This window comes from Periplaneta americana, chromosome 15 (assembly GCF_040183065.1).
Source record: "Periplaneta americana isolate PAMFEO1 chromosome 15, P.americana_PAMFEO1_priV1, whole genome shotgun sequence".
NCBI lineage: Eukaryota > Metazoa > Arthropoda > Insecta > Blattodea > Blattidae > Periplaneta > Periplaneta americana.
The window spans coordinates 48,933,459-49,056,561 of NC_091131.1; the positions used below are offsets into that span (position 1 = coordinate 48,933,459).

At 35.1% G+C, this 123,103-nt stretch overlaps 2 protein-coding genes across 4 annotated transcripts; both read left to right on the forward strand.

The window, feature by feature from the left end:
* Positions 1 to 33,630: 33,630 nt before the first annotated feature.
* LOC138715630 (probable glutamate receptor) lies at positions 33,631 to 57,355 on the forward strand. The gene is made up of 6 exons (XM_069848701.1): positions 33,631 to 33,733; positions 37,257 to 37,433; positions 45,158 to 45,378; positions 50,390 to 50,607; positions 52,131 to 52,393; positions 57,112 to 57,355. Exons 1-6 carry the CDS (start codon positions 33,633 to 33,635, stop codon positions 57,311 to 57,313), a joined length of 1,182 nt encoding a protein of 393 aa, XP_069704802.1. The 5' UTR covers positions 33,631 to 33,632; the 3' UTR covers positions 57,314 to 57,355.
* A 5,713-nt stretch (positions 57,356 to 63,068) lies between these two features.
* LOC138715631 (glutamate receptor-like) lies at positions 63,069 to 93,933 on the forward strand. Of its 3 annotated transcripts, none has more exons than XM_069848704.1 (10): positions 63,069 to 63,363; positions 66,539 to 66,718; positions 68,573 to 68,739; positions 73,081 to 73,383; positions 77,146 to 77,249; positions 79,672 to 79,845; positions 82,950 to 83,170; positions 86,162 to 86,379; positions 88,963 to 89,225; positions 93,658 to 93,933. In XM_069848704.1, the coding sequence occupies exons 2-10, from the start codon at positions 66,544 to 66,546 to the stop codon at positions 93,875 to 93,877; spliced, it is 1,845 nt and encodes a 614-aa protein (XP_069704805.1). In that variant the 5' UTR covers positions 63,069 to 63,363; positions 66,539 to 66,543; the 3' UTR covers positions 93,878 to 93,933. The 3 variants fall into 3 exon arrangements, with proteins under 3 accessions (XP_069704805.1, XP_069704804.1, XP_069704806.1); XM_069848703.1 differs by having other exon boundaries at positions 66,542 to 66,718; XM_069848705.1 differs by lacking the exon at positions 88,963 to 89,225 and having other exon boundaries at positions 66,542 to 66,718; positions 93,658 to 93,787.
* Positions 93,934 to 123,103: the final 29,170 nt, after the last annotated feature.

Below are 123,103 nucleotides of genomic sequence, written 5' to 3' on the forward strand. Positions count from 1 at the left end.
AATAGGAGATTACTTGTTGTATTATGGGGAAGGAAACAATAATCACCAATTAGGAACAGGATTCTTTGTACATAAAAGAATAAAATCAGCAGTAAAAAAGGTCGAATTTATCAGTGACAGGTTATCATATTTAATACTTAAGGGTAGATGGTGCGACATCATAGTTATAAATGCTCACGCCCCTACAGAAGAGAAAGACGACTATATAAAGGATAGCTTCTATGAGGAATTGGAACATACTTTTGATCAGTTCCCTAGATATCATATGAAAATTTTATTGGGGGATTTCAACGCTAAAGTAGGACGGGAGGATATTTTTAGACCAACTATTGGAAAAGAGAGCCTACACGCAATTAGTAGTGACAATGGAGTTAGATTAGTCAACTTTGCCACATCGAAAAATTTAATTGTCAAAAGTACAACATTCCCCCATAAGGATATACATAAATATACTTGGACTTCTCCAGATGGATTGACACACAACCAAATAGATCACATCTTGATAGATAAACGGAGACATACTAGTATAGTAGATATTCGAACTTTCAGGGGTGCAGACTGTAATTCTGACCATTATTTGGTGATTGGAGAATTAAGAGAAAGATTATCAGTAGCCAAGCGAGTAGAGCAACAAGTTAATATTACTAAATTCAATATTTTGAAATTAAAGGACGAGGAAGCTAAGCAAAATTATCAGGTCGAAATTTCGAATAGGTTTGCCACTTTAGAAAGTTCCGACGAAGTTGAGAAAGAATTAGATGTTAATAGCGTGTGGGAAAATATCAGAGATAGTATCAAAATTGCAGCTGAGCAGAGCATAGGTTATTATGAAACTAAGAAAAAGAAACCGTGGTTTGATGAAGATTGTTGCATGGTAGTAGAAAGAAGGAAACAGGCAAAATTGAAATTCTTACAGGATCCAGTTGAGGAGAAGAGAGATAATTATTTCAATGAAAGACGGGAAGCAAGTCGTACACTTAGGAATAAAAAGAGAGGTTACTTGAAGGAAAAACTGAATGAGGTAGAAACAAATAGTAAGAATAAAAACATTCGAGATTTATATAAGGGTATAAAGGAATTTAAGAACGGATATCAGCCAAGGGTAAACGTGATCAAGGATGAGAATGGTGACTTGCTTGCAGACTCTCCATCAATCCTAAACAGATGGAAAAACTATTTTGCGCAACTACTAAATGTACATAGGCCAAATAGAAATGATCGGGACGAAATTGAAATACAAACTGCTGAGCCATTTATACCCGAACCCACGCTTTCAGAAGTCGAAATTGCGATAGAAAATCTGAAAAAGTACAAGTCTCCAGGTATCGATCAAATTCCAGCAGAATTAATACAAGAGGGTGGAAGTGCATTATATAGCGAAATTTATAAACTTGTACTTGCTATTTGGGAAAAGGAAGTTGTACCAGAACAATGGAAGGAGTCCATAATTGTACCTATTTTTAAAAAGGGGGACAAAACCAACTGTGGTAACTTTCGAGGAATATCACTTTTGTTGACGTCGTACAAAATTTTGTCCAATATTCTTTTGAGGAGATTAACTCCGTACGTAGATGAAATTATTGGGGATCATCAGTGCGGTTTTCGGCGTAATAGATCGACTATTGATCAGATTTTTTGTATTCGGCAGATAATGGAGAAAAAATGGGAGTATAAGGGTACAGTACATCAGTTATTCATAGATTTCAAAAAGGCTTATGACTCGGTTAAGAGGGAAGTATTATATGATATTCTTATTGAATTTGGTATTCCCAAGAAACTAGTTCGATTAATTAAAATGTGTCTCAGTGAAACATACAGCAGAGTCCGTATAGGTCAGTTTCTATCTGATGCTTTTCCAATTCACTGCGGGCTAAAGCAGGGAGATGCACTATCACCTTTACTTTTTAACTTCGCTTTAGAATATGCCATTAGGAAAGTTCAGGATAACAGGCAGGGTTTGGAATTGAACGGGCTACATCAGCTTCTTGTCTATGCAGATGACGTGAATATGTTAGGAGAAAATACACAAACGGTTAGGGAAAACACGGAAATTTTACTTGAAGCAAGTAAAGCGATCGGTTTGGAAGTAAATCCCGAAAAGACAAAGTATATGATTATGTCTCGTGACGGGAATATTGTACGAAATGGAAATATAAATATTGGAGATTTATCCTTCGAAGAGGTGGAAAAATTCAAATATCTTGGAGCAACAGTAACAAATATAAATGACACTCGGGAGGAAATTAAACGCAGAATAAATATGGGAAATGCGTGTTATTATTCGGTTGAGAAGCTCTTATCATCCAGTCTGCTGTCCAAAAATCTGAAAGTTAGAATTTATAAAACAGTTATATTACCGGTTCTTCTATATGGCTGTGAAACTTGGACTCTCACTCTGAGAGAGGAACATAGGTTAAGGGTTTTTGAGAATAAGGTGCTTAGGAAAATATTTGGGGCTAAGCGGGATGAAGTTACAGGAGAATGGAGAAAGTTACACAACACAGAACTGCACGCATTGTATTCTTCACCTGACATAATTAGGAACTTGAAATCCAGACGTTTGAGATGGGCAGGGCATGTAGCACGTATGGGCGAATCCAGAAATGCATATAGAGTGTTAGTTGGGAGACCGGAGGGAAAAAGACCTTTAGGGAGGCCGAGACGTAGATGGGAGGATAATATTAAAATGGATTTGAGGGAGGTGGGGTATGATGATAGAGACTGGCTTAATCTTGCACAGGATAGGGACCGATGGCGGGCTTATGTGAGGGCGGCAATGAACCTTCGGGTTCCTTAAAAGCCATTTGTAAGTAAGTAAGTAAGTAATATATATGTATTACAAACTCTTTGGTTAGAGAGGTTCCGACTAGGTCGACTGTAGAGCCCTACGACAAATAAATTAATGAATAAACCTATACCACGGCCGACTTGCCTATACGAATTAAACACCCCTTATTTATTTGTGACGTAACACCTCTTTGCTGTACCAAAAAGCGAAGGGAATATCAAGTCGGCCGTGGCTATACAACGTCTTTGGTCGGTAACAACATCTATACTTGTTTTTTTGAAAGATGGGACATGACAGGAGCGTTGCGATCGGAAAAACAACTGAATGTAACATTGCGTGGAAGGCCTGTTGCTATGGTAACAACGGTTGAGTTGCCAAACTTACTGTTACCACATGGCGAGTGCTTATAGCTCTCTTGGCGACATTTATTGTGCACACAGTGTTAGCATTGGTACGTTTTGTGTTTGATTCTCTGTCGATTTTTGTATTGTTTTCTTACATTTGCGTCAATTGTCAATGAATGTTTTAACGTCAGCCATCTTAACGTCAATTGCTAGCTTTCATCAGCTGGCAGCATGATAGTCCATATTGGCAACATGACACTGTAGTTCCAAGCTTGGCCGCTTAACTGTCATGTCCCATCTTTAAAAAAAAAACAAGTATATCTACCAGACCACTTCATTCACTATAACAGAATAGCGGTACCGGTACCATATATGTTGTATTTTCTTTTTCCAGTCCTGCTGTCAGTAACAATAGTCAATCATTCTCTTCTCTTCAAAAAAATTGTATAACTCTTGACTTCTCCCACATATCTTAGTTTAGTTTAATTGACAAAATTCTGGAGACAATTAAAAAAAATTCCAAGTTGGAAAAATTTTCTGTGAATTATCCAAAGCATATGACTGTATAAATCATGAAATGCTGCTAAACAAATCAGATTATTATGAAATTGAAGGCATTGCACACCAATGGTTTCACTCATATCCCATAGATAGGAAACAAAGTCAAAATCAGTACTGGTACCATTCTGAAATCTACCTCAACATGGGGAACTATTAATAATGGAATTCCACAAGGATCAAAATTAGGTCCCCTACTTTTTCTAGTGTTCATAAACGATCTTGCCTCCCTAACAAAAAATGTAGGTCATCCCATATTATTTGCAGATGACACAAATACAGTAATTACAGCCAATAACTCCAACATATTCTAATCTTCAACAGAGACAATTCTCCTCAAAAGAAGCGATTGTTTCTCAGTAAAAAAAAATAGTATTAAACTGTAACAAAACTAACACAATCAAATTTAAATCCTGTCCAAACACAACCTTGCAAATTGCAAGCGCAATTAGTAATAGGTTCCTGATAGAAACAACAAACAAATTTCTTGGCTCACAAATCGATAATGTGTTAAATTGAAAAAGTCGTATTAAATCAATTACTCCCAAACTATTTTCAGCATGTTTTGCTATTAGATATAGTATGCAAGTAATAGTAAATACCTTAAAAACAATATACTTTGCATACTTCCACTCGGTAAAGAGTTTTGGAATAATATTCTGGGGAAATTTTACGAATATAGTAACAGTATATTCCTACTATAGAAAATAGTAATTAGAATAATAGTAGGCGCCAAATCTAGGGGATCGTGTAGGACCATTTTCAAAAAACTACAAATAATGCCCATATTTGTCAGTATAGTTTTTCATTAATAAACTTCCTCGTATGTAATCATGTAAATTTTGTAACTAATGCAACAGTTCATAGCATAAATACTCGTTAAAAATGTCTTTCATACTCCATTGACAAGTCTATCATTCTATCAAAAAAGAGTGCATTATATGGCAGTAAAAATTTTTAATGGCATCCTTACGTATATAAAAAATTAAACTCAAAACATAAGATTATTTAGAGCCAAATTAAAGAAGAACCTAACCTAACCTAATTTCTCACGCCTTTTCTGTAGGTGAATTTATAATATTCAACAATGCTGCATGAATATTTCTGTCTTGCATTAAGTATCGATACTAACCCCTTGTGTTGTAGTAGTATATCATTAATCTCTTCTGTATTTAATTCAACTACATTATGAATATAATTAAGACTTTTTAGGTAGTACTATTAAGATTTTTTTGCCGTGTTCCATATTCTATCTGTGAAGCGATGTACGAATATCATGGAATGATACGTTTTATTTAACGACGCTCGCAACTGCCGAGGTTATATCAGCGTCGCCAGCGTGCCGGAATTTTCTCCCGCAGTTCTTTTAAATGCCAGTAAATCTATTAATATGAGCCTGTTGCTTTTAAGCACACTTAAATGACATAGACCTGGCATAGAAGGCCAGCGCTATATCAACTGCGCCAACCAGGCCGACAATACCATGGAGTGTAAATAAATACAATGAAATACAATCTTAAAGATTCAACGCTAATGTTAGATATGGAAAGGCCATAAAGTTATTTAAATATGCACTCCTGCATACATGGCTTAAATGTATTAAAAATGCAGGTAGTAAGCTATTCATACAAAGGAGAAGAGTTCGGCCGGCACCGTGGATCGTGTCCCGATATAGCTCAGCTGGAAAGAGCAGAGCTGAAAAGTACCGGGTTAGATTCCCGGTGTCTGAACGATTATTTTTCAAATTCATACATTTACAGTATGGCTACTTATAGTCAATGATTATTCGACGAGGATGGCCAGTATATGAATATATTTATTTATTTGTTTATTTATTTATTTATTTATTTATTTATTTATTTATTTATTTATTTATTTATTTATTTATTTATTTATTCATTTATTTATTTCATCAATCTATGTTCACGTCATGGCGGATTAGATGTATTCCAGTTCTTAATCCGCCATCACTCTCTATACAAATATAACAAAAACTAATACATAATGAACCTATAAGTATTCTCTGTTTACAATAATAATAATAATAATAATAATAATAATAATAATAATAATAATAATAATAATAATGCTAATAATAATACTAATAATAATAATAATAAAACTAATAATAATAATAATAACAATAATAATAATAATCTATACTAATAATAAATCTGTAGCCGAAATTTTTCTGGTAATTTTCGATTTTCCAAAAATAATTGGTCCTAACATATATAATTAACTACCCTGAAACCGAAAATCGCTTTTTTGAAATTTTTGTTTGTATGTCTGTCTGTCTGTCTGTATGTATGTTTGTTATAATGGCTGAACCGATTTCGATGAAAATTGGAATATAAATTAAGTTCATTGTAACTTAGATTTTAGGCTAGGCCTATATGGCATTCAAAACACATTATTTAAAAGGGGGGTTATAAGGGGGCCTGAATTAAATAAATAGAAATATCTCGCTGATTATTGATTTTTGTGAAAAATGGTACATAACAAAAGTTTCTTTAAAAATAATTAGCGATAAGTTTTATTCCTTGAAAAATTTTGATAGGACTGATATTTAATGAGATAAATGAGTTTTAAAATTAAAATAACTGCCATCTAAGGCCGTGTAATGAATTAAAAAACAAATGACTTCGTCTATAAGGGGCCTTGGACAGCAACAATCGAAAGCTATGAAAGATAGCGTACAGAGAATGTTTCTGTGTTTGTATGAAGTAATATCGGAAGCTAAATTAACCGATTTGTATAATTAATTATTATTTCACCGTTGGAAAGTGTAGTTTCTCTAGATGGATAATAATGTTAATAATGTTATTACAGTAACTTCTGATATAGGCCTAATACAGCATAATATAATATAATATAATATAATATAATATAATATAATATAATATAATATAATATAATATAATATAATATGTAATATATAATATAATTTAAGTTATTTGAAGGATTCAGAACCATAGTGGGACAAGCGCCATTTACTGAATACGTAGAAAACAAGGGTTAAAATTAAGTTATTACCATAATTCAATGTAAACCTATAACAAGTAAAATAAAATATACACATTAAATCTAAATGATGTCAATCTTCATTAAACTATGGTTGCATGTAATAAAAATTGATAAACATGTTAAAGGAATTGTCATTGCACCAAATGAGTGTCTCTGGACCAAAATGATCGCATTTTAATTATTTGGATGCAATTTAAATTAAGTAACATATTAAACGATTTATCCTTCTATCAAACACGAATGTTCCCTGGATCAAATGTCCTATTTTAATTATGTAATTACTTTATATTTATTTCTAACGGGTGCAGCGGAGCGCACGGGTACGGCTAGTAATAATAATAATAATAATAATAATAATAATAATAATAATAATACACAACTAATAATAAGTATCGCTCATGTATTTCCTACCTTAGCTTTTTCATTTTTTATGCTCAATCTCTTAAGAATTTTTCTGTTAACTTCATTGACTACTCTTCGTAGTTTCTTATCGTGTAACTACTCAACATTTATAATTCCATCTCCGTTAGAGCTTTGACTTTCTCTTCCCATCTAATTTTAACTCTAAAAAGAAATTTTCCTAATTTATGCAGATTGCTGGCGTTTAGGTGACCATTCATTTTTTATAAGCTATTATAGCATTTATTTGTAGAAATTTTTTATCTACCCAACTGTGTCTCAAATCATTCGTTGCCTGACACTTTAGCGCAATATGCATTGCGTCTTCAGCTAGTTCACACAAAGGACATTTATCCTTCTCTACGTTACCTCTCTTATTCTTAAGTCTCCAGATACCTAATCTCCACCATGCCATTCCTGTTCTCTCTTCCCTTGAATTTAGTCTAACAGATTCTTCCTGTTCCCAAAACTGCTTAACCTCCCTATAGTATTTTAGTGATCCTAGGTCTTTAATATTACTAAAAATATCTTGTCTCGAAATTTCGTTTGCCCTCTCTTTTACTATTCTTCCAATAGTTTTCGTGTATATGGATATATGTATACAATAAGATTATTTTTATTGTGCACATAGACTAAGTGTGTACTTTTATTTTTAGGGCTATAAATGCATCATATTTTCGCACTTATGTACATAAACTGCATACTAACCGTGCTTCATTTCCATTTTTTTTATAATTATGGCTCGCAGTACGATAATTTTTACCCTTTTTTACGTAAACCTTAGATTTAAACATTACGTTGTCCCTCTGGTGAGAAATATATCTTCTGGGGGTGCGATTGTAATAATTTCTAATGTTATTTTTATACTGACGAAAATAGTCATTTAAAAATAATCTGCTGTATACTATGTTACAACATTTAAAAGCGATGTACTGTATATGTTAAAATCTTCCAGTTATATAGGACGGAAGGTCTTCAATAACAGTAACGTTACAGAGTAAATTCTTTAATTAAAAGGAACAGCAGTAAGTCGACTTTGTTTGTTAAAAAAAATTGCAACATCGCAGTAAATTCAGTAGACCTTGCACCCCTTTTTCGCAGCAGTGAGGGGAAACAGTCTAAATCAGACGTCTCCAAAACCGTACTCGCGAGTAAGCCCCTGAACGGAACCGAAGCCAATACGTAATAAGCGCGCTCCGCCTCACCCATCTCCGCCTGTACTGTACTCAGTGTTTATGCGCAAACAAAGAGCAGTGGCGGACTGCCATTATCACTGTGTTGGTCGGCGTGTTCCACCGTTTCACAATGTCTCCTAATCATGGACGTAATACATTCAAGGATGAAAGAGAAGAGAAATATTTTGTGTTAGTGGGGAGAATGTGAAATGCTTAATTTGTTCGAAAATTCTTAGGGGTGTGTTAAAATTCAGCATGCGACGACAATACTCGACTCTTCACAAAGAATATCATACAATTACAGGCATGTTGGACATGTGAAAATAATTTATTTTGGGGCTATCTATAGGCCTATAACTGTTGGTTATACATATCAATATATTACAATACGTTTGCACTCAGTTCAGCATGATATACTTATAGTTTTTTGTTTAATTTTAGGTGAAATTCTTAGGCGTACAAATATTTTTATAAATATAAAACAAGAAAATACAAACACAATCATACACGTGTTCTCAGTCCTAAACAGAAAAAGCTTCTTGCTAGCTATGTTCTAGCGTGGAATATTGGAAAATCAATGAAGCCCTTTACAGAAGCATCATTTGTAAAATCGTGCATACAGGACGTTACTAAAATACTGTGTCCAGAACAAAGTCAAAGTTTAAGAAAATTAAATTGTTTCCAATTACAGTTCAGAGAAGGAATTTCAAGATTGTAAATGTAATTGAATCTGATGTCGAAACCACAATTAACCAGTTTGTAGCTTACTCACTTGCATTGGACGAAAGCACACATAGAAACGACGAAGCTCACCTAGCCATTTTCATTCAAGGAGTTAATGAACATTTTACTGTGTTTGAATGTCTTCTAGATGTAATTACAAAATACAAATGGAGAAGATCTTTTCCAGGCCCTGAAAGGCACTATAGAACAGAAGAGGTTGAATTTGCAATGACTTGTGTCTATAGCAACAGAAGGGGCTCCAGCTTCATAGTATGTCAAAATAACATACAAACGTATGATATTTCTTATTCTTTTGATGTTATTATTTGTAAACCTAAGCAGACCGTTGCCGCGATCCCCCACTGACCGCTCCCATCTGTTGAGGTACGAAGCTCTTCCCCTTCTCTTATCTTCCAGCACACTGTGTTCGGCGGGCAGCATCGAGAGCACGAATGATCATACGCTTTTTGGAGACCTCTGGTCTAAATAAACACTGCCTATTCTGTAAAACGCTCTTCAGCTTACGTGCTGCGGAACTCGGGCCTCAGTATGAAGCATGCATCTCCATGTTGGTAACAGCGTTGTCAAACCTCCATTAAGTGATTTATTAATCATTACAATTAGAGCATTAAAATCCTCTTAAACCGTAAACGTGGCAGAAATATTTGTTGGAACGACGAACTTAAACGTTTATAAAATGTGAATTTCTAATTGTGTTTAAAAGATAAGTTATCATTACAAAATAATTATTTCTGGAAAATCTAAGCGCAAAGAAACCAAATGGCAGACGACTATTCCATTTATATTATATGCCAAGGATTCATTTCTTAAAAGGACTGCCATTAAACACATTCCACTTTGTATATTGACATTCCACCTTTTACATTTTAAAGTTTTAAGGTCTTGCTTCAGTTATTTGCTCAAGCCTAACGAAACTATTTCTCTCTCGCTCTCTTTTATGAGGAGAAATTCAAAGCCAAAGGCCTCCCCACACCGACACGAAATATTCGCAGCGGTGGCGAATGTTTCGCTTCGCAGAGTTGCCACTGTCTCAGAGTACATTGCGGTATATGAGCGTGCCCACACCGACGCGAAAGTATCGCCGGACGGCTGCGAATCTGCAGCGTTGAAATTTAGATTCGCCGCCTGCGCGGTTTTTTTCGCTGCCGCCGCGAATTTTTTGATAGTGTTCTGTGAGAAATTGTAAGGAAACATCCAGTTTTATACGATTTATTCTAGAGGATTGCAAGTAAGTAAGGAAAAGGGCAATATGAGATGCAATCCAATTGGAATTTAATGAAAGTGGTAAGTTATTCACTTCTTTAACATATCTTAAGAGAAAAATTCTAGCCTACATACGGCCTTTCTATAAGGAATGATTTCATATTCGAATCTTTGTTGACTTTTATCAGTCCTTCAAAATATCATAGCATTGCTTAGTACAGAAATATATTTCTAGAGAACCTACCTATATGAACTTTGCGTCATTTAACATCTTACTAAGGTTTAATAGTTCAAAGTTAATAATTTTCTTAGTTTAGGAAAGGTTCCATTCTTAAAAGCAAACATATAAGCCTATATTTAATAGCAATTTTTTGTCAAAACTAATCTCATTCATATTTTATTTTTATGAAATACTCTAGGAAATTTTGCATTAGCTAGTACAGAAGATTTATTTCACTAAACATAAATAGGCCTATTAATTGTACTCGCGTTTGATGTCACTACAGCTCAATCAATAATAATCAATGTTTTGGACTTAAGCTAATATTTTCATTTTATTATGCGATATTTGTCTACATAATGTTAAAATAACCGACTTGAAATTCATTTTTATAAATATTAAATACAATATTATAGGATTGTTGTTTAGTCAATTTTCCGAAGAAAAGTCTGAACCTCACAAATGATACCAAGAAGGCACCATTTATGAGGCAACTAGGCCAGGAGATAATGGAGTAGGGTGGCCAGTTCCTTTCCCCTCCATTTCATAAATCGCCGAAAAAATTAGCAAAAATCTACACCTAGCAGATACTGCTTCACACTTACACTTACACATAAACAGGATAATTTTATTAATTATACGCGAATAACACTACTTGTGGGACAAACCCCTCCCATATTTTAGACTTGGCATCATCTCTTGTCTTCCTTCTCTTGAAGGACGCATTATAACAGAATCAAAGAAAAGTTATAAAAGACGAGACGAAGTAGAGTCTCTTCTGTTTTCGAGATTTTGTTACGCACTTAACAGATGTGTATTGTATACTATTTTTGCACAATCATATATTTATAACTACAAATACTGTATGAATTTTATGATACTTTCTGCGTTGAGAGCGCATTTTAGTGAATGTAGCCATTATACATTCAAGGCAGTATTAGTTTGCTAAAAGTTTAATAAAAGTCAGTACCGGTATGGTTTTCTTTTTGTATCTAATGATGAAAAAAAAACATGAAAAATATGTTATTGAGGTGATTTAGACGTATTATATTACATTATAATAGAAACGCGGACAATTAAAGTATAATAATTGTTTCCAAATGTGAATGTATTGATTTCACGGCACTAAAATAATTTATATCGTGTTAGGAGTTTGTTGAACGTACTCTCATCAATTCCTAGAAAATTTCTAAATGACCGAGAATCTTCCAATGTCATCTGTCTGAGGAATAAAAAATATATTACCAATAAAGGATCTTTTATTTCATTTCACTATTTTCAATTATTTATATGTCCTGGGATGGTAATTCATGTTATGAAGGATTCTCTGAATATTCGTTTCATAGGTAATTTATCTTTTCAGATATCGTTAACGTCTTGTTTCTGATGCACTTTTGTATTTTTCTACGTGGACTTCGCTTTCTCACCCACACTTCTTTCTTTTTTCTATGTGTTCTCTCCTCCAGAGTTCTAAGTTCCTTGACAACGTTTGCAACCGCAAGCACAACATTTAAGGCTAAATACTAGGTATCATCGTTCGCCATTTTGATTCTTTTCTTTTAATAATTTAATTAAATGTATTCTAATATTTCAGTTTCATTTATTTTAATATTGTAACTACATTTATTTTAATATTGTGATTACATTTATTTTTAATTGCATTATTTATATTTTAATTACATTTATTTTAATCTTTATTATTACTTTTCAAAACACATACGAGTAATTAAAACAATTTAAGCGATGGAAGTATTTTGTAAGCGGATTTGAAATCAGAGCAAAGATTTCTGTATTAGCAGACAAGAGGTTGTCTTGAGTTCTTTGCCAAGTAAAAAATACTCTTTTCTTTAACTCGCCGTAACTTGAAAACCAGTGAAGATTTTGAATAGCGGCAACTTTTAAAAGTAATTTCCATTCTTTCTCAACATTTCATTCGCTTTGACCCCCCATCTAACGTGAAAAATAAAAAAGTTTACCGCTAACCACTTCTGAAGGTCTAAATGTCTATTTTGAACAGATCACTTCCAAATTAGTATCTCCCCCCCCCCGCGTTTTGAAAATAATTTTGACTTCAAAATTTGTTCCATGCTTTCCTCAGACATTGGCCTGCCAATCATAAAAATAACAGTGCCATTGATTGACTATCATAGGAGCTACGACATGATATTCCTCTGTATACGCGAAATTTGGTCTCCGTCAGCGCTGCGAATATTTCGCGTCGGTGTGGGGTGACGTGGGAATTTCGTTGCCGCTGTATACGCGAAATATTCGTCGCTGCCACGGCTGCGAATATTTCGCATTGGTGTGGGGAGACCTCACTGCAGCCTGAGGTTTATCGTACTTACCGCTCCTGTGAATGATACTTACAGACGAATTGTTATGGTATTGGTGGAATATTGGTGAAATTACGACAATAATCGTGAGGGGAAACAGGAGAAGCCCGAGAAGCCGGTCTTATCCGCCATAGTTCTTTCTTCATGACCCACACGGGGATCAAACGATAATAATAATAATAATAATAATAATAATAATAACAATAATAATATGATAATAATAATAGTGCATTAAAATAGAAGTTACTATTAAAAGGATAAGTAAGGAAAGCTTTTGAACCTCAGACAATTAACAATTAACTCGGATTATTTGTAATTGTATCTCCTGGCCTAGTTGCCTCATAAGTGGTGCCATGTTGGTATCACTTGTGAGTTTCAGACCTGTCTTCGGGCAGTTGACTACACTAAACTGCAACAAAAACAACAACTTGTAATTGTTTCAATAAATGGTATTAAAATTGATGGAGTTCCTTGTGGAACAAGTTGAGTAAATATGTGTTGAATATTATTAATTTTATTCATACAAACACATAATCATCCATACCTTATGATGGGATTCCGAGCCAGGCCTCTAGAACAAATCGCGGGTCTAATGCTGCAACTAAGTTAAATAACTGCAAATCTAATGTTTTGAAATAATAGGAAATACCTTTTGTCTATCCAACCTATTGTTCCCATATGTAGTAGGCCTAATACTGTGTAACAGACTTTTAAATGAATTGTTTAGCTTAAGAAATCATAATGGATCTCTAAGCTTACTATTTAAATAACCCACTGAAGTATATAACTCAAAACCGCAAAAATATTTAGTTACCTAGTATTAGACTCGAGAAACAAAAAATGGCTGAAAGATGTACACATTGTATTTAATAAAGACTTATTTATTTATTTATTTATTTATTTATTTATTTATTTATTTATTTATTTATTTATTTATTTATTTATTTATTTATTTATTTCTTAGACATCGCAGACAACCGACAGAACAACATTCGGGTTGATGAAAAGTGAATTCCTTTGCGAGTGAGGAAACCTCCGAAAAAACCCACACTCAGATCGACCGTCATCGAAATTTGAACCCGGGCCCCCCGAATGCGATCAATAGACGATACCGCCTCGGTTTACCCCATAATAATAATAATAATAATAATAATAATAATAATAATAATAATAATAATAATTATTATTATTATTATTATTATTATTATTATTATTATTATTATTATTATTATCATCATTATTATCCATTTATTATCATTTATTTATTTATTTATTTATTTATTTATTTATGTCTATAACAGGACAAAGCCCCAATTACAATAGATAGTACAGATATTTGCTTAAAACCTTATTATTATTATTATTATTATTATTATTATTATTATTATTATTATTATTATTATTATTATTATTATTATTATTAGAGGAGATTGACTGTTATTCATAGCTTATTCATTTCATTTTGTTTATTAGACACACTTAAATCTTACAGCAAATTGTATTTTTATTCTAATTCGATTACCCTAATTTTAGTCCTATATAGACGTCTTACGCAATCGTGGAGCTATCCTCAAATACTCTGATACTTTTTGAATGGCTCACTGCATATATAGCCTAGGTTTATTTTGAGACTTCTCTTTAAACCCTAATAATTTAGGTTTCTGTCATTAGGAGACTCGCGTTTTTCTTTGACCCCTAAAGGTTTGTTGTGACATTTTCAGTTTAATTGTCCATCATGCCAAATCGTGCAATGGTGTCAAGTTGCTGGAAATAAGCCCACTCGAATACAGACAGAGCAATGCCGATTACATCATTAGGCTATGACATGCAAAACTTCCTTGTCCCGACATGCGATGAATTCATTAATTTTCCAACACAAACTTTTACGAACAAAACTGAGGCTTCCCCAGCAGAGTGGACGTTAGTCCCAGGTTATCAAATTATGCAGCGTTTACAATCATAAATTAAGTCAATTTCTTTTTTTCATTTTTTTATGAATGTATGCCGTGTCTCAGAAAAAAGTTAACACTAATTATATGGGTAGTGATTCAGTTTATGTGATTACACAGGACCTTCGGAGAGAATTCGTTATGGTTATAGTAGTCTACAAACTTTCAAAGCCTAAGGCTACAAATCAAGACAGGCAGAGATGCTCATTCTCCAAGAACTTACCATCCTTTGGAAATAGTATCATTGTCTACCGCTGTGGAGTAACGATTAGCACGTCTGACCATGAGAAGAGCGGGTCCGGGTTTAAATCCTGGTTGGGATAAGTTACTTGGTTGGAGTTTTATCCGGGGTTTTCCCTGAACCAAATGAAGCAGAATTGTTACGTAATTTTCGGCGTTGGACCTCGGACTCATTTCGCCATCATTAATTCACATATCATCATCATCATTATCATCCATACCACCATCATCGGTGCAACATGCTGTACTTGTACAAGAGCGCGGCCGTTCGGCTACAACTATCATTCACAGGAGCGATAAGTACGATAAGCATCAGGCCAGTGCAGTCTTAACGCATGGGCACGGTAGGCAGTTGCCCGGGGGGCCTCACGAGCACAGCTGCCCCATGCTGATCTATGCACAGACGAGAATTTAACACTAATTTCCCAATCACCTTCCTCAACATTCAAATCTCCTGCTAACTCAGTAGGAGACAAAATATGACTTGTAGCGGAGAGTTGGCATGGCTGACATCCTGAAGAACATTTACTTCAAGCCAAATATAAAGGAATTCTTTGTAAATGTTTGTGTTGATCATTTAATCAATAATAAATAATTCATGCTAATTTCAAAATGTGCATGCATGCATACATACATACATACATACATACATACATACATACATACATACATACATACATACATACATACATACATACATACATACTGTTCTGCCCAAGGGCAGGTCTTTCACTACAAACCCAGCATTCTCCAATCTTTCTTATTTTCTCCCGTCCACATATTGTCTATCATCTGATACCTTTTTTTTCTGCCCCAAACTCCTCTCCCGTTCACCATTACTTCCAGTGCATCCTTCAGTAGGCAGTAGGGCTAGGGACGGAGCGATTCGGTTCGGTTCGGAGCAGTTACTGTGACGTCATTACTCGGTTGACCCGAGTACAGTACAGAGTACAAATTTGTGGCGGCAGATTTAAAATTTAGATAGATTGAGTCGATTTTAGAACGTATTTTGAGAATGAAACCTAGCGTGTTTTAAAGGCGTTGTAGTAAAGCGCTTTCGCTTTGTTAATTGAAGAGAAAAAAGTGCTTCTCTTCATTGCAAAATGGCGGTTACAAATTTCATTTGCGTGATTACAACTATTTGCGGAGTTATTTTATATGAAAGGCCTATTTAACTTTCAGTGTTGTTATATATGACAGACGAAATAAAATTGATAAAATAATTTATAATACTAACAGCTAATAAATTAACATGTGAGGTAAACGTTAAACGCTGCAGCTAATTAAAAAAGAAGATAGAAAGAAACGGGCTCCATGAAGCGCTGCCTAAAACACTTAAAAATAACACACAGAATTATCCTATTATTACGGAAAGTGGATAAAATAATCAATAAAACGTGGAATCTTAAACTGAAGAACATAATGTTTATTTATTTTATAACATTACTAGGCTTCAATACAATCATGTTCTTTTTGGTGAAGAGTAGTATTATTGATAAATTAAAGTCATTAGGTAACATAATTCGTAGAAATAAATACAAATAAAATGATGACTGCTGAAGTAACACAAATACAATAAACACAAATAGAAGAAAAGTATAATGCACTTCCTTTTTTAACATATTTTAATAATAATCAAACACTCTAATATGATGATAACAACAATAATAATAATAATAATAATAATAATAATAATAATAATAATAATGATAATAATACTTATGACTTTTAAGGAACCCGGAGGTTCATTGCCGCCCTCACATAAACCGGCCATCGGTCCCTATCCTGAGCAAGGTTAATCTAGTCTCTATAATCATATCCCACCTCCGTCAAATTCATTTTAATATTGTCCTCCCATTTACGTCTCGGCCTCCCCAAAGGTCTTATTTCCTCCGGCCTCTCAACTAACATTTCTGGATTCGCCCATATGTGCTACATGCCCTGCCTATCTCAAACGTCTGGATTTAATGTTCCTAATTATGTCAGGTGAAGAATAAAATGCATGCAGTTCTGCGTTATGTAACTTTCTCCATTCTCCTGTAACTTCAGCCCTCTTAGCTCCAAATATTTTCCTAAGCATCTTATTCTCAAACACCCTTAGCCTCTGTTCCTGTCTCAAGGTGAGAGTCCAAGTTTCACAACAACATAGAAGAACCGGTAATATAATTGTTTTATAAATTCTAACTTTCAGTTTTTCTGAGAGCAGATTGGATGATAAAATCTTCTCAACCGAATAATAAAACGCATTTCTCATATTTATTCTGCGTTTAATTTTTTCCCGAGTGTCATTTACATTTGTTACTCTTGCTCCAAGACATTTGAATTTTTCCAGCTCTTCAAAGGATAAATTTCCAAATTTTATATTTACATTTTGTACAATATTCTGGTCACGAGACATAATCATATACTTTGTCTTTTCGGGATTTACTTTCACACCTAGGACCTATCTCTTTACTTGCTTCAAGTAAAATTCTCGTGTTTTTCCTAATTTTTTGTGGATTTTCTCCTAATATAGTCACGTCATCCGCATAAACAAGGAGCTGATGTAACCCTTCCATACTTCCTCTGTTATCTTGGACTTCAATATTAGTAATAGGCTAATAATAATAATGATAATAATAATATTATTATTATTATTATTATTATTATTATTATTATTATTATTATTATGTACAGTATTATGTTCAGACTGTCAGTGTTCATTAGGCCCACTTGCCAGATCATATAATAGGATGAGCTCGTCTTCAATAGTAGAGGCTTTTCAGCCCGCCTTGGAGATAAGGAAATAATTTGTCCTGCAGCAGAAAATATTTAAAAACAACAGTACTTACGTTGTTGTCTGCTAGAATTAAGTAAAATATGTGAACTCTGTTTGAACGTTTGAACTGACCGGTAACGGCTACGGTTAACCGAGTAACTTCGGTGCTCCGCTGCCAAGCACATAAACCGATAGAACCGGGTTACTCAACAGTTCTACTCGCGTCGTCCCCAGCTCTAGCAGGCAGTTTCTTCTCAGCCAGTGACCCAACCAATTCCTTTTTCTCTTTCTGATGAGTCTCAGCATCATTCTTTCTTCACCAATTCTTTCCAATACAATTTCATTTCTTATTTTGTCTGTTCACTTCACAAGCTCCATATGAAATTGCAATATTTCATAGCGTGTTTTGGAAAAGCTATTGACTGAATTCCCAATATGCTCACTCAGTTTAAGACAGTAGTATATTATGGTAATAAATAACTGAAAGAATTCTAGTTTTGTCTTATAAATATACAGAAATTTGATCCGACCTAATGTAACATTGCGAAATTTCTTTGCAGAACGAAGAGTTACATTTGTTTGGATCAAATTTATGCACATTTAAAGGACAAAACTAAAATTATTTCAATCATTTATAATCATAATACATTGCTCTCTTTAATTGACTGAACGTATTGGGAATTGAATCAATGGCTTTCCCAAAACACGCTATGAAATGTTTCACGTAAAACAATTTTTATTTCGAAAATGAAGCAAAAACGAACAAAATAGTAGTAAACGTTTTTGTTTGAAATATCTCAAAGAATAACCCTCTGAAACTAATGAAATTACTTACGATTCACTGTGTATAATAAGAAATTTTGCTTCATCATTGTGACAGTAAATTCTTTTAATGCTGACCGTCTGCCGTGCGTCTATAGTTTATTTTGAGTCTTCTCTTCAAACCTTTTAATTTGATATTGCTGTTAATTCTCATTTAACATATGTGTGCCGACGGACGTTTCTGGAACTAATTCACCACTCTGTATAACAGCATTTTGTCTTCGTAGTAACACACTGCTGGCGCCCTCCTCGGAAAAGTGCCCTCGTATATAAACGGATATTACTAAAAGACATAATTATGTTTTCCTTTGGTGATCTTTCTTTATAGGCCTAAGCGTTGTAAAGGTTTGTAGGTTTGTTGTGACATTGATAATAGAGTTCCAGATTCTCAGTCTATTATCCATCACGCCAAATCGTGTAAGAGTGTCAAGTCACTGGCAATAAAACTCATTCGAATGTAGAGCAATGTCTAATACGATCACTAGGAAATAACACATAAAACTTTCTCGTGCCGGCACGCGAAGAAATCATTCATTTTCCCATACAAACTGCTACATTGTCATTATTATTAGATGCATCTTGTCCGTAAGAGAAAACTATTACGCTAATAGTACCAAGACATGCACATTTTAATCTCGAGTTCTCAATTTATGGAGCGTTTACAACTATAAACTCGACAAATTTCTTTCATACCTTTTTATAAAAATATTACAATAATATAAATTCAATGTAAATAGCATAGTCCGCAGAGGTAGCTCTGTAGTAGCGCATCTGCCTCCAAACTAATCGGCCTGGGTTCGATTCTCGGAAAGGTCAGAGATTTTCGTGTAAAATTTCTACCTGGGGTTTAGGAAAGGTAACGGTGCACAAATTCTAATCACTAGATTGTGCAGCAATATGGGTTAAATACAAAATCTCTCCGCAATGCATATGATGACTGTTGACAGTTAATTTATCAGTTGGATGGGGACGTTAAGCCTGGCGGCTTCCTTAGTGCTATTCGACAGGAGTAGGGTACATGCTGGCAACACGTTTCCCCTTCTGTCTTCGTCATCTTCATCATCATCCTCACCCATTCCCTACACTACACTTACACATACACTCATTCTTGTACACGACATAACTCTTCACAATACATATCATGTACAGCGTGGTTCGTCGAGGCGATGTGCAACTTGAAAATTGGTCACAGTCCTGTCATCTATCCGCAATATGCAGAACCTGAATCATGCAATTGAAATGGGTAGACATGGATACACATACACACAATATGTAAATGGTACAGCTCTTCACGATGATTAAGTTATTTTTTTGGCATTCAATGAAACAAACACTTTAAGACTTCACGGGAAAATTACGATGATCGCACATCGAAATATACGTGAATACTTCAAGCTATCGATCTATCGACCTTGTTAATCGAGTGATTATCGTATTTGCTTTTATGTCAGATTCACGAAAGTTCATATATTAGCGTTAATAAATTATACTCATGATGTTCGGAGATGAAATCAGCAAAGTTTCCCTAGTATTAATATTCCAAGATGTCCAAATATTCATGACCATATGAATAAATTCCGAGCGATAGGAAGTGTTACAGACAAGAAAGGCAGAAGAAGACATACAATCCTCACCGAGGAAATTTTGGATGACACTGAATATGGCTTGGAAAATTCTTTTAAAATCGCCTCGTCTTTCGCATAAAACAGGTATGCCTAGCAGTCCTTTGTGAAAAAGGTATGGAAGTAGAACTTTATAAATTTACAGTAATATAAAAATTATGATCCGGCAATCTTGTAATCAGGTCTATGATTTGTGAAGTAATTTTAAATGGAGTATATGACTGCGGAATTGACCATAATCTCTTTCCCTCCATGATGTGGAAATAGTGTCATGCACTATGAGAAGATAACAGGTCCTAATTCTATCAAAATAATAATGCTAAGAGTTATGTGGAAATTATTATTTTTCAAACAGCATTCAGCAACAGCACATACTGCTCACTATTCTATAATCGAACTTCATACAGTGTTTGAGAAAGAATTATCAGTTAGAATGTATGGCGTCCTCTATTTACAGACTTAACCCCGAGTGACTTTTATCTCTGGAGTAATTAAAAAGATAAAAGTGCGCATAAAAGATCCACATGCCCAGGAAAAACTGAAAAATAGCATCCGCAAAAACAATTCCTTCAGCAAGTGGGACAAATATTTTGAGCACCTTTTTCCTCAATTTTGGGTGAGTAAATGACGTTTTAATTGTTTATATTAATAATATTTTACATTAATAATTTCAGGATTAACGGATCACCGATAACACGATTTCTCCGTAATCGGCGCGTGCGAGCGCATAAGCCGATAGTCAAGTTGCCGTAAAATAATCTACTCATCCAGTTACTAGCTTATTTTCTCCGCAATAACTAGGGCATTCGCTTTTATAGGCATATATTCAATGGATATAATTCCGATTTCCAACAGGGAAATATAGGCATTAATCTTTCTATCGTAGGAACAGAGTATACGTTTTTATATTATGTTTGTCCAGTGTTGTCATACAAAATCTTTGCAACGTACTGACTCATGACCTGAAAGCTCCCACAGTTAATAATGTTTAATGTTACTCCATATTCTTGAAACGAAAAGGACAGAAATGCCCAAACCTTGATGGTAAGCAATGATAATCTCATTTCACAAAACACGATGAATTTGTTTTAACATTTTCCTGAGAAACGCCTTTATTTACAATATTATGATTGATGTATTAGTTAATTGTGAGCGTATTTTGTGTTGTCTTCAGATGTTACAGTGTGATTAGAATCATTACATTCGAGTAAATGGAATGTAAACTAACATAATGAAGCTATATATCATAAAATATCCCACAAACGCCAGTTTCAGTGTTAAAGGACTGGATGTTAATGGATGATAGAAAGGTCTGTAACCTTGATATTAATACTGTGTATGTAATGAAGTATAGAAACGTTTTTGTTGTAGTACAGTTCTTTATAGGGTTTTAATAAAGAAGGAAATTAATAATAATTGTACATGACAAGTTAAAATATTATGATAAGATATACAATAGTAATTATCTACACCTTTATTCGCTCCTTATTATTTGCACTTATTTTCAAGTCATTTTACATTTACTGTACTGTGTATCTTCAAGGAAACTTTGTGACAGTGTTATTAAATAACTCTTATGCAGTACTTCGTTAGAAAGTGGGTCATTTTCATACTTCACCGGTGAATGATAATTGATATAAGTCAATGTCAATACCTTAACAATATATTTTGGAGAAAATGAGTTACTGGATCTGTATAACGTATATAAATGTTGGAACTGAAAGCGAAATGAAATAGGTGTGAAATTTACATCACGGAAGACACGAAAACCGTCCGTAGTGTGTAGTCACCGTTTCAAATATTCATGGAAAGTGGTGACAAGCTTCTGAATTGTTAAAATGCTAGCGTATAGCCTACAGGGTTTCAAACAGATAATAGAAATCACAGATCTCACGTCATGCCAGTTTCTAGGTTTGTTACGTAAAATACGGGAACACTGCAGTAAAATCTGAATCAACTTTATAGCATACCGTGTTATTTCGAAAGCATTGTTGTGTTTATAACTGGAAATGTTACATTACAGACCAGTCATTACATTAATTCAAATTTTTGTTTTTGCAAATTATGCAAGCAATGAGATCGATGTAAGGATGGCTGTGGTTTCAGCTGTTCAGCAATTTTATCGTTCACAGAGTGTTGTTATTCTTCACAATGACGGAAAAGGTATACATATCAAAATATTAAGTAGGCCTATGCATAGTCAATGACAAGGATTCTTATGCACTGCTCAACACCGTAAGTTGTGGTGTTGTAGATAAAATAATATTGGATATAGGCCTATAATTCTTATAAGTGGTGCAGTCAACAATTCAGTGAACTACGACTATATTATTGTGAACATTGTTGATATGGCAGTGGCGTAAAACGTCTATCTTCACAATGATTTCCAGCTTTGATGCAGTTCTCCGAGAAGTGATCTTGTAAAAATGTTTTCGGAATTTACTGAAATGTTTGGGCTGCAACTGGAATATCGTGCGCTCGGAATGATTCACATTTTTTTTATAGACTTTCTCAACGTACAGTATTTGCAATAACAACTGACAAAAAATATTGTTCTGCTTTATGTTTAAAAATTGTAGTTTGTAAGTATAGATGTACAAGAATGTTGCAAGACTAACTGAATATATGACGTCAAAAACTTAACTAGACTACGAATATTTAAATACTCATAATAGTCATACCTGTGTGTTCAAAATAATCCACAGTTAGAGCTTTCTCCTCGTACAGTAATTGGGACATCAATTGATAAAGAATTTCGCTTGGCTTTTGCATAACAAATTCTGGTACGTAAGACATGTATTCATGTAAGAAATTAATGAAAAAAATGTCCTCAGAAGTCTAATGATTAACAATACTTGTCACAGGAGACAAATATCGCGGGTTCTTATCTTAACGAGGGCGAAAGACTTAGCGAAAGGAATGTTCAATTGTATGAGGAACTAAAGTCGTTGATTCACGTTGTACATTGTCAAATATCCTTTTGTTCATGAATAAATGTGAACAAACACAATTTCGATCAACTTTTATTAATGTATGTCCAAGTAGTAACGACTTTGAAGCTTTCTGACAGAGAAGAGTGGAAACGTATCGGTTAAAAATCTTGTTTAACCCTTCTGCTACGAAGATTTTTCACAACTTACTACTACCAAGGGAGGTAATATAATTACCCCAATCAAAATCATACATAATCTTCTTTAAGCATTTGTAATATAAACAATTTATGTATTATTGATTATAGACTTATAAAAAATGTAAAAATATAAAATAATCATCCTACTTTTAAAAACACAGGGTGTTAAAAAAGTCCTGTTCCATTTTGTTGGAACGTATACCAAAATTAATGAAATTTAGATATGTTACTGGTGACACTGTAAGGTATCATATACAGTAAATTTACCTCTCTTCCATTTCAAGACAACCTTCTTAATGCTACATAATTTTGACATGGCGGAAAACACAGTACTATAATATAAATTGGAAATCATTTCAGTTAGTTATTGAAAATTAAATATTAGAATATCTAATACAGAACCATGAACAACTCAAAAACATTTGCTTATAAAAAAATAAAATGAAAACTGATTTCTAAAAATAAATAAATAAAAATATGAAAATAATAAATCGCCATCGGCGCGGCGGTGTAGCTCAGTCGGCTAAGGAACTTGCCTGCCGATCCGGAGTTGCGCTCGGGTGTGGGTTCGATTCCCGCTTGGGGTAATTATCTGGTTCGGATTTTTCAGAGGTTTTCCTTAACCGAAAACAAATGTCAAGTAATCTATGGCGAATCCTCGGCCTCATCTTGCCAAATACCATTTCGCTATCACCAATCCCATCGACGCTGAATAACCTAGTAGTTGATACAGCGTCGTTAAATAACCAAGTAAAGAACTAACAAATCTAATTTTAGTTATTTGTTGAAATTCAAATATTTTATTCGAACACCGCCTATACTACAATGAGCTTCCCGAAAAAAAGCTAAACTAATAATTATTTCTAACAAAATCACTTTCAGAAAATCCTTAACACAGAGAAATAAAAAATAAAAAGATTACGAACACAAGATCATGATAATATAAATAACAATATAAACATTATTATAAATAACACAACATAAAATAATTTGGAGGCAGACAAACATAGATGTGAAGAAAATGAAGCTACAGATTGAATTTTTCATCCTGGAATTGTCATGACACAGACTTCCAAGGGGGGATAACATGATCACCCCACATAAATACTGTGAATTACATCATAAGTTAGAGTAATTTTTATATTATCGTTAATTCAAATTGTTAGTGGACATATAACGGATAAATACGTGAAATTTAAAAAAGAAATATGGAAAAAAATAAGAATAATACTGAAAAATCGTCAGTGGGGTAATCCCATTACCTCTCTTGGTAGCAGGAGAGTTAAGATTACTTTCAAAACGTAGCGCTACTCACTGATGTTCATAAACGACGTAAATAAATTTAAATGGGTATCAATTATTAAGCCAAAATTTAGAAGAGAGTCAATGGCTGGATATAGATCCTATGCTTTATGTTTATATTATGTGATTAAAATATTGCTTTCTTTCAAGATTCTAATAGCTTCGTTAGTCCATTTTATTCTTTCCTCTTGAATCAAGAGGAAATACAACTAGACATGCATAAACAAAATTAAAAATATGAAAGCCGATGAGTTGCTAAATTACAAAAGCCCCTATGTGACAGAAGTAAAAATAGTTTTTGAATTTAAAATTGCAAATTAACTACCAGTAGGGCATTTTATGGAACTTGTAAGGTTAATTAATTATTTTTGTGCTTAAAAATTTAGGAGACCATGATATGTTCATATGCTACCAGTTTCGGTGGTTTATAATATTTTGTGAATGCTCACATTTAAATACATTTATTTTAACATTATTTCTGTTCTCGTTCTCGTTCTCGTTTCCGTTCCCGGTTTATTGTGGACCAACCTTTACTGTTACGATATTTTACCTCGGGCCGCTTAAAATATGCCGATGGGTCGCGGGTTGGAAAGCCCTAACGTAGACAATGAAGGAAGGCTTTTTTTTATCAGAACAAACAATTACTTCTCACTTATTTTCTCAACAGTAATCTCACTAGAAGTTTTGATTTATCTAGAATACATCAAAGCTCGAATGGGATTTAAGTGACTATTAGACGTTTAAAAGAAAGTATATAAAGATTAGAAGAAATGAAGTACTCTAATATAATTAAATATTAATTGACTTACTAAAATTCTATTTCACTAATGTTAGCTTCACCAAAAGGTTTGAACGAAGCCGCCATTCTCAATTGACTATGCGGTAAACAAATGACGAACGCAAAGCATGTTTTATAGTACCGTAAAGAATTTGCAGATTGAAATATTGGTAAAAAAAAAAAGGAAACAAATGGTAGGGAGATAATAAAAACAGAAGAAAGTATAGGCTATACAGATTACAAGAAATAAAGTAGTCTAATACAATAAAATAGATATTAATTGACTTACTAAAATTCTATTTCACTAATGTTACCTACACCAAAACGTTTGAACGGATCCGCCATTTTCAGTCGACTATCTATGCGGGAAACAAATTTAATGGCAGTCACAAAGCATGTTTTATAGTATCGTAAAGAATTTGCAGTTTGAAATGTTGTCAAACAAAGAAACAAATGCTAAAGAAGTGATAAAATTGTAGCGATAAACAGCCATGATTGGTTGAAACACGTTCTTTCGTACCGTTTTATTGGTCAAAAGTAGTATGACGTAGTAAAAGTACAATACCGATAGTTCCTTTAAAATGGTTAGGAGACAAGAAATGTATGTGTACGATTTATTATTGCAGGACTGGTGAAAAGTATAAAATACGTTATGAAACTGGGAATAAGTGCTGTTTTGATGTCGGAGTCCACATTCTTCGAGACTCTGGAATATTTGACACTGCATCACAACCGTCCAATAATCGTCATACTCTCTCCGAACAAAGCATCTCAGAGTTATCTGCAAAACGTAAGGCATTGCTGCGTTGGCAATATTTTGTTAAAAGGGAACTTTTAATGAGCTCAACTCGAAAGTTTCCCTCGAACTGCGCACATTGTTAGAGCTCGACAACAAATTAAAAAAAAAAAATGAAAAAATTAGCTGCCTATATTAATCGTAAAGTTGCGAAATTAAATCTTGAATAAATATTACAGTAAAATTGAGTAGCCTAGAACTGAATACAACAGTAGACAGTTCCCACTCTGTTGTCCAAAAAAACTGAATGCATAAAGATATCTCTGAATTTAAATTGCACCGTAGGCATACATGGAAGAAGGCAACTTAACTGTTATATTAAAGTTGGTTCTTAATGCAACATTCAAAGCAAGTTTTCACAATCTTATGTTAATATGGGTAGCTCATTTTCTATACCTGTCTGTCTGCTATAGAGAATGCTTGTACAGTTTCAGGTAGGTTCGAAATGAGCTCATTAACAATTCCCTTGTAATAATGTGCTGTACTTTAACTTTTATATTGTATTGCTTATTAGCCGACCATAAAATACTATATTGCTCCGGGTCTTTATAATTTATTTGCTATTTTTAAATATTTGCTAATACCTTGCATAAATAAACAAATACGAAGACAAAGTCATGAGAGAGAGAGAGAGAGAGAGAGAGAGAGAGAGAGTGCTACCGAGTTTTTGACTCTGTACTAAACTCACATAATCAGAGACATAGGTCTGTTTGAACAAATATGAGCATATGAGTCGCCTAGAACCAAACTGCACTTTTATACAAAAATCTAATTGGTCAGAAAAATCGAGAAACTAGTGCAGTTAGATTCCAAACAATGATTTTACTACTAAACTTACTTACTTACAAATGGCTTTTAAGAAACCCGCAGGTTCATTGCCGCCCTCACATAAGCCCGCCATTGGTCCCTATCCTGTGCAAGATTAATCCAGTGTCTATCATCATATCCCACCTCCCTCAAATCCATTTTAACATTATCCTCCCATCTACGCCTCGGGTCGACCTGGTTGGTATAGCGCTGGTCCAAGGTTGCGGGTTCGATCCCGGGCCAGGTCGATGGCATTTAAGTGTGCTAAAATGCGACAGGCTCATGTCGGTAGATATACTGAAGAACTCCTGCGGGACAAAATTCCGGCACATCCGGCGGCGCTGATATAACCTCTGCAGTTGCGAGCTTCGTTAAATAAAACATAACATTTTAACATGTTTCTACATCTCGGTCTCCCCAAAGGTACTACTAAAGTTAAGCAGATAAATTCCAAATTGACTCCAAACGAGCAGTTTATCACATTCCCTGCATTATTCTGTACCGAAACCTTAATCCATTATTTCATAATTTGGAGAAAGTGCAGTTTGATTCTAGGCGACACATATGTTTAAAATGTTTAGATTTAGTCCCCGTTGTAACGGAACTAGCAGATATGTTCAGGTTTTGTTCTGTTTTATTTTGCCTTTCCTGATATTTGAGTTGACTCGAAGCTCCATATCATTTGATGTTCCTACATTTTATGAGACAGCGAAGAACTCCAAAAATCTACCACTGCTAAAGTTCCAAATTTTACTTCACTTGACTCAAGTCTAAAATATTAAGGTTAAAATTACGACTAAAACACACTTTTTCAGCACAATGGTACCGAAAAAGTGGCTCTGGGCATAATATTTGTCTGCCTAAATACAGCAGTTCTACTACAATATTGGTAGGATTTTGTTCACAATCTATATCTTCGAGTTACTTTATCCGAAAATGATGTAGTACATAAAATAAGGTTTAGTAAACTGTTATTGGGTCTTAATTCATTATTTTGGACAAGAGTTATAGCATTAGTACCAAAAGAAAACGAACACAATATTCCAGGGAACACCGAAATTGTTATGTATCTTGTTTTCTTCTCTGCTGCAAAAATACTCTGAGAACAGCGATATTATATCTTCTGCAGAAAATGTTTATGGTTGCAGATATCAGTCACTCAGTACCATTCCGTAGGAAGATGGCTGTTGTTTCTGCCCAGGAAAACAAAGATACAGGATTTCTTCGCACATATAGACTTGTCATATGACTGCGATCTGCTTGTAGCGGAGATGTCGTCAGAGCCAGAAGATAGTGATTTGGAAGTGTGGCTGACAGATGTGTACCGAGTTCACGCCACCCGTCCTCTTCAGTTGTACCGTGTCGCTGTCTGGACTCCAAATGGCGGTATGAAGTGGACTATAGACGGATCTTACAGGAAAAGTGAAGATCTGCAGGGCATCCAATTCAGAGTTTTGGTTAAAAAAAATGTAAGTTCTGAATCTTGGTATAACGATTTTGTTTTACTATAAATTATTATACATAACTATGCAGGTGCCTACCCTATTCTAGCATTATAATCACCTACTATAAAGTATAGTTAAAATGTTTCGAAGTATAAATATATTCTTTTCCTCCTATTTCATTATTCTTTTCGCCTACATTGAAATTGCACCTGAATAATGTCTGCAGTTAAAAGCGCTGTTAAATAAAATTCTACTTCGCTCGGGCATGGGCTCGATTCCCGCTTGAGCTAATTAACTAGTTTGATATTTGTTATGGTTTTCTCCAACTGTAAGGAGAATGTCAAGTAATTCCATGGTGAATCTTCAAGCCTCATCACACCAAATACCACCTCACTATCACCAATCCCATCGTCGCTAAATAACCTAATAGTTGATATAATAATAATAATAATAATAATAATAATAATAATAATAATAATAATAATAATAATAATAATAATAATAATAAAGCCGTAAATCTCCAGTGGGGCAAGGCCTCCTGCTTGGGCAGGGGTGGCTCAAGTCTTGACCATCAGAAGAGCCGACCTGATGGTCTATTTACATTCCTAGTTCTTTGTCCACAATTTCACTAGAACTGGTTGTTGCTCCCGCTCAAAGTTTGTTGACTGCGTCCTTCCACCGTGTTCTTTGGCGTCCTATTCTGGTCCACAGTCTTCCTAGCTGCAACTTGAACTCGTCCCCCATCTGGTCCTCGGTCGTCCACGGTTTCTCCAGCCAATTTTTGGATCCCACAGTGTCGCCGTGTGTGCCCATCTGGTAGGATGCATTCGTATCACGTGTCCTCCCCAGCGCCATTTCATCCTTTTAGCGAGTGACACCACGTCCTCTACGCCGCTTCATCGCCGTACTTCTTTGTTTCTGATTCTGTCCTTCAGGCTTATTCCGAGTATTTTCCTTTCCATTCTTCTTTGGCATCGTCCTAATTTTAATGCCTGTTTCTTGGTGAATGACCAGGATTGCGCCCCATATAGAAATACAGGTGCAATGCAGCTGTTGAAGATCTGCCTCTTGTTCTGCAATTTCTGGCTCTTGTCCTGTGGTGTAGTGTGAGGGTTTAGTTCCTCACCACTAGATGGCACCTCGTATTAGTTATTACGTATTTACGTTAGATGTTGCTGTACATTTTGTTTTGCCTCTATGCCCACTAGACGGCATAATTGAGCCTTACTTATGATTGGGTCCGAGATTAACCAGCCTTACTAGTGTTAAGACGAGCTGTCTGATTGGCCGGTTTAAAGTCTAACCGATTTTCTTGTTTGGCTTGGCAAGCTCGTTCTTGGAGAAGGAGTTCACTACGGAAGTTCATCGGTGAGAGTTGACGACGAGACTTCATCACGACAGTTCATCGAAGAGAGTTCATCACGAGGAGAGGTCGAGGACAGTACCTCTGAGAGAGTTGTTGGTTGCAGGACGTCGCAGAAGAGAGTTGGTTGGGGTTCTTCTGGGAGAGGACCTAAATCCAGGATACGTCAGACAGAGTCTGACTACAGCACGGGCTGTTGGGGAACAGTCGACTGGACGTTTCCGCAGACTGGTATTCCTGCAGTGGACTTTGAGTCCGGAGATATCTACGCGTGGGGAACGGGCCGTGAGCGTGCCCGCTCACATTGGAGTTCGTGCTTTGCTGAGTACACGAAAGCACCGCTTCGTGTATACGAGAGTGATCCGGCGGCTACGTACTGGGACGGATTGGTGTATCCGTTCAGAGTCGAATCCGCTGGGAGTGAACCGCTACGTTGGAAGGAACGCAGCAAATTGTGATTGGGAATCGCAATGTCTACGGATGGTGTACAGACTACGCGGCATCGGCACGCCGAGGTCGAGTTATCCACGGAACGTAATACACCTGTGTCACGAGTCGTTTATTGATTGTCAGCGGTATGTTGGAGATATGCTGCCAGATAGTGAATTTCTACTCAAGCCGCAGTGGTACATTTCGGGTTTGTTACGGTGCGAATGATACCGAGGTATGTACTCAGTTTGACGGTAGGGGTCAAAGTACAGTTACTCCTTTTAGTGGGAAAAGACATGTGCGTCAGCGAGACAAGTACGTGTTTATTGAAACTATGTGTTCGCCTCGCATGGCGCAGTCATCGGCAAGAATGGGCGTCCTTAATTGTAGTATTCGCGGGTTTTTCCCCAGGACTCATTAATCATCCTCTCACTCATTCTAGTATCGTTAGATGTATCTCTCATTTTAGTATAGTAATGTGTATCACACTTTTATCATTGTTAATTTTTAGTTTCTCATTTAGGTTAATAAATCATCATTTAATTGTTTATGGCTTAATTATTATTTGTAATCAATTCGCTCCCTTGTAACAACGAGACAACTCGGAGGTGCTTCGGTAGAAGCACGATCTACGGACCAAGGGAAATTGAATATGATGTCTCACGGATGGAAAGCTATGACTCAGAAATGACGTCACAACAGTCCATTAGGATGAAGGACAGACTCCAAAACTTTCTCCATGCCGATGCTATTCGTCTATCAATTTCTTTTTCCATGCTGTTCTGAAATGATATAGTCTGGCCAAGGTAAATGTATTGCGTGACAAATTCGATGTTCGCATTGTTGACGATCATCTGCTCTTCTGCGTCATTTGTCAGTACTTTGGTTTTGCTGGTGTTGATTTTTAGGCCTACTGCCATGCTTTCTTCGCACAATTCGTTCAGCATCTCTTCCAATCGTTTCCTGGATCTGGCAAACAGAACCACATCATCAGCCAAGCGTAGATTGGTCAGTTTTCTTCCGTCGACAGATATGCCGTGCTTGCGACCCCAAGATAACTTGCGAAAGACCTCCTCCAATACACAATTAGAGATCTTCGGTGACAAGGGATCTCCTTGTCTTACCCCTCACTGTATGTTGGTGTTCCTTCTGTATCCAGTTTCACTTTTGTTGTGTTTCTTTGGTACAGCACGCCAAGCAGTCTAATATATTTGATTGGAACACCCTGATTCTTAAGTGTTTTTAAAACACTAATATGTTCTATCGAATCGAAAGCTTTTGCATAATCCACAAGGCTATATACAATTTTAAATTGTGTTCCTCGACTTTTTCCATGATTTGCGTCAATGCCTGAATGTGGTCCGCCGTTGAAAATCCAGAACGAAATCCAGCTTGCTCCAGAGGTTGATTTTCTTCCAGCGTTCTAGTGATCCTGCGCAATATTATTTTCGAAAACACTTTATACATGTTGGACATGAGACTGATGGGCCTGTAGTTATCTATATTGTCTCTTTTGCCTTTCTTATGTAAAATAATTATTGTATTCTTAGTCCATTCTTCAGGTATAACTTCACTTTGCAGAATCTTGTTAAATACCTCTGTCATTGGTGGTATGAGTTCGTCGGCGCCGAGTTTCAACAGTTCATTAAGGATACCATCCTCTCCTGGGCTTTTGCCTGACCTTAACTCTTATAGATGCTCTCACTTCGCTGGCGAGGATCGAAGGTATTTCTTCATCTTTGGGAAGCGCCTGTATGAACTTTTCTGTTGAGTCCGCTGTAACAATTCGTGTACTCGTGTACAGTTGTCTATAGAAGGAAGTTGCCGATTTAACAATCTTATCTCTTTGTGTGATTTTCTCTCCATTTTGACTTTTTAAACTAAGCATCCAGCGTTTCCCTTCACTCAGCTCCCTCTTGACTCTTCTTACGGATTTGGACGACTGCATGATTTCCTCCACCAGTCTGTTTTTAAAAGTTTGCAAGTCTTTTCTTATTTCCTTCTTCGTCACTTTATTAAATTCTGCATACTCGATCTTCTTTATGTCGGAGATGTCTCTTTCTTGTTTTAATTTCTCTCTTTGATCTATGAGTTTTATTGTATTTTCGCTTAGTCTGCTTCTTTTCTTGCCGATTTTCTTCTTGGGTGTTGAGGCCTCTCCCGTTCTCTTTATGCAATTCTCCAACTTTGAGTAGATTTCTTGGACTTCTGTATGTTCGTTATCTCTCCATTCTAGCACTTTCCTCTGCAGTTCTGATTTGTATACTGGATAGTTTATGTTCTCAGCTTGTATATTTCGATCCCAGATATGCTTTCTGTCCCTCTTCCTGATGTTAATTATTCCTCTGACCATTCTGTGATCTGAATCGAATTTGAGAATGTTATTAACTCGTACGTCATTTACGTAACTTCCCTTGTCGGTGAGAATAAAATCTATTTCATTTCTTGTTTTTCCGTCTGGAGATCTCCATGTCCATTTACTATCTTTCGTCTTTTTAAAGAACGTGTTCATTATTTTCAATCTCTGTCCTGCGGCGAAGCTGATTAATCTATTCTCTCTCAAATTTCTAATTCCATAGCCGTATGGACCGATTGGGTCTTCTAACTCGTGTTGTTTCGTTTCCACCTTGCTGTTAAAATCTCCTATGACAAAGTTTATGTCTCCTCTAAAATTGTTGAGAGTATCATCTAGGTCAGTGTAAAAGTTTTCTACTTCTTCTTCTGTGCCTGAGTCTGTTGGAGCATATGCTTGGATTATAGTAATTTTTCTAACGTCGTTAAGTAACAGAATAAAATGAAATAATATCATAGGCCTACATATTAATTTTACACTCATTAGGCCTATATTAACAAAATGTTTTTCGAAGGCTTTTCTTAACTCGCGTATGGAACTTCAATAGTATAAGTTACAAACTGAAATGTTATTTATGTAATATATTTTTCAAATTTTAGATATATATTTTTTCCAATTTCTACAATGATAAATCAGTACATTGAAAAAATAGCACTTATGAAATAACACAATATTTAATGTAATGAAATGTTAACTTTTAAATTTGAAATTTAGTCATACAAATAAATAAATATGTATCCTGTCTTAGATCTCAACACTGAATGTTTTTACAAATACGTAGTCTATTTCTCTATATTATTGCTGACATTTTAATTCTTTCGGTCCAATAGTTTCAGAGCTCTATACACCTACCTTAGTGGTCTCACATATTTAATTTTCTTTCTAATTTATTAGTTTTGTTATATTCATATTCTCAAACTAAACAAAACTCTCAGTATAATTACAGCTTCTCTGTATGACTGTTTTATATTTTAAAAATAGTATTAAACCTGCACTGTCTTATATTAGTTGACTGCTAATATTAATACTATTTTTGTCCAGGTTCTAATGGAAAGTGATTCAACTGTATGCAAAAATGATGTTTCCTTAACGTTCTGTCGTTTTGAGTTTGAGATGTGGAGAACACTAGAAAACAGAATAAATTTCACGTAAGTTATACATTAAGTTCATTTAACATCTAGAAACTTAAACTAAAACCACTTGTCGTTCTTCATAATAAAATTTTCTTTCTGTTCGGTGCAATTCCAGTTCATGACATCGCATTATTAAAGTGGAATAAGAAATCATCGCACTGTTGTGTACAATACATATACTTTTAAATGAGTTCGCATTATAGACCTACATAAGTAATTTTGAACGCGGAAGAACAACTTTTAAAAAATTGCATGTGTTGAATAACATAAGAATGCAATAAATTATCTTACTCAGTATTTAATAAGATAATTATGTATCACAAGTCGGGAATAACTTCCTGAAGAAAGAGGATTTCATAGACGCAAATGTTACATACAAAACTTAAAATACGGTAACGCATTTATTTGCTAAATGTAGCAAGTACAACCAGAAGTGACTGTATTTCTGCAAACACATTTGAAGATTATCAAAAACATAAGCATTTCGCATCCCTTTTAATGCAAAATTAATTTTTGGCATGTAGGCTAATGTCTGCCCATTTTTCAAGTCTGGATTCAATATCTACGAGTTAATCCTGGAATTATAAAACATATTAAATGTCATGTTTAAGATATTATGATATTATAAAAACATATCAATGTGACTCTTTTAGCATGTAATCCATCAGCCCATTTATCAGTTCTGTATTTAGAACCTACTCTCCTACGAGTAAATTAAAAATGGAATTATAAACATGGCATTTAATATTTTTAAGATGTTATGGCATTATAAAAACATATCAAGATGGCTTACTAGGAGAATCTATATAACTATTTTTTTTATGAATGATTTGTTGGTTTTCTCATTGGACAAAGTAAGAATTAAAACTATTTTAATGATGAAAATAAGTACATTTTCAAGTTTTACGGAACTATACGTTGTTAGTTGTGACGTCGTTTGTCAGTCCATGTACAGCGACATCTATGGGACGGATTTCGTTTATATTCATAATTTACTACTCAGTTCATCCGGTAATCACACACATGAAATGTAATCATTATCCATAGAACAATAAAGGACTTTCATTTGAAATTAATAATCAGCGAAATGTTTGTTAATCTAGAATAGGCTAGCATCACTTTATTTTCTTCTTTACATTTCGCACTTAAAAAATGTAAATCACATGGTTCAAATAGTATACATTTTTAAAATGACTAAGGGAAATTAATAATTTTCTGAGAAAATGGAATAAACATTGACAAAGTATAAAATACAGTATAATCTTAGTGCTGTTAGTTCGCCTGCTTTTGTGTCGATCTTTCAAACAGCATGTGTTTACTCAGCCCTAAGTATTATATGTTAATTACTCATAGGTCTCCATGCCTTGCTATGTTTCTCGGAGAAGAAAATCGCAGAAGTAAATGACTACACTTCATAAATCAGCAAAAGTAAACACCTGCAACTCCTCATTCTGCTCAGAACACTTCACAAAGTATTATCACAGATTTATGGTTGTAGATTAGGTACAATAGTAATTAATAATTATATTGTTATTTATTAACAGAGCTAGAAAGTTGGTACCGAAACTGTTAAGTTGTGTGAGTTTGGACTATATCTTTCCTGAATGAAAAGTAGTAGCGCAGCTTTCAAAGTCAATGACCTAGAACGACAAGCACGTACACCCAACCAGACTTGTGCTCCAATCGTCCACGTCCTTAGAACAATAAAAAAGCAATAATAGCCTAATTTTAATTATAATCTTCATAACTCTCAATCTAAAATTATTTACCCATACATATAAAAATAACATACAAAGTATACAATTACAGTATGACTCTAGCCTCATTATAACAAATAACAATGAACATTTTCATTTTATCTAAAGAAATACTCTTTTTATGTTCAGAAAAGAAACAGTATTTGTGCTCTGAAAATATTTATTCTAGTCATAAGACGTTACTGGAGCCAATCTGAAATATGATACACTATTTCTTACTATCACCAGGCGAACAACAACTTCGTGAATCTAATAGTGTATCTCGTATGTGGCACATAATATTAAACCCATAATTGTTTTCAAGAAAGTGTTTCATTTCTATTGTAATGACAGCTAGGAATTTCGTATCGTAATTCTGATGTTGAATGATTTTGTACTGTAACGCAACCGAATGTATAGGCCTAGTAGCACAGCAGCACGAGACGTCAACAGACCAGCAAAGCAAACAAATATTGACGGCTAGTAAATAAGCTTGTTTTTCAACCTACATTTAACGAAGAATAATCCGGGAAAAAATAAACGTGTTACACAATCTTGTTTCCATAATAACAGATGAGTGTACTTTTTTGGAATAATGCATAATACGTATTAACATTACGTAAATAATACAGTAATAATAGAGTAGCTCACTTTGTTCAAACTCTAAATTATTAATATTGTAACTTTTATACAAAACAAGAGTGTAATTTTATTGTTTCAACGACACTTTCGATTATTGAATGTAAACACTCCCGTCAACAATGGGATTCCCACTCCACACAGTAACACAGTATTAGTTATTGCAATCTACCGACGACAATGACAATTTACTTGGATTATTGAGAAAAACAATGTACTGTTCATCTTAAGTAATGTTCACAAAGCACTATTTACAACACAGAACTGTCAGTTCTCAGTTCACAGTTCGTTTGCCTTGGCTAGTTCTTCTAGCTCAGTCACTCGAGTTAACAGTATCTCGAACCCCAGACTTTCAGAGACAGTCCACTGAACTTCGAACTCAGGTCCCCCAACTGCGGTCCGCTGCACTCGAACTCAGGTCTTCGGACGCTCACACAGCTGCGGACATACTCAAGTCGAACTACGGTCTCGAAGCTGGCTTCACTGCTACACAAGACTGGCTAGCTTGCTGTCCAACGACTACAACAACAACTGTTCCTTGCTCACTTGCCTCTCTTCTTTTATAACCAAACCATAGTTTCCAGAGAGTACGATACTGGAAATTTCTACGGATGTCCAGAAGATGGAACTCTCGAATTCTCTGGATTTCTCCCCTCACTGCCGCGGTCGCCAACTCTCCTCTCACTCTACAGTGTTTAAAATCTGTTTAATTTGTGAAAATGTTATAAGACGCTAAATAGCACGTTACACATTTTGTACGATAAACTATATTTTTCGTAGCTACACAATTAACATCCGATATCAAATTACCGGATCTGCAGTAAACTATGAGAAGTAAGTCGGCCATTTTGATACACTTTCTCCCTCCCACATTTGAATGTAATCCTCCCTCCTTCCTATATATGCTCTCTGGTCGGAAGTCGCTTGGGTGGTATGATTCTTGTGTTTGCAGACCGGTTTGTGTTATCTGGTGACCGTTAATGACCTACCTATATCGTGCCCATGACATTTGCGGTGTTAAAAGCCCGTAAGATCACACTCGTTCTCATTCCTTAGGTTGTACTTTCATTGGACTTGCAGTACTGTTTACATGCGGAGAGACATTCGTCCGTACTTTGTCTACTCTTACACACATTTTGCAGTTTACTGTTTTTTAATTACAGAAGTAATTATAGCACACCTGACGACGGAAATAAAAGCTACCAAGACAAAAATGGATCCTGGCATGGGGAAATTGGAATGCTGGTAGCTAACAAGGCGGACGTGGCTATTGGAAAATATGGAGTGACCACTGAGAGAGAAATTGCAATTGACTTCATTAGCCAGGCTTTTGACTCAAAGTAAGTTAACAATGAGAAGGTCCGTTCCAAACCGTATTTCCACTGAATAATTTTTTCAGGAGAGAAGAAAACTGTTATGTGCCAATTAAGGGAGGTAAATTAAAATACTAAAATTATTAATTACTGGAAGAACTTCACTTATCAGAATCAATTATATTTGAAATCTCTATTACATTAGACTGTCCTGAAATTCAGAAAATATCATGGACATAACACGGTTTGACGTAAACATAAAAAAAAAAACAAAAAAGTTCTTTCTCAATATTTGTGAAAGTTCAAGCAAAGTAACTGTGTATTGATTTACTCCTATGTAATATTGAACCACAAAGGTAATATTCGATAATGCTACAGATCTTGATCAGCTTTCTTTCATGTTGAGAAAACCTTTACCTTGGCCCTTCGTATATCTTGTGCGGTAATTGCACAACAGTGAAACCGACCTTTCCTATGCTGGCATGATGGTTCGAACAGTGTTAAATTAGGATCCTTATCAATGTTTCTGCAGATGGAAACAAGAATACCCTATTGTACATTATATTATTATTGTAGAAAACAGTTTTTTAATGAAAATAAGTCTCCTAAACATCTAGGCCTATTGATTAAACAAATATACTCGTAGTAAAAATACGAGGGTCACTCCAAAAATAATGCACAACACTTTTTTATTTATTTTTTATTATACACATTTGTTAAATTCCATGTATTGTGGGTCCCTATCACCACGGCAGGTTGCGGATAGAGGAGACGGCCTCCAGATATGGAGGGTAGCTGCGAATATATTGAATAAGCAGTCGTGGCCAGCCGATAAGGGGTGGTCCTCCAGCTTGGGGGTTGGGCGAAGGGCTAACAACCCATCACCGTAAAAAAACAGCTTGTTACGAAACCTAACAATAAGCCTCGGAATGCGACTGATTCTCCGGCACGACCACAGCAAAGGAATAAGGTTATACGATTTGGTACATGGAACGTAACTAGTCTTTATAGAACAGGAGGGGTAACATTAGTAGCAAAAGAACTAGCTAGATATGGAATAGACTTCGTGGGAGTACAAGAGGTTAGGTTAGATGGGAATGGCATATCACAAATAGGCGATTACTTGTTGTATTAAGGGGAAAGAAACGTTAATCACCAATTAGGAACAGGATTCTTTGTTCATAAAAGAATAAAATCAGCAGTAAAAAATGTCGAATTTATCAGTGACAGGTTACCGTATTTAGTACTAAAGGGTAGATGGTGCGATATCGTAGTTATAAATGCTCACGCCCCTACAGAAGAGAAAGACGACCATATAAAGAATAGCTTCTATGAGGAATTGGAACACACTTTTGATCAGTTCCCTAGATACCACATGAAAGTTTTATTGGGGGATTTCAACGCTAAAGTAGGACAGGAGGATATTTTCAAACCAACAATTGGAAAAGAGAGCCTACACGTAAGTAGTAGTGACAATGGAGTTACGTTAGTAAACTTCGCCACATCAAAAAATTTAATTGTCAAGAGTACAACATTCCCCCATAAGAATATACATAAATATACTTGGACTTCTCCAGACGGAATGACACATAACCAGATAGATCACATCTTGATAGATAAACGAAGACATACTAGTATAGTAGACATTCGAACTTTCAGGGGGGTAGACTGTAATTCTGACCATTATTTGGTAATTGGAGAATTAAGAGAAAGACTATCAGTAGCCAAGCGAGTAGAGCAACAAGCTAATATTAGTAGATTCAATATTCTGAAATTAAAGGACGAGGAAACTAAGCAACGTTATCAGGTTGAAATTTCAAATAGGTTTGCTGCTTTAGGAACTTCCGACGAAGCTGAGAAAGAGTTAGATGTTAATAGCGTGTGGGACAATATCCGAGATAATATCAAAATTGCAGCTGAGCAGAGCATAGGTTATTATGAAACTAAGAAAAAGAAACCATGGTTTGATGAAGATTGTTCCATTGCAGTAGATAGAAGGAAACAAGCAAAATTGAAATTCTTACAGGATCCAATTGAGGAGAATAGAGATAATTATTTCAATGAAAGACGGGAAGCAAGTCGTACACTTAGGAATAAAAAAAGAGATTACTTGAAGGGAAAACTTAATGAAGTAGAAACAAATAGTAATAATAAAAACATTCGAGATTTATATAAAGGTATAAAGGAATTTAAAAATGGATATCAGGCAAGGGTAAACGTGATCAAGGATGAGAATGGTGACTTGCTTGCAGACTCTCATTCAATCCTTAACAGATGGAAAAACTATTTTGGGAAGCTACTAAATATACATAGGCCAAATAGAAATGATCAGGACGAAATTCAAATACAAACTGCTGAACCATTTATACCGGAACCCACACTTTCTGAAGCCGAAATTGCGATAGAAAATCCGAAAAAGTACAAGTCTCCAGGTATCGATCAAATTCCAGCAGAATTAATACAAGAGGGTGGAAGCGTATTATCTAGCGAAATTTATAAACTTGTACTTGCTATTTGGGAAAAGGAAATTGTACCAGAACAATGGAAGGAGGCCATAATCGTACCTATTTTTAAGAAGGGGGACAAGACTAACTGTAGTAACTTTCGAGGAATATCACTTTTGTTGACGTCGTACAAAATTTTGTCGAATATCCTTTTGAGAAGATTAACTCCATATGTAGATGAAATTATTGGGGATCATCAGTGTGGTTTCAGGCTTAATGGATCGACTATTGATCATATTTTTTGTATTCGACAGATATTGGAGAAAAAATGGGAGTATAAGGGTACAGTACATCAGTTATTCATAGATTTCAAAAAGGCGTATGACTCGGTTAAGAGAGAAATTTTATATAATATTCTTATTGAATTTGGTATTCTCAAGAAACTAGTTCGATTAATTAAAATTTGTCTTAGTGAAACTTACAGCAGAGTCCGTATAGGTCAGTTTCTATCTGATGCTTTTCCAATTCACTGCGGGCTAAAGCAGGGAGATGCACTATCACCTTTACTTTTTAACTTTGCTCTAGAATATGCCATTAGGACAGTTCAGGGTAACAGAGAGGGTTTTGAATTGAACGGGTTACATCAGCTTCTTGTCTATGCGGATGACGTGAATATGTTAGGAGAAAATCCACAAACGATTAGGGAAAACGCGGAAATTCTACTTGAAGCAAGTAAAGCGATAGGGTTGGAAGTAAATCCCGAAAAGACTAAGTATATGATTATGTCTCGTGATCAGAATATTGTACGAAATGGAACCATAAAAGTTGGAGATTTATCCTTCGAAGAGGTGGAGAAATTCAAATATCTTGGAGCAACAGTAACAAATGTAAATGACACTCGGGAGGAAATTAAACGCAGAATAAATATGGGAAATGCCAGTTATTATTCGGTTGAGAAGCTTTTGTCTAGTCTGCTGTCAAAAAAATCTGAAAGTTAGAATTTATAAAACAGTTATAGTGCCGGTTGTTCTGTATGGTTGTGAAACTTGGACTCTCACTTTGAGAGAGGAACAGAGACTGAGGGTTTTTGAGAATAAGGTTCTTAGGAAAATATTAGGGGCTAAGAGAGATGAAGTTACAGGAGGATGGAGAAAGTTACACAACGCAGAGCTGCACGCATTGTATCCTTCACCTGACATAATTAGGATCATTAAATCCAGACGTTTGAGATGGGCAGGGCATGTGGCACGTATGGGCGAATCCAGAAATGCATATAGAGTATTAGTTGGGAGGCCAGAGGGGAAATTGACCTTTGGGGAGACCGAGACGTAGATGGGAAGATAATATTAATATGGATTTGATGGAGGTGGGATATGATGGTAGGGACTGGATTAATCTTGCTCAGGATAGGGACCAATGGCGGGCTTATGTGAGGGCGGCAATGAACCTCCGGGTTCCTTAAAATCTAGTAAGTAAGTACACATTTGTTAAATTAAATTATGGTTTATTTAGCGATGTTCGCAACTGCAGATGTTATATCAGCGTCGCCGGTGTGCCGGAATTTTGTCCCACAGGAGTTCTTTTACATGCCAGTAAATCTACTGAAATGAGCCTGTTGCATTTAAACACACTTAAATGCCATCGACTTGGGCCGAGATCGAATCCGCAACCTCGAGCATAGAAGGCCAGCGCTGTACCAAGTACGCTACCGAGGCCGACTGCACCTTTGTAATTTATGGAGGTCATAAATACATCCTTTCCGCTTGTATTCAAATTTAATTTAAGTTGTTCCCATGATTGGCGCCATGATAGTAATCCTTCAAGATGGCTGCTGTACTTGACATTCGTCAGAAGCAACGTGCTGTTATCGAGTTCCTGTGTTGTGAGAACGAGACAGTGGGAAACATTCACAAGAGGTTGAAAAAGGTATATGAAGATACAGCAGTCGAGCGCAGTACGGTTATTCGGTGGGCAAGCAGATTAACTGGTGAAAGAGGGTACGCCAACATTCGGGATAATCCACGCAGTGGCAGACACTGCACTACACCAAGTCTTGACAATGTGATAGTGCGTTAACAACATGGTTGTGGCTGACAAACGCGTAACAGTGAAAGAATTGTCACACCAAGTTGGAATAGGAGAAGCAAGTGTGTGTGTGTAGAATACAAGTATTGAAACAGTTGGGGTTAAAAAAATATTTATGCCAGGTGAGTTCCGAGGATGTTGATAGAAGCCCACAAAGAAACCCGAAAGACAGTGTGCAGCGAACTTCTGAACCAGCATGAGGATGGTGGAGATGTTTTGACAGGTATCACATGCACAACTGGATTGCAACGGCACTGAACTGACAATAAGTCAATACTGTAAATTGACGCTAGTTTCTCTCAGTGCAGGAAACTTGACATACAATCTTACAATGAAAAATATTAATTGGTTTTGGACAGAATACGGCTTGACGCGGACAAAGATGTAGACATAATACGGTTTGCCAAGAACACCCAGTTTAATGAATTTTTTGAAGGGGATTTAATACAGTTAGACCCAGACTTCACAGCATTATGGAGTATGTTCACGACTTCACAGCATTATGGAGTATGTTCAGAACTATTGGCTACGAAATCATACCTATAAAACTCATTTTCGTCCGTGGGCGGACTTAATACGGTTTGGAACAGACCTCCTCATATACATATATATTTACATGTATTTAAGGTGTGAAATTCAAGTGATGATTATACTCGTAATATCACAATCACACTCTTCATTGTAAACGTCTAATTCAATGATCAAACACTATAACACATTTCATTATCATGTGACAATTCTTAACCAGCAATCTATATTTACTACTTGTCAGACTCCTAATGATTACAGAGTGGGTGAAAAGTCGTTTTCCCCAAATACTTCTTTACATTTAATTACATTCAATCTACATTTTATTACATATTTCTTTACAGATATTACTCAAAATTGAGACCCTGTTTCTCGATACACAATTCAAAACGTTTAGGCACTTATTTACAAATGACAATATAACACACGAATTTAATCGATTTTCAAGAATGACTGTTCGATCATCTGTCGCAACTGATGCTGATCCTGAAGTTCCTGAGCAAAATCATATTTTTTTCAAGGTACCCCACAGCGAAAAATCACATGGTGTCAGGTCGCATGGTCTGGGTGGCCATTCTGTTGTGCCACGACGGTCAATCCATTCATGGAATTACTAGTTCAAGAAGAACCTCATTCCTACACCCAAATGAGGTGGTGTTCCATCATGTTGTCATATCAACTGCGTTTAGGCAAAAACGAGGGCTGTTTTCAAGACATTACACTGGAAAAACATTTGACGCACGAACATGGTTGCCAACCCACCACTTATTACACCAGCTATTCGTTTGTTCAAGTTGTGACTTCTGTATATATGTGTACAAGTATGAAACCTAACAACGAATATTGGGGAAAGGGACTTTTAACCCACCTTGTATATTATAGCTGACATCAATTAATCCGACTGCCAAGGAAGGAATTTTTCTTTAATTCCACCAGATTGTCAGGTTGTCTTTCGACATTTCTGGTATTCTCTCCTGCTAATGACCCACTTCTGAGATTGGAGCGCCTGGAAGGCAGAGTTACATTACCGCAATGGAGGAAAGATGTTCACCAATAAAAAAAATAAAATTTATGCACATGTACATTTTATGTGCCAGTATACGAAGAATAAGAACCATGAGACAAAACTCTAAACAGTCTTAACGTGCTTTTAAACATAAAATTAATTTTTGACAGTATTTGAGCACATTTCGTATTTATCGTGACTTCGAAAATCTACCATATCTAATTTATACACCTACGGGTTGCAGATATCCCGGAAGACCAATGAAAAACTTTTACTTGATGCAGACATAGAGCTATTAGGCCTAGTTCGTGATGGTGATGATGATGATGATGATGATTATTATTATTATTATTATTATTATTATTATTATTATTATTATTATTATTATTATTATTAAATTTATCCAATGCCTAGCCAGTTACCTTTACGTGATTCGGGTTCCGCATGTTGCGGATAGATGGCAGGACTGTGACCCATTTTTCTAGTTGCACACCACTTCGGCGGGTCACGCTGTACATGATGTGCATCTGTGGTGAGTTATATCTTGTTCTAGGGTGAGTGTATGTGTAAGTGCTCGTGTAAGTGTAGTGTATGGAATGAGTGGTGATTGTGAAGACGAGGAAGGGAGAAGGGGAAACCCGGTGCCGGCACGTAGCCTACTCCTGTCGACTAGCACCAAGGGGTCTCCAGTATTAACGTCCGACAAACGAATCACTATCAACAGTGACATATGCCTTCTCATCATACGCACTGCGTAGATATTTGGGATTTGACCCAGGCATATTGGTACACAATCTAGTGGTTAGAACTCTTATTTATATCAGTGTTTTGAATAATCAATCTTTATGTCTTAACAAAATGTACAAAAAACGAGTTACATATCATTGTTTTTTATATATTTACTTTTGAGTTACACTTGCAAACGTTTTCACCCACCAAAGGAGCATCATCGGGCATGAAATAATATACAAATATCTAAAATCAAATGTGTAGAGAGATGTACAAAAATGTGTTCTGTGTTAGTATGAGAATGTTCTGTATGCGAGACTCTATCATATTGTTGTTTATTTCATGCCTGATGGTGCCCCTTTGGTGGATGAAAACGTTTGGAAGTGTAATTCAAAAGAAAATATATAAAAAAACAGTGATATGTAACTTGTTTTTTGTACATTTTGTTAAGCCATAAAGATTAATTATTCAAAACAGTGATATAAATAAGGGTAGTAATTGGCTTAGCTGATCATTAAAATCAAATGAATTGTAAATTAGTGATTATAAGTTGTGCACCACCACCTCTCCTAGTCCTGAGGTAGAAATTTTACATGAAAATTTCTGACCCCGCCGGGAATCGAACCCGAATTGTCTACTCTAAAGGCAGGCACGCACCACAGAGCTATCTCGGCCATTTATTATTATTATTATTATTATTATTATTATTATTATTATTATTATTATTAGTGAGTGAGTGAGTGAGTGAAAAGTTACGAATTTCCAACTCACTTACGCTAAGTAGTATAAAGTTGAACTCTGATCCCCATATGGAGGTCCCCCATCTCGTATTTCATTTATTTCATTCAGTGTTCTGCCCAAGGGCAGGACTCTCACTGCAAACCCAGCTTTCTCCAATCATGAATGAATAATTAAACACCGAGTCTTATGCTTAAAACTTCCATTTCTATTTTTTCCAGACTAGAAACGTTTGTGCAGCGTATAAAGGCGCGCGACACTTCACTCAAGTACATTCTCGCTCCTTTCGCCTCCCGTTTCTGGGCCGTGGTCCTACTAGTAATGCTGGTGCTGTACATTCTTCTTTCATTTAGTAGCCATGTTCTAACTATAAACAAATATTATGAGAAGTACTACATCAGCAACACATGGTTATTTATATTAGGAATTTTTTGCCAGCAAGGTAAGTGTGATTGCAATGTTTCCTTCAGTCATAGTTTTCTGCCCAAGGACAGGACTTTCACTGCAAAACTCAGCATTCTCCAATCTTCCCTATTTTTAGCCTTAGTCTTCGCATACAATCCATATATCTTAATGTCTGTCATCTGATATCTTCTTCTGTTCCAAACTTTTTCCGTTCACCATTCCTTCCAATGCGTCCTTCAGTAGACAGTTTGTTCTTAGCTAGTGATCCAAACAATTTATTTTTCTCTTCCTGATCATTTCAGCATCATTCTTCCTTCACCTACTTTTTCTAGCACAGATTAATTTCTTATTTTGTCTGTCCATTTCACACTCTCCATTCTTCTTCATATTCACATTTCAAATGCTTTTATCGTTTCTATTTACATCGTCGTAATGTCCATGTTTCTGCCCTATACAGCGCCACACTTCACACAAAGCACTTCACTAGTTCTTTAGTTCTCTTTCCAGAGGGCCGGAGAAAATGTTTGTTTTGCCATTATTATCCTCCTTTTGATTTCCTTGTTGCAGCTCATATGATGATGATGATGATTATTATTATTATTATTATTATTATTATTATTATTATTATTTAAAGTACACTCCAAGTATTTGAAGTATCCACTTGTTCCTCTGCCTCATTTCTGATTCTCACGTTTACCTTCTTTATTTTTCTTCCGATAACTATGGTGTCCGTTTTGCTTGCATTTATCTCCATCCCATATTGCTCACATCTTTCATTTAGTCCCGTGTGTGACGTGGTAGGTTATCGAAGATTCAATCAATATAAATAACAGCATAAAATGAATTAACGAATCAAAATCTGTTCATTATAGTAGTCCTAGCCTATATTAAATTACTATATATTTTGTTATAATATATGTATTTGTTATATTATAATTATTCATCTGATAGATAGTTGATAGCCGTCCCAACCAGGGTTTAATAATCGGCCTCCTAATCAATTCTAAATGAATATTTATATTTAATTCAATTTTTTCTGTAATAGAAACCCTAGTTAGGTAGGCTATCATTGAGAAATTTATTGCAAATGCAAAAAACAATTTAGGCTACAAGACAAATTATATTTTATAAAGAATATAAGTGATGATTAATTATGTTAATCGATGACTTCTTTGCAGTGGAGGATATCATGTCCAGGGTGCTGCCAGAAACTTTTAATTCTTGGAAGACTTCTAAGGACTCCCGTGGGATTGTGCCTCTAGCCCCAATCATAATTCTTATAACGTCCCATGTCTTGATGTTATATTTTGTCCCCAAATCACTGCAGCATGGCAGATAAATTGCCTGTTTTTCTTTGCAGACTTCTCTAAGTTGTTCCTCGCTGTTCTCAAAACGGACTGTGGGATCGAGAATGAGTCCACAATTTTTTTTTCGGTCTATAATAATGATATCTGCTCTTCGAGTTGAACCGTCAGCAGAAAGGCACCCTATTTCCTCGTACACCTCACACTTATCAGCCCGGCGAAGTTCATTGGCAATCATGGAGCGAATTTTATTATGACGGTCAATTCTCACCTGCCAAAAAATAAGCGAGTTCGAAGTAACATAATATTATGAGAATATCCTTTCTAATTCTAATTCTAATTCTAATTCTAGACTGAAGAAAACAATAATTGTAAGACATTAGTCTTTTGAAAACATTCTGTCCATAATTTTACGCGTATAACAGCAAAGTAACAATAAGAACCAAAATGTAATAAAAGAGTCATGCAGTTTTATTGTTAAAATCAAACAAGTATATCAATATGAAACCATAATAATTTGATATCTACATTTTTTTATTATTTTATATGAAATATTCACTTAAGGAAATACATTAATTGCGATATTTTTTCTTTCGAAATTTGAGTACCTCTGTGGAAAAAGGCTGAATGTAACATGTTGCCCAAGTTTACATCGAACCTTATTCCACTGTAGGTACTCAATTCATAACACATTTTATTACCAATCAAAAGCATTAAATTTAACTACATATCGTTCATTCATCTTGCAAAATCGCCTTAAATAAACGCAGAACCATTTGTTTTCACTTTATTATAATTTATTGAGGTGACACTGATATAAAACGCATTGTTACTTTAAAAGTCATATATCTCGTTAAATATCTGTCCTATCAAAATTTTGCATGGAATAAAACTCGTCGGAAACATTTTTAAATGAAATTTTTGTTATGTAACAATCTCGTAAAAAAACAATAATCAACTAGATATTCAGATTTATTTACTTCAAACTCCCTTATAAACCCCCTTTTATAGAAAGTATTTTTAAATACCATGTTGCCTAAAATCTAAGTGGAAACTAATTTATTTTACATATCAATTTTCATAGAAATCGGTTCAGACATTATCGAGCGAAAGGTAACAAACATACAGACATGAATAATTTCAAGGGAAAAACTGTTCCGGGGCCGGGTATCAATCCCGGGACCTCTGGTTGAACGTACCAGCGCTTTTTCCAACTGAGCTACCCGGGAGACGGTTGAGACGGTGTCGGGTGGAGTTCCCGGGTAGCTCAGTTGGAAAAAGCGCTGGTACGTTCAACCAGAGGTCCCGGGATCGATACCCGGCCCCGGAACAATTTTTCCCTTGAAATTATTCAAATCTGCTTTACAGGGAGCCTTACCTGAAAAACTAGATTTGCAACATACAGACATACAAACGAAAATTTCAAAAATGCTACTTTCAGTCTCAAGATAGTTAATTATACATGTTAACAACATTTATTTTTGTAAAAAATAAAAATTAGGTTATTATTAGTATATATGTATATTAGTTTGGTGAATTTCAAATGATTAAATATTATTTAACTTACGTATTTAAGTAAAATTACAAGTAGCTAATTGAAGAAAAAGGATGTAACATCAGATTCTTGATTCTTTGATTCTTTTTTATGTAGTTGTAAAATTAATTTTAAAGCATTTATTTATAACAATAAATTATTGCGTTCAATGCCTGAATAAACTTGTATCCTTGTTTAGTCAAACTGTTGTTATAGTAAATATAGACCTAATGAAATATGACCCTGAAATTTTTTACTTTCTCCAGAAACATGAATTACAGTTACATTGGTTACATCCTTATTCCGTGCAGGTCTTCAATTGTGGAATGGTAACATGTTGGTGAAATCGGCTCTTGTTTTAAAAATCATGGCCAACTTTAAGTGATCAGTGTTGATAATTATTGTAAAAATCATGGTCCACTAGGCCCGGTTTGCACAAATGAATAGAAAGTAATTGGTAGAGTTTTCCAGTATTTACTTCTAAGTACTAGTAAAAAATTAGTCACACAAAATTGAGAAAATACTAGATTTGTGAGTATGAACTAGTAGTAATTACTAGTACAGTAGACCCACTATTACCTAAAACCGTACTACTAGTATACAATTAATTTTTATTCCATCCACTCACTATACTTTTCTGTAAACGTTTTGCCACTGATGAATTCGGCAACCCTTTATCTCCATTGACTGCCAAATATTCCTGATTACCTCGTGAATCGCCTGCTCAAAATCAACGAAGATTGTTTTCGGAAATACAGGGACATCATTTTATTTTTACTTCAATTTTTGTTGTACCTGAGTTTTTTAATGTACTTCACTCCCACCTCCTCTACTAGTAAACTTACAACCGTCCTCCACACAGAACCAAGACCGCGTATGCAGTACTGAGTTAGTGAGTATAGTACGTTCCAGAAATATGTTCGCGTTTTCCAGTGACGAAAGAGCTTTCAATATTGACCCATATTTTCGCACAGGTACTGTCGTTCGTTTGCCTACGTCGCATCCCGATTTCCCCCACCTGCTTCTGCTCGCCTCTCTGTAAAAGCAGGGCTGTCTTAGCTCTTTTCTGAAAACATTAATTTCTATAGGAATTGGACGTCTACGTAATATTATACAACTGTTTAAAATAACTTAAATAAAAGGGCCTCGTTAAGTAATTAACTGTCACGTGATTTCCCCCCCCCATTTCTACGACCCTGCGACAAAACCACTTGGACGGACAGTAGATTGCATTTCTGAGTAATTTTATCTTTTGGGATCGGGCAGAAGTGAAGATTAAATTTACAGTACGCAAGGTACTCTTTTATAAAGTAGGTATAGAATTATTTCAACATGAGTTACTAGTACGAAGGACGAAACTGATAATTGGAATTATGTACAATAGTCTATAGTGCAATAATATGCACAAAAGAACTGAAGCCTGTATCGAAATGAACGGCCACCATTTTCAAAAATGTGTTTAAATATCCGTATTATGATTATTTTTCAATTTAATTTCATTCTCTATACTGTACGCTAATGTGCTGTAATAGTACAATATACACTCCATAATGAATACGTTCGCATGGATAACTCAGTTCGTGAGTAAAAACACTAAGTGTTAATACAGTACTGCATTTTGATTAAACAAAAACCTAATGAAAATTATCAAACTCAAAATCGCGATATTTCCTAGTTTACATAAATGGATGAACTACTTTTCTTCCCTCCTATACCTAGTAAAGTAATTTGTATTTTACGGCAGTATTATCGAACTCCAGTCTTGGAAGGGGGAGCAAGCGGTATTTCCTGTTTTAGACTTTTAATCCAAAGATATAGCCAGGTTAATATTAAAAATGTTAGTAAAAATAAAATGATGTCCCTGTATATTCAACTGCCTCTTTGTACAGTGCTGAAAAATACTCAAATTCAAATGCATTGCTATTAGTGTGCGTTGTATTTGCGGGGAGAAGAAAAACAATAAAGGTACGTAACCATCGTTTAAGAAGATAAATGTTCGTCAAAACGTGCATAACAGCCGAGGACAGCTTTTGAAAGCTCCATCTATAGAATACTGCCTGCATGTACTTACTGTATCTGAGAGCCCGTCCGCGCCTTACTGTACATTAACTTAAAAAGTAAAAAGTCAATTGTACGCAGATTGCATGCACCCCTGTGCACCCCTTCCTTTGGAAGGGAAGTGAAGCTGAGAAAACTTGAAAATGTTGCAGGTCACGACACAACGCCGCATTCCTGGACTTGCCGGCTGGTCTACTTCACTGCCTACGTCACAGCTGTGGTGTTGTTCGCTGCTTACTCATCAGTCTTCATTTCATTCTTGGCTGTGAATCACCCGGTGTTGCCGTTCACCGACTTCCAAGGTCTCCTCAATGCAGGAAACTATAAGCTGGGCGTCATAGGAGTCTCAGTGTACACGAATTTCTTTGATGTAAGACTTTTGCTTCCTTACTGACAGTATACGTTTATATTCTTTTTGTTAACAATTACTGACCCTCTATGTTAATATTATTTTTGTTAACAATGACTGACCGTCTATGTTTATATTCTTTTTGTTAACGATGACTGACCGTCTACGTTTATATTATTTTGGTTAACAAGGACTGACCCTCTACGTTTATAATCTTTTTGTTAACAAGGACTGACCGTCTATGTTTATATTCTTTTTGATAACAATGACTGACCGTCTATGTTTATATTCTTTTTGATAACAATGACTGACCATATACATTTATATTATTTTGACGTGACCCGGTTATACTCGATTTACAAGAAGAGAAAGACTATGAAGTTTTAGCATCAAATGTTTTCCTCTAAACTCTGATGTCACCAGTGATAGCATGAAAACAGAAGTATAGGATGAACTTCGTGCCTCGTGGTTTCCCACGCGGTTTCTACTCGTTCCATTCTTTATTTAATGTGGTCCGAGCTTTTCCACGGAGCTGAACCTGGGCTCGGATAGCTCGGTATTAAAGGTAGGAATTTATACCACAACATGAGGGTATTAGGTTTGGTGTGCTTAAACTGTCGTTACGTCATGAATGATGTGAAGCCTGAGGTATGGCCAGGTTATAACTGAAATTTGTTTTGTATCGCAGCAATTGAATGGGAATATGTTTCTCATGCGTACAACGAACATTCTATGCATACCTAACCTTGTAGTTTCTGTGGGTAAATCCCTATCTTTACTCGGAATACAACATGAGGAACGGTGTAATCAGTGGCATGTACTATTCAAATGGGGTAACTCGTCAAATAAAAAATCACTCAACTCAAATTATTGATAAAGGAAATGTAAAAAAAAAATACTCATATATAAACCTGGAAATCATAAAACTTTATTAAATTATAACTCCCTACTAAAAATACTAAAGATAATAAAATAAAAGCCAATCTAACTTCATAGGAAATTGCCAATATATATTCTAATAATTTAGATTTATATTCATATAAATCATATATATATATATACCTCTAATCTTTCAACAATAATGCTGTATTATTTATAGATACTCTGTATTTTATATAAATTAATTATTATAATATAAATAACCCTATAACTTTGCGCACAATTAGGCCTATAGGCATTCTATTCCGTCTTTTTGTTTTAGAAATCTTTTCAAGCATTTTCTGAAAACCAAAATCCCTATTTGTCTCGAGCTAAGTGCATATCACAGCATATCATATTGTTATAATCACTTCAGGCGAACTGTGACTTGTCCATGAAACTCGAACTGCATTGCGCTTCATATCAGCATGCACTTGTTACCCCACTCATCTCATTATCTGTATTTTCCTCAATTGATATTTGCTACTAATATCTGCACGACACATTTTTAGCTTCAATTCTACCACAACTATGTCCTTTATAATGACATGATCTTCGCTAGTAGAATTCAGTATCCATTCTGTATACTTTTCCTTTGCCGAGTTATCGAATTTTTGTATCCCCAGAAAGCAAGTGATCCAGTACTGAAGAAAATATACACAACATTAATAGAACCGAATGCTGGTCACCATCCTTCGGACGAGCTGGAGGGTCTGCAGCGTGTGTGCAAGGAAAAAAACTACGCCTTCTTTGTGGACGAGTTCGATGCTCGGTTGTACAGGAAAAAACTCAGCTGCGGCGTCATCCCAATACCCAGAGCATTCATGGTAGTTCCTGTATCATTCATGATCAGCAAGAACAACCCTTACCAGAGGCTGCTCTCTCGATAGTAAGTATGTCACTGCACTGCGTCGTTTGGTAATGTTGTCTGTTCATTACGTTAACATGCGGCTTGCCTTGTGATACTGTCAAATGCCTAATAATAATAATAATAATAATAATAATAATAATAATAATAATAATAATAATAATAATAATGATAATAATAATAATAATAATCCGTAGCGCTACAGCCCGTGAAGGGCCTAGACCGACCAGCCGGCTGCTGGCCTCACACCCACATGCCGAAACAGAGGTGGACGATCATCCAACCAGAATGAAGGTATCGTGTGGTTAACACGATGATCCCCCCCAGCCGTTATAGCTGGTATTCGCAACCGGATTTCGCTACCTATCGTAGCTCCCCAAGTGCATCACGATGCTGGGTGGGCACCGGTCCCATACACTGACCGAAATTTCATGAGAAAATTTCTTCCCCCATGAGGACTCGAACCAGCGCGCATTCCGTAACGCGAGTCCTAGGCGGGATGCCTTGTCAAATACCTACTAGCCGCAATAAATGCAATCACTACATAAACAATGACCGTAAGTTCTCTTAAGCATCCGCACCAGTAGTGTTGTAGCCTCAACGAATCAGGTCCAATATATGCCACGTGCCCATAATGCTTGTGTGCGTTTTGTCTGTAATGGTCGCCGGCGAGACCATGTCACGTAATGTTTCCAACTGTTATCGTGGTTGCACCTAAAGGAGCTACACGGTCTATCACTAATTAACTTCTTAGCCAAATGCCTGCCAAGGTTAACTCAATTTAAAGAGCTGTAGATCATGCACAGGAAAGAAACATTTCATCACGTTCCTTACGTTATAGTAATATGCGTTACAAGAGCGGTATGTTGAAGTTTTCATGTTCGAGGAAAAGTTTGAAAAAGCGAAACGTAGTGGAGCTTTTTTAATTTCCGAGAATTGAAAGAAAACATACCGCTTGTGTATCGTACATTATTTTGAGCGAATATCGTTTATTACATACCTGAAAGAGGAATTTCTAATTAGTTGCAATGAAATCTCCATCTTGGTTTCTGTTCAATGACGGCAAATTTGGAAAAAAAAAAAAATATATATATATATATATATATATATATATCTTCAACATTGTTGCTTTAAAATGTTTTCTGTGTTTACTTTACTCCAGCAGGCCGTGATATACGTCTGTCTTTTTTTTTTTCCCAGTCTATAAATGCGAACTTAAAACAAACGCCTTCCTTAATGTTACATGCATCACGAAATGCAGTAACTTTAGTGGAGTTGTAGAGTTTACTTAATTTTTGCAAATATTTAAAAACAATAATTAACAGTGCAATTTAGGTGAAATTGCAGTGGTAAGTTTCCAATTTATAATTATTACTATATTGAACGTCTCTAAAAATAATATGTTAAAAGCCTAAAGCAGTAAAATCAATATGTCACTTAAGCGGTAAGAAGAGGGAAATTGTTATGTGTTCGGTTGGGAATACTGAATGTGGAATTTTAGACTTACCGCATACATATATATATATATATATATATATATATATGTGTGTGTGTGTGTGTGTGTGTGTGTGTGTGTGTGTGTGTGTGTGTGTGTGTGCGTGTGTATATAGTTTATTTATTTATTTTTTGTGGGTTATTTTACGACGCTTTATCAACATCTTAAGTTATTTAGCGTCTGAATGAGATGAAGGTGATAATGCCAGCTTTACAGGGGAAAAGAAATAAAATAGTCGCATCGTATACGTTAGGGGGTGAAACCATTCCGGAAGTTAACAAATGTAAATACCTCGGAATAACATTTAGCAGCGATCTCGGCTGGGGGGAACACGTTACAGACACAGCAGGAAAAGCATGGAGAGCGTTACACTTTGTGATGAGGGTACTAAGAAAAGATTCTGATAAATCCAAAGAGATTGCATATAAATCACTAGTACGTCCAGTAATGGAATATGGTGCTGCATGTTGGGATCCTTACAGATTAGAACATATTAAGACACTGGAAAAGATTCAAAAACGGGCTCTCAAGTGTTGTCGGAAAAATTCACCATTAAAATGGGACACACTCACGGACAGGAGAACGCTAATTCGATTATGCGCACTGTTCAAAACATACAGAGGTGAGCCTGCCTGGAGAGAAATAAAAAATAGGTTGCAGCCGCCAAATTACTCTTCAAAGAACGACCACTCATATAAATTGAGGGAAAGAAGGCAGAGGACGGACACTGGAAAGTTTTCTTTTCTCAATCGTACTATCAGGGACTGGAATGCTTTACCTGCAGACTTACTAAAGGCTTTACCAACAACCAAAAATGTATTTAAAAATAGGCTTAAGGACCTTACTAATAGACGGTAATTATACACAGTATTTAAAGGGTGTAAATGATATGTTGTTATTGAAGTGTTGTATCAGTGAAGAATTATGTTGTGTCAGTGAAGTGTGTTGTATCAGTGAAGAAGTATGTCGTGTCAGTGAAGTGTGCTGTATCAGTGAAGAAGTATGTCGTGTCAGTGAAGTGTGTTGTATCAGTGAAGAAGTATGTCGTGTCAGTGAAGTGTGCTGTGTAAGTGAAACGTGTTCCTGTCAGTGAAGCTTTATAGTTTATAGTGGCAGTGCATAGTATTTGAACAGTGAAATGTTTTTGAAGTGTTAGTGAAATCAGGATAGAATCAGTGAAATGTGTCGTAGTTCCATTGAAGTGAGTGAGTTGACAGCGAAATGAGTGTAATTTGAAAGGTACTTGTGCAGATATGAACATATCATACTCGTAGGTTTTAGTTCGATCTTAGTTTTAAGATACAAATTAGATTTATTTCAAAGGTTATTTTAAGTGATCGTTTCATTTAATTTAGTATATTCCCTGTTGTTGTTGTTATTGTTGTTGTTGTTATTATTATTATTAATTATTGTTAGTATTAATTATTAGTATTATTATTAATTGTATTTTTAATTAATAAGTTTATTATGTCATTATTGAGTGTAATTAGTTACCACTGCCACCCGGTATATACCCACTGCAGTGTGAATAAATACATACACATACATGAGTCCGGGGTCCAGCACCGAAAGTTACCCAGCATTTGCTCATATTGGGTTGAGGGGGAAAACCCCGGAAAAAACCTCAACCATGTAACTTGTCCCAACCGGGAATCGAACCCGGGCCACCTGGTTTTGCGGCCAGACGCGCTAATTTATTAATTATGAATAAATTTATGTAAACGAACATACTTATATTTTAATTGTAATTTTAAATTTGTATTATAACAATGTGCATCTGCCCATATACATTGTATATTTGAAATGTTCAACTGCAGCATAACTATTTTAATGTTTGTGATAGTTAATTTTAATTTTATCAGTGTAGTTTGTACGAGCTTCTGGAAGTTAGATTTCTTGAAATTAAGAATATGATTTTAAAATATTTAATTTTATTTCAAATATTGAGTGTTTGTGTAAAATATTATTGCTTTTTGTTGAAATTATTTCACGTAAGTTATATTTGTTTCTGAAAAGACAAATAATAATAATAATAATAATAATAATAATAATAATAGTGTTGATATATATCACATGTAATGTTGCGCATGAGACATGCTTTTAAGACCCATACAACATACATATATAACCAACATGCAAAAATATAAAATACTATAGTATAGCCAGTTGTAACATTGTGTTCTTAAGTGATTTCACTCGACCTGAAGATGACTTTTCTTTAAGTCGAAAACGTTCGCCTTTTTATATTGTGTGACAATATTTTGTATTTTAATAAATTAACATTGGATAAGTTATAGACAGAACTCAAACAATTTATATAACATTATTACTAACATATGGTTTTGGTTTGACACATGGATATGAATATAATGGTTGAACGTTAAACTGAAAACCATTGACAACACATTCCCTCTCCTAGCCGATCTGTTCACATTAATGGACTATGTTTTAATATTCAAACGTGATATGTTTGCCAACATTTAATCACTGATCAACCGAACAAATGTGACTAATACAGCTACTTCGTCCCCTACTGAAATTGTAAATCGTCTATACAAAAATACTATTTTATTTTTCAATAATAATATCAATGTTATAGAACTTACAAGCAATGTCTTTCCATCATTCGCATTGGAACACACTTACCACACTCCGACCCAATGCACAAACTAAGGAACTACTTTGAGGACACAACATCCATCATAAAAGTTAAACCCCTGTGGTTTATAGATCTACGTATTCCAGTTCCTAAGTCTAGCAACCAATATGTTACACGAGTAGGTATATCCCATTCTAATGTCAAGAAAGTAGTGTTTTAATTTTTATGTTAACTCCGATTTAACTACGTTTCAGCAATTTCAAAAGTGTCCTGACTGTTCAATAGCCCGATAAACATATTCAGTATCAATCAAGTGATTAATATTACTACACTAACTTGCATGTCGTTCATTTCAGGCGTTTATTTGCAAAATCAGATACATCACTAAAACATAATTTTTCAGTATGAAGGAAAAACCTTTGCAAGGAACCAAGGATTTGCAACCGATACTATTCTTTCATCATACAAATCCATGTGATGTATCTGACTTTGGAGCATAACAGTGCTACAGCAGTTGTAGAATCATATGAAGATATGAAATATAACATCAACTCGTTTTCGAAAAAAAAAAAGTGATGTATCTGATTTTGAAACTACACGCCTCATTTCAACATCAACGTAAACAGAGTTTAATTTTGTTGACAGCATCCAGAAAATGAGAAGAGCTGGCCTGATACAACGTCTTGATGAATCTCTTTTACCAAAACACATATCTGTACATCAGGTACCATTGGTAAACGTTTCTATCAATGATACAGCACCGCAATTCATTATTTTAGCTGTAGGCTTACTTATTTCAATTTTATGCTTAATAGTTGAAAAACTTTGTTATAATTTATATCAGTAAATAACACTATAAATGTACAATCATTTTTAAAAATAAAATCATATTTTCTGCTATTTCTTAGTTTAATTATTTGCCTCTTATAAGAAATATATAATTTATACTATATGTATATGTCCATGTATTGTGGGTCCCTATCACCACGGCATGGCGCGTCCTCAGGTTGCGAATCGAGGAGACGGCCTCCAGATATGGAATAAGCAGTCGCGGACAGCCAATGAGGGGTGGTCCTCCAGCTTGGGGGTTGGGCGAAGGGCTAACAACCCATCACCGTAAAAAAACAGCTTGTTACGAAACCTTCAAATAAGCCTCGGAATGGGACTGATTCTCTGGCACGACCACAGCAAAGGAATAAGGTTTTGAGATTTCACAGAATAAATATGGGAAATGCCTGTTATTATTCGGTTGAGAAGCTTTTATCATTCAGTCTGCTGTCAAAAAATCTGAAAGTTAGAATTTATAAAACAGTTATATTACCGGTTGTTCTTTATGGTTGTGAAACTTGGACTCTTACTTTGAGAGAGGAACATAGGTTAAGGGTGTTTGAGAATAAGGTGCTTAGGAAAATATTTGGGGCTAAGAGGGATTAAGTTACAGAAGAATGGAGAAAGTTACACAACACAGAACTGCACGCATTGTATTCTTCACCAGACATAATTAGGAACATTAAATCCAGTCGTTTTAGATGGGCAGGGCATGTAGCACGTATGGGCGGATCCAGGAATGCATATAGAGTGTTAGTTGGAAGGCCGGAGGGAAAAAGACCTTTGGGGAGGCCGAGACGTAGATGGGAGGATAATATTAAAATGAATTTGAGGGAGGTGGGATATGATGATAGAGACTGGATTGGTCTTGCTCAGGATAGGGACCTATGGCGGGCTTATGTGAGGGCGACAATGAACCTCCGTGTTCCTTAAAAGACAGTAAATAAGTAAGTATATGTATATGTACATGTTGAGAGTGTTAAAAAGACTTTTAATATTTAGAGATGTGGTAATATTCATCAAAACCAGAAAACAAAATCTAACAAACATGGATCCTAGAATTAATATCTTAGAAGATATGAGTACTTGTTCATCAACATCATAAGAAATATTAGTACAATGGATTCACGCTCCTTGAAACAGTTGGCGACACTGACTAAACAAAAGAACGACCATGCGATAAAGTGACAGTGACAAATCGAGCTGCAGAAAGTATCGCGATGTATGACTGTGATTGGTTGGAATTCAAAATTTCATTACACTACATCGACCGAAAATGGAATGACGTCGTATAAACGAAACAGTAAATATGATTTTCATTTTTGAAAAATGCATTCGTTATTCTGAGAGTTGGTAATATTCACAAAAACAATAAAGTGACAGTGACAAATCGAGCTGCAGAAATTATCGCGATGTATGACTGTGATTGGTTGGAATTCAAAATTTCATTACACTACATTGACCGAAAATGGAATGACGTCGTATAAACGAAACAGTAAATATGATTTTCATTTTTGAAAAATGCATTCGTTATTCTGAGAGTTGGTAATATTCACAAAAACAAAATATATATATATATATATATATATATATATATATATATGTATATATAATAAACATGGATTCTAAAATTAAATGTTATACGAAACAAGAGTTTATAAATTGGTATTGCAAGAATAGAATATCTTCCAATGTGATCTCTTTACTTGTTACTTATTGGGTATACAGTATCATAATAGAAATGTGTGAGTCCCTAAGACGTATAGTAGAAAAATACGTTACTACGAACGGAAATCACATCGAGCATGCCCTATGATATTGATGAACAAGTATTCATATCTCTGAAGATACTAATTTTAGGATTCATGTTTATTAGACTTTGTTTTCTTTCTTTGATGAATACTACTACCTCTCAGAATATTGCATTTTTAATGTAAATCAATTAAGCATCTCCTATTACTTTGATGAACAATTACTCACATCTCGGAAGATAATTTTAGGACCCATGTTTATTACACTTTTTGTCTTGTTTTGTAGAATACTACCACCTCTCAAAATATTAAACACCAAAATACAAATATATTACCCGACCATTCTGTTTGTGGAACGGCAGTTGCTTGTACTAATACACAGCGCTCCGCTGTTACATTGCCTGTGCAGCACGGTCGTTCTCTTATTCTAGTCATAGACCATGTCTTCGCTTTCCTACAGAGTAACAACATAGATCGCAGCGCCGTTGTATAGGCTACGTTCCACATACAAAATGGTCACCTAGTACTAACATGTAAAATGCTTCTGTTCTACTTATTGTTAACAATTTACGACAGGACAAGCTATTAGCATTCTGAAATAATTATACGACTTTCCAGCCGGTCATGATAGTACAATTACTAGTTAAGACAAAAAAATATAAAAATAAAAATTTATGTATAGAAATTAACTGCATTATTAATATATCCTTCAGTAATTCTTAAGCCTGTGCTCAAAATAATAAAAATTTACTGCGAATTCATATGATTCATGCAATTTCGTGAAACATTTATGTTCTCGGTTTGGTTTTATTGTGATATTTAGATTTTTAAGGAATTTCTTCTCAATTGTAAATACGATTGAGAGTGAAATAAATGTAATGCAATTTATGTTTTCATAATTAATGATTATTTTTCCATTATTCATTTGTTGAAAATAAATAGACCTATCATATGCAAGTATTTACAATGGAATAATTATTACAATGATTCCTATGTTCTGTCAAAACCAAGAAACACAGAATTAATCACGAGCCCATTTCTCAGCGATACTTTATACGGAACGCGATTATGTATTTATTTATGTCACAATTTTTAATACACTCGTACAGGATTTTTTTCGTCAAAGATTTTACAACAGCCCCGAGTTCCACTGTCTCCTGTCAACGTGAGTACTGAGTCTTTCCCTGTGCTAGAAGGCTAACAAAACCGACTATAACACCTGAAAGCATGCAACTTTATCTCCATGCTCCCATGCGCCTTCATAGCGTGGAAAGGAGATACCTTTATCTTATGTATATACCATAATTACCTCAATTCGTCACAAAGAGAGCCTCGAAATTTGATTATGATCTTGTGCCGTTTACTATGAAATTATGTAAGTAGATCTATTGTAAGAACTGATGGGCTATGTCGTGCATGTTCACCATTTACTCCTCGTCTTAATACATGTATTGTCTCATAAGCATGCAAGCAGATGCTGTTATGATAGTAGGCCTACAATTTTATTTCGACCTTCACAGTCCAGATCAGTAAGGTTAACGCCTGCAGAGGTGGCTCCTTAACGTTGTAGCAAGTTTGTGCTGCAAGCAAAATTTTTGAAGCCATAAACTGTTTAAAATAAGAGTTGAAGTAATAATTAGTTCTGTCTACTAGACCATAAGAACATAGTTTGCTTCAGAGAATCGCGCGAATAGTTTGCAGGAGCCTCATCGTTGACTCGCCGGAGTGAACGACCATGCTTCTGGAGGCAAAGTGCATCTTAGGATTTTTTCAGGGGAAAAGAGATGAGAGAGAGTTTGAGGGTTTTTAACAAAACTTAAGAAACACTAGGACTGAGTTTTTGGCCAAAATGGCAGAAATAAATATTTTTGTTCTTTTTATGTAACTTATTTAACATTTGTCCTATGTTTACCCTCCGCTCGCCATTTTGAGAAATATGACGACAATTTTTAAAATGCTACGCGCAGCTCTTTTAAACCTAACACACTCATTAAAAGTTGTGTTTTCTCAAAACTAAGTTTTTAGTCAATAAAAAGGTCCCCTTGCTCCGATTTGAATGAAACTTTGCAAGAATACTCAGCATACTCCAAAACACAAACCTGTGCATGGAATCAGCTCTTCGCTGAAAACTTTTCATGATATGTTTTAACTTTTAAAAATGGAATAAAATTATCAAGCAAAAATTAGGATGTCTATAAAAAAAATTCTCATTAACCAAGGATCGAATTTAAAAATTCATGCGTAGTTTTCTTAATGATGAAATGTAGACCTAAGTCCTTCACAGAAAATTTTAATACGCAATAACAATTCTGAAGCCGTGAGGATGTTTTAAACTTACGCATAATTTAAAATCATTAAAGTAAGTAAAAATTAATATCTAAGGAATCTAAGGAACTAATGCATGAAATCTGATTAAATTTGGTACTATTATTTAAAAGTACAGATACAACAAATCCACCTAATTTGAAAGCAATTGATCAAAAACTTCAGAAGTTTCAAAGCTCAGTTCCATTGTCCCTTAAGAGTGAGTGAGTGAGTGAGTGAGTGAGTGAGTGAGTGAGTGAGTGAGTGAGTGAGTACGAATGAAGTAATGAAGAAATGAAGGAATAATGGGATGAACGAAGGAAAGAATGAAGAAATAAAGGAATAAAGGAATGGAAAAATGAAGGAACGAATGAAGAAATGAAGAAATGGAGGACTGGAGGAATGAACGAATGAAGGAATGAATGAATGAATGAACGAATGAAGGAATGAATAAACGATTGAATGAATGAAGAAATGGAGGAATGAAGGCATGAACGAATGAATGAATGAATGAATGAACGAATGATTGAATGAATGAATGAATGAATGAATGAATGAATGAATGAATGAATGAATGAATGAATGAATGAATGAATGAATGAAGGAAGGAATGAACGAAATAACGAATGAAGAAATGGAGGAATAAAGGAATGAACGAAGGAACAAATGAAGAAATAGAGGAATGAAGGAGTGAACAAATGAAGGAATAAATGAATAAAGGTATAAAGAAATGAAGAAATGGAGGAATGAACGAATGAAGAAATGAATGTATGAATCGAATGAATAAAGAATGAGGGAATACATGTGTGGAACGAATGAATGAATGAATTAATTAATTAATTAACGAACGAATAAACGAATGAACGAATTAATTAATTAACGAGTGAAGGAATGAATGAACGAATGAAAGAACAAACGAATTAATTAATTAATTAATGTATAAATGAACGAATGAAGGAATGAAGAAATGAACGAATGAAGGAATGAAGGAACGAACGAATGAATGAATGTATGAATGAATGAATGAACGAACGAAGAAATGAACGAATGAAGGAATGAACGAATGAAGAAATAAATGAAGGAATGAATGAATGAATGAATGAATGGAGGAATGAACGAATGGAGAGATGAACGAATGAAGAAATGAACGAATGAAGAAATGAACGAATGAAGGAATGAAGGACTGAACGAATGAAGAAATGAAGGAACTAATTAATTAATTAATGAACGAAGTAACGAACGAACGAATGAATGAATGAACGAACGAATGAACGAACGAATGAACGAACGAATGAACGAACGAATGAAGGAACGAATTAATTAATTAATTAAGTTCGCTGTATACCATAAAGAGCAAGGGCCTCCAAAGGAAGGGGGAAAGCTCACATATAGATAACACAATGGTAAGTTACTCTATGTAAGCAGGGAACATGTACAAACTATAAGAATAAAATTATGGGCCTATATTTAACTTACTTGCGAACGCTCTACATTGTGTTGTGCCCTGACATATTCATGAAATAACGATATAATTATGGCCGAACGGGATATATAGTAATTACTAGTACTGGTTTTATGAAGTCAGCTACCAAATTTTTCAACCACCAGCCGCCACTGATGTGTGGTGAACGTAACATTCAGAATTATCTGAAAGTCTTCCACATGGCACAACGCAATTATTACAGAACAAGCACCAGCGTCACATAACTTATACAAGCTTCCATAACGTTCACAGTGACTGATCGCATCATAGACCGCTGTGCTGAGTGTGTGTAAACAAGACAATGCTGTAAGGAAAGTAGTCGTGAAATATTACGCGTAGCTGACCAATTGTGAGCGGAACACGCTGCTTGCTCTGGCTCGGTGTGTCGCCATGGGATACACAAGTGTCTAGAGAACGTCAAAAAATTAGTTGCTATGGTAGTATTTGTACATATTTAAATGGGAGAAAATACTACTTTTTCTTAAAGACTAAAAATAATTAAACGCTACGACACCAAATGCTTTTAGAAAGGTTAGTGCCACACATACTACAGTAATTAAATGTTTTATTTATTTACTAAATTTTTGGTGGATTTTAGACACTATTTCTATTAAGGGAGGAGATGGATGAAATTTTGCTCGTTTTTCGATAAAAAAAGGAAACGTTTTCGTTTCTTTTTAAATAATTACAGGCCTTTCATTTTTATATTGTTCAAATGTTACCTTCTATAATACAACGAGTGCTGATAAATTTCTGGTAATTTAATTGAGCTTAACGAATGTTTACTGTCATGATAATTATTTCAAGACCGAAGGCCGAGAAATAATTATCTGATGACAGAAAACATGAGTTTAAAAAGCAAAATTAAATTACCTGAGGATAACTATTACCACGAATTGTATTCGGCATGATAATCCTAATTCTAACAACTGTAATTCTGAACAACCAAACATATGAGGTTATAATAATAAGAGCCAGAAAAACAATCGAATCGAAGCAGAGATGATAAGAATAAAAGGCTCCTTGGAATAAAAGCAACTGAACATTTGATGTCATAACACTTTATTTTGAACTCTTTTATCTTTGCTTATCTATAATTTTCAACATGTTTAATTTTATTGTGAACATTTTTACTTATAGTAATTAAGTGTGCAATTATTGTAATTAATTATTGTTGCATGTTTAGACTGCGAGTCTCACATAATTGCTTGTTTGCTGATACTCGAAACAGAGACGATACAAATTAAACAATTGAAAGTAAGAGGAAAAAAAAAATATCACTTATTAATTCTGAGCACAATGCTTTTAACTATCAGTGTAATTCGATTCTCACTGGTCACTCTGGCATCAATGAGCTCGTTCATTGACAGAGAAACGTTCGCATGGGATTATCTACATAATCGTCCTCAAAATTCATGATAAGTTATTACATTTCGCATTTACAAACAGGTTTTTGTGACGGAAAGTTGACATTTTAAAGTAATTTTCCCACACTTTTATTTTTACTGCATTTGCATTTATTCACATTCAAGTTCTATTGACTCCAACAAATATCATGCTAAGAAATTGAAATTTTTACTGCATGTTCTAAAGAAGTGTGGTTAACAAAATTACAGAGCATTTTTTTTAATAAACTGAATATTTTAAAAATTAAAAAAAAAAAACAAAATTAGACTTACAATCCGACACTAAAAATTAAAATTTTTATATTAACTGGATTACATTTTTATATTAAACATTCAAATTGTGTCTCTGCTCTTAAATTACATGTATATCAAAGATCTGTACAATTTTTTCAGGCCTGTAACTTTATTTTGTGAGAGTAGATACATTTTGAAAAATTCAAAATGTTTGTGGAAAAAATAATAACTCGAAAACTATTGAACTTATACTAATATAATTCGAAGATGTTAATACTAATAACAAGAGTTTGTTGTATACAAATAATTAAATCTGTAGCTAAAAATTTATAAAATAAAATTTCACTCATTTCATCCTTTAAACAATGGAATCACTATTGTTATGTGCCTACGCATACTACTTACATGTATTTCTTTGAATAAAAAGAAACTTTTCTGTCTTAAGAGGAGAGAAGGCGAAGAAATTTTGTTAATTCTTGTTTCTCACGCTATTAATTTTTCACTAATTTTTTGGAATGACTTGAAATTAAGATAGGCTATTTTGCTACTAGTCCGAAATTATATACAACTCTTTATTGCAGTTAACAATAATGTGAAACAACATGCAAAACTGACACTTTTTGAAAATTACCGTGAAACCGGGCTACTTGGACCCAGAAGAAAAAATGTTTACTTACCATTGGAGTAACTTAGGTGAAAATATTTGTAGAGATGAAAGTTTGCAGAGAAAAAAAAACAACTTTCGACACCAAACTGTTATTTTACATCGACGAAAACATTTTTTTTTTTCTGGGTTCAAGTAACACCTTAAGGGTCCAAGTAGCCCGCTTTGACGGTATATATATTTGGTCGTCGATATTACATTGTATCTATAATAATGGTCATTAAATTTAATTTAACTGCATTATTATTTAGATTGACTACATTATTATTATGTTCACAAATATTATTTTTTGTGATTTTAATATATATATATATATATATATATATATATATATATATATATATATATTAACATATGAGTCCATTGCAAGAATGATGGATGTCACTTTCTTGTCGAAAATGAATCAAGACTGTCAATGCATAGCTTAAGACATATAGAATGTACATAGAGAATTATATGGCATTAACACTGATAGTCATTGTCCAGTAATGATCGGAAAATTACAGTTAAGCTTTGAGCGCTAAGCATTTAAAACTTTCAATTGCTTCTCCTGCAAAATGTATTCCAAATGACATCCATCATTCTTGCAGTGGACTCTTCATATAAGATACACACTTTTTATCTATAACTTATGTTTCTGCATATATATGTGTGTGTATATTTTGAGAAAAATATTTTTATTCACCTGCAAATTTGTAAGATACGAGGTATCATTTCTTAGCCACCGATTTATTTCTCCTTTTTCAAAACTGGAATTTAAAAGAAAATAAATTAGAGATTTACGGGATTTTATACTTTTACAGTGATCATGTTCATAAATATACTCTTGGGTGTTCCATCGTGTTCTGAAACTCAACATTTCCAATGTTTCGGAACTACATACACGTACCATCATCAGGGCAAAATGGTACGACCCGAAAAGTCACCTGCTCTGGTCATCATACCTATTTGTCCTTATGATAGAATCTGAATGTATTTTTGTCTTATTGCTGTCTCAGGCCTTGATCTTAGTATACATACATAGCGTGAGACGTAGGGTAAAGGTTGGTAATATTATGATATGAGTAATATTGTGTTAGTTCTTTTTGAGAATTTATTACAATTTTACTGAGCGAGAGGAAGATCGGTTTTTTTTTTTTTTTTTTGCATCAACGTATTAAGGGGATGTTCGTGGGCAAGTTTATGCACAAAACCGATCCTTCTCTCGCTCAGTAAAATTGTAATAAATTCTCAAAAAGAACTATCACAATATTACCCTATAAGAGAAGCTCAACAGAGCTTTGCTAGTAAAAGAACTAAGTTTAGCTGTAAGGAAATGGAACGGGCGAACTGTATAACTTTGTATAAAATTTAAAATATGCCTGACGCATAATACTTTTCATTAAATTTTAATTTGTTCTAGTAGGTATGAAACTGTATGTTAGAAGCGGTATAATTGTGATATTAATTTTATCACTAAAGATGATTCTGACGACAAATTCATGTTCTACAATCAACGTGAATGCTTGCACCAAGGTTATAAAAGCCGTTCAGAGACATTTCAATTCTGCCTGTGTAATAATCATCCAAAACGACGGTGAAGGTAATGTATTACACTATTTTGCTTTACAATTCAATTGTAATTATTTATGAATTAATGTAATTAAATTATCACCTTGTTTAAATGAAATTGATTTTCTATTCAGCAGATAAACTCATACTAAGTAGAGGACTGCTGTAAGTTTTCTTAAATTATAGGCCTAGATCTAGTTCTAATGATGATGTAGAAAAATCAATGAGTGTACGTCTGTGCAACATAACACAATAAATTATATTTGTATAATTCATGTATGGTACATATACTCGAAATATCAAGCGTATATACGAGCGGAAGGACTACACTTTCAACATCTACTGTAAGGTAGATTTCATTACCCATTTCTGCTTCCGCCGTTGTACGCAGCATTTTATTTGCATTTTTGGGAGCCGTATCCCATGCTACGGCAGCCATATAAGTATAATAAGGTCCCTGTAGTGACTGTCAAAATTTGATATAAACAAGCTATCCTTTCTCTTTAACTATAGTTGGTTTGTGAAAAGGCAAGGAATTTTATGTCAGTTTTTAGCTCATTATTAACTAATATATTTACTTTTTAGTATAAACCCCTTCTAACTGAATGCAGTTATTATTTCCTTCACATATAATACAAAGTTTTTAATTGAAATCAGACATCGACTGCAACCATCATTGCCAGTTATTTTTTTCCCTCACATAAAGTCCAAAGTTTTTCGTTGAAAACAGTTATCGACTGAAAATAGAAACTAGTCTGACGAAGGAAAATCAGGTAGATATTGTGGATGACACAACAGTTCAAAAGTATAGTTTTGCAAAGTCACTTCAGTTGTGACCACTCTGTTATTGTAGGATCACTTCTTCGCTAAGTTTCCTTTTCCTCTTCAGTTTTAATTCTTGCAGTTGTCTTAGAAGATTAAAATAATATTCAGCAGTAATAGTGACACTATTTTCCAGGGAAGTAACTATGATTATTCTTTCAGCATCCAAAAACACTGAAACTGTAAGTCCCCCATCTAATTTCTGTGGTGGAAATTATTTAGGGACAAAAGAAAATGAAGACTCTACTATTTTACTAACTTTTTGTTTCGAGATTAAGAAGTGAACTAATATTCCGTCATAGCATCATCATCTTTTTTCAAGGCAATTAAAACTCAGCCACAAATTCGCCTCCATTCGTCTTGATCTAGAGCTGTTATTGGTCATCTGGCAATCTTCACCCATTCCAGATCTTTCTCCAAGGCTTGTAATCACCTTCAGCTATGTCTCCTTTTTTGGTCCTTAAAACAATGCCAAACATGTCATCAATACATCTATACTTCCGAGGTTTGCTGTTGGGTTTCGTAAAATTTGAGTTTTTATAGTGCAGGATTGTTAGTCCCATGCCACACCTCCAACCTGGAGGATGAGTCCTCTGTATTTAGTCCCCCATAGGCAGGATGGAATAACTGTATGTATACTCAGACACTGAGTGTCCATTTTGTAGTCTCTTATTATTTTATGCTTCAACAATGGGCTATTCTATTTCACTGCAACCATAGTAATGTACTTCCCAAGATGTTTGTTTAATCTCTCTAAAAGCACCCTTTTCCGCCCCTGATCAGCATAGTGCTTTAGTAAAGCACCTAAATCTAAATCATTATAGCTACAGACTTGAAAATTTCTGTCAGCAATTAGAAAAAATTACACAATGACCGAAAATTACCTACTGCTTATCATGAAATCTTCTGTCATCTGTTTTTGGGATACATATGTAACAACTCCTCGTCGCATTAGAGAAATTAGGCCTATACTTTTTGTGTTTGTGTTTTGTCTCGAAATAAAATAACACCTCAATAATGTACTGATCATCTAACACGTGTGTCCTACTTGCATCCCTACCAGGTTTCTTGGCGCATATGAAGTTCCTAGCAGCATCTCAACTGATATATTCGACCATATTTCTCAACAACATTATGACTACCAATCTAAGAAAATTGCAATGCCATTTTAAAGAACCTCTCTACATCCTTCCTTCCAGTGATGATCAAACTAAGAAATTACTTGAGAAGGTAGGTAAGTCTGTAATAGTGTTCTAGTACATGTTGTGTTACAAAACACAAAGTAAAAGTCTGATTGGAATGTTTTGTTTTCAGACACTTTGCCATGGCATTAATTTAATAAATAATATTTAACTACTGCTTCTATTTTATTAGTCTGTCTGCTAGTTTATTTGTTCCCATATTTTCTTATGCCCTTGAATACATTGATGAAGCTAGATATTAAATATGTATAGGGCTATTGAAAATCACTGTTCAAGCTAAAACTGGTACGTTGATCCAGAAAGCACACATTTGGTGCAAGGATAATTATTTTAACATGTTACTTAATTGCTATTGTAACCAAATATATAGAAATTAAAATATGATCATTTAGTCCAGGGAGCACCAGTTTTCGGTGCAAGGTAATACGTTTAAAATGTTTCTAAATTAATCTTGAATACATTCTTTAATAAATCACTCCAAACCAAAGTAATTATAGCTTGGATTATATACGAAGATAATTTTTTGTGTTGGCCCCATTGTGCATTATTTTCTATGTAAATAAAAAGAAATTAATATTAGCATGGCATATAAACGTTATTTTAAGAATTACAGGAAACAAATAAGTAAGTAAGCAAGCAAAAAAGGAAATGTTTACCTTACTGAATAATTAACCCTAAATGTGTACCGCGTGTATATTTGTAAAATTATTCCACTTCTCACTTTTATTTTATCGTGAAGTAACGCAACGCAAATCAGACGCTAATCCCGAATGCAGTGTAAGCGGAATATCGAAGTTTTAATGTTTATTTTCGTAACTAAAAATGTTACATAGTTGTTCCGGCATTCTCGTGTTTTTTTATGATCATGAAATGTATAATCCGAATAACTTCAAAATCTATGTTACGTTATTACAGCCTACCTCATTTTTAACGTGGAACGTTTAAAGGCTGGTCCACAATAAACCGAGAACGAAAACAACAACGAGAACGGAAATATTGTTCACAATTAATGAGAAGCTTGCCAGAAACCGGAAACGGGACCGTGAAAGTTAATTGTGAGTGCTCTCACATTTAAATACATTTATTTTAACAATATTTCCGTTCTCGTTCTCGTTGCAGTTTCCGTTCCCAATTTATTGTGAACCAGCCTTAAGTGGGAACCTATTCGGGAAAAATGTCAATTACCACATCTGTTATAGTTCTATCCCAGAGCCGGTAAACAGCCACTCTCAGAGCGGTTAGCTTCTCCCGCTGTAGTTGTTATAGTATGGGTACCTACTCATATATTGACCGCTCTGTTTACTATACGAGTTTGTTACCCCTATCTGAAATCTCGTTAACGCCTATAAATCAAAGGTAATCTGAAGCCCGGATTTTATGGTAACCACCCTCCCTATTGGGTTGAAGGACACACATGTCTAGCGGGAGGTGTATCTTCAACTGTCGAGAGTCCAATCATATGTAAGCTTCAGCCAATAAAGACGAAATAGTGTAGTCACATGGAAAGTCCATATGTAGTCCGTTGAACTCACTGAGAGATCGTGCCTGGTGGGAATGTCTTCCACAGTCTTCCGTCCAATATACTTGATTGTGTCTTCAACCAATACAAACGCACGTTGACGTTCTGTCTACCTGCGTCGAGTCGCTTACCGCGTGAACAAAACATTGCCACGTTTAATCTTGCAGTTGAATGGCATGGCCTAAGTTTGTCAAATAGTATACTCCATGTCTGTGGCTCAGACGCTACGCGCTGGTCTTCAATCTAGGCGGCCCGGGTTCGATCCCCGGCCGGGTCATGATGGTGAGCAAAACGTATGTTGCAGAGGGTTTTTCTCAGAGTATCATTCCACCAATACTCTCCACCGCCCCCTCATTTCATCTATCATCTGCAGTAGTAAAAGTAGGCCGTGGTAAAATCTTTGTGGTAGTATGAGTTTCTGATGCAAACGTGGAAAAAGAGGCTGAGACAGGATGCCCCATCTGTCAGCGTCGGATTCTCGAATGCCACAAGTCCACCTGTTGAACTTGGACAATCATCGTATAGGACACTCAATAATGGACCAAAGAGTAACCAAATGTACGGACCCGTCCCGGGTCCAGCGCTCGTAAAACCAGACAGCCAACTTTTAAAAAATTGTAGCTCGATATTCATTAGTTATAAACTTTTCCACTAAGCTGTCCAAGTCAAGTGTAGGCCTGGCCTATCCTAACGTTCTTTGTGTTTGGAGGACACACAATATATGACTCAGTATCTTGTGGGTTATGGTAGAGCGGAGATGCGATTTTATTCTCTTTATTATTGAAAAAGTTCACCGCTGTGGAGCAACGGTTATCATATTGAAAAACTACGCTCCCTCATTCCTGATATGGCAGGAATTAACAAAAGGATTCTCAATAGTTCTACGATAAGTGTGAATAACCTTCGTGTTTACTCATGGAGCCCTTTACTTTTTTCTAGAGTAGTTGTTTCTTAGTCAACTGTACGAAGACATAAATGACACCAATAAGGTTTCACTCCTGAAGTCATGAGACAACTAAGCTAGGATATAATGAGGTAGGCTGGCCAGTTCCTTTCCCTCTCCATTGCATACATCGCTGACTAGTAACATGTTACATTAATCAGACTTCAGATGTACAGAAACAATTGTTCTTCCTCTGCCACATTGGCTATCCTCAAGTGAGATGTACTGTCTGGTAATAGATGTACAGTAGTGGAAAAAATACCCGGACCGACCCTTGTAGCTGATTTCAGAGCCTTGTTCACTCCAGAGCACGATAGACTGGTAACTAAGACTTTCGTGGTTCGAATCCTGCCTGGGAAGGAAACTTTTTTTCGTTCCTTATTCAAATTTATCCCCAATACTTTTCGATTGCTGGTAAAATTCATGTTCTGGGAATAATAAGTCAATTAAGTAGTAAAATATCGCTGCAATCGAAAAGTACTGGGAATAAATTTGAATAAGGAACAAAAAAAGTTTCCTTCCCAGGCAGGATTCGAACCATGAAAGTCTTAGTTACCAGTCTATCGTGCTCTGGAGTGAACAAGGCTCAAGGCTCTGAAATCAGCTACAAGGGTCGGTCCGGTTTTTTTTTGCCACTACTGTACATATCAGCTAGAACTTCAATCGGAGGTAAGAGCAGTAGAGATGTTCATAAATTCCACGAGTTTACAAACACATCTTCTTCTAAGCTATGTAATATTTCAGAAGGATAGAAACTATACTATTTTCTCCTCTGAAGCTTTAGGGCGACAAATCTTACCCTCTTACCCCTCCCTGTTGTTGTGCCACTGTATGTGAGCTCTAAACAATTAAATAGGCCTATTTAATTCAATAAAAATTCAACTCTTTATATACAGAGACATTATTCTGACGTGAGGCGAGAAAACGGCCGGTGACTCGTGGCCCACTGCTCGCGTGGTTTCCGGCGAATGCGCAACCTTTTCCCCGGCACTTCTACAGTACATTACAGTACCAACCATAAATGTTCAATAATTTGGATTTACCATGCTCACAGTCGTTGCTGAAAATGACCCTCATTTTCCGCCACACACAACTGGCATCTTATGATAAACGAATGAACAATATTCTGAAGTTCCAAATCACTGATAGCCTCGATTTCTTCCGTAGCCTTTAAATCTTTCAACGAGTTTTTTAATTTTATTGTTTCGGCAGAAGGCACAGGTCTGTTTGGAAACTTTATTCGAAATTTTTTCGCACACGGTTTCTGCCTTGTATGTACGTATTGTACATATATATACACGTTCACGCAATGAAAATTGTTGGTAGGCACTACCTAAATACACAATAACACTAAACTTTATACACTGACTCTGTACACTCGAAGAATCAAGACTTTTGTAACAAGACTTGTAACTACAGCGAATGCCTTATGGCGATTGAGGATCTACAACCGCATATCTAACAGCCCACGCATCGCAGACCTCGCAGAGAGCGGACCGCTAGTAACCCGCCTTTTCTTGCCTCACGTCTTAATGTCTCTGAAGAATGCTTTCAACAGCAGAGGTTATTCAACACGAGCGAAAAATGGCCGACTAAATTTACCTATCACATCGGATATAGGGTCCTTTAAGTTACATGCCGTAAATATAAGACACAGGACCACAGCTTTATTTCTCTCTCTTCAGACCTTCACCTAAGATAAAGCAAGGCATCACATTGAAATCATTATAATTATAAGCGGGATACGATCTAACGACATTCTAAATCTAACCGTACGCGGCCAGCAGCGTCTGTATTACAAACATCAGAATGCAATTTATGAAAATGCTTGCGCATTATTACATATGTAAGCTTGTTACATCAGAATGTACTGCGCAGAGTGTTCTGAGTCAGTTGTCTCCTTGCAGCTTTCCGCTGAAGACTATCTTTCAAGAAGCAAGTGGCTCTTGTTCCTGAACAGTGCGAAGATAGAAGAGTTTTTCATCTCGATTCACGTGCCATTTGACTGTGAGTTTCTGGTGGCCCAATTTTCGGATGCTGCTGAACTCTCTCTCACTGAAGTATATCGCACTAGAGCCGATCTTCCTCTTCACAGCCTACGCATTGCAGAGGAGAATGCTGGCAGAGAGCTGATGTGGTCCAACGTTTCCTTCATCCAGAGAAGGGGAAATCTCGAGGGATTAGTCATCAGGGGATCCGTCGTTGAACATGTATGTACTATATTAGACTATCCTGATCATCATCTGCGTTTCTCAGGTAGCAAAAACAATTACAACTTTAAAACTTGTAAAATACTCATCGAACATCCTGTCACATAAACTACTTCGCGCTTATGGTCGCCTTTATTTATTGTAGATATTTCACTCCTTAATTTCATTTTCTGTAACAAATAATAAGAAAGCATTACCTGTGATGCTGCGAGAAATTAACTTCCATATTTTCACGATAATACGAAATTAATACCAAAAACTGCCCGGTTTTTGCAAGTTGTGTTTCTGTGTATATATATTATCGCAGAGTCTTTCTTCCTAAACTATTGCATTTATTTCTTCTCAATAAACCGGTTAATTCAAAAGATTGTGTCAATATAATGGAAGGATTGGTTGTCTACAAAAACAAGTACACGGCTAGAAATCACGAAATTTGCCAAAACATGTCCTTAAGGTACACCTTACAGCAGTAAAATTTTGGAAATATTCAACATTTTTTTCCTCCATTATTGTATCTTGTACAATAATGAAAATTAGTATGTGTAAAACACTGTCCTTCTGCTATATGAAACAAATATTTTTACGATTTAAAAAAATTATTTACATTTTTGTTTTCAAAATTGAGTTCACTGTGCAGTGATGAAGCGTTTCCCACATAACTCAAAAACTATCCAACATTCTCGGATGAAATATTTTGTGTGTATTTATGCATGTCATATCTACAATATGACGCAAGATCACTTCTCTACCTTTGATAGATTGTCTGATAAAAAAATAAATTCATTTTTAAAAATGGTGAAATATCAGTACTTTCTTCTAATACAAAATAAAAAAAAATATTATTTATTGAGGAATGTAGTTGAAAGAGCATGATATTTCAGAATAAAATAAAAGAGAGAGAACATGAAAAAATTAACAAGTTTATGAGTTATGACGGAAATGCTTCATCACTGCACAGTGAACTGCCAACATTTTGAATTTTGAAAAAAATATATAAAAACAATTTGTTTTAAACGGTAAAAATATTTTTTTCATATAGCAGAAGGACAGTGTTTTACACATACCAATTTTCATTATTGTACAAGATGAAGTAATGGAGGAAAAAATGTTGAATATTTCCAAAAATGTTACTGCTTTAAGCTATACCTAACGCCTTAAAATTTATTGTACAACTGACTGAAAATTATAGAAAAAATTATGGTTTATTTAACGACGCTCGCAACTGCCGAGGTTATATCAGCGTCGCCGGTGTGTCGGAATTTTTTCCCGCAGGAGTTCTTTTACATGCCAGTAAATCTACTGGCATGAGCCTGTCGCATTTAAACACACTTAAATGCCATCGACCTGGGCCGGGATCAAACCCACAACCTGGAGCACAGAAGGCCAACGCTATACCAACTACTGTACCCAGGCCCACTGAAAATTATAGAATTTTACCTACTAAAACAATGACAACCATCATGTTGTAATTTAATTATTATCTGCAAAAATTGTACTTAAACCAGATTATTCCTGAGCAGCAACTCTGATTGTGGAAATGTCAGTTCTGTGACGTGTCCTTGACTACATCTTTAAAAGTATTTTTATCATCATTTAGCAATTTAAAAAGTGAAACACAATATTTCACAGGATTAAATGCTAGCATATCTCTGTCATTTATTATCAAGCAAATTTGTAACAAGTACTACAAAATTGCTTCTTATGGGAATTGTATTAATGCGTTCGTTGGTTAAACAGCTTCACTAGTCCAGGTTAATGCTTCTGCTCAGGGACGATCATGTAGAATGCGCAGCTTGTTTTTATTATGTTGGCATGTCCGTCTTCGTTTCTTTTTATATTTTAAGAGGCTATTAATCACTTTGTTTGGTATGACTAGTTAATTTTCTTAACTGAACTTTACTTTGCTACAACTGAGTTACTATAGCTGAAGTTGCACATTTTCATAAATAATAAAAGTTACAGGGAATAAATTCATCGAATCTCTATATTTATTGTAGTATAGTATTATAGTATAGTATTATAGTATTATTATTATTACTATTATTATTATTATTATTATTATTATTATTATTATTATTATTATTACTACTACTACTACTACTTTCTTTTTCTTTTTTCTTTTTTTTTTGTAATATGTTAGTATTCTGTTCTTTAACACTCAGCCATCAGGGAAGTCATTTTTTTTAACTACGTAGGCAATTCCAACACTAACTATGACATATTAATGTTAATAAATTAATAACGTATTTTCATGCTTTTTTATTTCGGTGAATTAACATCATTTTACAAAGAGTGCCTTATTAAAAATAGTTACTGTAGATCTATGATTTCACTATCAGATGCATTTTGAAAAAACTCATGTGAAATGTCTTTTAACATGTAGAATCTTAACGAAATGGAACACTTAATAATTTTGATTTAATAAAAATATATTATTTGCAAAAATTGGGGTAATTAATAAATGTGGGGAGCAAAAAGCCAGAAACAGTTAATTTAACAGTAATTCTAAAGTTTTTAACTATGACATTAATTTTCAAATTAATCTAATTCTGTGTAATGACATATTAACGTTCATTACAATTTCAAATAACTAATTGGTGTCATATTGATGTGTGAATCGTTTAGACCAGTGGTCGTCAGCACTCGCTGAAGTGGGTAAAGGGTAAGCGGAGCCTGTCCGTGTGTCCCGTCGTGCAGCAGGTAGAGGTAGAGAGTATACCCGCTACCAGCTACGAGTGCATCATAGTGCAGTGTGTTCTCCGCGGGTAAGAGACGCTAGCCCCAGGGTGCTCTGTGCTGATGACCGCTGGTTTAGACTATCAATTGCATTGTTCTCTCGAGACTAGGCCTCATATAATGAGGAAGCAATTATGGAGCAGTTAACGAGAAGGCTTTCCATAGTTAAATTCAAATCCGAAGAGCATGAAGATAGAAATGAAAAGAAATAAAGTTTTAATTCAAATCCTAAATATCCTTACATTCCAAACAATTCTCACAATAACAATAAAGGAAAGCATAGGTTTAAATCTGTAGTGATTGGAAACCTCTTTGAGGTACAAGCATTTTTATTTTCATTTTTCTTACACAAAACATAATTCTAGTTTACATATAAATTTGAATGAAAATAACATAAGATTAGATGGAGATGACACGGCTATACCAAACGTAAGAGAACTGTCTTTTTACAGGGCTGCGTTTTCAGCAAAAAAAGGCAATTTTTGGAGTTATCACATTCTGACCAAACACCACAGAAATGTGTCACGCAATAATAATAATAATAATAATAATAATAATAATAATAATAATAATAATTCTTTATTTATACTGGCAGAGTTAACGCCATACGGCCTTCTCTTACACTCTACCAGGTCACAAAGTATACAAGCAGTTAAAATTTAACAAAAAGTTAAAGAACAGAATACTAACATATTACAAAAAAAAAAGAAAAAGAAAGTAATAATAATAATAATAATAATAATAATAATAATAATAATAATAATAATAATAATAATAATAATATACTATACTATACTATACTATAATAAACTATAGAGATTCGATGAATTTATTCCCTGTAACTTTTATTATTTATAAAAATGTGCAACTTCAGCTATAGTAACTCAATTGTAGCAAAGTAAAGTTCAGTTAAGAAAATTAACTAGTCATACCAAACAAAGTGATTAATCATTGCCAAACCTTATAGTAATAAAGTATAATCTTATTCTTTTTATACTGACGTCAATGATTGATCCACATTAACAGGTCCTGCTGTACAGAATAAAGAAATCTAACGACTCGAAATCGTTTCAAGCAGAAGGATTCATCAACGACATATGGAATGAACTTCAGCGGCGAATGAATTTTAGGTTAGTAGAAAAGTAATTCCTTTATAAAATATTCCCCACTCAATATTTTAAGAGAAATCGCTGTACGCAGACACACAGACACATAGACGGACGTACAGACAGACAGATGGTATGACTGACGTCCATTTTTCGGCACAAAGGTTGCAGAAAACGGGAATGTTGGTATATTTTAGCCTCCTACAGATGGCAATTGATTGCATGACCGACAGTATTTTATTTCATCTTTAAGTACTGTTAACAGATATTTTCAAATCTATTATTATAAGTGAAATAGAATAAAGTTTTAAAGGAGTTGTGTTAATACGGACAAAGTATGCGTTCGCCACTTCAAACCTGAAAAATAAATTAAACACTGTTCCTCCTCTCCTATTTCAAAAATATTTCGAGCTCATAAATCAATTAGGGGAGTTCTAACTTCAGTCTTTTGGAATGTAGACTGAATCAATATCAATGTTCAATACGGTTCTAACGTGTAAAAAGTGTAATGAGAAAGTATGTGTCATTTTTTGTGTGCTCGTAAAACAGTTATTTTTATTCTGATATGTCAAACTTAGCTTTCCTTGCTTGGTCATGGAATGCGATCATCAATAACGCCTTCGTTTGTATTCATGATGAATAAAATCTTATAGCATATACTTAGCTATTATGCAAATATACTAGTATGACGTGTGAACCAATAGCGTATTATTGAAAAACAAATTGTTAACAAACAATTAGGAACATTTTTAGCTTACTTATGCGGTTGAATAGGAAGGTCAAGGCGGATTTTCCCTTCCAAGTCAGAATCTACAGGCGAAGAAATAATCAAAGTTGGGAAATGAAAGCCAACTATTGTGAAATTGTACTTACTGACAAATCCATCGTGGAAAACTATAATCTCCGTACAGGTTGGCAAAACTGAAGTTAATTAGGCCATAAATTAGGAAAAACCGTCAGTCCCATTGGTGTAAGAAAATAGAGATGAGGTAATGATGTAGGCTAACTAGTTAGTAAATGTAATAGTAACGAAGTGCCAAAACACGTCTGCAGTTTGACAGATGACATGAACGCAAACACAATTACTGTACAAGCCATACCAAAGAATCTTTTCTTCTTAAAAGAGAGATCTACTATCTATTACGAAAGTAATGTTTTTTTTTTTAATTATTAGATACTATAATATTTGTTGACATTAAAAATAAAAATAAGATTACTTGCTTACAAATTGGCTTTTAAGGAACCCAGAGGTTCATTTCTGCCCTCACATAAACCCGCCATCAATCCCAATCCTGAGCAAGATGAATTCAGTCTCTTCCATCATATCCCACCTCCCTCAAGTCTATTTCAATATTATCTCCCATGTACGCCTTGGCCTTCCCAAAGGTCTTTTCCTCTCAGGTCTTCCGACTAATACTCTTTATGCAATTCTAGATTCATCCGTACGTTCTACATGCCCTACCCACCACAAACGTCTGGATTTAATGTTCCTAATTATGTTAGGTGAAGAATACAATTCATGCAGTTCTGGATTGTTTAACTTTCTCCATTCTCCTGTAACTTCATTCCTCTTAGCTCAAAATATTTTCCTAAGCACATATTCTCTAACACCCTTAATCTCTGTTCCTCTCTCAAATGAGAGTCTAAGTTTCACAAAACAACCGGTAATATAACTATTTTATAAATTCTAACTTACAGCTTTATCGAGAGCAGGCTGGATGATGAAAGTTTCTCAACCGAATAATAATAGATATTTCCCATATTATTTATTCTGCGTTTAATTTCTTCTCTAGTGTGATTTATATTTGTTACTGTTGGTCCAAGGTACTTGAATTGTTACACCTTTTGAAAGGGCAAACTTCCAATTTTTATATTTCCATTTCGTATAATATTCTGGTCACGAGACATAATCATATACCTACTTTGCTTATCCGGGGTTTACTTCCAAACCTATCTCCTTACTTGCTCCAAGTAAAATTCTCGTGTTTTTCCTAACCGTTTGTGGATTCCCTCCTAACATATTCACGTCATCTACATAAACAAGCAGATGACGTAACCCGTTCAATTCTAAACCCCCTCTGTTTTCCTGAACTTTCCTAATGGTATATTCTAGAGCGAAGTTAAAGAGTAAAGGTGATATTGTATCCTCTTGCTACAGCCCGCAGTGAATTGGAAAAGCATTAGACAGAAACTGGCCTATATGGAGTCTGCTGTAAATTTCACTGAGACATATTTTAATTAATCGAACTAGTTTCTTGGAAATACCAAATTCAATAAGAATATTTTACAAAACATCCTAGATGTACTGCCTAATAATAAGTTAGATGTGTCAGCCAGAACCTCAGTCAGAGGTAAAACCTCTACTATGGATCATTAATTTATGTACTAAATTTTCAGTCTTAATCAAGTTACGCCACAATGTTGTGGGCTTAATATGTTGTTTCAGAACTAATTACTCTTTCCCAGAAGACAAAGCTTTTGGTTCTTTTCAAAATGGATCTTGGACGGGTGTCATTGGGATGATTGCAAAGCGAGAAGCTGACGTGGGCCTATCAACATTTTCTTTCACACGGGAGCGAATTGAAGTGGTAGATTTCTTTCCACCGATATGGAATTTCAGGTAAGAATCTTAAAACCAATAGCTATCCAAATCTGTTGGTAGTGGATTCGCCACAATTCTCTCATTCCACAACACTTGGTCGATATAGGAGAAGGTCAATGTTTACCTACTTAGATACACTGTAACACGCGGAGCAACTCTCCTGCAATCGGCAAGCGTCATCTTTAGGTAAAGCATGAAAGTCGAGGAATATTATGGAATATTATATTATATTAAGAGTTGTTAATTCATTACAAAAAGTGAACTGATACAACGTTAGTACGAATTAATTTTGTTTCCTAAAATACATCTATCTTCAAGATACAATAATAAGTAAATAAGGAGGTCTAAATAAGTAAGTAATTATTATTATTTCATAGGTTTACAATGTCTTTGACATCTTCCTGTACACATTTCAAGAATTTATAGCCACTCGTCACTCATCCCTATTCTCCCAATCTCCCTCCTCTAAACCTCTCTCACTCAATGCTCTAACTATTCCCTCTGTCCGGGTTAAGTTCGGTATTCCTCTCTTTCTTCATCCCGTCGGAATCCATTCATAAATCTTTTTCGGTAGTATGTCTTCCGTTATCCTTTTTATATGGCCAAACCATCGTAACTGTGCTGTTTTAATGTCTTCTGTAAAGAATCCTTTCAGCGTCATTTTTCCCTTATCACGTTGTTCCTGATTTTTTCGCTTCTCGAAATCGTTGCAGATCGTAGCCAGAAATCCATTTCAGTCTAATGTAATTTGTGTAGGCTATTGTTCTTGATTTCAAATGTCATGTCTCTTATCTATATGTGATTGTGCTTTTTACAATTGAATAAATGTTTGTTATCGTTTTAACTGTAATATCTCGGTCCCATAAGATGATATTTAGTCTTGATATTGCTATCCTTCCTTTGCTTATTCTTCCATTTATGTCCTCCTCATGGTTGCCATTTTTCGTGATTTTCACTCCCAAGTATGTGTATTCTTCACAATTGTTCATGTGCCTTTTCCATCTTCTAACATTAAGTCTCTTGAATCTGTCTCATTTGCCATGTAATTTGTTTTGTTCATATTAATGTTTAAACCCCATTTTTCAGATTCCTCTATCAATTTCCGTGTCATGTATTAGGGATGTATAGATTAGTTATACCGCAACGCTCAATGAAATTAAAAATTATGTTTTATTTAACGACGCTCGCAACTGTCGAAATTACATCAGCGTCGCCGGTGTGCCGGAATTTTGTCCCACAGGAGTTCTTTTACATGCCAGTAAATCTACTGACATGAGCCTGTCGCATTTAAGCACACTTAAATGCCATTGATCTGAGCTGGGATCGAACCCGCAACCTCGGGCACAGAAGGCCAGCACTCTACCGACTGTGCCACCCACGCCGACCGCTCGATGACTGCAATAGTTTCCCTGATACAAGTTCGTAAAATTGTTCGTGTTTTTCTTTGTAAAAGTTACTTGAAAAAAGAGTTCTGCTTCTTCTGCTCGCAGAGAGTTTACTGAAACTTACCCCAATGCAATGTTCCCGTCAAGAAGTGCTATATAAAGACTGGTAATGAAAATTGAAACCACAGGTTTAGTGTTGGACAAAAAATATTTCCGAACACGAACAGTAATTTATAATACAAGAGAGTAAAGTAGTGTTATATTCATGAGTGGGAAATTTTGCGTCCGAGGCATAACCGAGGGTGTTAATATCCACGAAATCCGCAATGATTTACTCTGGCATTGTTTACAGTCTTTCATAAATAGGCTTGTAATGTTGGGGACCGATTATAAATGTTGACTGCAGTATGGTACATAGGCCGGGGACGTGAGCTAGTACGAGGACATTGACTTGGTTCTACGATCGATTACGAGAATAACAAGGTCAACATAAACAAGTCTGGACACCTGTAAAAGTAAGTATAAGCTACATAGCATTACAAATATATATATTTACGTAACTTTCGTTATATGCAGAAGAATTATCATAGAATTATTCGCGGGTTTGAGTTTCCTCTTTTCCTTCAGTATCCATATAATTACAATGTACAACAACATAGGCCTACATCTTCAGTGCCTCAAAGGTGAATCTTCTCCGATTATCACGAAAACAATTTTTATATCGAGAAAAACTTCGCTCCACATCGCATGTTTACGCATGCTACGGTAGTGACAGGCGAACGGAGTATTCAGCAGGTACATTGATTATGCATGCTAGAGTACTGACTGGTGAACGGATAGTAAACTTGAAACCACCGTACCGCACCCTATCGGTCCCCAATATTACAAGCCTATTCATAAATTACTAGCAGAGTGTATAAGAAAATTTTAATTTTAAATTGAAGATCAGAATTGATAAACATCCCATGTCCATTGCTGTAAATTTTCCAGAAGAGCAAGAAAACTATATAGGCTTGCAACATAAGAGTATTGACATAGTAAATATTTGTACAATTCAAAAACATAGGCTTAGAGTCAGGCTTGGCATATTTTTTATTTTTTACACAATGATAGGAGAGAAATGTCACTTATGGAGGGGTGTCTTTAAACTTTTGGTAAAACCTGTATTTGTTATGAAGAAATTATAAATAAATGAATATGTGAATTTTAATGAAAAAATATGAAATAAGGACAGAATATGTAAAAAGAAAAGGAGAATATTGGTGGAATAACATTTGAAGAGACCACTGCAAGAATGATGGATGTCACTTTCTTGTCGAAAATGAACCAAGACTGTCAATGCATAGCTTAAGACATATAGAATGTACATAGAGAGTTATATGGCATTAACACTGATAGTCATTGTCCAGTAATGATTGGAAAATCACAGTTAATCTTTGAGCTCTAAGCATTTCAAACTTTCAATTGCTTCTCCTGAAAAATGTATTCCAAATGACATCCACCATTCTTGCAGTGGACTCTTCATTTGTAAAGTTGAGGGTAGCGCGAGAACCCTGGTAAAACACTCATTCTTCGGTCTTGTCCATCGCAAGTGTCACTCCAGTCGAGGATCAAACCTAAGAATAAGATAAGTCGGTGCTTTTTCAGTGAGCCACCGGGGGAATTGAACGGTTAGTTATGTTAATATACTTGTTCAGTATTAAGTGTGAATTATGTGAAATATAAACTTTGGTGCAGACAAAGGGTCTACATCAAAGAAATCGGCATTGAGGAAGGCAACCCTAGCAAAATATTCTCCACGTTTTCTTCGACTATGTGGGGAGCGACAGCCGTCACCATGCTGGGACTCACTCTCGTGCTCGCAGCCGTCCTCAAAGTTGCTGAAGCAGACTTGACACAGCAACATCTCAGGATCAGAGACACGTGGTTCTACGTGTTTGTAATCTTCTGTCAACAAGGTAACTGAAGGTTAGGTTAAGCACCCAGGTGGAGACGGGATTGCAATTCTTACAAACTTAAGAAATACAGTAGGCCTACTACAAGAATTAAATGATGAGTGTGTTATTTGAAAATATATATATATATATATATATATATATATATATATATATATATATATATATATATATAACTAGTGGCTTGTGCAGCAAATGCTGCGAGCTAAGTTCATTAGCCGTTCAAATAAAAATTTTTCAGACTTACAGTATTTTTAATGAAGAATGCCAGACATTTTGAAAGTTATTTGCTTCCGTAATAATGAAACATACTCCCTCTGAATGTTTTTTTTATCCCAAATACTTTTCTTGAACGTATCCACCTTCAGTTTTTGAGTTTCAGCGCGAAAACGCAAATAACAATGCCAGGACTATCAGTGGGTTTTTCATATGGGAATAAAGCAATAGTTATTTCAGGTCATTGTGGATTGTTGGTGAAAGTTAAAAAAATGTCAGGTTTCCTATGCTTTCGCACAATAGATATAGCTATTGCATGTAGAGTTTGAAATGTAGAGGGTAAAATCATTTTATCCTGCTAACAGATCTCGAGCCAATACTGAAGAGAATGACGCATATAAATATCTACACCAAACCGCCATTAAATATATGAAAAAGACTCAACCCCACTTGATTAATAACTATAAAAATATTTGATTTTTAATAACAATATTATCTTACGTAAGTTTTGTAGTCAGATATGCTATACACGTTCGCCATAATAATACATCGGTCATTGGGAGATAACCATAATTAATGAAAAATAGTCACATCAGGCATTAACTATAATAATATTTCATTTCTAGTGGTAATAATGTCATCAAACCACCTCAAATTTTGTAGATTTTAATATCCAATACACAGCTGTACTCAGAAAATTACACACCACATAATCAGACCTGTGAATTATTTTTAGTAAGTCTTTAAGTTTTTAATAAGCAATTGAATTTGAGCTCTAAATATGTCAGCCAGACGGCGGTGATATCAGCAATCCTGTAGGTCATGGCCTTCGTATAATATCCTATTTTTTATTGTAGTGTGTTTGTGTTTTGTTTTAATCTGAAAAGCCATATTTCTCAAAACTGACGACAGATGGATTTTGGAAATTAGGAAAATGATGTAGGAAAATTTATATTTCACTGAAAACTGCTATTTTTCTGAAAAACGTGGGATCCAAGCTTCAAAATGAGGGGTCATTTATTAAAATCCGTTCAGCCGTTTTCCCATAATTTCCATTACCAGTTCAAATTATATATAGACTAGAGGACGGATGTTGATGACCTAAAAATCTACTTAAAATAATAATTAAAACGCCCTTAAACTAACGGGAAAATGACATGAAATTAAAAGAAAATGGCATTTAAATATTATTCACCGTACTCGCACCACAACTTCTTAAAAATAAATCACCTTGTTTCAATGACTGCCCTGCAAATCTCGGAGAGAGGAGGCAACTTCCTTGAATTTGACTAAGATAAAGGAAAAGAACATACAACAAAATGAAGGTTTTAAGGGAAAACTATACATTTTAATGAAGGTTTACAATGTGTCAGTGCCTTCATAACCGTCTCCTCCTCCTTGCGTGCTTCACTTTTGTTACCAGATCTTCCAGATAAGGGAGCATGAATGACAAAACAAACTGTTTACTACAGTAGATATCCCTTCCGAACCATGTTGAGGACATAGAGTGTTTCAAAAGTTATGGTCAAAAATTCTGGGATGAGAAATAAAAACAACGAGAGAAGAAGCAAAAAAGTTCCAGTAAACATGGGTCCACAAATTAACCGTATACGGCTGGTTGGGACCCGCCAAATACTAGGTACTAATTACAACAAAAGCAGGGAAAATTGTATTAATTTATCAATTACGATACAGTAAAATATATATTTGTCTTCAATACCTCACAAATGTGATTGAACATACACAAAAGAATTTTTTTGTTTGAACAACAGCGAAGTTTATAGATAAAGAGGTATGAAAATGTTAATTGAAGAATTTTACAGCATGTGTTCAAAATGCTGACCATGCCCTTCAATGCATCTATCTAGTCTTCAGCGTAAAGACCCGCGAATGCGTTAGAACAATCATGGGTCATTCTTCACTTGCTGGAAGGCATCTACAATCCGATGTTGCAATTCTTCAGGTGTGGTGATATCTGTCGTGTAAAGTAGGGTTTTTGCATAACCACATACACAAAAATCCAAAGGATTTAAATCTAGTGATTAGGTACAGGTCCTCCTCTACCTATCCACTGTTCATGAAATCGTTTGTTTAATATCGTCTCACACTTAGAATGAAATGGGATGGGACAGTGCTTATTTACGTACGAACCAAGAATGTTGTCACTTTATCATATCCAGGTGGTTGGTTCACTGGTGGTCTCAACCAGCACAAAATGGCATTATCTCGTAAACGGTTAATTTGTGGACCCATGTTTACTGGAACTTTTTTTGCTTCTCTTCGTTTTTAACTTCCCATCTCTACATTTTTACCATCACTTTTGAAACACTCTGCATACACAACCCATATACCCAATATTTCCGTGACTATTTTGTGAAAAACCTCAAGTCATATTAAAAATAAAGAATGTAGTTACACAGATAGCGTGGAAAATCACGAGACACGAAGTTCATGTTACATTTTTGTTTCCATGGTACCACGAGTGAAGTCAGAGTGAACCTTTCATGTCAAAACGTTATAATTTTTCTCTCTTGTGCCTCGAACATTAGATATTTCGCGTCAAAACCTTCAACTGCTATTTGTCCGCCTCAAGTGTCATACATTTTCAATTAAAAATCGCAGGCCTAACCGGGACTCGAATCCGTACTGCCAAAGTGACAGGCCTATTGTCTATACCTTGCAGATATCATACATGTATGCATGCACGCACTCGCGTAGACGCACACACAAAATGTTAACAATTTCGCAATGGTAAACTAATGGAAATTTGTCGTGCAGGACAGCACGGGATGCCGCGGTCTTGGTCGTGTCGAATTGTGTACATGACGTCATACTTCACTGCGATACTTCTGTTCGTCTCATTCTCCGCAATCTTCATCTCCTTCCTAACGGTACGGAAAGAGGTGGTTCCATTCACAGACTTTCAAGACTTAATTAACGATGGCACCTACAAAGTCGGAGTGCTGGCACGTTCTGCTCATCAGGATTATTTCCAGGTATGAAAAAAAGCACCTTATCCGATTCACTTACAGGTTGATTCAGTAGGAGAGGATAGTTTTTATTTCAATCATATACAGGGTGATTCAGTAAAAGTGTGCAAAAATTTAACATGAAATATGGGATGCTTTACAGAAAATTTTGAGATAGGGAACTGGGGTCTCCGAAGCAATATTAAGGCGATGCAGCTCCACGTACTGCAGGGATGAGACGATATTAGCTCCCAATCATGGTAGAAGAGCTCGACCTTGATCACGAGCGCATAGAGCATCCGCTACATAGCGTCGTAACGTAGACGTCAGGGATGTACATGCACATGCAGTGAATAAAGGCAGCAATTATTATGTAAATACTTCACTTCATTGGTTAGGAGAAACTAATAGGGTCTACCTGCTCCACGTGTGTGATCTCTAAGTACTTTGGAGTATTTGTTGAAAAAATAATAATGACAGTATTGATTGAAATAGAGTACCTGATTGTGTGATTGTAAATTGTAGTCCTTACTCTCCAGTCGTGATTATGTAATGAGTTTTCTTCGAGCGATTTGTGAGATGCACGTAATACGAAAAAAAACAAATTGATTAAATTAAGATATTGAGAGCCATCGTAATTTTTGGGGTCAATCATTTAAGGGGATATGTATGATTTTTAAAACTTCCACAATTTTCGGCCAAAATTTGTGAAATTAAACTTTATAAACATATCTATAATAATATCATCTGTACAAAATTTGGTGCAATTAAGTCTAATAGTTTTGAAATTATATTTTTAAGTATATTTTTATATGACGTTACTAAAAAAGCTCCTTGCATCAAAGTTTTCAAAATGTTTAGTTCACATTTGCTCAAAATCCTGAAAATAGTTATTGGAATAAAAGTGAATTAGCTTTTTGAGCTTAGTAATAGTATAAGTTAAAGTGCAACCAAAGATAAAATATTATTTCTAAATTAAAGAAACACGTAGTCTAATAAAAGTAAATATCCAGAAACAAGCAACAAATAAAACATCAACAATACATTTAAAATAAAGAAATAAAAGGAATCTAGATACAGTCTACTGACCCAAATGTAAATTAATTTACCTTCGATGTCAATTCCGAAAGCAATTTATTTCTCTCTTCTCCTGAATAATGCCTATATTTTTTTTCGTGTTGCGTCTCATAATGCCGTTTTATGTTGCTTTTTTTGCAAATGATATATTTTTTACACAACAAACACTGGACTTCATCACCATGTTAGAAGCATAAATATTGTATCTTCCACTCTTCCTTGAAAGCTTTAAGCGCTTCAGTTCCGTCATGATGCGCTGTGTTCTAAGATCTGTACATCCTTTAGCAATGTTTACAGGTAAAAGAGCTCCGCGCGCTCTAAAGTACTAGTCGCCATCGCAAGACTGACGTACTGTATGAACCTGAACTATGATTAACTCCTCGAATGGTATGAAAAAGGTCTGTATTTGCCTCTTAGTATGTTTCTTTCATGTGACAATGCAATACGATAGACAGAACCATTTTGTGGACGATAAGTCAACAAACAAAGTAAGATAGTCTACGTATAAGTATTAAATGTAAATATTTAATGTAAAGGTTCTTTCAATAAGAATGTCCTACGTTTAACATATATGAAGCTATAGCAGTCATATTCTTCCTATGGTTACAGTTGTTGACAAATAATCATTGGAACGTTACACCATTCCACAATGGGTAGAAATTATTGCAATTTACTATTAAAAAAAAGTCATCCGTGCATTACGTGAAATGTACAGAGTGTGTAAGATACCGAGCTATAATAAGGTCTCAATTGGAAGGTATGAATCTCAAAAACGGCTGTTTCAGCAAGATGGCGCCACGTGTCATACTGCTCACGAAACAGTCGACCTTTTCTGGAAGAAGTTCAGAGGCTTCATCATTTCGCGTGGTGGTGATGTTAACTGGCACCCAAGATCATGTGATTTAACGCCGCTGGAGTACTTCTTATAGAGTTATGTTAAATCACGGGTTTGTGCCAACAAGCCAGAAACAGTTAATGACCTAAAGAACAATACCACGTGCGTTATTCGTGAAATTCAGCCTGGTTTATGTTTGTCTGTTACTGAAAATTGGAAGACCCGTCTATACACGCAACCCAACGAAACCGCGGCGGCCATTTAACTGACGTTCTCTTCCATACGCAATGGCATTAAGTGTACTTCAAAGTAATAGTAATTAAATAAATAAAACTTCTTTCGTTTATACAATTTATTTCATTTTAAAAGTGTGACATTCTTATAGAGAGGTCCTATAGGACTACATACTAAATATAAATAATATGGAGCACAGTAAGCGATAGACATATTTAAGCCCACATCGCCTTAAGTAATAAGTCCACTCAAAATTCGAAATCATGTCCAAACGTAGTCATGGAATTACCAAATGACAGAAGTGATATATTCTACGACCATTCCAATCAGTTTTGCCTCAATTGTACAGAACCTACAGACCTTGTAAACTTATTTTTGACACGTCCTTCGTAACTAGACACCCTTAAAACACATTTCGATATTTTAATAAGTATATTAAGTTATGTAACTACGGTTGGTTTCAGAATTCAAACAACGATCTTTTAATCAAGGTATACAAAAAGCTTATCGAGCCGAACTTAGCCAATCTCCCGCAGAGTGACAATGGCGGATTGCTGAGGATCTGCCATGAAAGGAAATATGGCTTCGTGATAACTGACCTAGCCGCATATATATTGAGCCAGCAGATTCCGTGCAAGATTATGGGAATCCAGAAAGCCTATTACACCACTACACTTTCCTTGATCATGAGCAAGACGCTCCCTTTTCGCAGATTATTCAATTACCAGTAAGTATGAAAGCCTGTTGGTCACTTGTCTCACTCCGATTTTCGCCGTGTTATGTAAAGGAACATTAGATAATTTTGAAGGGGGAAGTCGAAAATGGACGTAACGTAATAGCTACGAGATGAGGTGACGAAGCACAACAGAAGAGCAATAAGGTAGAATCTCCGAAGATGTTAAAAATCTCCACAGCGAGTGGAGAGAGGGGGCGCCGCGGTCCTTGCAAGGGAAGGAATCCGAGTCCTTGCGCTGTGCGAGTGACACTCAAATAAGCTCCGCTTTTTAGAGTACTGAAGGCATCATGAGAAAGTCAAATCAAGGTATGAGTGGGACTCGAACACAGTAACTTTTACGATGAAAGAGTAATGGAACGGAGAAAAATTCTCTCCGGCGCCGGGATTTGAACCCGGGTTTTCAGCTCTACGTGCTGATGCTTTATCCACTAAGCCACACCGGATACAACCCCGACGTCGGACAGAATTGTCTCTGATTGAGTTCCAACTCTTGGGTTCCCTCTAGTGGCCGCCCTCTGCACTACGTCATAGATGTCTATAAACGAAGTGATTTAAGACGGCGCTTATTCCGTCGAATCCCGGCCAACTAGTCACTCATAACGAGTGCACCTCAGCACACGTGTGGACTGCGGTCCTATGTTTATAGACATCTATGACGTAGTGCAGAGGGCGGCCACTAGAGGGAACCCAAGAGTTGGAACTCAATCAGAGACAATTCTGTCTGACGTCGGGGTTGTATCCGGTGTGGCTTAGTGGATAAAGCATCAGCACCGGGTTCAAATCCCGGCGCCGGAGAGAATTTTTCTCCGTTCCATTACTCTTTCATCGTATGATGACGCAGAATATGTGCATGGAAATATCATATGTACTTCGGTACATTGAAATAATATATGATATGTGTAAATCACGAAGTGATTTAAGACGGCGCTTATTCCGTCGGATCCCGGCCAACTAGTCACTCATAACGAGTGCACCTCAGCACATGTGTGGACTGCGGTCCCATGTTTATAGACATCTATGACGTAGTGCAGAGGGCGGCCACTAGAGGGAACCCAAGAGTTGGAACTCAATCAGAGACAATTCTGTCCGACGTCGGGGTTGTATCCGGTGTGGCTTAGTGGATAAAGCATCAGCACGTAGAGCTGAAAACCCGGGTTCAAATCCCGGCGCCGGAGAGAATTTTTCTCCGTTCCATTATTCTTTCATCGTATGATGACGCAGAATATCTGCATGGAAATATCATATGTACTTCGGTAGGCCTACATTGAAATAATAATATACAGTAACTTTTGTTTCGTAGTCAAAGATTATACCATTGAGCTATTACACATTTCATTCTTTGTGGTCACTGAAGAAAAGGAATTAGGAATCATTGATATTCATATTCATATTTATTGTCATCAAACGCTTTTCAGGTAGTGGTTTTCCTCACATTTCTGTATACGGTCCGCCACTACCTTGCTTACATTCCATCATATATCCTTTATATTTCTCTTTTCATCTATGTTTCCCCTAGTCTGCCAATTATCTAAAGTTTAACTCTGCTTCTGTATATCTCTTCATCCATCCTTTCTGATGTACAGTATTTACAACTCTTAACCTTCTTTCTCTTCCCTCAATCTAATTTCCAAATACTATGCAATACTGTCCACCTTACTCTTATATAGAAACATTCGCGTCTGCATCTATTCCTCCATCTCTACTACTATCATTGGCATCTTTTGTTACTGTTATCCCTACTTTTATGTTAATGTTGAAACCTTTTTATCTCTGACTAGTATTTACCAATATTTTTACTATCTCATCTACTTTATCTTATTATATTATTTGTCTCAATTATTATTGCAATGTTCTAATGTTTGTGATACCTCCTCTCAATTTCTTGTTCGATTCACTTATCACTTTTTCACTTTATTAGATAACTTTTACGGTACACTCTCACTACTTGCACATACTCTTTCCTACTCTTATTAATCTCGCTACCATAATGCTTTTCTTCTCTCTAATTTACTCTGTTCATCTTCTATTAGCACTTCCTTTCTTGTTCCCCTACATTATTCGCAGTTCCACTTCAGTTAACTAATTGATCAATACTCACAATTTTTACCGCATCTAATGCCTCAGACTAAGTCAGATCTTTCCTCTAGATCACTTTTACACTTCACACGTCTTAGTTTGCACTTCCTTCTTTCTGTAACTATCACATAACTCGCTGAATTTTTATACAAGATTCATCTATTTTCTCGCACATGAATCATTGATATAGGATCTCATCAACTACAGTATATCTGTATATCGTTTATTATTTCAGAGTTAATGAATTTTCTCACTCTGATATTTGTATGGGTTCAATGGTCATTTATTGAAACTAATGGTTTATTACTAGGTATAAAGTTGAAATAAACGAGACTATAAAGAGTATTATTACTCGCAACATGACAAAAGAACTCATTTGTTTTAAAACTTACGAGAAAGTATGTGCCAACTGCATGACACTGCAGGTATGACGTTCAGAAATTAATCGACAAGAAATGGGTATAAAGTACTGAAATATTTTATGTATCCAAATCAAGATTTCAGGTATAACTTCCTGTAAAGTTGATTTGAATAATTTCGAGGGAAAAATTGTTCCGGGGTCGGGCATAGAACCCGGGACCTTTGGTTTGATGTACCAACGCTCTACCAACTGAGCTGCCCGGGAACTCTACCAATCTTGATTTGCACAATACACATCACTGTTCGTTAACAGAAAACCACAATTTAAGTCACACTGAGTTAGTGTGCACTCGAAGTTGGTTGCTTGACGGTTGTCAGCCCACTTTGAGGTCTGTGGATATAGAGGGAAAAATTTGATCGGTGTCGGGTAGAGTTCCCGGGTAGCTCAGTTGGTAGAGCGTTGGTACGTTAAACCAAAGGTCCCGGGTTCGATGCCCGGCCAGGGAACAATTTTTCCCTCGAAATTATTCATTTTATATATCGTTATACTAATAATTGTAAGCATCTTCCCCACACAAGTTAACAGTAATATTTACTTGATGAATATAGAGTGAGGCAAAAGTCGCTTGACCGAAATTTGAATATGAATGTTTTGATCAGACTATGTATGAGATGTGTTTGTAGTAGGTCATGATTCGATTAGACTATGATGAGATGTAATGTTTTGCAGTAGGCCATGATTCGATCAGACTATGTATGACATGTAATGTTTACAGTATGCCATGATTCAATCAAACTATGTTATGTACTTACGTATGAGATGTTACGTTTGTAGTAGGCCATGGTTATGCTTGGGTCATGGACAATGTCGCACAAGGCTCCTACAAAAGACCTTTCCGGTCTCAAACGGATGTAATTTACGTTCTATGAATCTCAGGTGCATGGAAAGAGAAACTCAAAAAGTTTAGTTGTGGCAACATTATTTTCCTAGTCGGTAACACTGCCTCATAATAGCGCATATAAACAAATTTGTTCATTGTTGTGGCGAAATGACTGCTATAGTGGACAGAAAAGCTTGATTTTCATGTGAACCAGTCGGTTATTAATGTGCAACGGCATTACCGAACAAAATTTGGTGCAGTGGCCTACAATCCGTAAATGGTACACTGATTCGAAGGCAAGATTCTTCGCAAACGGTTACGATTTCATCCCTAGATATCGACTACAGTTGCTGCAAGCCCAGAAGACAAAGTACTGCGAAGAAATTTCTGTATAAGTAAGCAGACTTTAATTGAAAACGATGATGAATTTATTCGTTCCGTGTTTTTTTCTGACGAAGACACTTTTCATCTTTCTGGTAAGGTGAACAGACATAACCTCAGAATCTAGGGGTCGGAAAATCCACGTACCTACATGGAAATTGACTATAGACTTGATGTGTGCCGTGTTACCAAGAGGGGACACACTGAACATCTTTAAGGAAAAGAAGTAAACATTTTTAGTTTATCTTTCCATTGATACTATTTTCATGCACCTCAGATTCATAGAACGTAAATGACATGTGTTCGAAACCGGAAATGTATTTTACAGGAGCCCTGAATAATTTGTAAGTTGTGTAACTTTTAATTTGAAAATGAATTTAACAAACTAGATTATATCCTCCTTGTACCCGTATTAGTTCTCAAAAAATGTTATTCTGTTGAATGTAGATAATGACCAGTGTTTCGTTATTGCTCGTTGCAACAATTAATTGAAAACTAAGTAAAGAAGATCGATATTACTTGTGTAGACCTATTTATAATTTTTTTTAAATTCAAAATAAAAATAATATTTTTGTAGAAAAAAGTATAAATAAATATTATTTTATTTATTTTATTTTATATGTTCTGTCTTTTTTTAACCTCAGATTTCGGTGAAGCAACATTTGTCCCCACACTATATAAGTACCTTGAATAATCTTCTGATAATATTATATTTTATATTTCAGTCTTAACGAAATGATACGGACCGGTGTTCTAGCGAGAATGGACAGCAATTCATTTCCAAAGAGGACAAAAGAAACTCCAGATGCTCTGCCAGTTAGCATTTCATTGAAGACCGTAGCTTTTACTTTCGGATTCTTAGTGGTTGGAATTCTTCTCTCCATTTTAATACTTGTACTGGAAATTGTAGTAATGAAACGTGGATGCCACAACAATAAATTCTAGTCAATAATCTCAGAGTCGGCATCTAGAATTTTAATTTTCAATAAATACACATCTTATCAAGTTTTTCGTGAATTATTTTAATATCACGTGAACATTTGAGAACATTGATTTAGAATATAATTGCGATATCTGTTTTGCTTATTACTAATTCCTATAATCACTCATGTATAACTGCAGTTCGTATAATAGTATACTACTCGTATTATGAAACATGTTTATAACGTTATATTCTAATGCAGTGGTCGTCAGCACTCGCTGAAATGGATAAAGTGCATGGAGGGTAAGGAAATACGCTCCGTCGCGCACAAGGGATAGGGAGACAGCATACCCGCCAGCAGCCACGGTTGCACGCTGGGACAGTGTCTTGTCCGCGGGTAAGAGACGCTAGCCGAGGATGCAGTGTTCTGATTACAGCTGTTCTAATGCATGCGCAATGGTTAGGAAACGTGCAAAGCGAGTTTCCTAATTTTAACGGATACAATAACTGTGTAACATTAAAAACGTGCTTCATATGTTATTTTTTGTACGATAGGATTATAAAATAATTGATAAATGGATAGTTTGAAATCATTTTCTATGAAGAATAAGTTGCTATGACAGAAAATATTATTGCACGGAAATTAGTTTAATAATATTAATTTTATGGTAAGTACTTACAAGTTACGTTTCAGTTGGTATGGTAATAGCCTATTTTACAGCACTGGTAGAATAATATGGCATATTTGCACGATTTTGATTAACAATGAAGAAAGACTGTTTACAGAACTGGTATACAAAAATATCAAATTTTAAGGGAGAGAAACGCATAATTTTTCCCAAGCTACAAATGTAACGAGGAAAAAAAAAATGTGTACTGTATGATATAGCCTAATATTTTTTACACATCCGGGAGTAAATTGTCACGTTTCTGAAATTCTTATTATTGAAGTTGGCTGAAGCTATTTTATTGAGCGCATAAGCAGAGATGAAAGGAAATACCATAGCAACAATGATTCATACTCGTATACGTAATAATAATAATAATAATAATAATAATAATAATAATAATAATAATAAAAATAATAGTATGTTTTATTATAACGTTATATTTCTCTCCCGAGAATGGTACCACATGTCACGCCAACAGTCTGCCAACTATAATCGTCAGTCTTGTTACCCAGACTGCGGCAAAAGTAAGATATTATACTCGCACTTAACTTTCCTGCGGAGTGTCCTTGAGTACAGTATCCAATCAGTGAGTTTCTGTTGCCATTGCAGTTGAGAACGGTAGGGTACCTCCTCCTAAATACACGTCACACCAACAATCTGCCAATCACAATTGTCAGCTTTATCGCCCATAGACTGCTATAAACAGCTTAATCCGAATCTCACCGGATCGGTGGACAACGTCACGCTGCAGCGAAATAGGAACAAAACTGCTGGAAGGATCGATGGTTGTCATGGCGACTGTGTAAGTTGTTGTCTGTGCTACACTAGCAAAATTTTGCGAAATTTCCGTACTGCCATCTCGTTCAAAGAAAAGAGAGCATAAACAATTTATTTCTTGAACCGGTAGTAATAACTGGTCCGTTGACATGTTCGCTCATAAGCCATTAACATATTGTTTTTACGTTGTGCTCATTACAAACAATACAACAGAACTAAAGCAGAACACACTGCCATGACACAACAGTGCACGATGTCATTCGTCTACTAATTCCCGTCCTATACAAGAACCAATCAGATTCACTGATGGAGACTGCCACAATCTCTGCAAGCTGATGGCATAGACTTACTAAATAACCGCTGATGGCACCGGTGAGACACCGGTGGAGCATCAATGACTCCATCGGTGAAATTCGGAACACCGTGATGCCATCAGATTGCTCAGCGCTGAGATTCGGAATACCCTCAAGGTAAGACTCTCTCACTTAAGGTTCGCATTAACTATTTCACATACCAAAATCGGTGACGCGGCCTATAATTGCCAATTATTCTTTTTTACACAATGTTAACTCTGTAGTGCTCGGAAAAAGTGGCACAAGTCAAAAATGTTAATTTTACCAGAGAAGGAAAAAAACTGTCTTCACACTGGTCTATGTCGATTTGATTTTCTTCTGTATGAATTACTGTAATAGGAGAAATATTTATGTCTCTTTTCCCAAGCGAGCAGATGTTCCGTAAGTTGTCAATAAATTAATAAAAAATGTTTGTGGAAACTGACTTATGCCACTTTTCCCAAGCATTGCAGAACTGTACATTTTGTTTTTCATTCTAAGGCCATGGATCATTGGCACAAAGATAAGTTTGGTTACCATCCGACTGTACATGTTTGTTTTGATGGTTTGTTGATGTTGAAAGATGCGCCACTAGGCTATTCCTCATTCGGCAGATATATAGCCCAAGTTCATATAACTTAACAATTTCGTTACGAACTTCTTACCTCTGATAATATTGGTAAGAAGAATATTAACAAGTGAGAACATAAAACAATTTCAAATATTATTTTTCCCTAATAACGTGAAAAGCGTGATAGTGTCTTGTTTCAGTAAATAAATGTTTGAGGCGTGCTGCATGAATGTTAATAAAACAACATAAGTTACTTTACGTCACTGAAAAGAGGTGTGTTAGTGAATCGGCCGCCGTTCGATTGAAATGAAAGCAACAACAAAAATATCAACACTTGATGGCTCATGTGGCTATTAAATTGGAACACTCGGTTGTCAATCACTACGGTGTGGAAAGGAGATATCTATTTCTATCATTTGTATAATATGTTCTTGCTTCTCAGAAATTATGATCTCCAGCTATGATAAGAGAGCTTCACTAATTCTATGTCGTAATGAATCAGAATCTCCACTGGAAGATAAGAATAAATTAAACTCTAAGCAACTGATAATTGTGTCGCGTCCTTAGTTCAACCGCTAACGTCTGGACTTTCCAGGTTTCGATCCCCGACCAGGCTATGATGGAATTTGTGGTGGAGAAAGCAGGCGTTGCATATGGTTTCTCTCGGGGTACTCCCGTCTTCCTCTGTCATTTCATCAACACACTCCACCTTCTACTCATTTAATCTATGATCTTCAATAAGCTGGAGTAGTAGGGATTTTAGATGCTAATATGGGAGGAGCTTGGGACTCCGAATCCCTGGAGCTTACCACGTTCTCGTCCGAGGAGGGGACCTGGCTCCGTTAGGGCTGAAGTAGGATAGCCCTCCAACAGTATGTCAATTTGCTCTCAGACATTTTCATAACATGTCCGTGCCACATTGTTGATAAATTACCCTAAATATTTAGTCCAACTTCCATTTTGTTTCTGATGTTATTTCTAATTCTGTTCTTTCGTGATATCCTTGCCGATCGCTCCAATAATACATTACCTATCTAATATTATTTATTTGTTGCACAATCATGCTCTTTTTGCACACTTACCATTATTGTTGCATGCCATATAACTTGAAGATACAACACTTTCAAAGCTTATTACGAAAACGTGTGGTAATATTACTTACTTACTGGCTTTTAAGGAACCCGGAGGTTCATTGCCGCCCTCACATAAGCCCGCCTCGGCCTCCCCAAAGGTCTTTTTCCCTCCGGCCTCCCAACTAACACTCTATATGCATTTCTGGATTCGCCCATACGTGCTACATGTCCTGCCCATACGCTGGTAATATTAGTGCAGTAAAAGGATATAATTCTAATTCTAAGTAAATTAGTTACAACTGTGTTGTAAGTAAATACTCTTCAAACTTGACGTACAGTCACTTTTAAACTTAAAAAAAAAAAAAAAAACTCTGACACAACAATTTTTAAATGTTATGGGATAAAAACTGGCATTCTCTTTATTTATAGAAAAAAGATTCAGACTCCTCAATTTCGTTTTATTTATTTAAACAATTCATACACATAAAAGACAGTCGTATCCAACGAATAAAACAAAAGAATATAAAAATACGGTCACTTTGATAATTACACATTGTCATTAATAAAATGACAAATGTTCAGTTCGAAATTATTAATACATAACTAAAATACATAATAAATAAAACAAAAATACAAATTATGATTGTGCAAAAAATAATATGCAATACATGGCTGTTAAGTGCATAACAGAGTCTCGGGAATTAAAAAAAAACTCGGCGCAAGCGCTTCGTTTTTTTCAAACTTTCCCTCGCTTCTGTTATAGAGCACTTACCAATCAAGTGTCGCAATATACTATAGAATACAAAAACTATTGTGTTGCACTTACTGACCGCAAGATAACAACATTGATGTTTTATTTGTCTTCCATTGAAAGGTTGTTTATTGTCCCTTATTTACAGTTATGAGTTGTCACACGTATGATACATGAGGAGCAGAAAATTCCTTTATTGGATCTCGTCTCATAATTTATAACGTAAACACTTTCAAGTCACGAAACACTGACAGTTATATTTTTATGTCTTCAGCTGAACAGTTTCAGCGTCCGTTACTAGAGAACTACAGAATAAGACTTACAACCGGTTTTCATTCGACCGGTCAGAGAGCATCCGTCAAAGTAGAGCATCCGACCGAATGTTCGAATTTCAACCGGTTGCCCCTAATGTTTTACAGGCTAGACAGAACACTGACTTTTCTGAATACACAAACGGAGTAACAATTGAAGGAAGTTTACCATGTGTAATTTAAAAAAAAAACATTTGCTTAATGTAGGCCTACAATTGATTGCATACTTATTACACTTACTTCATAACATATATAGATGAACAAATGGACACCGGTAACAACAAAGAAAATAAATGTAATGCATAATATGAAATCTGGTGTGTAAAGAAATGCAAGAATAGAATAAAATACAATTACTTACTAAATATAAGAGAAAATAATACATACATTCTATTGTAATGTTTATACTTTAAACTCAAAATGCATACAGTACATCTAAAATAGTAGTTGTTAATGTATTTTAATTACTCTAAACATATGCATTATTTACTTATTTATATATTTATTTATTTATATATTTATTTATTTCATTTATTTCATTTATTTATTTATTTATTTATTTATTTATTTATTTATTTATTTATTTATTTATAAATCATTTTTAAGAAGATATGTTTTGCTTTTGACGATACCAACTGTAATACCTGAATGAATGAATTAATTAATTAATTAATTAATTAATTAATTAATTAATTAATTAATTAATTAATTAATCTAGGGTGCCGTAGGAATGTAAACAAAACCGGGTAACAAGATCGATGTTCAAGTTCTAAAACTTTCTACTCCCCACTCTTGTAAGATGTCACAGTAATTCTTCTAGCGTCAACATTATAATAGAGTCTAGTATTAATAGTAATGTTAGTAGTAGCAGTAGCTTACGGAAAATTCGCTTCTGCAGATGCTTGTGATAAACGGATAAATTAATCCTTCATAATGAGAACTATGTCAAGGATAACAATGTGGTTTATTATCCTTGCGTGTGGAATATCACAAATGTTTTTGAGACATAAAATACTGTACTGTCTGTTTTTCTCCATTACCTTCAGGTATAGTCAAGTAAAACTCTTCTGGACTCTGTTAGACTGTCGGAGATCTATTCCATTTTGACGTACAAGAATTATGTCTTATTGTTCAGATCGTAATACGGCGGGTACCTATGTCGGATACACTTGTCCGGCGAACATGAAGAATTCTTGTTTGAAAGAGCTCATCGAGCATTAGATAGTTTGTGGGTTTCATTCTTTGCGCAATAACAAATAAAATGGCGGCAATCTTCATAAATGTGTGAGGTGTTATTTATTAAGAGACTATATTTCCGAAACGAGTAAACGTATCCCAATGAACCAAAAACAGACTCGTATGTAATAAATGCCCGTATCATTAAAAAAAATAAAATTTAGTTTTTCGAAAAATTAAAAAGTGAAATTTCAGAGGGTCACAAAATTAAAGAGATTGACAAATCAACAAAAGGAAAGGCGCGAACCTGTCGGAAACATTGCACTCTCTCACAAGTTGTGCGCCATACATAGGCCTACATATCAGGCACCGGGATCACATTACTTAAACCACACTGCATAAGACATAATTCTACGTAAAAATCTGTTGTACGATTGCACAACGCACATCTCGTGTTTATAGAGTACAAATTAAATAAAACAATTATTTGACGCTAATTATCTATTTGCCAGTCTGCCAGTTTAGCAAGGAAAGAAATAGGTTTGGAAGTAAATCCTGAAAAGACAAAGTATATGATTATGTCTCGTGACGGAAATATTGTGAGAAATGGCAATATAAAAATTGGAAATTTATCTTTCGAAGAGGTGGAGAAGTTCAAATATCTTGGAGCAACAGTAACAAATATAAATGATACTCGGGAGGAAATTAAACACAGAATAAATATGGGAAATGCCTGTTATTATTCGGTTGAGAAGCTTTTATCATCCAGTCTGCTGTCAAAAAATCTGAAAGTTATAATTTATAAAACAATTATATTACTGGTTGTTCTGCATGGTTGTGAAACTTGGACTCTCACGTTGAGAGAGGAACATAGGTTAAGGGTGTTTGAGAATAAGGTTCTCAGGAAAATATTTGGGGCTAAGAGGGATGAAGTTACAGGAGAATGGAGAAAGTTACACAACACAGAACTGCACGCATTGTACGTATTCTTCACCTGACATAATTAGGAACATTAAATCCAGACGTTTGAGATGGGCAGGACATGTAGCACGTATGGGTGAATCCAGAATGCATATAGAGTGTTAGTTGGGAGGCCGGAGGGAAAAAGACCTCTAGGGAAGATGGGAAGATAATGTAAAAATCAATTTGAGGGAGGTGGGATATGATGATAGAGAATGGATTAATCTTGCTCAGGATAGGGACCAATGGCGGGCTTATGTGAGGGCGGCAATGAACCTCCGGGTTCCTTAAAAGCCAGTAAGTAGTAGTAGTAGTCTGCCAGTTTGCCTATCTGTCTGTCCGCGTGACTATTTATTTATTTATTTATTTATTTATTTATTTATTTATTTATTTATTTATTTATTTATTTATTTATTTATTTATTTATTCATTTGTTTATTCTTTTATTCATTCATTTATTTATTTATTCATTCATTTATTTTTTATTTATTCATTTATTTATTTATTTATTTATTTACTAATTATTCATTTATGTATGCATGTACCTATCTATCTGTCTGTCTGTCTGTCTGTCTATCTATCTATTTACTTATTCATTCGTTAGTACTTATTCATTCGTTTGTTTATTCAGTCATTTAGTATTTATTTATTTTTTATTTATTTATTTATTTATTTATTTATTCGTTCTTTCATTTGTTTATTCATTCGTTTGTTTATCCATTCATTTGTTTATTCGTTCGTTTGTTTATCCATTCATTTGTTTATCCATTCATTCATTCATAATTTCACAATAAGCATAAAATTGTACTAGTGGGTATAGTATATTAATTATAATTACCTAAATATTTAGTATATAAAGCAATAACTAAGAATCCAAAGATAAGTACCTGTCTCTACAACTTTGAAGAGAAACAAAACATTAACAATTACGAAACATTTGCAATAAAGTTAAAATTTTCAGTTGCTACATTGTACTCTACTCAGTAAGAAAATTCTTATTTAGTTTGCTTTTTAAACATTGTAAACTCAGACAGTCTCTGATGTCACTGGGCAGCGTATTCCACATGCGCAATAGCGAGATAGTGATGTTTTTTTATGTTGGTATGGCTAGCATGCGGCTATTTTGCATCCTTATGCACAGACTAATACGATGATAGGTACCTGAAACAGCAGGCAAGGCAGGAAGGTGTAAGAGTACGAAGGATTTGGAAAAGAAGAACAAGGGAATGAAAATTTCTTCGTTTTTTAAGGTGGGTTGGACATCAAAGAAAAGAGAAATCCATGCGCATTTAGATAGTCTTTCTCCGAAGCTTAAAGGCGAAAAATGTTAGTCAAATTTTTCCTGGAGTCTTCTCGCTCAGGGATAATGTTCATTAATGTTCCGTTCATGTACGACTCCTAATTTTACTGCCGTGTCAAAGGAAGTCATGTAAAGATTTTCACCGATCTTAAAATTCTTCGCCCTAGTTGGGATTTGAACTCGTGAACCTCGGACCCAATTGTAAGCACAATAGCCACTCGAACACCGAGGACGACGGCCATGATATTCATAACAGGTATTTTGAATATAGTACCGGTGTAAGTGTACAACAGTCAGAGCACCTAATTGTAGAACCTACAGAAGCCCATTGAGAACATTTTTACGACATTAATTGGTTCATTGCCATACACTTAATGCGTTATACGACCGTACTTTGAACTTATCATAAAATTCCATCGGCCTGCGACGTATTTCAACTCGCGAAACTTCTGTCGAAGCTACCACAATAGCTATTAGATCACCGAGGAAAAACGTCGTGAAACAACTTTGGAGTGAATAACAGAAAAGTCTTTCTTGAATTATTCTAGTTCTTATCCACTTTTCTCATCATTCATGTCTCAATAAACTCAACAATAGAGTAACATATTATTGAGCGCTGTATTACAAATGGCAATGGTATATACAGAATGATTCAGAATAGTTGTTCCAAATTGATACAACAGACTGTGAGCGACGAATGCTCCTAGGGATACACTACGTAGACTAAGGTACCACTTGAAGTATTTGTAGTGCCTGAAAGGCACGCTTCCCTTTGTACAACAGATCATGCGCTTTGAGCGTGTTCCGAATCTCAGCGCTGAGCTATCTGATGGCATCGCGGTGTTCCGAATTTCAACGATGACTCCACCCGTGTCGCACCGGTTCCATCAGCTTGCAGAGGTGGTGGCAGTATCCATCAGCCGCCATCAGTGAATCTGACTGGTTCTTGTATAGGGCGGGAATTAGCAGACGAATGACATCGTGCACTGTTGTGTCATGGCGGTGCGTTCTGCTGTATTGTTTGTAATGTGCACAACGTAAAAAAATATCTTAATGGCTTATGAACGAACATGTCAACGGACCAGTCATTGCTACCGGTTCAAGAAATAAATTGTTTATACTCTCTTTCCTTTGAGCGAGATGACAGTATGGAAATTTGGCAAAATCTTTCTAGCATAGAACCTACAACAACTTTTACAGCCGCCATGATAGGCATCCAACCTTCCAGCAGTTTTGTTCCTATTTCTCTGCAGCGTGACGTCATTGATGTCCACCGGTCCGGTTACCTTCGCAGCTCCTCGAACCACAGTAGTGAGATGGAAGAAGGACGCAATTCAATAATACCACTCTATTGCAATCTATTGGGACTAGAGGCATAATATTTTGGTGATTGGTAGAAACGCCGACAAAGAACGCATATAGCCATTTTACGGATAAACGCCGTAAATCGAATTACGCTCTTCTTCCAGCCAACTCCTCAATTTTTAATGTCATTTGTAATTTCTTCAAATCTCCATTCATTGCTCTGAGCATTGCTTTTCATTTTATCTCTTAACCATTTAGGGACCTCAGGAATCTCATTTTCGATATGATTATCCTTAATCTATCCTTTCAACGAAGAGTCCAACATTCATTACCGTCAAGGAGAGCTGGTTTGGAAATTATGTTTTTAAATCTAATTTGGATGTCTTCCCTCATTTGTTAACTAAAGTTTCTTTTCAAATTTACATCTAATTTTTCATATTTTAATAATTGTTCCTCTAGATCTTTCTGAAAAGTAAACCGTAAAATATGACTGTCCAAATATACAAACTCCGCTACATATTCATTTATTTTATTGTTCATAACTATTTTGACTCTGGAAAGATTCTCTCCGGTTACAACCATTGATTTAGTTTTATTTTCTGAAATGTTCATGTTGTATTGCGTAACAACAGACTGAAGTTTATAAACAGAGCTCTATAGCTCATCATCACTTTGTACCATTAATAGGCCTATCCGGTCATCTGCAAATATTACTTACTTACTTGCTTGCTTGCTTACTTACTTATTTACTTACTCACTCACTCACTCACTTACTTACTGGCCTTTAAGGAACCCGGAGGTTCATTGCCGCCCTCACATAAGCCCGCCATTGGTCCCTATCCTGAGCAAGATTAATCCACTCTTTATCATCATATCCCATCTCCCTCAAATGCATTTTAATATTATCCTCCCATCTACGTCTCGGCCTCCCCAAAGGTCTTTTTCCCTTCGACCTCCCAACTAACACTCTATATGCATTTCTGGATTCGCCCATACGTGCTATATCCCCTGCCCATCTCAAACGTCTGGATTTAATGTTCCTAATTATGTCAGGTGAAGAATACAATTCGTGCAGTTCTGTGTTGTGTAACTTTCTCCATTCTCCTGTAACTTCATCCCTCTTAGCCCCCAATATTTTCCTAAGCACCTAATTCTCAAACATCATTAACCTATGTTCCCCTCTCAAAGTGAGAGTCCAAGTTTCACAACCATACAGAACAACCGGTAATATAATTGTTTTATAAATTCTAACTTTCAGTTTTTTGACAGCAGACTGGATGATAAAAGCTTCTCAATCAAATAATAACAGGCATTTTCCATATTTATTCTGCGTTTAATTTCCTCCCGATTATCATTTATATTACAGTTTATAAAATTGTACTATCGTATTATTATCAACTTTTATGTCTGGAAGATTTAATTTTTTCCATCCTTAACTTATTTTGTCCATTATTATTATTATTATTATTATTATTATTATTATTATTATTATTATTATTAATATCAATCCAACAATATGTTTCCTACCATAATTATCCTACCTTAGTCACATACTAATATAATATTGTTAGTCTAAGAATTTGTTTCCGTCAGTGAGTTTACTATCTCAGTATCCTATCTTTGGCATACCTGTGCATACAGCAACCTGTATCAGTTCTGTGTCAGTTATTATGGATCACACAGTAGGTATGTCTTACGTAGCTACATCGAAATTTAAGTGAGTTCAAACACAGACCCTTACCTGCAATTTCCTAGCATTATTGTCACACACCACAAATGGTGTTTGCTCAGACCACTGTATCTATCATCTGCATCGCAGACCTAGCCTACTCCTCACGCGACGGCTACAAATGGTTCTCTTCTAACATGTCGACCAGTTTGCGGTAAGTCAAAAACCAAATAGTGTTTCATTATTACGAATGTATGAAACTACGATAATTTAATAACGTGGAGAATGCAATTAGCAGAATTACTCAATCAAATGGTCAGGATATCGAGGCATACGTACCTCGCATGCAACAGGAGGTATATTAATTTCTATAATTATGGGGTAGATAAGACAACAGCAAAGGGTTCAAGCCATGACCTCTGAGCGGAGTTGATTTTATCGACGTATATTATGTCACGCATTTATGGATTTCTGTTTTTTGCACACTTCAAGACTTACGATAGAGCACAGAATTCTGGTTCAACGACCAGCAGTCAATCATGACATTTCTTCATTTCCAGTGCCACCATAGAATTTGCTGTGTAAAGAAGTGCAAATGTGCTCAAGTATAAGACTTGAATTTTCGGTAACTTTAAAAGTATTCAGAAATTAAAATGTAAGTAGTATAGTACAACAGCTTAAGGTAAAAGCAATGAATTTGAAGCAGGTCTTTTAAATACAAAACTAATTTTTAATTGGTTAAGCAACTAAGTCACTGCTACTTTAAGGGTAACAACTGAAAATTCTATCTCTAAACGATACAAAATCTTACAATTTCTGTGTCCCATAAAATTTCTAAGTATAATTAACAGACTGCGACCTAGGGTTACCAATTCGCGAGACTGAGGTTTGGAATGCACGGAGTATACATGACGTCATGACCCATGGGGTGTGATGACACTCTGAGAATACAGTTGGTTTCGTAGGAAATTCCATTACCGGCTTTCTAATTTACTTGGCGTGGGTCCTTGCAATCACCACACGTACTTGAGATCCTGTGAGAAAACAAGTATATTTTATTTCTTTCAATTTGTTTATTTGATTATTTTACATATATATTTTTGCTACTGTTAATGTAGTTGTTTTATAATTTACACTACTGAGGAACATGTCGGAAATTAAGAGCAGCAAGCGTTCTCTTCAGAACGAACTTATAGAGAAGTTCGGAAAGGAATATTTTCTTATTAAAGGAAAAAGCACTGCATTTTGCAAATTATTAAAAAAGTACAAGGACAGATAGAACTCCAGTCTTTCAAAAGCAGTGTAATAGCAAAAGGTACATGAAAAATATTTAATTATACAGTCAAAACTCGCTTTGAACATCAAAATCAGACATAGAACATAAAAAAATTCATCGAAATTTGTGTATAATGTTCGTGCATGCCAACATGCCTTTAGCCTTCCTTGAAAAATTTTACTTTGAGTGAAAGTAGCAGATGCTTTTCTTTTGATATTTATTTATTCATTTATTTGCACATTTGCATATTTGCATATTTATTTATTTATTCACTCATTCATTTACTTATTTATTTATTTATTTATTTATTTATTTATTTATTTATTTATTTATTTATTTATTTATTTATTTATTTATTTATTTATTTATTTATTTATTTATTTATTTATTTATTTATTTACCTATTTATTTATTTACTTACTTATTTACTTATCTATCTATCTATCTATCTATCTATCTATCTATCTATCTATCTATCTATCTATCTATCTATCTATCTATCTATCTATCTACCTATCTACCTACCTATCTATCTATCTATCTATCTACCTACCTACCTACTTATCTATTTATCTATTTATGTTACATAACACTTGACACGAGGTTGAGTACCGTTTAGATGTCTGCAGGGTAACTCGAGACGCACACATCGAGTTGCATTGACCATTCTCCGAAACTTAAGAGAGTTTTTGCATCAAGTTGTACAAAAAGTTATGTTATAAAACCATTACTTATACTTTAAAGCATCACTTATTTCTCGATCCCTCTAAGCGGAACACGGTTTTATTACCACCACCTCAATGTCTTTTCTCATTGGATGCGCTAACAGACTATTCTTTCACGTCGCAGTTTTCACGATTGAATGGTATAATAAAACTAAGAATAACGCGTCAAAAAGTTCCGAACAACTTCCTGTCATAGCCTCTACTAACAGTCTACTGTAATCAAAAGATTAATAATTATACCACTTACGTTATTTCGATCACAATAGCTACCCTCCGTCATATTTACGTAATAACGTTAACGTAGAAACGACATACGTACGACGTCTCTTCGATAATTAAAAAATAATTTTAAAGAAATTATGTTCCGATTATTTGCACCAAATGAAAATTACGCCATGGATTCAGATCCAAAAAAATAATTGAAATATTACACTGTGACCTCTCAACGGAAATAAGTTTTTTTTTCTAAGTTTATATTATCCTTCTTGCAATTCATTACACAAATTTTAGTTCTACAATTTTGTACATAATTTTCTATTTACTGCATGTTATATATTTGACACTATTTGCTACATGTAAGAAATATTGCTTTACGCGTAATGACCCAACCCTGGCTGGAATATTATTTAATACGATGAACGTTTGTAAAATCAAGTTTGCACACATCTTGATTTATTTCATTTCCCCCGCTGTAGAGTCCTTAAATAATGTGTCGAGTCAAATAGGATAACAGTGTGAGATACGTAATGTCGAGTGTAACTAATGGGCAGAAATGCTGTGTACAGGTCCACAAATAAATAAACAATATCTTGAAAACCTTCAGAGATCAAAAATAGGTAATGAGTCACTGAATATTTGGATTAGGTCTATTTGAATGAAATTAAACCTGTTGTATTTAAAACTTTTCAACAGTTCGTAACATAAAATATAAATATTGCAAATCAGAAGGTAGGCTTACGTATAAGTATTATTTTACCACAGAAATTTAGATATTTGTAACTGAAGCACTATCCACGAATTGAGCTAACAAAATTAACTTACCACATGGCTGTCTGGCTGGCTCCTACATCGACGAAACTATTAATCTTCTTCTTCTTCCCACTTTGTTTATAGTCATTCTATTCAGTAAAGGGTCCGAATTTTAACGCTTTTTTTAGTCTAATTCCATAAAATCAATATATTTACATAATCACATCTATAACAGTAAATTAAGGAAATTACAAATAACTTTACAACTAGCAAATTACTGTCAATAACACACGAAAAAATTAATTATAGGCATTGGGTATCTCGTGAACCTTATCTGCGCGTCAGGGGAAGAAGAATGTGGACTGAGAAACTTCCCTCCCTCGCTACACTCCTACTCGTAGAAAGCGAGATCATTTACCCCCACCATAAGTTTCTTACTATATGCTATGGCGCACGCAACCATTTGATTTCACGAGATACCGAATTACCTACGTGAATGTATAAAGTCACCATAAACCTATTAAAATAACATAAATATGTCTTAAAGAAGCGTTTTGTAACCTCAGTATGCTAATTTATAACAAATAGAATATGTTGAGAGACAGATACAAATATAATACAACGTATTAGGAAAAAAAAGAAAAATAATAATTTTAGTTCGAATTCAGTTAAAAAAAATAGAAACATAAAAAAACATTTAAAATCAATAAGCAAAAAGTCTTCATACACAACTAAGTATTCCTCTAAAACAGCTGAACCTCTGCTACAGGTAGGGGGTGGGGGTAGTGCCTGTTCAGTTCATGGTACACCCAAATAGGCCTATACCTGTATACCAGTGCAGGCCGCATTTTTCTGTGTTGAAGTAACACGGCAATTGAAGTGTAAACGACGTGAAACGACTAAAGAGGACAGAAGAATTATAATTAATTTGCATAATCAATATAAATCTCTCTCCGAAATATAAAAAATTATTGTAGGAAGGCCTAGAGCAACCATTCAGACTATAATTGACGGTAAGTCAAAATATTTTTAAAAAATCGAAGGAAATCAGGCCGTCCAACAAAAGTGAGTAAACGAGCTGAATCACTGATACTCAGAAAAGTACAAATAAATCCACATATCAGTGCTCGGAAAATAGCTAGTGAGTTAAATCATGAAATTCACTTAAATGTCAGTCCTTCAATAGCAAGAAAGTGCCTAAGAAATAACAATTTCCACGGTAGAGTAGCACGTAGAAAATGATATTTCAATGTAAGAAATGAACTGTACACGGCAAAAAGGATTAATAGAGTTGCCGAAATATTTAGCGTCATATGCCACTGTTGTATGAAGCTTAGAAGGCAGACCGGACCTAGCCGTAAACACAGAAACAAAGCGAATACAGTGTCAGCACAGTTTACTATATACAGTCACGAAGGTTGAGTTTTGAGGGTGCTAGAAACAATAGACTGTGACGGTACTATTTTGCATTGCCTTGTAATGAGGCGATATTAGCGATCCTGGTGGTGAGCAACTATCTAATGTTTGCATATTTACTACGTATTGAGCTTCGCGACTGTATATACTAGACTGTGGTGTCAGTATACGAGCATACAGCATACGTTCACGTACAGGAAGGAAAGACACAATGTTATCAGAGAGTTTATTTTCATAAACTTTGAAATCAGCCTGAAACTTGTCACATGTACGAGTACTGCAAATATCACGGTGTGGATATCCAAATGATACGTTAAATCTGGTGTTGAAAATCATTCTTTAGTATTCATAAGACACATTTTCATACATTTTTTTAATGTTGAGACTGTTGGGAAGATATATTCGATCACTTTTTGACTGACCATAATGGCTTTTCCGTCCCGTGAATGATTGAATGTGGTTGAGCACACTTGAGAAGGCAACATCAGGTTTTTTGTTGTGATGATTATGATGTTTTCCTCGATGGTCTTTAGGTGGCATACCTGCAGACTTGAGAGAGTTTTGTAGTACCTGAACACGTTTGTAAGAGATCCGACGCAAGGAAATGAATGCTTTCAAACACACTGCTATTTCTTCCATGTCGTTAGATTTTAACACCCTTAGGCCTACCTTATAAGAATACTTCCTATAATGTAATTTAGCTGCTGCAAAGGAATATTTCAGAAGGTCCCTTATAAGAGGATGTAAGCCTGTATTTTCAACAGTCAATGAGCTTTTGTTTTTATATGTGAATTTATTTTTTATGACTGTACCTAGTGCCTCTTTATTACATTATGCATTAATTGTATCAAAGCACCTAGAGCATATTAATATTTTTCCCTTAAGAATTTATGCTCATTAAAGGCTTGATTTAAATAGCTATTAGGCTGTATTGTAACAATTTATTTGGTTTTCTTCTTCAACTCGATCATTCATTCTATTCTCTTACATATTATATTAATCTAATAGTTATTAAGTTAATTAATATCGTAAATTGTATGCATTAAATAACATAGACCCTATAATGCATCATAACAAAGTACTAATGCACTGCAAACTCTTTGCTGCGGGTTACTAGAGTAGGAGGGGACAACTACTTGGTTGCCGCTGCTTCCTCCGCGCAAGAAAAGCACAAGGAACTTCATGCGCTCGAATGCTTAATTCATCCTTCCTGCCGTGTAGTCCTCAAATAGAAAAAATAGGATCTTGTTTGATAAAATTTATATAAGCATGACACAGGAATTTAGGGGTAGAGCCACATTTACAGACGAAAGCAAGTTTAATGTATTTTCGTTGGACGCCAGGACACTGGTACGGAGGGACAAAAACACAGAGCTACAGAAAAAGAATCTGAAACCCACTGTTCTTTAGTTAAAATATTTTGGTGTATAGAGACTTTGTACTCTCTCTGTATATGAGAGATATAATAAATTAACCCACCTGCATTTTACCCAACAGACCGATGAATGTCGGAACCATTAAAAGTGACCCAGCGCTCTGAGACAAAAGCGTTCGAACCGTGTTGCTTTTCTTGTAAATGACAGTTGAATCGGAAATATTACCCCCACTCTACGGTTCAACGTATCACGATGTCCGTGTGTGATCTGTGCGATACAGTAAATGTTATAAGAAGTAAAATAATTAATAATAATGAATGTATTTCTATTATTTAGTATTATCCGACAATTAGGTTACTACTGCCGCAATTTATTCCATTATCATTGTAATTAATAACTATTTAATGTTGATCTTTGTATAAATCTACGAAGCCTCGAATTAAAAATCGGCGATCGAACAAGGCATTTGAAAACGAAATAAAAATCACATAATGAGAAATGAAGGTACAAAATGTTTATAGGAGTAAAATAATACGTAGTAATAACAGCAACTCTTCAATATTTTCTTAACTTCTTCTTTATGGTATACCTACATGCTTTTCTCTCATTGCCTAATAGAACTTTTAAAATATAATGCTATATGCACAATTGTTGTCAACTTTGAATATCATTACTCTATTCTTCTTCTATGTTTATTACCAATTTCTGTATTTCAAATTATTTTTTGTTTTTAAGTATGTTTTACTCATCCTCCTGTTCTTTTTATTATTGTTTTACATTCATAGTCTTGTAGCTATGAGTTGTTTCTTCTTCAGTTAAATTCCGTCTATTTATAAATGAATCGTCTTCCTCCTATTAATATTAGATTGTTAATCATTTTTATTTAACACTACAGAAAATCATCTGCAGCATGATATAATACAAAATAACTTTCTATTTTATCAATATTTTTTAACATTTTTATTCTTTATTGTCCGTTATAATTTAGTAATCTTACAACATGACTTTCCAACAAGAAACACAAATTCTTCTTGGTATTGTTGTCGATAGCGACTCTAAACTTACCAAAGAATTTATTGGAAAGCAATATTGTTACATAAAACGAACATCAAATATCACACTCATCAGCAAGAAGCAGATGGAAACAAAGAGTAAGTCGCTTCACACTCTCAGATTTGTCTCTGCAGACCAGTGGTCGGCAAAGATGGCGTCATATAAAACCCGCAAAATATAGTAAAAGGAATGGTAGAGGAAGGGAGGTAGTAAGGGAGGAGACGGGGAACACCTTCACTATTGGAAGTTTTCAGTACGCAGAGATAAACAGTGAATATATTCAAACCAAGAACAAGTTCAATTAAGTTTATGTCAGTGTCTATTTGTTCATTTCTTTTTCACTTGTGTTTGATTTTATTTTTTTCTGTTATTTTGTGCACAATTTAGACATTATGATGGATGTGTAATTAACTCATTAAAATTAGGAATCCAGCTGCATGTAGCATATAGCCAAAATTTAATTGATCGATGAGATGTTTGTCTGCTATACGCAAAATTCTTTTTGATTTTACAACGTTCATTTCGGTAAAAAAAATTGTTCACACATATATTGTGTATTGTATTGAGCCATATTAACTTAATAAACACACTGTATTACGTCACCTAAAGAACACGTGCTTATCTTGCAAGAGTACAACTCACACTGACGGCTGACGCGACCTTGAGCGCTGTGGAGGCTTAGCAGCTGGTTCCGTCGACTAGCCGTAAGCCGTGAAAACGCGGACGCGTGAAGGATTGTTCACCCAGTATTTGTACTCGTACATTTTCGTACTGTTACTTATCGAGATAAATAAACTAATAATGACGATAACAATCTGTTCGCAGGATTCTTATAGTGATCGTCGCTCTACTGACCATTACACGAGCATCGCAGTACTCCATGGACACAATGGCTCGAATTTCAGTTGGGGTACTACAGCGATATCAGTCGACCTGTGTCTACTTGCTGCAACTTGAAAATAGGCAAGGTGAAGAATAACTTGTGGATATTGAACCTCCTAGTTGATTTTAATCTTGTCAATATCGCATGCCTGAAAAGCTTCCATCTACCATTCTGTCAAGTTCACTATATCATATTAAATACAGAGGAAATATTGTGAAGTTGCAGCTATATTTCGAGATTGCCAATTAAATACGTTTTCTGCATTCATACTACACAAACGTTTTCTTTTTGTGCAAAGACAGGACCATTAACTTGCCGTTATTCACCCCGACTCTACATGTGTAGCTTAACTTATAGATGTCGCTAGTGCAGAAAAGGGTAGACTATTTAGTTCGTCACAGACTATTTAGAATGCATCATGGGCGGTGGTTCTACTTTACACTCTTAAAGTTGAAACCTTATAACATAACTGTTGTACATGAACTGTATCTTGCTGACCTTATCGCAAGATCAAATTTTTGTAACCGGATTCTAAATCGGGTTCACGAAGAATAAATTAACCCATGTTACATATTTTTGGGGCTATTCTTAGCTTTATCTTCACCGAGGGAAAATTTTCAAAATAACAGATACTGAAGTTCTAAGATACAAAATTCTTCAGTCTTTCCTTGTGCAAGTTAGATCCATTTTACATTGTATCACATGGGTAATGTGGACGATAGCAAAGTGAATACAATTTCGGTGTTTCACTTTTGGAAGGGGAACATCATTAAACATATTTTCTTTCATTACTTATAAATATCTCTAATTTCTTTCTATTTCTTTAAGGTAGAACAGAATATAATCTGATGAAGTATATAAGTGAAAAAAGCTCTAAACCTGTCACCATAGCTACTATTACGGAGAAGAGACTCGACAAAACAATAGAAGATCATGATTGTGTACCACTATACGTCGTCACATCTAGTGATAATGAAACAGAATACGTTATAAGAAAGGTAAACAGCATATTACTTTTCATGTATCTACATGCACAGTCCAAGAAATGCACAAGTCACAACCATAGCTTACGAAATATAAACTTTTAATCAATGACCAATCATTGAAGAAATTCATTCGTTCATAATTTTTGTCCAAGGGCAGGTTTTTCACTGCAAACACAGCTTTCTCAAATCTTCTCTATTTGCCGTCTTCCTCTTATATTGAGGAGATTATGTAATGTAATTAGAATAGCCTCCACATTATTAAGATAATGTGGTTACCGTACCAGTTAGATTTGTTTATGTGCTTAGTAAACAGGTGTGAAGCGGTAGGGGACATGTAAGCGACCAAAATTAGTTTTTTATTCTGAATAATAGAATTATGTTTTGAAATTAACTGCATTACGTCGCTTTTGAGAATATGTAATGACGATTCAAGTATAGATAGCACATTACCATAACACTAAACTGTTCCTTCAATTACGTTGGGACACAAATTTCCTGCTATAGATATTTCGAAAATGAAATGCGAATTCAATATTATGTATGAAACCTTAGCGGTGTTAACATGCCTCAGGAACATTTTAATGGAGACACGATATAGTCATATGCTCTAAGTTAAAAACATTTACAAAACCAGTTCTCTCGGCAGCGATGTACGAAACGGAAGGTGTATTATTATAATGTTGCATGAAAGTTTGAATCGTATGTAAATCATTTATGTTTATCCAGTGTTAAGGATACGTAGAGATTTTCAGCTTCTCTTTGTCTGAGACAGATATTAGTATAATTCCACTAAACTTTAGGCACATTCACAAAGCACCACAGATTCTCTGTCTGAATTGTAGTAAAAAATTAATAAAATAGTAGTAAAATTCAGAACTTGAATATAATATATGAATTAGGATAAACATATCCGAATATACCGAACCATGTGACGTAAAACGACAACAAGATAAATATAACATGTCCTTGAAATCTCATAATGTTGAGATCATAGTCACCATGTAAATCACATATATGCTTATACTTTAAATTAAAAAATTACCATACCTATTTTTATAATAACCATATTTGAGTTCTACTCTTTCAGGGGTGGGCTGAAGATTTATCTGTTTATATTATATTTTATGTTCCAATTATTAGCAAAATAAATAAATACATACAATACAAATACACAATACAATTATTGCGTTACTTTCATGATAGATCATCTTGTTCATAATGGACTGATTTATAATAAATAAAATATGAAATACGCTATAAGAAATATACAACTAAAATTTGAAAATTTTTGTTTTAACAATTCTTTGACTAAATAACATGCATTTAGAAGGCAAAAGGAGCCTTTAAATTTTGAAAAATATGCATACCCTGTGTAGAAAATTATTCAGACTAACATGTTTAACGTAACTGTATACAAATACTGCACATAAAACGATTTTAAAATTATTTTATTTCTAGATCTGCTCAAATCTCTGAGACGACTTAAGTTTACAAGGGACAATCAATATGTTTCTGGACTGTCCTAAATGTAGGCAACACACAGGACATAGGAAACGGAGAAGTTATCCAGAACAAAGGAAACGCCTGGAATCTATACTAAATGCATCACTTGAGAGGCAGAGAAGACTAGCCATAAGGCGTATATGGAGAGATTCCAGAAAAAATCACAATAGATCCTTGACATGTTTCCACAAAATCATGTGTAGAAGCTTAGTTCTTGAAGACAACCTGACGCTGTTGGATAGACTGACTCAACGAGCATAGAAGCAATGATTTTTAGTGGCATATGCATGTATGTCTAACGGTACAATAAATAGAAGTGCAATTCGGAAATATATTGATGGTGCCTTGTAGTTACACTGCATTAACATTTGATCTTGTTTTGTCTGATATCGTATACTCTGGACAGAAAACACCATAAAAATGCATTATGACTAATTTAAATTTCAAGGCTCTCAGATTAACTTCACCTTTATTATATTCAAGACAGAAACACAATGAACGCATTATGATTTACAACTTAAGTAGGAAAACAGTGACTATATTTATAACGTTTGTAAAGACTAATATATTACTGACCTGTTCGAACACAAGTATACTTCACTTCTTGTGATTTCAACACTCCCTCGAAGTACGACAACCGAATGGTTATCAAGTGATATCTTGTGGCCGTTAGGGACCTACCTGAGCTATTTTCGTGATCTCTTCAGAGCTGAAAAACCATCATTCTTTATCATTCCTTAGTAAAAGAATTTATCAACTCATAAAATACCGAATGAAAAGTATAATTCTATAATCTATAGCTCTAAGAACTTTCCATAAACGAACGAAAGTTGTTTGCCTGCTGATTCGGGACTGCACTTGAGAGTGGTTCGATTCCTTCTTGGGCTGATTACTTTGTTGATTTTTGTCCGATATTTTCCTCAATTGTAAGGCAAACATCAGGTAATCCATGGCGAATCATTGGCCTCATCTGGCTAAATACCATCTCGCTATCACCAATCCCATCGACGCTAAATAACCTGGTAGTTGATATAGCGTCAACAAATAACCGGCTGAAATGCTAAGGTTCTTTCATGTTTATGAGAATAGAGAAAAAATGACAAGATTAATCGAATCCCTATAATTACGTGAAACGCTTGTTTGAATTGTAAGGATGTTTCGGATTTGAAATAAAAATTTGATATTTCTTTCCATTTCTGTCTTCATATCTCCCGCATTGAAATTTAATAAGACGGAGCTTTCTCGTTTCGCTTTGAAGTTCATTTTAGGGGTGTGTTTCAGATTGTGATAATACCAGTATATGATACGTCATTAAGACTGAAAATTAATTACATCTTATATCCTATATTATTATTTATATTCCCTTTCTCATTCCATGAGACCTAGTCTCGAGACATCTATGTAATTGATAGTCGAAACGAGTTACACATTAATATGACGCTAATAAGTTGTTTGAAATGTTAAAGAATAATAATACATTATTACATAGGAATGCATTCATTTGGAAATTAATACATTTAAATACTTTAAAATTAAACTATACTAAGAAATGAAGTTCTGTAACTAACAAATGCATTACGGGTGGCAACAACGCAAATCCTATAAGGAGTAATGTGGTTTTTGTTACAATTTTTCTCGAGTACTACGCAAAGAAACGTTCCACATTTAAAATGCGTTAACGAACTATAAATTCCTTTTGTAGATCACAACTTACAGCAACATCGCGAACGGCGTTTGGGTACTCTTCATGGGAAGAGAGGCGTCAATAATCAGCTTCTTCAGGGACATGTACATTCCTTACGACTGCGACTTTCTCGTCGTCCAAGAAGCAGAGGGAAACAATCTGTCTATAACTGAAGTCTATCATGTCCACACGAGTCAGCCACTGCAAGTGTTCCGCATTGCCAACTGGAGCTCTGCTACCAGCTTTCGTTGGACGAACGTCTCTCTGTACCATAGGAGAGGCGACCTGCAGGGCGTCAAGATTAACGTTGGGTTCTGCACTCAGGTAGGCTACTTCTCAACGGATCAAATGAATAGTCTGAACTCCACACCCATTTCATTACAATTCGTCCGTGCTCTCGAACCTGACATTTTAAAAAGGAACACAATGCTTGTACGCTTTATTTCGTTCATTTTTTGTGTATGTTCTGTCTTATTTTTTCCTATCATCCAACTTAAAACATTCAGTTCTTATAATACTAGGCCATTCGATAAGTAATGGCAATAATGCTGTAAATCAGTGCTCCTAGTGGTGATCATTGAAATCTTGTACTACGTAATAGCACAGTCTAGATACAGTCACGGAGCTTGAGGTGATGAGGGTACTAGGAAAAATAGATTGTGCCGGTACTATTTCGCATTGTCTTGTGATGAGGCGATAGTAGCGATTCTAATGGTTAGCAACTATCTATGGATGCATATGCCCTATGTATTGAGCTTCGTGACTGTATATACTAGACTGTGGTAATAGATCAGCGATTGTTTCATAAATTTGCAATAAAGTCTCGAAGTTTTATAGTTCATTTTTTATAATTGTAGCCCTGAAAAATTAACAGTTTAATAAAATTAAAAGCATTTTATATATTCTAATTTCACACATTTTCTATGTAAAATTTTTTAGGAATGCATATGATGTTATTCTCTTGAATATTCCAGAAATTTTTCTTCAAAATATAAGATGCATAGAGGGAATAAATTCCGTACATCTTCAAACGTTTAATTTTCCGACGTTACAAACGAGTATAATTATTTAAACTTTTAACTTATCCCAATTTATGTAACATTTTACTCAAAGTAACATAACGTTTGACAATTCAATCCAGAATAGTATTTGAAGGCCTATCTTTCGAAAGGAGCTAAGCGCCAAAAGCAACTTAAAAAACTTTCTGCGATATTAATTAAAACACACTGCCGCCAAATGCGTATTGAGGTGCCTCTGACATCATTTTTGGCGCACGAATGAGTCACAGTTGCGTTATGACAGAGTCCATTTAGTATGGTATTCTTATATGGATGTACCTCCTTTAGATTGAATAAAATAAAATTAAAAAAATTGGCACTTAATCCCTTTGGAAAGATACATATACATACATATTGTTCTGCCCGAGGTTAGGTCTTTCACTGCAAACCCAGCATTCTCCATTCTTTTTTATTTTCTGATGTCTCTTTGTTTTCGCAAAGATCCATAATTATATATCTTAATCTTCTCTATTATCTGATATATTCTTCTACTCCGAACTTTTCTCCCGTTTACCTTCCTTCCAGTGCATCCTTCAGTAGGCAGTTTCTTCTCGGGCAGTGACCCAGCCGATTCCTTTTCCTCTTCCTGGTCAGTTTCAGCATCATTCTTTCTTCACCCACTCTTTCCATTTCACACGCTCCATCCATCTCCATGTCCACATTTCAAGTGCTTCTAGTCGCTTCTCTTCACTAGAAAAGACCCTCTGCAACGTCTGCTTCATCCACCATGCTTCCTCATTTGTTTCTTGCCAAAGAGCTCACAATGGAAGATATACTGCTCATTTCTCAGAAGATATTAATTTTAGGAACCATGTTTATAGGACTTTCATTTCTTGTTTTAATGCATACTACCTCCTCTCTAAATACTGGAACCTTTTTTCAGAACAAACTGTATATGGGAATGTAATGCAGATGTAGCCTATGCATGAAATCTAACTGAAAAGATCTCTCTGAAAGATAAACTTTAAATGTATCTTTTGTACCCGCAGGAACCCATTTTAATGGAGTCAAAATCTCAACCATCAGAACCACTTGGTTTGCTGAAAGATATCTGGGACGTTTTGAGACTACAGATGAACATTTCGTAAGTTGAACATTTCGTAAGTTGAACATTTACTATAACAAGGAACATGTCAAATAAACAATGTAATGTAAAATGCACATAATTCATAATAACTGACCATAAGCAGCAACCAAAACAGCAAAAAATAGCACTTCTGCGCAAAATCATCGAGCAAATTGTTTACGACCACCTTCTTCCAGATTTCTATTCGCAAACTGACAACCAACCCGCAATCCATCTAGGATTCTCTCTCTACCATTTTGGCAAAAATGGTCGGTTATAAACATTATTATAACTGCGGCACAATGTTAACCGAACGAACCCGAACCACGTCAAATGAAGTGGGTAGGCATTGGATACATACATGTTAACCGAAGGACTGACAGCCGTGGACAATGTCCGAGTCGCGACTCAAGTTTTCGCGAAGTCTCAGTCAATTAAAGAGAGCAGTGTAGGCCTACTATGATAATAAATGATTGAAACAATTTTAGTTTTGTTCTTTAAATACCTATGCAGAAATCTGATCCGAACAAATGTAAGTTTTCGTTCTGTAAAAGAATTTTACAATGTTACATTTGTTTGGATCAAATTTATGCACATTTAAAAGGCAAAACACGTTACAAGGAACATATCACAACCATAACCAAACTGCACAACAATTCAACCTACGCAGAACACATCACAAACTCCAATCACAACTACAGCAACATAGACACTGACATGAAAATTCTACACATCCAGCCAAAAAAAAAAAAAAACAGAAACTTGACACTCTAGAATAATATGAAATTTACAAACATATAAAAACACACCCCCAGCACATCCTGAACACTCAACTGAATTTCAAAACACACCGTTTTCGACACAATCATGAACACGCCCCACCACAACAGGAAACCAGAAGAAAGCGCGGGATCTTCAATAGGTTTTGAACAATTAAGAACAATACTTCGAAATTAGTGATCTAGGTAATTTCCTAAAAATTAACACAGTGGAGAAGTTGAAAAGTTAATCAGCAAAATTAAAATTTTTACAATCATTTATTATTATAATACACTGCTCCCTTAAATTGGCTGAGTACATTGAGAATTAAATCAATGACTTTCCCAAAACACGCAATGAAATGTTTCATATAAAACAATGGTTATCTCTAAAAGGAAGCAAACAAGAGCAAAATTGTATTAAACTTTTTTCTTTTAAATATCTCACTTAATAACACTCTGAAATTAATGACATTACTTACGGTTCACTCTCTAGAGCCGAAAAGTAAAATCTATCTTTATGCAGTGTGTAGTCTAGGGGTAGTTAATGGGACCCGTGCTCTGAGGCTACGCTCGGGCATGGGTTCGAACACCACTTGGAATGATTACGTTGTTGGTTCTTTTCCGAAATTTTCTCCAACCTTGGCGAATGTCAGGTAATTCTTCGGTGAATCCTCGACTCACATCACCAAAATCTCCTCCATTATCAATTCCGTCGACGATAGACAACACACGGTTGATACAGTGTCGTTAAATAACACATTTAACATGCATATTGTATTGCTTATGTTTCAGCGCAATCTATCACGTTCCTGAAGACCATGAAACAGGAATCCTGACAGAGAATGGAACCTGGAGCGGTGTTGTAGGGTTGATGGTCGACAATAAGGTAGACGTGGGAATAAATCTCTTCACGTTCACCCACACACGCGAGACTGTAGTCGACTACTTCCCACCACTCTGGAGCATGAAGTAGGTTCGCAAGAGCTCACAGGAATGTCATAAAAAGTAGCGCATTATTATTATTATTTTTATTTTTATTATTAATATTATTATTATTATTATTACAATGAATTAAGAGTGAACTGAGGTATCAAAACATAATACAGATACATTATATAGCATGGATAAATTTCAGATTATAATCTGAATATAAGACAAAGACAAAGATGAAAATGTTAGATTTCCGCAGCTATGGAAGATAGAAACAAATAAGCCCACTTTTTTAGGAAATTTGCTGTGCCACACTTTATTCACGTAATTTAATTACTGTGACCACAATTTTTATTTTATTTTCGTACGACAAATTTTTCCTTAAAATTTGCTTTCCTGTTACGTGAACAATAAAAGTAAAATATTGCAATTCTGCAAATTAAGTAGATAACGAAATTTTCACAGAAATATACGTGTTACTGTCTGTCTGTCTGTCTGCCCATCGGTGTACAGAAATTTCTCATGAACTATTGAAAGAATTTTTGTTCATATTATATAGTAAGCCTACATACGAGTCAATTATTTTCGTGAATGATGCGAATTAAATATAAGTTCGTTTACTGCTAGAAAAGTAATGAGTCTTTATTTAGGCAAATGAAACAAAATGGCGATCTATTAAACACTCACCCTAGTACATGACATAACTTTCAATACAGATACACATCATGCATAGCGTGGCCCACCGAAATGTTGTGCAACTTGAAAATGGTCACAGTTCTGCCATCTATCCGCAATATGTAGAACCTGAATCACGTAAGTGCAGATATTAGATATTGGATACATACACATTAATTCAGGAAATGCATCTTATTCAAAAGATTAAATCCAGCTTCATCAACGTTCTGTTGGGGTTATTTTCTTTGTATAAAGGAGATAGAATTTAGAAATGTTCCTACGCTAGCCTCGGCCTTGTGTTAGGAAATTATCTTGCCACGGCAATATGTGGATTCAAAAATCTTTCCTTGGTAGTGCGCTTTTAATTAATTTGAAATGTGGTCTTTAAAGACATTGAAAAATGGTCAGATATGCGCTTATAATATAGACCTACACCCTTAAAGGGTTATGGAGTAATGTAGTCTTTACAATTTTACAATAAATTTAATTATTACAGAAAATGTATCATGTGAAAATTAAATGTTTTCTTTACTAATATTCCATTAAACTGTCTTGTTTTTAGAGTGAGTTTGATAATTAAGGAGCCACACATGGACATTTCTACCGTCACAGACATACTGGCACCGTTCTCCTTTCGGCTCTGGATGTCTGTTGTAGGCTTCATAATAATGTGCATGTGTTTTATGAGAGCAGCATGGCATATAATACACAAACATTATAAAGTGTTGGTTGGACTGTGCAACGCTTTCTATGATCATGGCCTATACATCTTCGGCACCTTCTGCCACCAGCGTAAGTATTTAAAAATTATGAATAGGTTTGGCATATAATTGTACTTTTATTTCAGCGTCTTAATCTATAATAATAATAATAATAATAATAATAATAATAATAATAATAATAATAATAATAATAACAATAATAATAATAATAATAATAAATCTGTAGCCGAAACTTTTCTGGTAATTTTCGATTTTCCAAAAATAATTGGTCCTAACATATATAATTAACCACCCTGAAACCGAAAATCGCTTTTTTGAATTTTTTTTTTTTTGTATGTCTGTCTGGATGTTTGTTACCTTTTCACGCGATAATGGCTGAACCGATTTATATGAAAATTGGAATATAAATTAAGTTCGTTGTAACTTAGATTTTAGGCTATATGGCATTCAAAATACATTATTTAAAAGGGGGTTATAAGGGGGCCTGAATTAAAGAAATCGAAATATCTCGCTTATTATTGATTTTTTTTAAATGTTACATAACAAAAGTTTCTTTAAAAATGATTTTCGATAAGTTTTATCCTTTACAAAATTTTGATAGGACTGATATTTAATGAGATAAATGAGTTCTAAAATTAAAATAACGCCATCTAAGACGGTGTAATGAAATAAGAACAAATGACTTCGTCTATAAGGGGCCTTGGACAACAACAATCGAAAGCTATTAAACATAGCCTACAGAGAATGTTTCTGTGTTTGTATGAAGTAATATCGGAAGCTAAATTAACCAATTTGTATAATTAATTATTATTTCACCATTAGAAAGTGTAGTTTCTCTATATGGACATAATGCTATAATGTTATTACAGTAACTTCTAAGTAAATCGAAGACAGGTAAGATTAAAATAGCTTCTTATGCACAGAAAATTTGATAGGCTATTTTGTACATTCGTTTTCTGTATTTCTTAAAATAATATTTATGTACACACTCATTTTATTCTCAGAGAATTAACGAACAACGAGAGTGTATTGATTTAGTATGCAGTAATAGTACGTTAGCTTAGCAATCCATTATTCTATAATTCAAATTTTAACTATGCTCAATTGAATCGTGTTAAAACACATAAAATATAAATGCAATAAATGCAATGCAAAAAAAATTGGGTAATGAGCCAAGCAGATTATGTTGCGCTGTTGTAAAAGTTGTTCCTTCTGAGATTCAAGAGCACCCACAACAAATTAAAAACTTACTTATCAGGGTACATCCTTT

What these genes read in the sequence shown, in the direction of transcription:
- LOC138715631 (XM_069848704.1), top strand. Translation starts at nt 66,544, where the DNA reads ATGAAACTGTATGTTAGAAGCGGTATAATTGTGATATTAATTTTATCA. An exon ending in GGGGATCCGTCGTTGAACAT is followed by an intron (nt 73,384 to 77,145) that starts GTATGTACTATA and finishes CCACATTAACAG; the next exon opens with GTCCTGCTGTACAGAATAAA. An exon ending in CAGCGGCGAATGAATTTTAG is followed by an intron (nt 77,250 to 79,671) that starts GTTAGTAGAAAA and finishes ATGTTGTTTCAG; the next exon opens with AACTAATTACTCTTTCCCAG.
- LOC138715630 (XM_069848701.1), top strand. Translation starts at nt 33,633, where the DNA reads ATGGAAAGTGATTCAACTGTATGCAAAAATGATGTTTCCTTAACGTTC. An exon ending in GAAAACAGAATAAATTTCAC is followed by an intron (nt 33,734 to 37,256) that starts GTAAGTTATACA and finishes TTTTAATTACAG; the next exon opens with AAGTAATTATAGCACACCTG. An exon ending in AGGAATTTTTTGCCAGCAAG is followed by an intron (nt 45,379 to 50,389) that starts GTAAGTGTGATT and finishes AAAATGTTGCAG; the next exon opens with GTCACGACACAACGCCGCAT.